This window comes from Citrus sinensis, chromosome 3 (assembly GCF_022201045.2).
Source record: "Citrus sinensis cultivar Valencia sweet orange chromosome 3, DVS_A1.0, whole genome shotgun sequence".
Taxonomy (NCBI): domain Eukaryota; kingdom Viridiplantae; phylum Streptophyta; class Magnoliopsida; order Sapindales; family Rutaceae; genus Citrus; species Citrus sinensis.
In genome coordinates, this window is record NC_068558.1 from 26,956,699 (window position 1) to 27,078,072 (window position 121,374).

The 121,374-nt window shown below is 32.8% G+C and overlaps 6 protein-coding genes and 2 long non-coding RNA genes across 16 annotated transcripts; 2 read left to right on the forward strand and 6 right to left on the reverse strand.

Annotated features, from left to right (window-relative positions):
• Positions 1-12,873: 12,873 nt before the first annotated feature.
• On the reverse strand, positions 12,874-13,301 carry LOC107175061 (caffeic acid 3-O-methyltransferase-like). Its single transcript, XM_015526379.2, has 2 exons — positions 13,251-13,301; positions 12,874-13,170 (listed from the first exon to the last, which is right to left on the reverse strand). Exons 1-2 carry the CDS (start codon positions 13,299-13,301, stop codon positions 12,874-12,876), a joined length of 348 nt encoding a protein of 115 aa, XP_015381865.2.
• Positions 13,302-13,661: 360 nt separating this feature from the next.
• On the reverse strand, positions 13,662-52,548 carry LOC102616966 (GDSL esterase/lipase At1g33811). 2 transcript variants are annotated; one of them, XM_052437877.1, is made up of 5 exons: positions 52,296-52,548; positions 51,996-52,120; positions 51,334-51,582; positions 14,665-14,926; positions 13,662-14,065 (listed from the first exon to the last, which is right to left on the reverse strand). In XM_052437877.1, the coding sequence occupies exons 1-5, from the start codon at positions 52,540-52,542 to the stop codon at positions 13,848-13,850; spliced, it is 1,101 nt and encodes a 366-aa protein (XP_052293837.1). In that variant the 5' UTR covers positions 52,543-52,548; the 3' UTR covers positions 13,662-13,847. The 2 variants fall into 2 exon arrangements, with proteins under 2 accessions (XP_052293837.1, XP_024949993.2); XM_025094225.2 differs by lacking the exons at positions 51,334-51,582; positions 51,996-52,120; positions 52,296-52,548 and adding exons at positions 15,992-16,240; positions 16,654-16,778; positions 16,954-17,281.
• Positions 48,281-70,532, forward strand: LOC102625451 (uncharacterized). Of its 5 annotated transcripts, none has more exons than XM_052437879.1 (8): positions 48,281-48,423; positions 48,513-48,549; positions 48,640-48,716; positions 48,815-48,962; positions 67,466-67,588; positions 68,608-68,730; positions 68,850-69,071; positions 69,993-70,532. In XM_052437879.1, the coding sequence occupies exons 1-8, from the start codon at positions 48,350-48,352 to the stop codon at positions 70,143-70,145; spliced, it is 957 nt and encodes a 318-aa protein (XP_052293839.1). In that variant the 5' UTR covers positions 48,281-48,349; the 3' UTR covers positions 70,146-70,532. The 5 variants fall into 5 exon arrangements, with proteins under 5 accessions (XP_052293839.1, XP_006478268.2, XP_052293840.1 ...); XM_006478205.4 differs by lacking the exon at positions 48,815-48,962 and adding an exon at positions 66,120-66,267; XM_052437880.1 differs by lacking the exons at positions 48,640-48,716; positions 48,815-48,962 and adding exons at positions 65,945-66,021; positions 66,120-66,267.
• Positions 54,514-55,033, reverse strand: LOC112496775 (uncharacterized). Its single transcript, XR_003063290.2, has 2 exons — positions 54,952-55,033; positions 54,514-54,737 (listed from the first exon to the last, which is right to left on the reverse strand). It is a non-coding gene; the product is annotated as an uncharacterized LOC112496775 (long non-coding RNA).
• A 1,220-nt stretch (positions 70,533-71,752) lies between the features above and the next one.
• Positions 71,753-73,629, reverse strand: LOC102625167 (hypothetical protein). The gene is made up of 3 exons (XM_006478204.4): positions 73,299-73,629; positions 72,312-72,426; positions 71,753-72,032 (listed from the first exon to the last, which is right to left on the reverse strand). The coding sequence occupies exons 1-3, from the start codon at positions 73,533-73,535 to the stop codon at positions 71,959-71,961; spliced, it is 426 nt and encodes a 141-aa protein (XP_006478267.2). The 5' UTR covers positions 73,536-73,629; the 3' UTR covers positions 71,753-71,958.
• A 4,365-nt stretch (positions 73,630-77,994) lies between these two features.
• On the reverse strand, positions 77,995-79,702 carry LOC107177028 (uncharacterized). The gene is made up of 4 exons (XM_052438540.1): positions 79,521-79,702; positions 79,367-79,429; positions 79,028-79,195; positions 77,995-78,941 (listed from the first exon to the last, which is right to left on the reverse strand). Exons 1-4 carry the CDS (start codon positions 79,584-79,586, stop codon positions 78,663-78,665), a joined length of 576 nt encoding a protein of 191 aa, XP_052294500.1. The 5' UTR covers positions 79,587-79,702; the 3' UTR covers positions 77,995-78,662.
• A 30,068-nt stretch (positions 79,703-109,770) lies between these two features.
• Positions 109,771-111,246, reverse strand: LOC102624610 (glucuronoxylan 4-O-methyltransferase 3). The gene has a single exon (XM_006478202.4). The coding sequence runs from the start codon at positions 110,860-110,862 to the stop codon at positions 109,900-109,902; it is 963 nt and encodes a 320-aa protein (XP_006478265.2). The 5' UTR covers positions 110,863-111,246; the 3' UTR covers positions 109,771-109,899.
• Positions 111,247-113,300: 2,054 nt separating this feature from the next.
• On the forward strand, positions 113,301-115,665 carry LOC102629824 (uncharacterized). Of its 4 annotated transcripts, none has more exons than XR_008052730.1 (7): positions 113,301-113,656; positions 113,750-113,818; positions 113,904-114,089; positions 114,487-114,541; positions 114,703-114,795; positions 115,144-115,281; positions 115,378-115,665. It is a non-coding gene; the product is annotated as an uncharacterized LOC102629824 (long non-coding RNA). The 4 variants fall into 4 exon arrangements; XR_008052728.1 differs by having other exon boundaries at positions 113,308-113,656; positions 113,904-114,037; XR_008052731.1 differs by lacking the exon at positions 114,487-114,541 and having other exon boundaries at positions 113,303-113,656.
• The last annotated feature ends 5,709 nt before the right edge of the window (positions 115,666-121,374 follow it).

Genomic DNA, 121,374 nt, shown 5'->3' on the forward strand with positions numbered 1-121,374 from the left:
TTTTTCTAAGCCTAAGCCAAAGGGCAAAAAGAAGAAAGCTGGGAAAAAAAATGTCTACTAAGAAAGATGGCAAGCCGAAAGGCAAGTGTTTCAAGTGTGGACAAAAGGGTCACTGGCAAAAACGATTGCCCTAAGATTATGAAATCACGTATGGGAAATCTTTTAGTCATAGAGACCTGTTTTGTTTAGAATCCTGTTGATGTTTGGGTCTTGGATTCTGGAGCAACTAATCATATTTGTAAACCAGGAAACTAAGTGAAGGAAGCATCAAGCTGCAGTTAGGGACAGGCCAGTTTGTGTCAGCAGTGAAAACTATATCTGTTTTATTATCTTTTAATAGTAAGACTTTAGTTTCGAATAATTGTCTTTATGTTCCAGACATTAAGAGGAATTTGATTTCAGTAGCTTGTTTGTCTAAACAAGGGTACACTACAAATTTAGTTCCTCTGTTTCTATTTTGAAAAATAATAGACTAATATGTTCTGGTACATTTGAAGATAATTTATATCATTTACGTCCTCTGATCCATTCTATGCATGACACAATGATTGAAAATAATGAGCATATGCACTTATCTAAGAAAAGAAAATTTTCTTTTAACCAATGTTACCTCTTGCATTTACTCTTAGGTCATATAAACATAAATAGGTTACAAAGAATGAACAAAGATGGACTTTTAGGTCCATTGGAAAATAAATCATTGTCATTCTGTGAATCTTGTTTAGAAGGAAAAATGACTAAAAGGCCTTTCTCGGCTAAAGGAATACGTGCAACAATACCACTTCAATTGGTGTATACAGATGTATGTGGACCAATCAATGTACAAACTTGAGGAGTTTATGCATATTTCATCATATTCAGTGATGACTATTCAAGATACGGTTATGTTTATCTAATGCGTCATAAGTCTGAAGCTCTTGAAAATTTTAAAGAGTACAGGACTGAGATCACCAGCGCATGTACTAAAACCAAAGGCTGACAAAATGGATTCATGTTCTGAGGTTTGTATGTTTGTTGGGCGTCCCAAAAGAACAATGGGAGGTTTATTTTATAGTCCTCGTGGCAGAAAAGTAATTGTGAGTACACATTTCACTTCTTTTGAAGAAGACTATATGAATAACTTCAAACCAAAGAGAAAGGCAATACTAGAAGAGTTATCAGGAGATAATGTTGATGCTCAAATTTCGGTACCTATTAATCAATAAGAAGAAGAGCAACAATATGAACATCGTAACATTACCCCTGAACAGTCATCATCTATAGAACCTCGTCATAGTGGAAGGGTAATTAGATTACCAGCACGATACATGTTACTAGGAGAAACTTATACAACCATCTCAAATGGACAAGTACAGGAACCCACTAGCTATAATGAAGCTCTATTAGATGGAGATGCTGAATTATGGAAAAACACTATGAACCAAGAAATAGAATCTATGTATTCCAATAAAGTCTGGAAACTTATAGAGGCACCAAATAGGGTAAAACCTATAGGGTGTAAGTAGATCTACAAGAGAAAAATGGGAGTCTATGGAAGGGTGGAAATATTTAAAGTAAGATTAGTAGCGAAATGGTATACTCAGAAAGAGGGAATCAATTATGAGGAAACATTTTCACCGATTGCTTTGCTTAAATCCATTAGGATTCTGCTCTCAATCGATGCAGTGCTGGATTATGAAATTTGGCAAATGGATGTCAAAACTTCGTTTCTTAAGGGGCATTTTGAAGAAGACATCTATACGCAGCAAACATATGGGTTCATTAAAAAAGGCCAAGAACACATAGTATGTAAGTTACAAAAATCTATTTATGGATTAAAGCAAGCATCCCGGTCATAAAACATCAGATTTGATCAAATAATTAAAACATTTGGATTCATACAGAATATTGATGAGCCATGTGTATATAAGAAAATTCAGGGAAAAACTATAGTTTTTCTTGTTCTTTATGTAGATGACATTCTCTTAATTGGAAACGATATCGAAGTATTATCATCAATAAAGAATTTGTTGGCTAAATAGTTTGATATGAAAGACCTATGAGAGGCAAGTTATATTCTTGGGATTAAATTGCTTCACGATCAGAAGAATAAAACTTTAGCCTTATCCCAAACTGGTTACATTGATAAGATACTAGCTAGATTTGGCATGGAATTACATTCTCCAAAGATCAGTCGCCTAAGACACCTGAGGAAAGAGAAAAAAAAAATAAAGCGAGTTCCCTATACAAAAGTTGTGGGAAGTCTCATGTATACCATGTTATGTACTAGACTAGACATTTGTTTTGTAGTACGGATGGTCAGTAAATATCAATTTAATCTTAGTCCTGAACACGGGATTGCAGTCAAGCATATGATTAAGTATTTGAAAAGAACTAAGAATTATATGCTTGGTATTCTGGTGATGATCTCATTCCAGTGGGTTACATTGATTCTGACTTCATTTCAGATAAAGATTTCAAAAAATCAACTTCCGATTATGTGTTTATATTATGATATGGAGCTATAAGTTAAAGGAGTGTGAAACAAAGTTGTATCGCAGACTCCACAACAAAAGCTGAATATATGGATGCATCTGAAGCTGCTAAAGAAGTTGTTTGGCTTCGTAAGTTCCTACAAGATCTTGAGGTGCACCTCTTAAACTATTTTGTGATAATAGTAGAGCAGTGGCTCAGTCTAAAGAACCAAAAACCACAAGAAGCAAAAACATATAGAAAGGAAATACCATCTCATAAGAGAAATAGTGTGAGAGGTGATGTAGAGGTGACAGATGGTATCAGAGCAGCTCCTCGTGTCCTTTTGAGTAATGTTGGGCAAACCTCAGCGAGGACGCTAAGTCCCTCAAGGCGGTGTATGTAACACCCTAAGTAAATCCCACATCGGCAAATCACGGGAGAAATGTTGGGTTTATAAAGGGTGATCCACACCTTAATTAGCAAAACGCGTACTAGGGTGTATAGGCTCCCCAAGAACAAAACAACACGGGCCTTATTAAGGCCCAAAGTGAACAATATCTTACCAAGATTAGGTTGGGTCATGACACTAACAACATCTTCGAAGCTCAAAACCACTTAAAGTCTACACTAACATATTTCAAGTGACCCATTGTTTTCATATTCTCCTAGTTCTTTAGTTCGTCTTCCTAGAAAAATCATAATAATGCCTATATATATATACATATTAGTATATGAATGCTCTCCTCTCTAATCAAGCTAAAAACACTGACAAACAAGTCGTTGCTTCCTTGTTCTATTATAAGTTGTAATTTGTTATTGTCGTGCCAAACTTGCATAAATATAATTTTGGCAACTATGTTGTTAAGCAAAACTAATAAAAGGTAGGTCCTTTATTCCTCTATTTCTATCAGCCTATTATTAAACGTGATGTGAAACTAACTCATTCATTGGCTGAGTTTTGTCAATTCAAACTATCTTTTAATGTTTTTGCATAGATGAAATCCAATTTATCAATAGAAAAGAAACTTATAAACCAATTTTATAAATGACTTAACTTAAGTATTTCCAATCAAACAAGCTTAATTTTTATAAGTCAAACCCTAATTTAGAAATAAAAAGTAAATTGAGAATCAAACCTGCAGCTTGAAGATCCAAGAGCAGTATTCTTGCGCAGCGTAGTGATTAATGGGCTATGGTGTCTGACAGCGTAGTGTTAGCGAAATTGTGGTTCGTATGACAGGATGGTAATAGAGTTGGGGTGTCTCACGGCAAAGCCAGCTAGCGTGATAGTGATTGAGTAAAGCTAGCTGGCCAATTTTGTTGGCAAACAGAGATGAGTAGTGACCAAGTGTTTTTCTATTTTTTCTTTGTTTTTGTTTTGTTAAATGGCAAGAAACATGCATAAATCCAACCCCCTGTGGGTTTACTTTATGCAGGTTTTGCCACATCATAATGTTACAATATCTAATAAAGCCCAAAAATGATATAGTATTGTATTAATAAAATACAAACTCTTAATACAGCATTATGATTGCTACCAAACATGCCTGTATAACATTATATCCATCTTTATCTATCAAAAACTTAAGAAGAGGAAGTGAATATCCACATTTGTAAAGTTGATTATCCATGATCACATACCTTGCAATTTGGTATCTCATCTTCTTATATTCATTCTTGTCCTTAGGTAAAGTTCCATTCATAAGCTAACTTATGATTGGATCCATCCAGAAAATTCAATGGTCAATGGTTACTATTTCATTTTGTTCGAATTTGATTATGCTTGGCTTTGGGATGATGACTACTGGAACTAATCTTAGGAAGTTTTTCTCAGGCAAGAAAACCAATTGAGCAAAGCATCAAGTCATGTGTTTTCCTTTTAAGAAATTTGTTTTACCTTGTCGTTAAAGTCCCTTAATAACTCATTACCTTCATCAAGATATGTAATCAAGTTGAAATCCCAAGCTGTATAGTTACAATTCACTTGATTAACCACTAATTATAGTCACTAAAAACAAGCAAATCCTTTGCAAGCAATGCTCGAACTAACCTAAAGCTTGCAAGAAGAGCCTCATATTGTACCTCATTGTTAGTAACATTGATGCGATATTTAAAAGCACATCTAATCTCAATGTTGTTGAGGGTGATCGCTATAAATCCCTTACCACATCATCATTTCCTAGAGGATCTATTACCGTAGAGAGGCCATTTATCATGATGTTCTTTTTCAATATCAAGTGATATTATCACTTCTTTAATAAATTCAGCAATAAAGTTTGTCACTACTTGTCTTTTTAATGATGTCCTAGGATAATACAAGATATCAAACTCTCCAAGCTCAATAAGCCATTTCGTCATCAGGCTTAGCCAAGACTTGTCGAATTAGCTGATTAGTAAGAACAATTATGATATGAACATACAAGTAAGGTCTTAGCTTTCTTGCTAAAACAATCAAGGTTAAGACAATCTTATTAAGACTTATGTAGTATATAGGCCTTTGCACTCCATTATCTTCTCATATAAGGATTTAGTGGTGTGTTTAGACATCACAAGATAAAGAAGAATGACTCACTTTAGATTAGCTTAACAAGCAAAAAGGGACTTCTTAAATATTCTTTAAGTTTTTTAAAAGCTTTTCCATATTCCTTTGTCTACTTCATCTCGTTTCCTTTGCTAAAAGCCTTAAAGAAATGAAAGTAGTTATCTATGGCTCGAGAGACAAAACAATTCAAGGCTGCTACTTGACCCGTCAACCTCTAAATTTCTGTAACATTCTTTGGAGACTTCATGTTAACCAATGCTTGAATCTTCTCAAGATTGATCCCAATACCTCTTTGATTTACCATAAAGCTAAAGATTTTCTTGATAATATACAAATGCATATTTAGCTGGACTTAATCTCATTTTGTACTTCTTAAGAACATTAAAGGTATCCTATAAATCTTTTAAATGATCTTTAGGTGTAAAGCTCTTGGTAAGCATGTCATCTACATAAACTTCCATAGTATGCCCAATTTGTTGAACAAAGGTAGTATTTACTAATCTCTGATAAGTGACCTCTCTAATAGGTGGCCCCAATGTTCTTGAGTCCAAACGACATAACTTTGTAACAATAAGGACCTCGATTAGTGATGAAGGTGGTCTTCTCTTAGTCAGGTTCATGCATCCTTATTTGATTATATCCTGAGTATTCATCTATAAAGCTTAGCAATACATGCCAAGTTGTTGCATCTACTAATTGATCAATCCTCGGTAAAGGAAAACAATCTATTGGATAAGCGTTGTTAAGATCAGTAAAGTCAATGCACATCCTCTATTTTCTATTAGTTTTCTTCACCACCACAATATTGGCTAAACACTTAAGATATCTTGCCCCTTGATAAAACCAAGCTTAAAAAGTTTATCTATTTTTTCTTTCACGGCTAAAGATCTTTCGGCATTTAGGCTACTTCTTTTTTGTCAAATCAATTTTATCTTTGGGTTAGTACTTAATCAATGGACTATCATCCTAGGATCAATACCCAGTATATCTTTATGTATCTAAGTAAACACATCGTGATATTCTTTGAGAAATTTAACAAATTGTTTCTTCAATTGATCAGTCAATTGACATCTACTACCTTAGTTAGATTTTCACCAAGCAGAAAGTCATCTAAGTCATTAATTAGACTTGCTCATTGATCATCTTTCACTATTCTAGGATAAAGGCATTTAATCTGAAGAGTTTCATTGCCCATTCTAAATGATATATCATAACACTCTTTTACTTCCCTTTGCTCACCTTTCAGAACTTCGACTTCAACTTTAGTTGGAAACTTCAATGGAGAATGGTAATTCAAAGCTTTCGCTTTCATTATACAAAGATTTAGCATTCTTAAGATGGAGTTATAGGAACTTGTTTGATCAACTACAATAAAATTAACTATAGAGGTTACATTGGTCAAACTTTTTCCAAAGAAACTATGAGCTCTATAACTCCATTAGGAACTACACTTCCTTTGGTGAATTCATAAAGTGTAGCAGTGTAAGGTTTCAATTGTGATCTTTCCAACCCTACTCGGACAAAGGTTGACAAGAATAAAATCTCAACTGAACTCCCATTATTAATGAGAATTAGATGGAGTTTGCTTGCCACAAAGAGGGTGATATCTAATGCATCACAATGAGGATGATGAACTCCTCTAGCATAATTCTCGAAGAATATTGTTACTATGTCATCAGCTATTTATCCTTGGGATTGATTAGTCAAATTGACCTTAAGGCCATTCAGTTTATATCTTGCTTGGCGAGCCAAATTCTTCTATGATTTCTTTGAGTCTCCAATAATTACTTTTCCCTAAATGTGATTGATATTAGACATATTCTTATCACTACACTTCTTCTTTTTTCCCTTTCTTTTCTCAAAGATTCTAATTGGCCATTATTTACTCGATCATCAAGATTGTTTACATACTCCTATAGTTTTCCTTGTCAAACTAAGTTATCTATTTACTCATTATGCTCAAATCACTTAGAAATGTCAGGCCAATGATCTTTATGGAAATGCAATACTTATTTACATTCCTTTAAAATGGATCTATCCACTGGGTTCTAAACAAAGTTGGACCATTCACTTGCATGAGAATTTGGTCTTGAGGATTATTAAGCTTTGTAAAGCTAATGAATTAAGAGGCTAAATGGGGACGAGTATCCTGAACTTTAGAACATTCCCTATGACAAAATTGATCTCTCTTTAGAAACTGATCAGACCTACCATCGCTTCCTTCTCGCCAATCATCTTTTTTTTTTCTTTCTTTTGCTTGGTTTTTCTTTTTCTTGATTTCTATTTTAAAATCTTTCTTTAGCATTAGTTTACTTCTCAGCTCTTACAAACATCTTAAAGTAAAAAGTGGAGGGTGTGTTTGAAACTGATCACCAAAATTTTCATATCCTAAGTCTCTCTATAATACCAAAGTGTTATTCCATCATTATAACCATCTACTTGGGTCATCTCTTTATTATACCTTCTGATGTAGTCTCTCAAGGAATCCATCCCTATTGCCTGACAATCAAGAGGTAAATCTCTGATATTTCTCTTTGTCGAGCGCTTTGGAAGTGAGAGGTAAATTCAATACTCAAATCTCCAAAGGATGAGATAGAGTGTGGCCTCAACCTTCGAAACCATCTTCGTGCTGCTCTTACCAAGGTAAGAGGAAAAGCTCAACAAAGAATTGCTTGTGATACTCTATATACTTCTATAAGGTGCAATACAATTCTAAATATTCAGTAGGTTCCTCCATCCATCATAAGGCTCCATTTAGGGTAAACGAAACCTAGATGGATATTTTGTTATTATTATATTTTACTCAAGTTTTGTTGTTGTGTCATTAAGTGGTCTCATTTCTCAAACCATTTACTCAACTCTCTAAATCCTCTCTTGTAATCCTTTATTGACTTCCTTCCCTTGGTCTAAATCTTTTCTAGCCATTTTCCTCTTAGATCATTGTTGGTTTAGGGAATGCTTGAGATCGCCTTTATTTAATTCTTCTCTAGACTTCATTGTAAAAGAGGAAAAATCAACCACACTACCTCTGATTAAGTTCACTCCTTCCTCAGATTGAGCTTAGAATTACTTGAACATTATGTTAAAGTTACAAGCTAACTCATCTACTTGTTGTTAAGGTTGTTCTTGGCATTTGGCTCAGCAGTGTGGATTCAGTTGAAGATTTAGAAAAATGTTAATAGGCACTATGTAATCATCATTTAGATGTCATTGTTATCTCCTTTGTTGAAAGTGAACTTCGTCATCCACTGTGGAACTTTCATCGTTAGCCTCAAGGTCATAGTACTCACAGTTCGCATCCATGCTCGAGATAGGCTTCCAAGACTTTTAATCGAAAGTACCTACAAACATTCCAATCTACTGGTGCAAGTTTTATCCTAACTTACTATATTGTAATTCCGACTAAGGATGGCCCTATTAGGATTGGGCTTCCTCTTTGCTGGCTCCAACAATGGTAAATTTCTCCTTTGACCTGATCTTAAGGGTCTCTGAATTTTCTATTAAGAGTCTACTTCCTTAGAGGATGAGGATGTCTTTATCCAATGATGCTCTACAAAAATTTAAAAAAAAAAACAATCAGAGGGCTGACTTTGCTAGTTAAGCCCTCAAAGGGTCAAGTCAGTCCACGAATTTTCAAAAATATACATTTAAAGAAAGAAAGTTAGCATTTTCCCTCTTGAGTATTTTTTTTCTTACCTTTAAGTGTGAATAGATAACATATTTATAGGAAAAGTTGATTTAACTTAAGTCCTAGTTACTTTGATGACAAGTGTCAATGTTCTTGTGACATCTAGCTACACTTTTCTTCTTGTGTGCATGCTGATTGACATAGGATATGCAAAATTGTCTATGGATCAAAGAGGAAATTTAGAACTGAGGATGTTTATCCTCGATGGTTTGTCCTAAGATAGGATTCCAAAAACCTTAGAACCTTTGGGGTTTTGTCCTAAGATCATGCGATCCTAGCAATCCTAGAACCTAGAAAGTTTATCCTAGGTGGTTTGTCCTAAGAACTTAAGATGACATTGGAACCTTTCGGGCCTTGGGGCCTTGCCACCGAGGAGGTTTATCCAACATGGTTTGTCCATCTCTTTATGGGTTTTATATGGACCATATTTATTTAGGCTCTAGTTGAGATCCTAAGAATCTTGGAACATTGGAACTTTGGAGGTTTATTCTGAGAACCTAGGAGGTCTATCCTACATGATTTGTCTTAGGATTTAGAAACCTTGTAATCTTTTACATGATTTGTCTTCGGATTTAGAAACCTTATAACCTTTTGAGCCTCGGAGCCTCGCCATCTATAAAATTTATCCTAGGTGATTAGTCCATCTCTTCATGAACTTTTTAGAGACCATATTTATTTGGGGCCTAGTTGGGCCTATTCTATTTTTGGTCGAACAAGTCCAATATGATCAATTCAATTGTAAAGTTTAAATGTTAAAATTATAACAGCAAGGATGTAATGGGTAATTAAAAAATTATTTACATAAGCTATTCAGGTTTGATCATCATCACTACTACCCGATTTGTTAACAAAGAATAGCGGTTCATGATAATGGAAAGGGTAATAAGCATAAAAATAGATAAGTAATTACCGTTGTTAATTCCATTCATGTATCAATCATTGGAGATTTGATAGGAATCTACCAAAAGGGACTTCGATCTAGGTAATTGGCCACCATTAGATTGATCAACTAACTTTGAGAGCCCAGAATTGAAAAGAACAATTACCTTGTTGATATTTTCATTGCACCTCATGCCGTTGATACACTGAATCGTGCATGCTGATATGGTATACAACCAATTGGACCAACTGATGCTTCAATTACTTTACGAACAGCCAGAAGTGTCATTGCTGAAGAATTAGCCGGAAAAAAAAAATTAAAAGAATAAATGAATAAGTAAGATTAAATCAAATAGATCATGATTCACACATAGTTTGATTTCCAAATAAGCAAATTCACGTGTGTGATATTGGTACTTAACAAATGCAACTACATAGTTAGCTAAAGCCTATCTATACATTATCATTGAAAGATAGGCATATCATTAGATTTCTAAAAGTTAAGAGCTCTGTAAATATAGAAATCCTAATACAAGTCAGTCTAACTAATATTAATTAGTTGGATTTATTTATTTTATAAACTCAACGTCTTTTGTAAGATATTTATTTTTGAATTAAAAATAAGTTTTTTTTTTCAAATTTTATCAAAGTGAAAATTTCTTTAAAAGGATAGAAATGACTTTTACATAATTATTATATTTTCATTTTTTATAAACAAGTCAAAATATCAAAAAATTCGTACATTAATATATACTTATTTTTTAAACAAAAGGTCAGAGATTCAAATCACACTCAAATAGATATGCGGGGAGGAAATTTACTAAATCACTTATGTTGTGGTTCTTCATTAAAAAAAAAAGTTTAAAATATTTCTTCCTATATATTCTTATAAATTATCTTTGAAACTTTTTTTTTTTTTTTTGGTTTTTGGTCATCTAGCTCCTCTCTCTGACTACAAAAAATAGTTTGAAAATCAGGAACAAACCATTAATTGCCGCGTTTATTCCTGAAGAAGAAGAGCAGCAAAAACTTTTGTGGTATAATCAAAACTAGTTGAGTAGAAGGTAAGCATAAAATAAGTGTTAAGATAATCGTTACTTCCCATTCTTGAGTAAGATATCCATTTTCTTAGAGAACTATTGAGTGCATTACTGTTTCCTTGGAAGTATTTCCTCGTATGTAGTATTGTTTCTCCAAAAGTTGCTGCTTACTGATTCATCCAAGTGTGATCACCATCTCAACAGAAAAATTACTCTTAAGATTATATGGGTAGCAATTTAGACCGGGCCATAATAAACTCAATTTAGGGTAATCCCTATAGATTTTTTAATATAAATATCATAACTCTATTGTAACATGCATATAAAAGAAAAGGAATATTGCGTATATTATGGCGACCAATCCTGCACCTAGATGACAATGTATTGTTAATCAAAAGTTTCAACTTTATTTGTTAAGGGTCAGTTTGGGAATGCTATAACTTTTAAAATAATTATTGTTATCTGTGTTGTAGAAACAATTGGCTGTAAAGAGAATCAGTTAAGTGTTTGATAAATTTTGCAGAAGTACTATAAGTTTTGAAAGTAGGTATGACCGTTTGATAAATTTTATTGTTAAACTGTTGAGAGAAACCAAATGACTAAAATGTACATAATGTGAGATAAAATTTATTTATACATATAAAAACATGTACATACAATATTTTTAATTGTGTATTATAATAATTTTAACTACAAAAAATCTATAATATATTGATTTTATTTTTTATTTTTTTGTCTTAAAATAATTGATAATTAAATTTATAATATAGTGAAACAAATTTAATAATAATTCGACCAACAAATTGATATTAATAAATTTATATTAACGAATTATAACAAAAATTTATTAAACTATTGATTTTGTTTCCAATTTGAATAAGGATAATTTTGGGTTTAGATAATAATTTTAAGAATATTTATAAAATTGTAGTAAAAGATAAAATTGATTCTCAAAATTAGAATATAAAAGTTACTATTTCTCTACTTTTCAAAATCAGCTGTAGGGGGAACTGATTTTGATAAAAATGATTTTCTTTTTCTTTTTCTTACCAAACACTAAAATTAACTTTTAAATTTTTAAAATCACTTTTAACCCTTCAAAAAACTATCCCAAACAGTCTCTAAGCATGTTGCACCATGTGTATGATTGCTTACCATATGATCAGTGAACCTTGGTGTTGTTTGCAGCTTTGCATTACGTTTGCATCTCCACTATTTGCGAACCAAAATTTTTTCTTGATGGCAGCAAACTTGTGATTAGCAGTTAAATAAATAAATAAATAATTAATTAATTATGAAATAAATTTCGACTAAAAAATGAGACACCGAAGATTACCATATATATATTTTTTTATCTATTATGCGATAGCAAAAAAAAACTTGATACTTATCATTCAAAAATAAATAAAATATAAGTGGTTAAGTCTTTTTTTTATTTTATCATTTGTCGATAGTGTCAGTGTTAATCTGATTTTTTTTTTTTTTTTTTTTTGCGGACCTTTTAGAAAAATGTGACAGTAGTTATCGGAATAGAATTAAAGCTTAACGGTACGTTAATATAAATGCAAGCACAACGTAAGATTAATTATTAAAAGATAAAAACAACAAATTCATTATTGAATAAAATTTAGAGTTGGATTATTAGCACACCTCTAACAGTCTCTTCAAACCTTTTTTCTCTATATATCCTTTTAATTCCTAAAATAACTTCATTTGCTGTATTTTTTTAATAAACCACCGCATAGGACCAAAAAAAAAAACTTCTATCAGGGAGCTCTGTCTCTCCCCTCTCCCATTTCAAACACTTTCAATTTCTTCTTAACTATAGTATTCATGAATTTCTGATTTTAATCTCCATCTATCTTTATTTTTCTTAGTAGGTAATAACTTGAGTATGTATACAAAGACAAGTATAGGTATATCTAAAAGAAAAACTTGGCCTAAGTAAATTAATTTCACCGAATAATCTTTCCTAAAAATGGTTTATATTTAGATCAAATTCTTATCCTATGAGGATTCATTGTTTTCTCAAATTTTGTGGATTTTAAAGTGTTTTAGAATGGAAAAAAAGACTAAGAAAACAACATAGGTTAGTTTAATCAGATAAGTTTTATTTTTAATATAATTTAAAATATAAAGGATAAATTTGTAAGTACAAAATAAGTGGAGTTTCATAAGAGATATAGAGGGGTGCCAATAGCGTCAATGTAAAACTTGCTTCTAGATGATCAAACAAGGTACGATTCCTAGAATTCTTGCGCATTCATAGGCTACTTATAGAAGTCACTAACCCATAAATTACAAGTAAACCATTCAAATCTGGTGCCACTAAATCCAGCTCCAGTAGCCAAGGTCAGGAATTCATGCTTTGTTCGCTTCTTTCCACTCGGATTTTGAGTCATCATCAGCACATCAAGTTGGGAATTTCTTTTTGACACGGTGCTCGTCTCAGGCAGTTCTGGAAGTATTGACTCCACAACGATTACCTTTCCATCTTCTGGGATGCTTTTGTAGTAAATCTTCAACAACTTCAAGCAATGGTCATCGCTCCAATTGTGAAGTATCCACTACAAAATTTGAAATATTATGAAATTTGTTTAAGGATCGAACACCTAATATCTACAAATTAAATTCAAATTAAACTTACCTTCATAAAAATGGCATCACCTTTTGGAACATTTTGAAACATATCATCCATTACTGATGTGGCATTATTCTAGCGGATGATAAAGTAATAATTTTATCAATTTTGAAATTCACTATGTGAAGGACACATAACATTTAAGACTCAAGTTAAAACTCGACTGTTGGGATCCCAATCATTATTCTAAATCATTGTATATATGTTTACGGATAGCCTTAGAAGATGATTGCCAAATTCTATAAATTCTATTTTAATCAAGTGTAAAAAATGCTTTAACTTCAATTATCGTTTTTGATAAAAGAACTCGGATTGTTATGTAATCCCACTATCACATGTTTGATATGAACTTGAATGCTGCTTGAAATAAAAATCAAGTATTGACATAGTTGAAAAACAAAGTAAAACCATGCAAAATTAAACAACCATAACTACATTTATTCAACGAACAACGTGATCCACAAGCTGAAATTACTAAAGCATAATGAATCCAATTAATTAACATTGAATAGTACAGCCCGAAGCATTGAATCAACAACTGATTACTAAGAGTGCTATATGATCATTTAATTGAAGTGATAAAAAACAAGAAATTATTATCTCTTAGAGATTAGCCAGTTGTTGTATATTGATTGGATAAGTGTATGACTGGGAAGTGTAAGTTGCCTTAGCGAGATAAATATTAGCCTTCTCTGTGGGGTGAAAAGCATCCCAGAATATATATTTTTGACGATCAGCACATGGTTGTTGAAGAGGAAGACAAGTTATTTGCCCATTGTTCCTTCCTACACCACAGCATCCCTTGTCCATCACTTCAAATCCTGTAATTTTATCACAATTTTGCACATCATTTTTTACCCAAAAACAAAAAGAAAGAAATTGTGGAATATGATAGTCACTTTGTTTTTTGTCACGTCTACATCTGCAGCAGTTGACGGAAAAGATTTTGTTACATATTATTTTTATCCAATAAGATATTATTTTTTATCCAATAAGTATCAATCACAATATTTAAAAAAAATTATCTTTGAATCCAAAGCCATCCTTAGGAAATTCAAAAATATCACTTGTTCAATGCTTATTATGTAATGGGAGAATGACATTTCGAGTCCCTAATATTTCTTAATTACTCATTACATTTTCGACATTAAACCATATTATGGCTAAAACATTTTTTTTTGTTGTTTTAATACTATAACATTAATTTTTATCAGCCTGGTGTGATGAATATAGTAGTAAAGTTTGAATGTTAAAATTGTAACGCGAGGGATGCAATGGGTAATTAAAAAACTATTGACATAAGCTATTCAGGTTTAAATCATACCAAGGTTCAAGCTACTATACGACTTGTTAACAAAGCATAGCGGTTCATGATCATGGAAAATGGACAAAGCATAAAGATTAGATAAATACTAATTACCATTGTTAGTTCCATTCATGTATAGATCATTGGAGCTTCGGTAGGAATCTACCAAAATGAACTTCGATCCAGGTAATTGGCCACCATTAAATTGATCGACTAACTTTCGGAGCCCTGAATTGAAAAGAACGATTGCCTTGTTGATATTTTCATTGCATCTCGTGCTGTTGTTACCACTGAATCGTGCAAGCTGATATGGTATACAACCAATTGGACCAACTGATGCTACAATTACTTTACGAGCCCCCAAGGAGTATAATTGCTGAAGAATGAGCCAAAAATAATAATAATAATAATACATGAATAAGTAAGAATATTAATTGATAGCTAGGCTAAATCAAACGAATCAGGATTGTAGTTACCAAATGAAGATTTAAATTAGTTAGAGCTTAACCATACATTGCAGACAGGTGTCAGAAAATTATTAACAATTCAGAAGAGCTTGGTAAGGAGAGAAATCTTGATACAAGTCTAAGTGAATATTTCGTATGACTCATCTAATAGTTATATAAGTATTTATTTGATTTCATAAGCTCTTATTAAAATTTTTGCTTTTTATTTAGTTCTTTTTTAGTAGAGTTTTAAAGTTTAAATAAGTTATTTTATCTCTACTAGCAAAAGCTCAAATTTTGTGCTTTTAAGAGTAAAGGTTGAAAAGTTTTTTTTAAATGTTAAAATATCTTCTACTTATTTTACAATCTTATTTTATTCTTTTCATAACATAATATTAAAAAAATTGTCTATTAAAGTAATTTTATAATTTTCAATAAAAGCGTTCATTAACAACTAAACAACTAAATTTTTTTGGGTCAAAACTCTACCGGCAAAAGCTCTACTTAAATAAACTCTACTTGAAAAGTTGTACCAAACAGAGCCTAAATCTACCTAATATTAATTATTTTGATTTATTTATTTTATTAACTCAACATTTATTCTAAGATTTTTATTTTTGAATTAAAAATAATTTTTTTCTCATTTTATTATAGTGCGAAATATTTTAAAAGGGACAAATATGACTTCTTACATAATTTTTAAATTTTCATTTTTATAAACAAGTCAAAATATCAAATATAGAAAAATTCATACATAAATCTATTTAATTTGTTTTGAAGGCAAAGGTCTAATATTCAAATCATACTCACATTGGTATAGGGGGAGTAAATTTACTAAACCAATTAAGCTATGCTTCTCCCGAAAAAAAATATTAGAATATTTCTTCCCATAGATTCTTTTAAATTTTCTTTAAACCTTTTGTTTTTGTTTTTTGGTTTTTGGTTTTTTTGCTTCTCTCTAACTACAAAAAATAGTTTGAAAATCAAGAACAAACCCTTAATTGGCGCGTATATTCCTGAAGAAGAAGAGCAGCAAAAGCTTTCGTGGTATAATCAGAACTAGTTGAGTAGAAGGTCGGCATAAAATAATTGTTAAGGTAATCGTTACTTCCCATTCCTGAGTAAAATATGCATTTGCTTAGATAGTTGTTGAGTGCATTATTGTCTCCTCTGAAGTATCTCCTCATTTGTAGTACTGTTTCTCCAAAAGTTGCTACTTGCTGGTTCATCGAAGTATGATCACCCTGCCAAAAGAAAAATCAATCTTAAGATTATATACGATAGAAATCTGAACTCTATCCCAATAGACTTGATATAGGGTAGTCTCGAAAGTAGATTTTTTATTATAAGTATCAAAATTCTGATTATGATATGCATATATAAGAAAAAGGATAAATTAGGTATATTATGGTAAACGATTCTGCAGCTACATGACAGTGTATCGTCAATCAAGAGTTTCAACTTTATTTATTAAGCGCTATAGAAGATGCTGCACCATGTGTACAGTTGCACACCAAATGATGAGTGATATGGTTTATTAGGTAATTTAGGGTGATTGAAGAGTTTTAAGGTGAGAATTTTACTCGCAATAGAGTTTGAAGGGGAAATTGATTTACATTTAGGTACAATATATATTTTGACAGTAAACAAAATGTACCAGATTGGTGCCTGTTTGGTCAAGGATACCAGCGGCCCCAGATGCATAATTCACTCCTCTCAATAAAGCTGGTCCTCGAGTTCTGGCATACGGTGGAATATAATTTGGAAAACCTAAAAGTTGAGCTGCAAATTAAACAATAGAAGAAAGTTAGGGCAAAAGAAAAGCATTTCAATTATATACATTAACCATATTTAGAAATTACTAGTCACATTATAAACATAATTTATTTATTTTTGCATAGCTGCATGGTTATAAAAATGAAAAACATTTCTAACAAGCATAAATAATGAATATCACCTAGGGCATCCACATAGGTTCGGCCATTGGTGAACCGGCCAGTGGCACCCTGAGGAAAATCAACGCCATAAGGCCTATAATTCGCCCTAGCAAGAGTAAGAATCCTATTGTTGTTTCCATTATCCACCAATGAGTCACCAAAAATGAAGAAACATGGCACTTGAAGGCCCTGTGGCTGAATCTGTGAGGAAGCCCTGGCAGTTAAACACAGAATGACCAACAATAATAACTCCATAATTCTCTTCATTGTTTTGAGTAAATTAATAATTAAAATCCTAGTTTTAAAGTTTGAAAGAATTTTGTGAGATGAAATCCATTACATTAGGATCATTTATACTTATGTTTTTGGTAGGTTTGGCTACGGCCATTATGGGAATCATATGCTAGGCTTTAAGCTTTGGCCACCATTTGAGGAGAAAACGGACTCTATTGAGTATATATGAAACTTTTTTAGTTGCTTTCATGTGTTTTTCATACTCAATTAGCGGTGGTGTGAGCTGGTTGCTACCTACTCTCGTGATCTACTAGTTGTAGGGATACAATAAGTCCAATATATTTATTTACGCTTTACCAATATGAAGTCCATTAACATGAGAGCACTGATTTCCTATTGTCTAGAACCCACCTGTCTGGGGATAAAATATTTACATGTGACGAACACGTGATCGTGTCATTTTTACACCCATTTAATAACATGTTGATACACACATGTAAATATAAACCGCACTCGTTTTGAAATTGATCAATTATATTAGAGAGAAAAATAATCTTTTTGAAATATATGGCATGCATTTAATAGACAGTTCCATTAAAGTTTTACTCCATCTAAAACACGTGTCACTTCTTTCTTTTCTGGGGAATTCAAGATGACAAAGTATCTTTTGTCCTCGAAATCCAAATTTTAAGTTTTCCTGGTATCATTCTTCGAATTGACTGTAGGCGTAAACGAGGGTATTAAGGAAATATTATGTGTAAATGGTGTTTATATATAATCTAAGCTAAGATCTTGGTCTAGTGGCAAGAAACGACCTTCTTAAAGTTTAGGTTTCTGATTCGGGCTTCAATGTGTGCGTTCAGTAATTAATAAAAGAAGTTTAAATTCATATATTTTTCCCAGCGAAAAATAATTTCCAGAACTCTTTCGCAGCTTCAATTTGTATTTGATGAGACTAGAACATGAAAAAAGGTTCCAATTAATTATCACAGTTAAGAAATAAATTCACTTCATTACAAAGTATTATACTATTATGTATAAGTACACACACACACCGCAAAGAGTAAAATGAAAGAGCAAACAATGCTATAAACATAAGGCGGAAAATATGAATTTGCAAAAATTTAGAAAAAAATAATTTTGGAAGGCGACAAACTGACAGATCGATCCACCAATATTGACAATTTCCATAAATCTCTCCTACAAACACTCAAACAGTAAAAGGAAAGAGCAAACAATGCAATATATAAGGAGGAAAATGTGAACATACAACAATTTAGGAGAAGAAAAAATTTTGGAAGGTGACAATTCTACCCACCATTGACCAATTAATTTCCATTAATCTCTCTACACTCAACTTAATTTATTGCGTGATAATACTTCCCCTCAAGTTTGACCAAGGATAGTCAAGGATCGCTGGAGTTTTTATTCACAGATCGTTAGGGCTCCATGCTTTTTTTATTTAGCTCTCGTCTTTTTACGGTCGAGGTATGGCTAACCTTGCCCTTTCTTTTCTCTTGTTCTATCTTAACGTTTTTTATTATATATTTCTCTAAAAAAGGGCACGTGTGTCAGCTACTGCCACTGAAGTTAAAAAATTCTCAATTATATTTTTATGCCTTTAGGCCCTTCCTCCTCAAATCTTAGTGATTTACCCTCTTGCACTATAAATAAACAATAAGACTGACATGTTCGATACGTGGATATATTTAATATTCAGAGTTTCAGATCTTTAAAAGTGAACCGTTAAATGAATCAAACAGTTCTTTTTTCATGTGAATATTACTGATATATTAACTTTTTATAAGAGTTCTAGTAACTACTAGAAAATTTAGAATTAAAAATGAGGCGATAGCAACAAAGATTTGACATGCGTATCACCAAATCACTTTTCTATTAGCACCTAAGAAATTGCATTGATTATCAATTTTCTATTTGAATTAAAATCAAACAAAGTAAACAAATTACAGTTTATTATCAGATATAGATTGTTGTAATCCAACATTCAAGGTTGCCAATTAATTAACAAAATTGGCCTTAGCTTAATAATTAGCACACAATTTTACATGTGCATAATCGATTATTTGCTCCAACGTTTTTACATGAGCAATCTTTAGGATTGGAATGCGGACCAAATTCTTTCAGAAAATCAATGTAGCATTGAGTTTTCGGATCGACGCCACACCCTCCTGCAGTATTTCCTTTCTCTTTTGTGCAGTATGCTTGCCCTACACATTAATGATGTACCAAAATGTAAAATTAATTGAACAAAGAATTAACGCTATTGCTATGGAATTAATTACTAATTGACAACGAAAAAAGAAAACCAATATTCACGATAAATTTAACCTGAATTACATGGATTAAAAATATATACAGATATAGATATAACGTAGGTTGATAATACTGCCTTGAAGGTACCTTCAATGGTGGTGGCTAAAGAGCTAATCAAAAGAATGAACAAGATAGGCAGAACTATTGACTTCATGATTTTTGCTTTCTGGTTAATTAGCTATGACAAAGCTGATGTTACTTGTCATTATAAAATATTTCTAGGCAATGATAACATGCAAAAATATTTCTAGGGTAATGAAGTAATATGGTAAAAATATGAAAATGGAATAAAATGCGATATATGTAATATATGATCTGGAAATCCATTTATGCCTTCAATTTATTAACCTTAGTCACTTAAAAAATATATATATAGTGCTTTGTAATCGTTATACGGCAACGAGAGTACTAAGTCTAGCAAGATAAAAAGCTGGCTATTATCTGAGGATCCTAAAAATGTAAATAAATATAAAAATTATTATGGGGAATTCCAACTCATGTTCTTAAAAAGTATTCACAAATGTTAAATATTTAAGTGAAATTGTCTTTCAACCACCTCAAGCATATTGAAAGTTCAAGTAGCAACAATAAATTTTTGAACATATCTTAAATCCACCTCAAGTTTTAGTTAACTTATTAACTACCATTAAATAATATAAGGTAAAAGACTATTTTACCCATGAATTTATTTAAGAAGGTAAAATAGTGTTTTGGAAGGCTCTAGGGATACAATAATTTTTACCTTGAATTATATATTGGTGGCCAATGGATTAATATTAACTATGAGATATTATTAGAAACTCATAGTAACTACTTGTACTTTAATATTCTTGAGGTAGCAGGGGGATAATCGCCCCACCCCCCCCCCCCCCCCCCCCAAAAAAAAAGAAATTCTTAAAAGATGATTATATAAATTTCTCTATAAAGCCTACTATATCAATAATGGTTTGATTTTGATAAATAAAAATCTTAGTACCAAAGGATATAATTAATAAAAGATAATATATAATATTTATTATTTAGCCCACACATGATTTATTTAGGCACAATTTAAGATTGTCGCGGTTTAGAAAATATAATATTTTTGCCATGCCGAAGAAATAATCACTACGTTGTCAAATAAAGTGATGTGATCATATTAGAAAAGGATAGCGTATTTATATCTCCTTCGAACAATCACTTTTGAACTTCTTCAGAAGATTATTAGAAAAAAAACAATAATAATAAAGTCACAAAGAATTTTGTATAAATTAGTATGTGCAATATGATGTAGCATAAAGAGATTGGTTAAAAAAATTATAATAGTTAATTGTTTTTATTATGTGGGCTTATGATACTTGTATACAATTAGTCTCTTCCTATCATATTAAATTACATGAATTTATTCATACAAGATGGTTGAAATTATTAGTCTAAAAAAATAATTTTTAGGATTTACTAGAAGACTCTTGCGGATACCTCAGTATCGATTCGTTTTTTTTACTAATTTGTATTTCTTCTGCTTCTACTCTTCTTTCCTTCAATAAAATCTCCGCCAATTCATATTTAAAATAAAAAAAGAAATTGTCCAATCAAACATGTACATCCCTTAAAAGAAGAAGATTAATTTGTTAGTAAAAAATTATTTTTGTGATAAAAACTTTTAGGACCGATCTCATACAATACATAAAAATTCATAATTTAGAAAATCATATCTTGATAATCCGACTTTGCTTTTTCACTGAAGTAATCTAGACTTCCAGATCACGATCTGTCACCACCACTCCTATTAGATCACCACCCGTCACCATCTCTCCTGTTAGACTACGATCTGTCACCACTAATCTTGTTAGATCACGATCCATCACCAAATAATCTTTCAGACTATGACTCAAGTTGATCTGTATTGGACGTGTGCGTGTCCGTTTCACAACTCTCAAAACAACCGGCTTCTTTTTCAGTGTTTTTCTCAAAACGTGTATTTTGGAATACCGTCTCATTTCTTCTTAAGAAATATACACTTATATAATATTTCTTATAAAACCCTAGATATGTATTATCCTTTTATTATGTGGTTACACATGATCTTCACTTACATGAAAGTGGAGATCATGTGTAACCACTTTTGGGGCCCAACTTGCAAAATAATACAAGGCCTCATTTGCACATGAATATAACACATAAGATCTTAACAAATATCATAATTAGGTTTATCACCTAATATGCCAGTTTTCTTATTTTTTAGGTCCAATAGTGGTGCAGTCAATTAAATGAACTAACCTGATGATTATTTGGGAACATACAATAGTGGCTACAACAATTAAGCCTCCAAATGAACAAGCCTAATTGTTTAATTCCAACTCTACTCCACTATAAGATTGGAACTGACCTCCATAATTGTATGTTTGAATAATAATTCGTCCCAAGTCACATTGATCTCTTTACTCCATAATCTTTTGTACCACATCTTTAATTAAATCGATATCTCAATTGTCCAATCAATTTAATTACACATTGTTACTTGATACTTAGTAGTTTTCTCCCATGATCATTTTCAACATACTAAATATGTTGATACACTCTGACCAGAGAATTCTATGATCAAGTATTGAAAACCCATCAAAAGATGTGTTGTACAATTTCTATATTGTTAATCTATAACTTCAATACTCATAATTGCTCCCACTAAGATACCGGGTAATCTTGACTACAAGTGTGTGTCGTGCGCATTGATAACTCAAATGGAATAACAATTACAATCATGAAATTATAACTAACTCAAGATTAAGATTACAGTAAAATGATACTTATGAGATTTAATAAGTCTGACGGTTATTACAAAGTTAATTAAATCTCATTTTTGATTCAGTTCAATGTAGTCATACTATATCAATAAATTCTTACATGATTAAGACAAATCATTCAATGAATTTATTACAGTTCATACGTAAATAAAGTAGCCAACTTTATTTATCAACTGCGAACTTAATTTATTTAATAATAAGATAACTTGTATTTATGTTTTCTGTAAATTCACATGGTGATCACATATATACATATAATATGATTAAATGAATTTTACTCAAAATATTAATGCAACTAAGATATTTGAATAAAATACGTCAATTATTTTATCAATCAGAAAAATTGTTTTTTACAATTAAATAAATACATATACTTTTAAAGAGCATATTTTTTCAACATAATTAACCATAATAATTTAAGTATTTTTTTTATTTATTTTTGTTGTTTCTAACTGCCAAATTACTTTGAACAAGATTAGTTTACTCAAGTTTGAACTCTGAAACTAACTTAAAGTATTCTTAAAATATTCGAAATCTTTTGATATTTAGCTATCTTATACTCTTATTCTGGAGTTAGTTTCAATGTCCCCCCTTGCTTGTATTTTTCTTTACGTTAGTTACTTCGACGGGTTTCATATTCAATATATAAATAAAATTGAAATAATTAATAAAACCATAAATATAAATATGTATGCCATGATAAATTCAAGGGGGAAAAAACTAAAAAATAACTTTATTTTATTATTGTGATCAAACGATAGCTTTGAACATAACAACTAAACATATGCCGATAGGCAGAATACTTCGCCAATTTAAAAACAAAATACATAACAGTAATTAATTATCTTTTGGTTTTGTAGCAGCTGCAGCCTCAGATGGGCACTGAGGTGACTCAACTTCACACGTGCAGTTTCGCTGATTAGCACCAACATTAACACAATCGCAATGCGTAGGCATCAATGATGGACTAACCCCAAGAGCACAGCTCACTGAATCCTTAGGCCTGTCGCATGATCCTGGTTGTTGCCCTAGGTTTAGTCGGCAGCGTGACCCTGTATATACATCAAAATATAATTAAGTGCAGTGATGAAGAGTTATCCGAAAGAATCATGAGAGAGCTCCAAATTTTCTATATAAATTCTGACGAATCTCTTTTTAAAGATTATGTGTTTTTATGTAACGATTTTGTCATTATTGAAATTGAAATGAAATAGCACAATTGTTTTTATTGAAAAAAAAATGAGTAGACTATATAAAATTTTTATTCAACCAATAATATTATATGTGTAATAATAATTTTTATAAAATAATTTGTACAATCATGAAAAATTAAAAAATAAATAAATAAATTTGAAAATGAATATAGCATTCCCCCAACTCTATGCTTATCTAAGCAATAGTCCATAAACCTAAATTGAAAAATCACGAAAATTTATATTTATTTAGTAAAAACTATTTTTTAAAAAATCGTGAAACCCCAATTAAAAAAAATATAGGGATTTGATGGTTTTTGTGAGTCAAGTGTCTGGACATCACATTTGCACAAACATAATTTAACTAAATTTATATTAATCTGATATGAATATAAAATACCTTCAATGGGGGTTAACAAAAAGCTGCTAAGAAGAATGCATAAAATAATTGGCAAAACTGTTGACTTCATGGTTTTTGCTTCGAGACTAACTATATACTAATATATGTGCTTTCAAGAAAAGTTTGTGCTCATTATAATGAAATGTAATGGGTATTTTATAGGCATTAATATATATGGCAATAAAATATTATCATGAATTAGTGCCAAAATATACGCTACCCAAATAGGCAACAGGGGCACAGTCTTCCAACAACAGCTCAGACTTCCTAAGTTGCAAAGTGTAATTTATTTGGCCATTCTAAATATGGCAAAAAAAAAAAACAAGAAAGAAAAAAATGAAATCTCGGAGAAATTTAACACATCTGTTTCCTAAATTAGCCCCCATACGTTAATTATTCACAGAAAATTTGAATTAGTCACGAATTTTTATTTTTTTTGGAAAAAGAATTAGTCATGATTTATGTAATACCATTTGGAGGGAAAAAAAAAAGGGCTTACAATCTAATAATATTTCAAGTTGGATTCACACGGAATTGAGCTTTTAACACCCATCAAATTTTCTTGTTAAACCGACCCTCTAAAAGTACCATATTAGGAATTTCAAAAAATTAAAATAATTCTAATAACATCACTATGATGTCAAAAAATGCCCTTCATATTTATTCCTCTGCTTTTCTTTTCTTTTCTTTTCTTTTCTTTTTTTAATAAATCCCGTAACTCATAAATAATGATCTTCAATTGTCTGTACTTCATTGTCTTTCGATATTCATACAAACTAATTCTCCCTCTCTTAATTTTAAACCCCACATAACTAAATTGACTGTAATTTTAAACAAAACACACCAAATACAAGTTTATTGATAACCTAAGATAATGTTAAAGGGAAAAAATTTTAAATAATAGGCATGGCTACAATGAATAAATAACACCTCTAATAAATGAACTTTCAACCCAAGTGCAAAAAACGAAAACTAGTGGCAGTTAATATAATAAATAATACACAAATCTTTTTCCTCATTTTTTCATGCAAGTGATTTGTAAAGGTTATCAAGAAAAGGCAAGGATGATGTTAAAACACCAAAAAAGAAAAAAAGAAAGGGCCAAGCACAGTGGAAAAGGCAAACATCTACAGGGGGTGTGAACAGAACTTGTTTTAATGAGACAGGATTACGCGGTTTATCGGCCTTCAGGTTAAGTATAATTGAAGTTAAAAATGTAAAACCAATAAAAAAAAAGTTTTTATGAGTTGGAAGAGGGTTTAATAAGGAAATTTGACGGGTGTCAACAACTCGACTTATTGGGAATTTATAATATATACACTTGTAGTTAAACTCAAAAATGAGTTAGACTATTGGCACCCTTTCATTAATCTTATAAAATCCTTATAACTAATATACTTCAATTTTTTTTTTCCTCTCTTCAATCTATGTTACTTTTAGAGGTATGATTTTTTTCTCTCTTCAATGTACACCATTCATTTGCATAAACTTAAAACACACATATAGTCATTCTCTAATGTGAGTGCTCTGTTTTTTCATACAGACATGCTTTTAAGCCGTACGGTTTAATAGAATCAAATTTTAGTACTATTAAACTGCACAGTTTAACAATATATCCACATTAAAAAAAAATGATGAGGCCCGCACTTGACAATGCATACATACATACATACATATCAACTTCCCAACCATGGCAAATAACCAATTTGAAGACATAGAAACAAAAACTTCTTCTTCTTCTCTTCTTCTCTTCTTCTAAGTTCAATTATAAAAAAAGAAATATTGAACAATCAAATTTATAAAGGCATTTATAATGTGATCAAGAAGAGGATTTCCACTTGTGATTTTTTTTCGGCCATTGATGTAATCAATATTCGATTATTCCGTTGTTTAATTTTGAAGAAAGGTAGCTCTTGAGCCCTTTTATTTTTCATTGGGTTCAAAATTGGTGAGATGAGTATGGAGTTTAATCTCTTTCTTTTTCTTTCTTTTTATTTTTTTATTGATTATTTTTATTTTTTAGAAATTAGTGTTTTTTAATTTTTGTAGAGAGAGAAACATAAAGAGAAAAATAGAGATATCAAGATTGTAAAAAAATTAATAGTAAGAAAATTTAAGTTGAAAGACTTGAAAAAAAAAATTTAAAATTGTTTTGAAAATGGGTACTTTTGGCATTAAGATCAGTATAATGGAAAAATGGAATTTTAAGAGGATTTTGGAGTGATGCCAATAATTCAATTCCTTAAAAACATACTAAAAGATGGTAATGGACTGAAAAGTCTTAGCCCGACCCCATGATTGAAATGAAAGGCCTTATCCCTTAAAATGTCCAACCTTAGTTGGAAAGATTAGGTCAGACCTAACATTATCAAGTCAATGTTAGACACAGGCTTTCTTCGAGCCCGACCATAAATTTTTTTTTTAATTTTTAGATATTGTTTTAGAATACGACTCATATTCTTAATTCTTTATTTATAGTACTATTCTATTTTTATGTTAAATATAAATTGTTTAGTTTTAATAGCAATACAATATTTTGTAACAGTTTAATCAAATTAACAAAATAACTAAATTAATATGAAATAGAGACAAATATACTTAAGATGCACGTTGGGGTGTCAATTCATATAATCTTGTCATGTCAAAATTTAAGTAAATATGGATACCCATTTATTAATCGCGTTGAAATATCAAAACACTTATGTAACTCATTTATTAATTGTGTTATTTTTTTTAACTTGTTTAACATATTTAATTTAAAAATAAAAAATTATATTGATATTATTCTTTAAAATAGGCAATAAATAAGTTAACATGACATAAATATGACTTGAATAATTTTATAACTCAATATGAATGTGACACGAATAATTAATTTAGTGTTCAGCGTATAGATTAGTTAATATTTTCAACATTATTACTACACATTAATTGATATTCATGTCATAAATGTATAAACGTATTGAGGAGTCAAACAAAAATATATTACGGTTATTTATCATGTTGAGTCATGTCAACTTATTTATTAATTATGTCAATATTTTTCAGCATAAAAACAGATAATTCGTATTGTGTCTGTGTCTTATAATCTTATAAACCACTTTGTCACCTCTAAGCATACGTGAGTTGTCTGTGTAATGTGTTAAATGTTAATTTTTTTCTTTCAATTTAGAAATTAAGGACAATGCTTTTTAGTAGATATTGAATCCTGACTAAAATATAATCATATCTTGATACCTTGACCCTTAAATTGAGGCCAAAGCCCAAGTTTTTGGGTTTGGTCAATTTGGCAAGGGACAGGTTGGGTGTTTTCGCCATAATATACCAAGACCAAATTATAAATCTATTGTGAGATATTTAACCTATGTGGAAGGATAAATATTTGAATGTCAAAGAGGGACTTAAACTTATGACTGATGATAGTCAATGGGCCGTGCCACCAAACATCGGCCCACACGGGCTCCGTGCCGTGCCCACTTTTTTTTATAAGAGCCCAGCACGGCTCATGGTTCACGGCACGAGCCTGCTCGTGCTATGCCCGTGCGATGTCATGGGCCGTGTCCAAAGAAGCCTACTAATCATTTTTTTTCCTTTAAACCCACATGTCCAGCGTGCCTAAAAAAGCCCACGTGCCTGGCGTGCTTTTTTCAAGGTTACGTGTCTGATGTGCTTTTTTAAGCTCACCAGTCTAATAATAATAATAATAATAATTTCATAAATTATAGTAATGATTAATAAAAATAAAATTACAATCCTAGAATAACAATTACACCTAATGTTTTTTGAACTACTAATATTATAATTGCACTTGAACTCCATTGAATGAAAATGTAATTTTTAATTTATCATAAAAATATTTTGTTCATAATTTTATTTTTTTGTGCATAAATATGAAAAATATTTTAATCACAAATGAAACATATCTCCATTAACTATTAACTAAGTTATGATTTCATAAATGAAATATTAATGTCATTTATGAAATATTTTTAGTAATGATTAATAAAAATAAAATTACAATCCTAGAATAATAATTACACCTAATTTTATTTGAACTACTAATATTATAATTGCACTTGAACTCCATTGAATGAAAATGTAATTTGTAATTTATCATAAAAATATTTTGTTCATAATTTTATTTTTTTGTGCATAAATATGAAAAATATTTTAATCACAAATGAAACATATGTCCATTAACTATTAACTAAGTTATGATTTCATAAATGAAATATTAATTTCGTAAAATTTTTTATTTATCATTTATAAAATCATGATATTTATTTATCCATTTAATAAATTATAAACATAAAAAATTAGAATATTTATTTAAACTATGACTTAAATTAATTTTTAAAAGCCTATGCTAAAAAAATATATTAAAAAATTTAATTACAAGATATTTGTAAATTCAAGATATTTTATATTTATTTTTCATTTAAAAAATTTTACTTTGATATACTTCGGCCTACGTTTTATTGATGGCCCATGGGTAGCGTGTTTAGCCCACCAATGAAGCGTGCTTATTATGTGCCTTTTCGTGTGCCATGCTTTGACCCACCTCTAATCGTGCCTTGGTTTTAAGGACCGTGTGCTTAAAATTTTAGGCCCGGCACGGCTCACATGCGTGTTGTGCCTTGCCACGTGCCCTACTGAAACGTGCTTGTGTTGTGTCGTGCTTGTGCCGTGCCTCATGCCACCCGGCCCATTGGCCATCTCTACTTATGACATTAACTTGTACCACCAAGACAATGCCTTAGTGACATGTTATTTCTCTATAAAATCTATTATTACAAGATTAATGACACTTTTCATATTATTGTCACAACCTTTTCCTTTTATTTTTAATTAACTGGAGAAGCCTTATTAAGAAGGGAAAAAAAAAGAGTTACAAATTTAAGGAAAGCCTCCAATAAGAAAATTGATACTCAGGCATACCCAGAAATCCATGTAATTTTTTACAAACAGCAATCAGGGGCGGATGCAATGCAGGACCACAGGGGGCTCAAGCCCCCACTGAATTTTTTTTTTAAAAGAAAATTTAAAATTAAAAATAATCCCTGTAAAAATTATTAGATAATCTCATTCTTTAAAATTTAAACTATTATTTTAATAATTATAAAGTAATAATTTTACTTAAAAAAATAAGCCCACAACCCAAAATATTTATAATTCTAAAACTGAACCGTGATTGCCAAACTTGTAATTAGGGATTGTCTTGAAGAAAAGAGGAAGTTGCAGGCATCAGTTCTGTTCTTTATTCTTATAATCGCAGTGAGAATAAACATGTTCTTTTCGGTTTTTTTTTTCAAAATAAGTTAAGAATTTCGTATTTTATTTTTTGTTCACATGTCAACACATCTTTATATAAATTGTAATTGTTCAAGTGACTAATTCTAGTCTTTACAATTTCTTTTTTTAGTGATTTTGTTTATAACTATTAGTAAATTAATTTTTTCAATTGTAATTAATTTATTTTTACATAAGTACTCATATATATAATTTTGAGCAATGAAATTTGTGAAGAATGAACTTCGGAATCGGATAGGAGATGAATGAATGAATGATAATTTGATTGTTTGTGTAGAAAAAAGATGGATTTAATAGTATTGATACTGAGTCTATTGCACAATATTTTCAGAATATGAAATCGTGTAGAGAACAATAGTAAGTGGGTTACCAAAAATTTTATATATTTAAGTTTTAATTTTTACATTTTGTTGTTATTTAATTTAGCCCCCGATAAATTATTTTTCTAAATCCGCCACTGACAGCAATAGGAGGACACCAAGTGTAAACAGAACATGCAAACTGATATTTGGTCATAGTATGTGCAACAAACTTCTCTTTTGTGTAAATATGTGAACATACGAAAGAATATGGACAAATTTATACAACTCTGCCAACGGATAAGAAGATTCCAAGGTGGCCGAATTTAATTTGGGAGTCTAAAATCAAGCTACAGCAGTAGCCGAAATGCCGAATCGCATTCAAGCCAATTGTGACTTCAACTTTGGACAGCGTTATCTCTAAGGCCAAAATAATAGAATACAATTTACCATAAAAGCAAGATTAAAAACCCAAAGACATAGCCAAGCATCACAAAAAATAACCATTAACGCTGCAAAAAACAACAGCACTAGAAGATGGACGCTGTTTTTGACAATATTATTACCTTTTTTTTTCTTCGAAATAATGAAATAAAAATTTTATAGATCTATTAACAATCAGAGATCTATTAAGACTAATTAATTAACCTAGATCAATATTATTGTGACCACTAAATTTCTGTCATTAATATTATTGTGGTATAGCTTAAGTTCCTGTCGTTACTGATTTAGGGAGTTATATCTACTCAAAACAAAATAGGGCAAAATTTTCGAGCATTGGAGCAGTGCTCTTTTAAAAGATACCAAAAATATTATGTTATTTGAAATTGTAAAAGAGCAGGAGGCAGTACTTATTCTGATTTAGGATATTTATTTATTAGTCCTCAATAACTGCAGAATTACAAAATTATGTCAAACAAAGAAAGTTACATAAGTATACCAAATTAATATTGTAAGGTCACAAATACCTTTTTGACACGAGAAAAATCTTGCACCCTTGCCCCACCAAAATGAGCCCTTTAACATATTCAATCCCAAAAAACCAACTTATGAATTAATGGTCTTTCTTTCATCTTGATTTTATTGTGTTTAACATGATTATCACTATCTTAATACAGAATCGACTCTAGAGAATTATAATAATTCATAAATTTGTATTAATTGAGAAAAATGTTATTAACTAATCTATTATATAAGACTTTCCAATATGTAGAGAATAAATATAATTTTTTAGCTTCCCTAGACCCTAAAACGAATTTTAATTTGTTCAACTATCGTACTTTTATAAATCTATATTTAATTTGGTCAAACATATAATTATGATTTATTGTCAATCATTTAAACGCTTAATACCTATGTTTAAGATATTTTTAATTGAATTATTTAAGTCATATTTTTAACTTCTTTTTTTCTAGATGCATGTTAAAAAATATATATATTGAGACTTGTATTGAATTGATTAAACACAATTAGCCACAATCAGAAATTTCAGATTTTTTTATTTTTTTATTTTTTATTGATATTTATAATAAAAAAATCTTGTAGAACCTCCAAAATCAGTGTTGGTTCGGAGCATATAAAATTTTTTTCCAATCATTATTCATATATTTGAGCTCAAAACAGACCGGATACACTTCGAAATATGTGGGGGAAAAAAATCGAAAAGAATCAACCAAAGAGAGATTTGCATCAAAATTTCTAATTTTGAAAAATAAAATAAAATAAGCCACCTTCAAAACAGTTCCTATGCATTTTGATCAGGGATATTTCTGTATTTTAACTTTGTATTTGAATTAAAATTATAAAGCTTAAATAGCTGAGGATTCTATTTTGTATTTTCACTTTCGTATGGATATTTCGTATTTGATCGATCCCTCTGTGAGTTAGATATTTGATGGAGTCGAAGCTATGCCACAGACAAGGAGTCCTCTCTCTTCCAAATCAAACAGCAATATTCCCATCTCACAGGTCTCCAATGTTTTTCTTGTTCTTCGTCGTCAGCTCTTTGCATTTCTCTGTTATTTATTTATTTATTGTTGCTTTGTTCTGTTTTCTAGTTTCTCTTCCAAGCGCCATCTTAGAGGGTTTGCAAAGGTACAATATTTCTTTGATTTCGAAGCAATTTTTTACTTATAATGAAGGTATGCAAATGGGTATAAATTAAAAATGATTTTTTGGTGGCAGAAATGGAGAATTCATCTTCAAGAAGAAGCAAATGGTCAGAATTCATATAAACACTTGCTGGTTCATGTTGTTAAAGAGTAAGATTTTGTGACATTCAGTTTTTGTTTTACAAGTTATGATTTGAATTTGGAATGCGTATATTTTTTTTGGAAAAAGAATTAGTCATGATTTATGTAATAACATTTGGAGGGAAAAAAAAAAAAAGGGCTTACAATCTAATAATATTTCAAGTTGGATTCACACGGAATTGAGCTTTTAACACCCATCAAATTTTCTTGTTAAACCGACCCTCTAAAAGTACCATATTAGGAATTTCAAAAAATTAAAATAATTCTAATAACATCACTATGATGTCAAAAAATGCCCTTCATATTTATTCCTCTGCTTTTCTTTTTTTTCTTTTCTTTTTTTAATAAATCCCGTAACTCATAAATAACGATCTTCAATTGCCTGTACTTCATTGTCTTTCGATATTCATACAAACTAATTCTCCCTTCTTAATTTTAAACCCCACATAACTAAATTGGCTGTAATTTTAAACAAAACACACCAAATACAAGTTTATTGATAACCTAAGATAATGTTAAAGGGAAAACATTTTAAATAATAGACATGGCTACAATGAATATATAACACCTCTAATTAATGAACTTTCAACCCAAGTGCAAAAAACGAAAACTAGTGGCAGTTAATATAATAAATAATACACAAATCTTTTTCCTCATTTTTTCATGCAAGTGATTTGTAAACGTTATCAAGAAAAGGCAAGGATGATGTGAAAACACCAAAAAAGAAAAAAAGAAAGGGCCAAGCACAGTGGAAAAGGCAAACATCTACAGGGGGTGCGAACAGAACTTGTTTTAATGAGACAGGATTACGCGGTTTATCGGCCTTCAGGTTAAGTATAATTGAAGTTAAAAATGTAAAACCAATAAAAAAAAAGGGTTTTTATGAGTTGGAAGAGGGTTTAATAAGGAAATTTGACGGGTGTCAACAACTCAACTTATTGGGAATTTATAATATATACACTTGTAGTTAAACTCAAAAATGAGTTAGACTATTGGCACCCATTCATTAATCTTATAAAATCCTTATAACTAATATAATTCAATTTTTTTTCCTCTCTTCAATCTATTTTACTTTTAGAGGTATGATTTTTTTTTCTCTTCAATGTACACCATTGATTTGCATAAACTTAAAACACACACACACATATAGTCCTTCTCTAATGCGAGTGCTCTGTTTTTTCATGCAGACATGCTTTTAAGCCGTACAGTTTAATTGAATCAAATTTTAGTACTATTAAAATGCACAGTTTAACAACATATCCACATTAAAAAAAATTGATGAGGCCCGCACTTGAGAATGCATACATACATACATACATACATATATATCAACTTCCCAACCATGGCAAATAACCAATTTGAAGACATAGAAACAAAAACTTCTTCTTCTTCTCTTCTTCTAAGTTCAATTATAAAAAAAGAAATATTGACCAATCAATTTTATAAAAACATTTATACTGTGATCAATAAGAGGATTTCCACTTGTGATTTTTTTTCGGCCATTGATGTAATCAATATTCGATTCTTCCATTGTTTAATTTCAAAGAAAGGTAGCGCTTGAGCCCTTTTATTTTTCATTGGGCTCAAAATTGGTGAGATGAGTATGGGGTTTAATATCTTTCTTTTTATTTTTTTTTATTGATTATTTTTATTTTTCAAAAATTAGTGTTTTTTAATTTTGTAGAGAGAGAAACATAAAGAGAAAAATAGAGATATCAAGATTGTAAAAAAAAATAATAGTAAGAAAGTTTAAGTTGAAAGACTTGAAAAAAAAATTTTTTTAAAATTATTTTTGAAAATGGGTACTTTTGGCATTAAGATCAGTGTTGATGCGAGATTCTGGTTACGCCTTCCAACGACTAGGATGTTTGCTCGATCAACCTCACCTCGATCAGGATCTCTCCTCGTACGATTTCTTCTCTAAGTATCCCTGCGTCCATAGAAACAGGTCAGAGCACGCCGGTTGTTTTCCCGGCGTAAACCCTCCGACGCTCAAGTCAGATATGAAGGTTCTGGGAACGCTTGCCACGGATCTTATGGCTTTTCACTAATCTCAGACCTTCCAGTTCTCTCTTTTCTTAGTTCAAATAGCAAAAAATCTAACCCTTTTACCTTTGTTGGCTACCTTTTTATAGGCTTCCTCTGAGTCCCGATCTTCCGCAGTTTACGCCCGTTATTCTCCCCACCCTCGGATGTGGATGCCCCATTGTCTTCATTGTGGGCAAATGGACATGGACCTCGTGCCTTGATTCTCGGATAGGAAGGCACGTCTTGCTAACTGCCGTTGACCGGGTCTCCTCGCCTCGACCCTTAGCAGGAATGACCTTATGCCTCTAACAGGAATTCGGCCTCGCGAATGGCATATTCGTGGACGAGGAGAATATTCCTGTTCGCAGAACTCCGCCACCAAACACCTGCTCATCTCGTCTGGTCTCCTCGATGTATTTCCCTCAAACACCGGTCCCCCAGTTTTTGGTGTTGGGTAATGTAATGGATTAGCAGTAGAAACTCAATAGCTCTTGCTCGTGTGGGACTGGAAAAGGCTGCCAAGAGTCGTGTCGCATTTAATTGCGGATGAGGTGAGGTGGCAGAGATCTACCCCTCCATTTGAATTTCAAACTTACGGTTACAAGGTTCTCGGAATACGCGTCATTAAACGCTGGCAGCCCAAGAGTTTGCTTCTCAGTAAGAAAAACCTAAAATCCTCAAACACGAACTCGCCTTTTTCTCTCTTCTTGTCTCTCCGGTGAACGAAACTCGGCATTATAGCTTTCATCGCTGTCTCTCTCTGACCGAGTCCCCACTTCAGGTATTTCTTCTATTTTTTCGGTCTTGGTTAGTTGTAGATAATTTCTTTTCTCTTTACTTGGGTAGTAGTTGCTGGTGGTGTTGTGTTAGAGCTTAGGGAATGTCGAAAGGCAAAGAGAAGGTCATTGAGGTTGACAACGATGAGTTGGACTTCCTGCCTAGTCTGCTCACCGATCCTGCTTTTGACCCCGGGATCCCCTTAGAGCCCATTAGATCTAGTGTTGGCACTAGCGCTAGGAGGATGTCCCCCCAAACAACCTCCACGAGCGGAAATAGTGGTGAGGAGGGACCTTCTGGCTCGGAAGACACCCTAAGTGCGGATCAAGGGGGTGATTCTGGTGAGGGATCTTCACCGGGAACCCCGCGACCAGAAGGGGGTACAACAGTTGGAGGTAGAGCCTTGTCACGGGATTATGCTATTGACTACATGACATGCACGACTACATTCAACGAGCTGGATGACCTCCGACTTAGGTATAGTATTCCTGGTGAAATTCTTCTTAAGGTCCCAGGAAAAAAAGATACGCCTAGCCGGCCTCCTAGGGGGTATGTTACCCTGTTTCTGGAAAGCTTTAAGTCTGGGCTGAGGTGCCCCTTGCAACCCTATTTTGCTCGCATACTCCACGGGCTCAATCTAGCTCCTGGTCAGCTGAATCCCAACGGGTGGAGGGTGCTCTCTGGTTTGTTTATATTGTGGGACAAATGTTGCCAAAGCGAGCCCACAGTTGATGAAGTGAAACATCTGTACCAGCTGAAAAGTAGCCCCAAAGATGCTGGTTGGTATTACTTCCAATCAAGTACTAAGGCCAGGAAACCCATTACCGACCTCCCCACTGGTGGTGGTGGAAATTGGAAGAAGAAGTTCTTCTTTGCTGGGGGTCCCTGGGGTCAATTTGCTCAGGTCAATGGGCAGGATTATCGCGTCCCACCCCGTTTCGTGGTTCCAGGTCACCTGCTCGTATTAGATGTCTTATCTCTCTTCTTGTGTGCACTTTACTGGTTTGTCCCTACCAAGAGTTTGTTTGTGTTGCAGGTTCTTGGGGTGTTCACTTCCCGCTCACACCTGACCAGCTTAAACGGGTCGAGACTGTACTGGCCAATTCCTGCCCGAGCCGAGAACTGCTAACTACGTACAACTTTCTCGAGTCTCGCTTGATACTTCCTGGCCATAAGATGGAGGACGCTGTGTGGGGCTCTAACCAGGAAACGTTCTTGTCCTCCAGCCATGAAGAGCGACCAGAGTAATGACGCTCCTGCTGCAAAGCGGGCCAACATCGTGCAGCAGGTCTCTCCCTTGAAGACTTTGCCTCCTCCTCCTGCCAAAGCCGGATAAATTAGTGGAGCAGCCACTGATCCTGCTTCCTCTTCTCCTCTTGTTGGGCCTCGGTCTCGTCTACCTGACAACCGAGCAGAGCACTTGGCCCCTTATCTCAACGAGCTTTCCAAACTCGTGAGCAAGAAAGACCTCGAGGATTTTGATGGCTACACCTTAGGCGAGCTGGTGGGAGCCATGCAGTACAGCGCTTTCCATCTCAGCTGCATGACCACCTACTATAAGGCCAAGGTTGGACGCTACGACCGGAAGATGAAGGAGGATATTCAATCGGCGACGACCAGAGCTGACGTTGCCGAGAAGAAAGCAGGGGAGCTGAATGTTGAGAACCTCAAGCTGATGGAGCAAGAATCTCTTGCTCAAGCAAAAGCCATTACCCTCGAGGAGGAGCTGAACAAGGTCAAGGAGGATCTGCGAAGGCAGAAGGCTATGTATGAGGCTCAGCTCGAATCTCTTCGCGATTCCCACCGAGGTCAGGTCGAAAACTTGGAGAGGAAAGCCGACAATCAGTATGACCAGGGACTTCGGCATTCTTATCGTTGTATCATGGCCGTCCTCGGGAAGCAGCACCCTGATCTGAAGATGGATGATCTTACAGCTGGTGTTGCTCAACATATGGACGAGGAGGCGGCCATGGAAGATGCCGAAGGGGTAGAGCCAATCGTGATTGAGGGGGACAGCTCTCCTCCTCGTGCAGTTCCTGTTGACGCTGGCGAGGCGAGCACCCCTGCCGATGCTGGCGGGGCGAGCACCCCCCCGGACGCAACTGGTGATACCCTCCTGCACCTGAGGAGGTCCAGCTAACTGAAGCTACTCGGCTTACTGATCCTCCATCTTCTTGATGTATTTCTTATATTGTAATGAACTATGTTTGTAAAGATTATCTGCTCTGGTAATTATTAACAAATTAATAAAAATGTTTTTGATTACTTTCTTGTGTTGTAATTATGGGTTATTTTTCGTTTGAGAATCTGCTCGTCTGCGTCTGGTTGAGCAGGTTCTGGCATATGGTTTTGCCACGCGCCTTAGGAAATTTTTCAATGCTTGGGATTCTGCTCGCCTTCGCGCGGTCGAGCAGATCCTGGCATGCTTGGCTTCTGTCTCGCCGTAAACTGGCTTTGAGACTTGGTGAGCCTTTCATGCCTTAGTGACTTCTTCGATGCTCGGGGATTCTGCTCGCCTTCGCGCGGTCGAGCAGATCCTGGCATGCTTGGCTTCTGTCTCGCCATAAACAGGCTTTGAGACTTGGTGAGCCTTTGCATGCCTTAGTGACTTCTTCGATGCTCGGGGATTCTGTTTACCTTCGCGCGGTCGAGCAGATCCTGGCATGCTTGGCTTCTGTCTCGCCATAAACAGGCTTTGAGACTTGGTGAGCCTTTGCATGCCTTAGTGACTTCTTCGATGCTTGAGGATTCTGCTCGCCTTCGCGCGGTCGAGCAGATCCTGGCATGCTTGGCTCCTGTCTCGCCATAAACAAGCTTTGAGACTTGGTGAGCCTTTGCATGCCTTAGTGACTTCTTCGATGCTTGAGGATTCTGCTCGCCTTCGCGTGGTCGAGCAGATCCTGGCATGCTTGGCTTCTGTCTCGCCATAAACAGGCTTTGAGACTTGGTGAGCCTTTGCATGCCTTAGTGACTTTTCACAGTTTCAAGTGAGTGAAGTTCCTCGACGTTCCATTAATTGCAGGATTCAACTTACACGAAATTGTTTGGACATAAAATAAATAACAGCAACTACGAACAGAAAGAATTTGGAAATATTAACGACTCTTACTGGAAATATTTCCTGAGATGTGCTGCGTTCCATGGGCGCTTCACCTCGTGGCCATCCATGCGAACCAGCTTGTAAGCTCCTGGTCCAACTAGCTGCTTGACTCTATACGGCCCCTCCCAATTCGGACCGAGCACTCCTTGAGTCGAGTCTTTGGTGTTCTGATTCACTTTCCTTAACACCCAATCTCCGACCTTGAACTGCCGTATGTTCACCTTCTGGTTATAATAACGAGCAACCCTTTGCTGGTAAATGGCAGATCGACCAGCTGCTTGCTCCCTCTTTTCCGTTAGCAGATCAAGATTCAGACACATCTGCTCGTCGTTATCCTGCTCATTGAAATGATCTGTTCGGTGCGTGGTCGTTCCTATCTCAGCTGGCACGACCGCTTCATGTCCGAAAGCCAGGGCGAACGGTGTCTCCCCAGTTGCTGTTTTATGGGTTGTTCTGTATGCCCATAGCACACCTGACAGCTCATCAACCCATGCACCCTTTTTTGCTCCAAGCCTGGTTTTCAAAAGCCTCTTGATTGTCTTGTTGGCTGCTTCTACTTGTCCATTCGATTGGGGGTGAGCAGGCAAGCAATACTTCAGCTCTATCCCGAGGTTCTGGTAGAAATCCCTGAAGCTGTGATTATCGAACTGCCTGCCATTATCCGTTACCAGGGCATATGGGATCCCGTATCGACATACCAGGTTCCTCCACACAAAGTCTGTTGTTTTCTTTTCTGTGATCCTGCTAAGGGCTTCAACCTCAATCCACTTCGTGAAGTAATCTATGGCAGCTATTGCATGCGTTGCTGCTCCTCGTCCCTTTGGCAACGGGCCGATCAGATCAATCCCCCATTGAGCAAATGGCCAAGGGGAGGTCATAGAGGTGAGCTTCTCTGGTGGTTGGTTGGAGAAACTTACAAAACTCTGGCAGCTTACACAGCTCCTGGTCTTCTCTTGTGCATCCTGGTGCATTGTCGGCCAGAAATATCCCTGCCTTAGAGCCTTGTGGGCCAGGGACCTCCCACCAGAATGATTCCCGCAAATTCCTTCATGTATTTCTCTTAGAACGTAATATGCGTCGTCCTCATCCAAACACCGTAGGAAATGTAGTGTACACCCTCGCCGATACAGTACCCCGTCAATCATCGTGTATCTCGAGGCCTGGGCTCTAATCTTCCGAGCCCGCAGCTTATCTGGTGGCAATACCCCGTCTCTAAGGTATGAAGTTATCGGGTCCATCCACGTGCATTTTTGTTCTATCTGTAATACCCCCAGATTCTACTCGATGCTCAGGCTGGACTTCACCTCTAGAGGGATCGACTTTGGCATTTTTGGGTCTGCTACCGCTGCCATCCTGGCCAAAATATCTGCTCGACTATTCTGCTCTCTAGGGATTTGTATCCCCTCCACTGCTTCAAATTTCCCCATCATCTGCCTGACTATCTTCAAATATTGTTCCATCTTCTCCTCTCTTGGTTGAAATCTTTCACTGATATGATTCGCGACCAGCTAGGAATTAGTTCTGATCTTCACCTTATCTGCTTTCACGGCCTTAGCCAACTCCAATTCTGCTATCAAGGCTTCATACTCTGCCTGGTTATTGGTGGCTGCGAATTCTAACTTTACAGCATAAGAGATCTCCTCTCCCTCAGGGCCTTCCAATACAATCCCTGCTCCTGAACCCTGCTCCTCTGACGACCCATCCACAGACATCTGCCATACTTGAGCTTCGCCACTGTCTGTAACTACATCTTGCTGGTCTAAACACACTTCAGGCTCTGTGAATTCTGCTACGAAGTCGGCCATTGCCTGAGCCTTTATCGTTGCTCGGGGTTTGTAGTCTATGTCGAACTCGCTCAGCTCTATAGCCCACTTGACGAGCCGACCAGAAGCATCTGGCTTGTGCAGAGTTTGACGCAATGGCTGGTTTGTTATTACCGAGACTGGGAATGCTTGAAAATATGGCCTCAACTTCCGAGCCGCAACTACAAGGGCAAGTGCCCATTTCTCCAACGGTGGGTATCTGGTCTCAGCGTCGAGCAGGGCCTTGCTGGTGTAGTATATCGGATACTGAACTCCTTCTTCCTCTCTCACCAGAACAGAACTGGCGGCTCGATCCGATACCGCCAAATACAAATATAACTTGTCCCCATCCCTCGGTGTGGACAGCAGTGGAGCTCGCTGCAAGTACTGCTTCAAGTTCTGGAAGGCTTTCTCGTATTCTGGTGTCCATTCTGTTTTCTTCCCCCTCCTTATCACTTGAAAGAATGGCTGACACTTATCTGTAGCCTTGGATATGAATCTGCTCAACGCCGCCAACCTCCCCATGAGGCTCTGCATTTCCTTCAGGTTACGAGGAGACCTCATCTGCACAATCGCCTGGATTTTCTCGGGATTTACTTCAATCCCTCTATGGCTCACCATGAATCCAAGGAATTTCCCTGACTCGGCCCCAAAAGCGCACTTCTCCGGGTTGAGTTTCATCTTATACTTCCTCAAAAGCCCGAAGGTCTCCTCGAGGTGTCTGACATGTTCCTTCGGGATTTTGGATTTGGTGATCATGTCATCCACGTACACCTCCATGGTTTTCCCGATCAATGGCTTAAAGACTTTGTTCACCAGCCTCTGATAGGTGGCCCCAGCATTTTTGAGACCAAATGGCATTACCCTGTAACAGAACAAACCCTGGTTAGTGATGAAAGCCGTGCTCTCCTCATCCTGCTCGTACATGGGGATCTGGTTGTATCCAGAGAACGCGTCCATGAAACTAAGCAGACCGTTTCCAGCCGTTGAATCTACTAGCTGATCGATCTTTGGTAAAGGGAAGCTGTCTTTTGGGCACGCCTTGTTAAGGTCTGTGAAGTCCACACACATCCTCCATTTGCCATTTGCTTTCTTTACCAACACCACATTCGATATCCATTCAGGGTAATTGACTTCTCGAATGAACCTTGCTCTCAAGAGCTTCTCCACCTCGCCATTTATGGCCTTATACCTCTCCTGGTTGAAGCACCTCCTCTTCTGCCTTACTGCCCGAGCACTTTTCTTTATTGCCAACTTATGACATGCTATCTCAGGGTCAATCCCTGGCATGTCTTCGTGTGTCCAAGCAAACACATCTGCATGAGCCTGTAAGCATTTCACCAACTCCTGCTTTTGCTCTCCCTTAAGTCTCGACCCGATTCTGATCGTCTTTCCCAGATTCTCTGGTCCCAGGCTTACTGTTTCCAGATCCTCTACAGGTTCTTGTCTGCCGTTCTTGTTTTCCACTCGGGTATCGAGGGATGTTATCTGCATTGCTTCCCTTGCTGCCGAGGAGTAGCAGCTTCTTGCGATCCTCTGGTCTCCTCGTACCACCCCAACTATCTCATTCACCCGGTACTTCAGAGCCAGATATTGGTTGGACAGCACTGCTTTGCTCATCCTTAAAAATGGTCAGCCTAGGATCATCTGGTAAGGACCTTCTTCGTCTACCACCATAAAGTCCAGCATCATTGTCCTTTCTGTCGGGGAGCTCCCAATTGTGATCGGCAGCTCGACCATGCCCAGAGGGATCAGTTTTCCTCCTCTAAACCCTTTCAGGGAGGTGTTGGTATATTCCAGCTTCCGGTTTGCTATTCCCATCTCCTCCAGGGTTGATTTAAATAATACGTCAACTGAGCTCCCTGTGTCAACCAGTATCCTGTCAAACTTCTTGCTAGCAACAGTGGCCTTGATGACCAAAGCATCCTCATGAGGGTACAAAATCCATTCCTCATCCTCATCTGTCCACATGATTGGCACTTGTCTAACTCTTGCATGTTTGGCTGCTGGGGTGTTGAAGAATACCTCTTTGCTGGTCATGGCGTATCTAGCATAATTCTTCCTCGACCTGTTGGAATCTCCAGCCAATGTTGGGCCCCCGGCTATCACCCTTACTGTAGGCTGCTCGCGCCTTAAATTCCTGTCACTCTGCTCCCCTTCACTTGTTGATGCTACCATTGGGAATGTCCCATCTATAAACTCGTCCAGATACCGATTTCTCACCAAATCTTCAACCTGGGTCTTGAGATCCCTGCAATCTGCTGTGGTGTGGCCATGAGTGCCATGGAACTTACAATAGCGTCCCCTATCCCTCCTGTTGGATGTCTTTGTTATTGGGGCAGGGAGGTACAGCAGCCCTCGATCCTTTATGGCTTCATACACCTCATCCAGGGACATCTTCAAGAAAGTATAACTCCCATAGTCCTGGTTCTGGTCGATCAGGTGCACTGCTCTTTCTCTGTTTGCTCCGTTCTGAGTTGGTGGCGTTGGCAGTACTTCTGGTCTGCTCCCTCTGCTACCGTGGGAATATTGATGAAGACCACCATATACCGAATCATGTCTTCTCCAAGGCTCCCTAGCTGGGGAACGAGGAGGTTGCGCCCTGCTGCGCTGATACTGTGGTGGCCTCTGATGAGGCTGGTAAGCAGTTACCCGACCTCCTGCTCCACTACCCGAGGTCTGGTGATCCCTCCTCCTAATTGGCCCATTCCCTAGTAATGCTTTCTTCTCTTTCCTCCCCAACCCCTCTAACTGGTCTGTTTTAATCCGTGCGGCCTTCTCCTCTTCAATCTCAATGTCTCTCTTAGCCTGCTCGTATGCGGCCGCATACGTCTGAATAACTGGGCTTCTCAAGTTGTACCACAGCCTTCCTATCTTCACCCCTTCTTTCAATCCCCTTAACGCCTGAGGGTGGTTGAAGGCTCCCAAGTCGAGGATAGCACGATGAAACTTCTTGATGAATTCCCGAAGGATTTCTTGCTCTCCCTGCTTCATGCTTTTCAGCTCCATCATGCCATCTTCTGGTGCCATTGCCCCACTAAACTGCTCTGCGAATTCCTAACACATCTACTCGAAGGTTTTAATGCTGCCCCGAGGAAGTTTCCTGTACCACTCTCGTGCACGTCCCTCAATGGATAGTGGGAACACCCTGCACCTTTGGGATTGAGATAATCCTTGTACCCCAGTTATGTCGTTGAAGCGCTCTATGTGTACCAACGGATCAGTTCTTCCCGAATATCTAAGGTCTGGGAGGCGGAAATCTCTCGGAATAACTGCCCTCATGATCTCTGCTGCGAGCGGTGATTCTCCGTCCAGCATTATCCTCCAACCAGGAGCTCTGCTCCTTCCTTGCATGTCGTCAATTATCTGCGCTAGTCTGCGCACCTCCTCCTCCAGCTGCACTGCACGACCAGGGTCACGTGCTGCAACTTGATCCCGCTCTTGCAATACATAATGCAAATGTTGTCTCAGCACTGTTTCCTCTGCATTCGCCACCCCATCGTCCTCGTCAAAAATCTGTCTTGCCGAGGACTGCTCTTCCTCTCTATGGAATTCTCCCCGCAGGAGTATATTACCTCTTTCACCACCAAGTCTCCTGGTGGTCTGACTTCTCCTCGTATTATCAGGACCTGGTGCCACTCCATCACCTCTCACCCTTTCTTCCTGGGTTACCCTTCGTTCGCTCCGCAACTCATGCAGGATGGTTGTCAAGGTCTCCATCTGCTTTTCCATCCGTTCCATCCGGTCGAACATGGCTTTTTCCCGTGCTTCACTGGCTATCTTCCTTAGCGTCACGGAATCGTTAAGCCTCATATCACCCCCTTGTGCACTACTTCCTCCTGTCTCCATTGCTTTTCAGCTACTTCCCTTCTCTTCTTGCTATCAAAAGAAGCTTTTTGCTCAGCTCCCCACAGACGGTGCCAAAATGTTGATGCGAGATTCTGGTTACGCCTTCCAACGACCAGGATGTCTGCTCGATCAACCTCACCTCGATCAGGATCTCTCCTCGTACGCTTTCTTCTCTAAGTATCCCTGCGTCCACAGAAACAGGTCAGAGCACGCCGATTGTTTTCCCGGCGTAAACCCTCGGACGCTCAAGTCAGATATGAAGGTTCTGGGAACGCTTGCCACGGATCTTATGGCTTTTCACTAATCTCAGACCTTCCAGTTCTCTCTTTTCTTAGTTCAAATAGCAAAAAATCTAACCCTTTTACCTTTGTTGGCTACCTTTTTATAGGCTTCCTCTGAGTCCCGATCTTCCGCAGTTTACGCCCGTTATTCTCCCCACCCTCGGATGTGGATGCCCCATTGTCGTCATTGTGGGCAAATGGAAATGGACCTCGTGCCTTGATTCTCGGATAGGAAGGCACGTCTTGCCAACTATCGTTGACCGGGTCTCCTCGCCCCGACCCTTTAGCAGGAATGACCTTATGCCTCTAACAGGAATTCGGCCTCGCGAATGGCATATTCGTGGATGAGGAGAATATTCCTGGTCGCAGAACTCCGCCACCAAACACCTGCTCATCTCGTCTGGTCTCCTCGATGTATTTCCCTCAAACAATCAGTATAATGGAAAAAGGGGATTTTAAGAGGATTTTGGAGTGATGCCAATAATTCAATTCCTTAAAAACATACTAAAAGATGGTAATGGACTGAAAAGTCTTAGCCCGACCCCATGATTGAAATGAAAGGCCTTATCCCTTAAAATGTAACAAAGTTAGTTGGAAAGATTAGGCCAGACCTAACCTTATCAGGTCAATGTCAGACACGGGCTTTCTTCGAGCCCGACCATAATTTTTTTTTTAATTTTTAGATATTGTTTTAGAGTACGACTCATATTCTTAATTCTTTATTTATAGTACTATTTTATTTTTATGTTAAATATAAATTGTTTAGTTTTAATAGCAATACAATATTTTGTAACAGTTTAATCAAATTAACAAAATAACTACATTAATATGAAACAAAGACAAATATACTTAAGATGCACGTAGGGGTGTCAATTCATATAATCTTTTCATGTCAAAATTTAAGTAAACATGGATACCCATTTATTAATCGCGTTAAAATATCAAAACACTTAGGTAACTCATTTATTAATTGTGTTATTTTTATTAACTTGTTTAACATATTTAATATAAAAAAAATAATTTAAAAATAAAAAATTATATTGATATTATTCTTAAAAATAGGCAATAAATAAGTTAACATGACATAAATATGACTTGAATAATTTTATAACTCAATATGGATGTGACACGAATAATTAATTTAGTGTTCAGCATATAGATTAGTTAATATTTTCAACATTATTACTACACATTAATTGATATTCCTGTCATAAATGTATAAACGTGTTGAGGAGTCAAACAAAAATATATTACGGTTATTTATCATGTTGAGTCATGTCAACTTATTTATTAATTATGTCAATATTTATCAGCATAAAAACAGATAAATCGTATTGTGTCTGTGTCGTATAATCTTATAACCCACATTGTCACCTCTAAGCATACGTGAGTTGTGTGTGTAATGTGTTAAATGTTATTTTTTTTCTTTCAATTTAGAAATTAAGGACAACGCTTTTTAGTAGATATTGAATCCTGACTAAAATATAATCATATCTTGATACCTTGACCCTTAAATTGAGGCCAAAGCCCAAGTTTTTGGGTTTGGTCAATTTTGCAAGGGACAGGTTGGGTGTTTTTGCCATAATATACCAAGACCAAATTATAAATCTATTGTGAGATATTTAACCTATGCGGAAGGATAAATATTTGAATGTCAAAGAGGGACTTAAACTTATGACTGATGATAGCCAATGGGCCGTACCACCAAACATCGGCCCACACGGGCTCCATGCCGTGCCCACTTTTTTTTTAAAAGAGCCCGGCACGGCTCACGGTTCACGGCACGAACCTGCTCGTGTTGTGCCCGTGCCATGTCGTGGGTTGTGTCCAAAGAAGCCCACTAATCGTTTTTTTTTTTTTCCTTTAAGCCCACATGTCCAACGTGCCTAAACAAGCCCACATGCCTGACGTGTTTTTGTCAAGACCACGTGCCTAATATGCTTTTTTAAGCCCACCAGCCCAATAATAATAATAATAATAAATTCATAGATCATAGTAATGATTAATAAAAATAAAATTACAATCCTAGAATAACAATTACACCTAATTTTATTTGAACTACTAATATTATAATTGCACTTGAACTCCATTGAATGAAAATGTAATTTTTAATTTATCATAAAAATATTTTGTTCATAATTTTATTTTTTTGTGCATAAATATGAAAAATATTTTAATCACAAATGAAACATATCTCCATTAACTATTAACTAAGTTATGATTTTATAAATGAAATATTAATGTCGTAAAAAATTTTATTTATCGTTTATAAAATCATGATATTTATTTATCCATTTAATAAATTATAAACATAAAAAATTAGAATATTTATTTAAACTATGACTTAAATTAATTTTTAAAAGCCTATGCTAAAAAAATATATTAAAAAATTTAATTACAAGATATTTGTAAATTCATGATATTTTATATTTTATTTTTCATTTAAAAAATTTTACTTTGATATACTTTGGCCCACGTTTTATTGATGGTCTATGGGCCGCGTGTTTAGCCCACCAATGAAGCGTGCTTATTATGTGCATTTTCGTGTGCCGTGTTTTGACCCACCTCTAATCGTGCCGTGGTTTTAAAGACCGTGTGCTTAAAATTTTAGGCCCGGCACGGCTCACATGCGTGCCGTGCCGTGCCACGTACCCTACTGAAATGTGCTCGTGTTGTGTCGTGCCTCATGCCACCCGGGCCATTAGTGATCTCTACTTATGACATTAACTTGTACCACCAGAACAATGCCTTAGTGACATGTTATTTCTCTATAAAATCTATTATTACCAGATTAATGACACTTTTCATATTATTGTCACAACCTTTTCCTTTTATTTTTAATTAACTGGAGAAGCCTTATTAAGAAGGGAAAAAAAAAGGAGTTACAAATTTAAGGAAAGCCTCCAATAAGAAAATTGATGCTCAGGCATACCCAGAAATCCATGTAAATTTTTGCAAACAGCAATAGGAGGACACCAAGTGTAAACAGAACATGCAAACTGATATTTGGTCATAGTATGTGCAACAAACTTCTCTTTTGTGTAAATATGTTAACATACGAAAGAATATGGACAAATTTATACAACTCTGCCAACGGATAAGAAGATTCCAAGGTGGCCGAATTTAATTTGGGAGTCCAAAATCAAGCTACAGCAGTAGCCGAAATGCCGAATCGCATTCAAGCCAATTGTGACTTCAACTTTGGACAGCGTTATCTCTAAGGCCAAAATAATAGAATACAATTTACCATAAAAGCAAGATTAAAAACCCAAAGACATGGCCAAGCATCAAAAAAAACAACCATTAACGCTGCAAAAAACAACAGCACTAGAAGATGGATTTGGGTTCCTTTTACCAACACCATCAGTATTTATCTTTACTCAGGACTCCCACGGAGCATGCCAGAACACTGAATTTTAGGATTGACTGGACGCAGCTTTTGACAACATTATTACTTTTTTTTTTCCTTCGAAATAATGAAATAAAAAATTTACAGATATATTAACAATCAGAGATCTATTAAGACTAATTAACCTAGATCAATATTATTGTGACCACTAAATTTCTGTCATCAATATTATTGTGGTATAGCTTAAGTTCCTGTCGTTACTGATTTAGAGAGTTATATCTACTCGATACAAAATAGGGCAAAATTTTCGAGCATTGGATCAGTGCTCCTTTAAAAGATGCAAAAAATATTATGTTATTTGAAATTGTAAAAGAGAAGGAGGCAGTACTTATTCTGATTTAGGATATTTATTTATTAGTCCTCAATAACTGCAGAATTACAAAATTATGTCAAACAAAGAAAGTTACATAAGTATACCAAATTAATATTGTAAGGTCACAAATACCTTTTTTGACACGAGAAAAAACTTGCACCCTTGGCCCACCAAAATAAGCCCTTTAACATATTCAATCCCAAAAAACCAACTTATGAATTAATGGTCTTTCTTTCATCTTGATTTTATTGTGTTTAACATGATTATGACTAGAAGCCATATCTTAATACAGAATCGACTCTAGAGAATTATAATAATTCATAAATTTGTATTAATTGAGAAAAATGTTATTAACTAATCTATTATATAAGACTTTCCAATATGTAGAGAATAAATATAATTTTTTAGCTTCCCTAGACCCTAAAACTAATTTTAATTTGTTCAACTATCGTACTTTTATAAATCTATATTTAATTTGGTCAAACATATAATTATGATTTATTGTCAATCATTTAAACGCTTAATACCTATGTTTAAGATATTTTTAATTGAATTATTTAAGTCATATTTTTAACTTCTTTTTTTCTAGTTGCATGTCAAAAAATATATATTTTGAGACTTGTATTGAATTGATTAAACACAATTATAATAGGCACAATCAGAAATTTTTTTATTGATATTTATAAGTAAAAAAAAATCTTGTAGAACCTCCAAAATCAGTGTTGGTTCGGAGCATATAAAATTTTTTTCCAATCATTATTCATATATTTGAGCTCAAAACAGACTGGATACACTTCCACATATGTGGGGGAAAAAATCGAAAAGAATCAACCAAAGAGAGATTTGCATCAAAATTTCTAATTTTGAAAAATAAAATAAAATAAGCCACCTTCAAAACAGTTCCTATGCATTTTGATGAGGGATATTTCTGTATTTTAACTTTGTATTTGAATTAAAATTATAAAGCTTAAATAGCTGAGGATTCTATTTTGTATGTTCACTTTCCTATGGATATTTCGTATTTGATCGATCCCTCTGTGAGTTAGATATTGATGGAGTCGAAGCTATGCCACAGACAAGGAGTCCTCTCTCTTCCAAATCAAACAGCAACATTCCCATCTCACAGGTCTCCAATGTTTTTCTTGTTCTTCGTCGTCAGCTCTTTGCATTTCTCTGTTATTTATTTATTTATTGTTGCTTTGTTCTGTTTTCTAGTTTCTCTTCCAAGCGCCATCTTAGAGGGTTTGCAAAGGTACAATATTTCTTTGATTTCGAAGCAATTTTTTACTTATAATGAAGGTATGCAAATGGGTATAAATTAAAAATGATTTTTTGGTGGCAGAAATGGAGAATTCATCTTCAAGAAGAAGCAAATGGTCAGAATTCATATAAACACTTGCTGGTTCATGTTGTTAAAGAGTAAGATTTTGTGACATTCAGTTTTTGTTTTACAAGTTATGATTTTGGTGCATTTGGAAGATACCGAATTGAGTATTAATTATGACTTTTGGTGGCAGGGGTGAGACTTTGACTTCGATTTCAAAGCAATATGGGGTGTCTGTATATTCTATTGCAGCTGTGAATAAGAATATAGTGGATGTTGATCTTGTATTCGAAGGACAGAGACTTAGCATTCCTTCTTCTGTCAGGGAAGAATTGCAAGCGGTGAGCAAAATGCCATGGTTGTTATTAGTTTACAGTTGTTCTTTATTTGTTTGATTCTCTACTCTTTATGTCTAACATGGGAATTTTTGTGTGACACGCATTGCATTCCAAATAAGATGTCTTTTGTGGGTACAAGTTGTTTTTGTTGGTAAGGTCTCTTGGGGTGGAACTCAGTTTGCATTATGTGCTGTTAAAAGAAAAAGAAAATATATCTATGCTTGATCAACAGGTTCATCTTATCAGAAATTTTGGCCTTCGCAAAATGCCTTGACTTTGTTGACATGCGGTTTCAGTTATGAACAGCTCAATAAGTTGCTTATGCTGTGATTCCTCGGCAAGGCAGATTAATATTTAGGAATAGATATTACCTCTCTTTTTAACCTTTCAAAGAGAATATATATTACAACTGCAATTGGTCCTCGTTAGTTGATATATTCTTTAGTTCTTGTAAGTGAAAAACTAGGTGGGAGTTCTGTGTGAAACTTTGGGAAACCGAGATTGAAAAGAAGATGCTCAGATTTCATCATATGAGTGAATGCATCAAGTGTTTTATCCCCCCTGAGCCATGATTTCCGATGAAAAGATAACTAGAATTGAAAAGGAATTGAGTGAGAATTGAAAAGGAATTGCGTGTGTATTCTAAGATATTTACAAGTTGAAGATATACGCATTCCAAATTCAAACGATATTTGATCATAAATCTCATTCACTAGCTGACTAACATGATATTACCTAGTTGCTACTTGGTAGATTCATATCAGAATCAAGTGATTCTGATCTTGTTCCCCTCGCACTAATAATTTTAGTTATTTTACAATGAAAAGCCATATTGCGCCTAATAATTTAAGTTATTTTACAAAATGCAAACATCCATCAAAATGAATCATTTTCTGTGTGTGATATGATAATATTGTTCTTGATAAATTAAGATAATTTCTTTTTATTCCATTTTCATCATGTCGTGGATTAATATTAATTTTATTTGCATAAGACAATACATTCTCCAGGTAAAGATTAGATAAATAATAATTACCATTGTTAGTTCCATTCATGTATAGATCGTTGGAGCTTCGGTAGGAATCTACCAAAATGAACTTCGCTCCAGGTAATTGGCCACCATTAAATCGATCGACTAACTTTCGGAGCCCTGAATTGAAAAGAACGATTTCCTTGTTGATATTTTCATTGCATCTCGTGCTGTTGTTACCACTGAATCGTGCAAGCTGATATGGTATACAACCAATTGGACCAACTGATGCTACAATTACTTTACGAGCCCCCAAGGAGTATAATTGCTGAAGAATGAGCCAAAAATAATAATAATAATAATACATGAATAAGTAAGAATATTAATTGATAGCTAGGCTAAATCAAATGAATCAGGATTGTAGTTACCAAATGAAGATTTAAATTAGTTAGAGCTTAACCATACATTGCAGACAGGTGTCAGAAAATTATTAACAATTCAGAAGAGCTTGGTAAGGAGAGAAATCTTGATACAAGTCTAAGTGAATATTTCGTATGACTCATCTAATAGTTATTTAAGTATTTATTTGATTTCATAAGCTCTTATTAAAATTTTTGTTTTTTATTTGGTTCTTTTTTAGTAGAGTTTTAAAGTTTAAATAAGTTATTTTATCTCTACTAGCAAAAGCTCAAATTTTGTGCTTTTAAGAGTAAAGGTTGAAAAGTTTTTTTTAAATGTTAAAATATCTAAAATATCTTCTACTTATTTTACAATCTTATTTTATTCTTTTCATAACATAATATTAAAAAAATTGTCTATTAAAGTAATTTTATAATTTTCAATAAAAGCGTTCATTAACAACTAAACAACTAAAAGGTTTTTGGTCAAAACTCTACCGGCAAAAGCTCTACTTAAATAAACTCTACTTGAAAAGTTGTACCAAACAGAGCCTAAATCTACCTAATATTAATTATTTTGATTTATTTATTTTATTTACTCAACATTTATTCTAAGATTTTTATTTTTGAATTAAAAATAATTTTTTTCTGATTTTATTTAAGTGCGAAATATTTTAAAAGGGACAAATATGACTTCTTACATAATTTTTTAATTTTCATTTTTATAAACAAGTCAAAATATCAAATATAGAAAAATTCATACATAAATCTATTTAATTTTTTTTGAAGGCAAAGGTCTAATATTCAAATCATACTCACATTGGTATAGGGGGAGTAAATTTACTAAACCAATTAAGCTATGCTTCTCCCGAAAAAAAATATTTAGAATATTTCTTCCCATAGATTCTTTTAAATTTTCTTTAAACCTTTTGTTTTTGTTTTTTGGTTTTTGGTTTTTTTGCTTCTCTCTAACTACAAAAAAATAGTTTGAAAATCAAGAACAAACCATTAATTGGCGCGTATATTCCTGAAGAAGAAGAGCAGCAAAAGCTTTCGTGGTATAATCAGAACTAGTTGAGTAGAAGGTCGGCATAAAATAATTGTTAAGGTAATCGTTACTTCCCATTCCTGAGTAAAATATGCATTTGCTTAGATAGTTGTTGAGTGCATTATTGTCTCCTCTGAAGTATCTCCTCATTTGTAGTACTGTTTCTCCAAAAGCTGCTACTTGCTGGTTCATCGAAGTATGATCACCCTGCCAAAAGAAAAATCAATCTTAAGATTATATACGATAGAAATCTGAACTCTATCCCAATAGACTTGATATAGGGTAGTCTCGAAAGTAGATTTTTTATTATAAGTATCAAAATTCTGATTATGATATGCATATATAAGAAAAAGGATAAATTAGGTATATTATGGTAAACGATTCTGCAGCTACATGACAGTGTATCGTCAATCAAGAGTTTCAACTTTATTTATTAAGCGCTATAGAAGATGCTGCACCATGTGTACAGTTGCACACCAAATGATGAGTGATATGGTTTATTAGGTAATTTAGGGTGATTGAAGAGTTTTAAGGTGAGAATTTTACTCGCAATAGAGTTTGAAGGGGAAATTGATTTACATTTAGGTACAATATATATTTTGACAGTAAACAAAATGTACCAGATTGGTGCCTGTTTGGTCAAGGATACCAGCGGCCCCAGATGCATAATTCACTCCTCTCAATAAAGCTGGTCCTCGAGTTCTGGCATACGGTGGAATATAATTTGGAAAACCTAAAAGTTGAGCTGCAAATTAAACAATAGAAGAAAGTTAGGGCAAAAGAAAAGCATTTCAATTATATACATTAACCATATTTAGAAATTACTAGTCACATTATAAACATAATTTATTTATTTTTGCATAGCTGCATGGTTATAAAAATGAAAAACATTTCTAACAAGCATAAATAATGAATATCACCTAGGGCATCCACATAGGTTCGGCCATTGGTGAACCGGCCAGTGGCACCCTGAGGAAAATCAACGCCATAAGGCCTATAATTCGCCCTAGCAAGAGTAAGAATCCTATTGTTGTTTCCATTATCCACCAATGAGTCACCAAAAATGAAGAAACATGGCACTTGAAGGCCCTGTGGCTGAATCTGTGAGGAAGCCCTGGCAGTTAAGCACAGAATGACCAACAATAATAACTCCATAATTCTCTTCATTGTTTTGAGTAAATTAATAATTAAAATCCTAGTTTTAAAGTTTGAAAGAATTTTGTGAGATGAAATCCATTACATTAGGATCATTTATACTTATGTTTTTGGTAGGTTTGGCTACGGCCATTATGGGAATCATATGCTATGGCTTTAAGCTTTGGCCACCATTTGAGGAGAAAAAGGACTCTATTGAGTATATATGAAACTCTTTTAGTGGCTTTCTTGTGTTTTTCATACTCAATTAGCGGTGGTGTGAGCTGGTTGCTCCCTACTCTCGTGATCTACTAGTTGTAGGGATACAATAAGTCCAATATATTTATTTACGCTTTACCAATATGAAGTCCATTAACGTGAGAGCACTGATTTCCTATTGTCTAGAACCCACCTGTCTGGAGATAAAATATTTACATGTAACGGACACGTGATCGTGTCATTTTTACACCCATTTAATAACATGTTGATACACACATGTAAATATAAACCGCACTCGTTTTGAAATTGATCAATTATATTAGAGAGAAAAATAATCTTTTTGAAATATATGGCATGCATTTAATAGACAGTTCCATTAAAGTTTTACTCCATCTAAAACACGTGTCACTTCTTTCTTCTCTGGGGAATTCAAGATGACAAAGTATCTTTTGTCCTCGAAATCCAAATTTTAAGTTTTACTGGTATCATTCTTCGAATTGACTGTAGGCGTAAACGAGGGTATTCAGGAAATATTATGTGTAAATGGTGTTTATATATAATCTAAGCTAAGATCTTGGTCTAGTGGCAAGAAACGACCTTCTTAAAGTTTAGGTTTCTGGTTCGGGCTTCAATGTGTGCGTTCAGTAATTAATAAAAGAAGTTTAAATTCATATATTTTTCCCAGCGAAAAATAATTTCCAGAACACTTCCGCGGCTTCAATTTGTATTTGATAAGACTAGAACATGAAAAAAGGTTCTAATTAATTATAACAGTAAGAAATAAATTCACTTCATTACAAAGTATTATACTATTATGTATAAGTACGCACACACACCGCAAAGAGTAAAATGAAAGAGCAAACAATGCTATAAACATAAGGCGGAAAATATGAATTTGCAAAAATTTAGAAAAAAATAATTTTGGAAGGCGACAAACTGACAGTTCGATCCACCAATATTGACAATTTCCATAAATCTCTCCTACAAACACTCAAACAGTAAAAGGAAAGAGCAAACAATGCAATATATAAGGAGGAAAATGTGAACATAAAACAATTTAGGAGAAGAAAATTTTTTGGAAGGTGACAATTCTACCCACCATTGACCAATTAATTTCCATTAATCTCTCTACACTCAACTTAATTTATTGCGTGATAATACTTCCCCTCAAGTTTGACCAAGGATAGTCAAGGATCGCTGGAGTTTTTATTCACAGATCGTTAGGGCTCCATGCTTTTTTTATTTAGCTCTCGTCTTTTTACGGTCGAGGTATGGCTAACCTTGCCCTTTCTTTTCTCTTGTTCTATCTTAACGTTTTTTATTATATATTTCTCTAAAAAAGGGCACGTGTGTCAGCTACTGCCACTGAAGTTAAAAAATTCTCAATTATATTTTTATGCCTTTAGGCCCTTCCTCCTCAAATCTTAGTGATTTACCCTCTTGCACTATAAATAAACAATAAGACTGACATGTTCGATACGTGGATATATTTAATATTCAGAGTTTCAGATCTTTAAAAGTGAACCGTTAAATGAATCAAACAGTTCTTTTTTCATGTGAATATTACTGATCTATTAACTTTTTATAAGAGTTCTAGTAACTACTAGAAAATTTAGAATTAAAAATGAGGCGATAGCAACAAAGATTTGACATGCGTATCACCAAATCACTTTTCTATTAGCACCTAAGAAATTGCATTGATTATCAATTTTCTATTTGAATTAAAATCAAACAAAGTAAACAAATTACAGCTTATTATCAGATATAGATTGTTGTAATCCAACATTCAAGGTTGCCAATTAATTAACAAAATTGGCCTTAGCTTAATAATTAGCACAAAATTTTACATGTGCATAATCGATTATTAGCTCCAACGTTTTTACATGAGCAATCTTTAGGATTGGACTGCGGACCAAATTCTTTCAGAAAATCAATGTAGCATTGAGTTTTCGGATCGACGCCACACCCTCCTGCAGTATTTCCTTTCTCTTTTGTGCAGTATGCTTGCCCTACACATTAATGATGTAACAAAATGTAAAATTAATTGAACAAAGAATTAACGCTATTGCTATGGAATTAATTACTAATTGACAACGAAAAAAGAAAACCAATATTCACGATAAATTTAACCTGAATTACATGGATTAATATATATATATATATATATATATATATATATGGATATAGATATAACGTAGGTTGATAATACTGCCTTGAAGGTACCTTCAATGGTGGTGGCTAAAGAGCTAATCAAAAGAATGAACAAGATAGGCAGAACTATTGACTTCATGATTTTTGCTTTCTGGCTAATTAGCTATGACAAAGCTGATGTTACTTGTCATTATAAAATATTTCTAGGCAATGATAACATGCAAAAATATTTCTAGGGTAATGAAGTAATATGGTAAAAATATGAAAATGGAATACAATGCGATATATGTAATATATGATCTGGAAATCCATTTATGCCTTCAATTTATTAACCTTAGTCACTTAAATAATATATATATATAGTGCCTTGTAATCGTTATATGGCAACGAGAGTACTAAGTCTAGCAAGATAAAAAGCTGGCTATTATCTGAGGATCCTAAAAATGTAAATAAATATAAAAATTATTATGGGGAATTCCAACTCATGTTCTTAAAAAGTATTCACAAACGTTAAATATTTAAGTGAAATTATCTTTCAACCACCTCAAGCATATTGAAAGTTCAAGTAGCAACAATAAATTTTTGAACATATCTTAAATCCACCTCAAGTTTTAGTTAACTTATTAACTACCATTAAATAATATAAGGTAAAAGACTATTTTACCCATGAATTTATTTAAGAAGGTAAAATAGTGTTTTGGAAGGCTCTAGGGATACTAATTTTTACCTTGAATTATATATTGGTGGCCAATGGATTAATATAAACTATGAGATATTATTAGAAACTCATAGTAACTACTTGTACTTTAATATTCTTGAGGTAGCAGGGGGAAAACCCCCCCCCCCCCCCCCAAAAAAGAAATTCTTAAAAGATGATTATATAAATTTCTCTATAAAGCCTACTATATAAATAATGGTTTGATTTTGATAAATAAAAATCTTAGTACCGAAGGATATAATTAATAAAAGATAATATATAATATTTATTATTTATTATTTAGCCCACACATGATTTATTTAGGCACAGTTTAGGATTGTCGCGGTTTAGAAAATATAATATTTTTGCCATGCCGAAGAAATAATCACTACGTTGTCAAATAAAGTGATGTGATCATATTAGAAAAGGATAGCGTATTTATATCTCCTTCGAACAATCACTTTTGAACTTCTTCAGAAGATTATTAGAAAAAAAAGCAATAATAATAAAGTCACAAAGAATTTTGTATAAATTAGTATGTGCAATATGATGTAGCATAAAGAGATTGGTTAAAAAAATTATAACAGTTAATTGTTTTTATTATGTGGGCTTATGATACTTGTATACAATTAGTCTTTTCCTATCATATTAAATTACATGAATTTATTTATACAAGATGGTTGAAATTATTAGTCTAAAAAAATAATTTTTAGGATTTACTAGAAGACTCTTGCGGATACCTCAGTATCGATTCGGTTTTTTTACTAATTTGTATTTCTTCTGCTTCTACTCTTCTTTCCTTCAATAAAATCTCCGCCAATTCATATTTAAAATAAAAAAGAAATTGTCCAATCAAACATGTACATCCCTTAAAAGAAGAAGATTAATTTGTTAGTAAAAAATTATTTTTGTGATAAAAACTTTTAGGACCGATTTCATACAATACATAAAAATTCGTAATTTAGAAAATCATATCTTGATAATCCGACTTTGCTTTTTCGCTGAAGCAATCTAGACTTCCAAATCACGATCTGTCACCACCACTCCTATTAGATCACCACCCGTCACCATCTCTCATGTTAGACTACGATCCGTCACCACTAATCTTGTTAGATCACAATCCATCACCAAATAATCTTTCAGACTATGACTCAAGTTGATCTGCATTGGACGTGTGCGTGTCCGTTTCACAACTCTCAAAACAACCGGCTTCTTTTTCAGTGTTTTTCTCAAAACGTGTATTTTGGAATACCGTCTCATTTCTTCTTAAGAAATATACACTTATATAATATTTCTTATAAAACCCTAGATAAGTATTATCCTTTTATTATGTGGTTACACATGATCTTCACTTACATGAAAGTGGAGATCATGTGTAACCACTTTTGGGGCCCAACTTGTAAAATAATACAAGGTTCCATTTGCACATGAATATAACACATAAGATCTTAACAAATATCATAATTAGGTTTATCACCTAATATGTCAGTTTTCTTGTTTTTTAGGTCCAGTAGTGGTGCAGTCAATTAAATGAACTAACCTGGTGATTATTTGGGAACATACAATAGTGGCTACAACAATTAAGCCTGCAAATGAGCAAGCCTAATCGTTTAATTCCAACTCTACTCCACTATAAGATTGGAACTGACCTCCATAGTTGTATGTTTGAATAATAATTCGTCCCAAGTCACATTGATCTCTTTACTCCATAATCCTTTGTACCACATCTTTAATTAAATCGATATCTCAATTGTCCAATCAATTTAATTACACATTGTTACTTGATACTTAGTAGTTTTCTCCAATGATTATTTTCAACATACTAAATATGTTGATACACTCTGACCAGAGAATTCTATGGATCAAGTGTTGAAAACCCATCAAAAGATGTGTTGTACAATTTCTATATTGTTAATCTATAACTTCAATACTCATAATTGCTCCCACCAAGATACCGGGTAATCTTGACTACAAGTGTGTGTCGTGCGCATTGATAACTCAAATGGAATAACAATTACAATCATGAAATTATAACTAACTCAAGATTAAGATTACAGTAAAATGATGCTTACGAGATTTAATAAGTCTGATAGTTATTACAAAGTTAATTAAATCTCATTTTTGATTCAGTTCAATGTAGTCATACTACATCAATAAATTCTTACATGATTAAGACAAATCATTCAATGAATTTATTACAGTTCATACGTAAATAAAGTAGCCAACTTTATTTATCAACTGCGAACTTAATTTATTTAATAATAAGATAACTTGTATTTATATTTTCTGTAAATTCACATGGTGATCACATAAATACATATAATATGATTAAATGAATTTTACTCAAAATATTAATGCAACTAAGATATTTGAATAAAATATGTCAATTATTTTATCAATCAGAAAAATTGTTTATTACAATTAAATAAATACATATACTTTTAAAGAGCATATTTTTCCAACATAATTAACCATAATAATTTAAGTATTTATTTATTTATTTTTGTTGTTTTTAACTGCCAAATTACTTTGAACAAGATTAGTTTACTCAAGTTTGAACTCTGAAACTAACTTAAAAGTATTCTTAAAATATTCGAAATCTTTTGATATTTAGCTATCTTATACTCTTATTCTGGAGTTATTTTCAATGTCCCCCCTTGCTTGTATTTTTCTTTACGTTAGTTACTTCGACGGGTTTCATATTCAATATATAAATAAAATTGAAATAATTAATAAAACCATAAATATAAATATGTATGCCATGATAAATTCAAGGGGGAAAAAACTAAAAAATCACTTTATTTTATTATTGTGATCAAACGATAGCTTTGAACATAACAACTAAACATATGCCGATAGGCAGAATACTTCGCCAATTTAAAAACAAAATACATAACAGTAATTAATTATCTTTTGGTTTTGTAGCAGCTGCAGCCTCAGATGGGCACTGAGGTGACTCAACTTCACATGTGCAGTTTCGCTGATTAGCACCAACATTAACACAATCGCAATGCGTAGGCATCAATGATGGACTAACCCCAAGAGCACAGCTCACTGAATCCTTAGGCCTGTCGCATGATCCTGGTTGTTGCCCTAGGTTTAGTCGGCAGCGTGACCCTGTATATACATCAAAATATAATTAAGTGCAGTGATGAAGAGTTATCCGAAAGAATCACGAGAGAGCTCCAAATTTTCTATATAAATTCTGACGAATCTCTTTTTAAAGATTATGTGTTTTTATGTAACGATTTTGTCATTATTGAAATTGAAATGAAATAGCACAATTGTTTTTATTGAAAAAAAATGAGTAGACTATATAAAATTTTCATTCAACCAATAATATTATATGTGTAATAATAATTTTTATAAAATAATTTGTACAACCATGAAAAATTAAATAAATAAATAAATAAATTTGAAAATGAATATAGCATTCCCCCAACTCTATGCTTATCTAAGCAATAGTCCATAAACCTAAATTGAAAAATCACGAAAATTTATATTTATTTGGTAAAAACTATTTTTTTAAAAATCGTGAAACCCCAATTTAAAAAAATATAGGGATTTGATGGTTTTTGTGAGTCAAGTGTCTGGACATCACATTTGCACAAACATAATTTAACTAAATTTATATTAATCTGATATGAATATAAAATACCTTCAATGGGGGTTAACAAAAAGCTGCTAAGAAGAATGCATAAAATAATTGGCAAAACTGTTGACTTCATGGTTTTTGCTTCGAGACTAACTATATACTAATATATGTGCTTTCAAGAAAAGTTTGTGCTCATTATAATGAAATGTAATGGGTATTTTATAGGCATTAATATATATGGCAATAAAATATTATCATGAATCAGTGCCCAAATATACGCTACCCAAATAGGCAACAAGGGCACAGTCTTCCAACAACAGCTCAGACTTCCTAAGTTGCAAAGTGTAATTTATTTGGCCATTCTAAATATGGCAAAAAAAAACAAGAAAGAAAAAAAATGAAATCTCGGAGAAATTTAACACATCTGTTTCCTAAATTAGCCCCCATACGTTAATTATTCACAGAAAATTTGAATTAGTCACGAATTTTTATTTTTTTTGGAAAAAGAATTAGTCATGATTTATGTAATAACATTTGGAGGGAAAAAAAAAAAAAGGGCTTACAATCTAATAATATTTCAAGTTGGATTCACACGGAATTGAGCTTTTAACACCCATCAAATTTTCTTGTTAAACCGACCCTCTAAAAGTACCATATTAGGAATTTCAAAAAATTAAAATAATTCTAATAACATCACTATGATGTCAAAAAATGCCCTTCATATTTATTCCTCTGCTTTTCTTTTTTTTCTTTTCTTTTTTTAATAAATCCCGTAACTCATAAATAACGATCTTCAATTGCCTGTACTTCATTGTCTTTCGATATTCATACAAACTAATTCTCCCTTCTTAATTTTAAACCCCACATAACTAAATTGACTGTAATTTTAAAACCAAATACAAGTTTATTGATAACCTAAGATAATGTTAAAGGGAAAACATTTTAAATAATAGACATGGCTACAATGAATATATAACACCTCTAATTAATGAACTTTCAACCCAAGTGCAAAAAACGAAAACTAGTGGCAGTTAATATAATAAATAATACACAAATCTTTTTCCTCATTTTTTCATGCAAGTGATTTGTAAACGTTATCAAGAAAAGGCAAGGATGATGTGAAAACACCAAAAAAGAAAAAAAGAAAGGGCCAAGCACAGTGGAAAAGGCAAACATCTACAGGGGGTGCGAACAGAACTTGTTTTAATGAGACAGGATTACGCGGTTTATCGGCCTTCAGGTTAAGTATAATTGAAGTTAAAAATGTAAAACCAATAAAAAAAAAGGGTTTTTATGAGTTGGAAGAGGGTTTAATAAGGAAATTTGACGGGTGTCAACAACTCAATTTATTGGGAATTTATAATATATACACTTGTAGTTAAACTCAAAAATGAGTTAGACTATTGGCACCCATTCATTAATCTTATAAAATCCTTATAACTAATACAATTCAATTTTTTTCCTCTCTTCAATCTATTTTACTTTTGGAGGTATGATTTTTTTTTCTCTCTTCAATGTACACCATTGATTTGCATAAACTTAAAACACACACACACATATAATCCTTCTCTAATGCGAGTGCTCTGTTTTTTCATGCAAACATGCTTTTAAGCCGTACAGTTTAATTGAATCAAATTTTAGTACTATTAAAATGCACAGTTTAACAACATATCCACATTAAAAAAAATTGATGAGGCCCGCACTTGAGAATGCATACATACATACATACATACATACATACATATCAACTTCCCAACCATGGCAAATAACCGATTTGAAGACAGAGAAACAAAAACTTCTTCTTCTTCTCTTCTTCTAAGTTCAATTATAAAAAAAGAAATATTGAACAATCAATTTTATAAAAACATTTATACTGTGATCAATAAGAGGATTTCCACTTGTGATTTTTTTTCGGCCATTGATGTAATCAATATTCGATTCTTCCATTGTTTAATTTCGAAGAAAGGTAGCGCTTGAGCCCTTTTATTTTTCATTGGGCTCAAAATTGGTGAGATGAGTATGGAGTTTAATATCTTTCTTTTTATTTTTTTTATTGATTATTTTTATTTTTCAAAAATTAGTGTTTTTTAATTTTGTAGAGAGAGAAACATAAAGAGAAAAATAGAGATATCAAGATTGTAAAAAAAATAATAGTAAGAAAATTTAAGTTGAAAGACTTGAAAAAAAAAATTTTAATTATTTTTGAAAATGGGTACTTTTGGCATTAAGATCAGTATAATGGAAAAAAGGGGATTTTAAGAGGATTTTGGAGTGATGCCAATAATTCAATTCCTTAAAAACATACTAAAAGATGGTAATGGACTGAAAAGTCTTAGCCCGACCCCATGATTGAAATGAAAGGCCTTATCCCTTAAAATGTAACAAAGTTAGTTGGAAAGATTAGGCCAGACCTAACCTTATCAGGTCAATGTCAGACACGGGCTTTCTTCGAGCCCGACCATAATTTTTTTTTTAATTTTTAGATATTGTTTTAGAGTACGACTCATATTCTTAATTCTTTATTTATAGTACTATTTTATTTTTATGTTAAATATAAATTGTTTAGTTTTAATAGCAATACAATATTTTGTAACAGTTTAATCAAATTAACAAAATAACTACATTAATATGAAACAAAGACAAATATACTTAAGATGCACGTAGGGGTGTCAATTCATATAATCTTTTCATGTCAAAATTTAAGTAAACATGGATACCCATTTATTAATCGCGTTAAAATATCAAAACACTTAGGTAACTCATTTATTAATTGTGTTATTTTTATTAACTTGTTTAACATATTTAATATAAAAAAAATAATTTAAAAATAAAAAATTATATTGATATTATTCTTAAAAATAGGCAATAAATAAGTTAACATGACATAAATATGACTTGAATAATTTTATAACTCAATATGGATGTGACACGAATAATTAATTTAGTGTTCAGCATATAGATTAGTTAATATTTTCAACATTATTACTACACATTAATTGATATTCCTGTCATAAATGTATAAACGTGTTGAGGAGTCAAACAAAAATATATTACGGTTATTTATCATGTTGAGTCATGTCAACTTATTTATTAATTATGTCAATATTTATCAGCATAAAAACAGATAAATCGTATTGTGTCTGTGTCGTATAATCTTATAACCCACATTGTCACCTCTAAGCATACGTGAGTTGTGTGTGTAATGTGTTAAATGTTATTTTTTTTCTTTCAATTTAGAAATTAAGGACAACGCTTTTTAGTAGATATTGAATCCTGACTAAAATATAATCATATCTTGATACCTTGACCCTTAAATTGAGGCCAAAGCCCAAGTTTTTGGGTTTGGTCAATTTTGCAAGGGACAGGTTGGGTGTTTTTGCCATAATATACCAAGACCAAATTATAAATCTATTGTGAGATATTTAACCTATGCGGAAGGATAAATATTTGAATGTCAAAGAGGGACTTAAACTTATGACTGATGATAGCCAATGGGCCGTACCACCAAACATCGGCCCACACGGGCTCCATGCCGTGCCCACTTTTTTTTTAAAAGAGCCCGGCACGGCTCACGGTTCACGGCACGAACCTGCTCGTGTTGTGCCCGTGCCATGTCGTGGGTTGTGTCCAAAGAAGCCCACTAATCGTTTTTTTTTTTTTTCCTTTAAGCCCACATGTCCAACGTGCCTAAACAAGCCCACATGCCTGACGTGTTTTTGTCAAGACCACGTGCCTAATATGCTTTTTTAAGCCCACCAGCCCAATAATAATAATAATAATAAATTCATAGATCATAGTAATGATTAATAAAAATAAAATTACAATCCTAGAATAACAATTACACCTAATTTTATTTGAACTACTAATATTATAATTGCACTTGAACTCCATTGAATGAAAATGTAATTTTTAATTTATCATAAAAATATTTTGTTCATAATTTTATTTTTTTGTGCATAAATATGAAAAATATTTTAATCACAAATGAAACATATCTCCATTAACTATTAACTAAGTTATGATTTTATAAATGAAATATTAATGTCGTAAAAAATTTTATTTATCGTTTATAAAATCATGATATTTATTTATCCATTTAATAAATTATAAACATAAAAAATTAGAATATTTATTTAAACTATGACTTAAATTAATTTTTAAAAGCCTATGCTAAAAAAATATATTAAAAAATTTAATTACAAGATATTTGTAAATTCATGATATTTTATATTTTATTTTTCATTTAAAAAATTTTACTTTGATATACTTTGGCCCACGTTTTATTGATGGTCTATGGGCCGCGTGTTTAGCCCACCAATGAAGCGTGCTTATTATGTGCATTTTCGTGTGCCGTGTTTTGACCCACCTCTAATCGTGCCGTGGTTTTAAAGACCGTGTGCTTAAAATTTTAGGCCCGGCACGGCTCACATGCGTGCCGTGCCGTGCCACGTACCCTACTGAAATGTGCTCGTGTTGTGTCGTGCCTCATGCCACCCGGGCCATTAGTGATCTCTACTTATGACATTAACTTGTACCACCAGAACAATGCCTTAGTGACATGTTATTTCTCTATAAAATCTATTATTACCAGATTAATGACACTTTTCATATTATTGTCACAACCTTTTCCTTTTATTTTTAATTAACTGGAGAAGCCTTATTAAGAAGGGAAAAAAAAAGGAGTTACAAATTTAAGGAAAGCCTCCAATAAGAAAATTGATGCTCAGGCATACCCAGAAATCCATGTAAATTTTTGCAAACAGCAATAGGAGGACACCAAGTGTAAACAGAACATGCAAACTGATATTTGGTCATAGTATGTGCAACAAACTTCTCTTTTGTGTAAATATGTTAACATACGAAAGAATATGGACAAATTTATACAACTCTGCCAACGGATAAGAAGATTCCAAGGTGGCCGAATTTAATTTGGGAGTCCAAAATCAAGCTACAGCAGTAGCCGAAATGCCGAATCGCATTCAAGCCAATTGTGACTTCAACTTTGGACAGCGTTATCTCTAAGGCCAAAATAATAGAATACAATTTACCATAAAAGCAAGATTAAAAACCCAAAGACATGGCCAAGCATCAAAAAAAACAACCATTAACGCTGCAAAAAACAACAGCACTAGAAGATGGATTTGGGTTCCTTTTACCAACACCATCAGTATTTATCTTTACTCAGGACTCCCACGGAGCATGCCAGAACACTGAATTTTAGGATTGACTGGACGCAGCTTTTGACAACATTATTACTTTTTTTTTTCCTTCGAAATAATGAAATAAAAAATTTACAGATATATTAACAATCAGAGATCTATTAAGACTAATTAACCTAGATCAATATTATTGTGACCACTAAATTTCTGTCATCAATATTATTGTGGTATAGCTTAAGTTCCTGTCGTTACTGATTTAGAGAGTTATATCTACTCGATACAAAATAGGGCAAAATTTTCGAGCATTGGATCAGTGCTCCTTTAAAAGATGCAAAAAATATTATGTTATTTGAAATTGTAAAAGAGAAGGAGGCAGTACTTATTCTGATTTAGGATATTTATTTATTAGTCCTCAATAACTGCAGAATTACAAAATTATGTCAAACAAAGAAAGTTACATAAGTATACCAAATTAATATTGTAAGGTCACAAATACCTTTTTTGACACGAGAAAAAACTTGCACCCTTGGCCCACCAAAATAAGCCCTTTAACATATTCAATCCCAAAAAACCAACTTATGAATTAATGGTCTTTCTTTCATCTTGATTTTATTGTGTTTAACATGATTATGACTAGAAGCCATATCTTAATACAGAATCGACTCTAGAGAATTATAATAATTCATAAATTTGTATTAATTGAGAAAAATGTTATTAACTAATCTATTATATAAGACTTTCCAATATGTAGAGAATAAATATAATTTTTTAGCTTCCCTAGATCCTAAAACTAATTTTAATTTGTTCAACTATCGTACTTCTATAAATCTATATTTAATTTGGTCAAACATATAATTATGATTTATTGTCAATCATTTAAACGCTTAATACCTATGTTTAAGATATTTTTAATTGAATTATTTAAGTCATATTTTTAACTTCTTTTTTTCTAGTTGCATGTCAAAAAATATATATTTTGAGACTTGTATTGAATTGATTAAACACAATTATAATAGGCACAATCAGAAATTTTTTTATTAATATTTATAAGTAAAAAAAAATCTTGTAGAACCTCCAAAATCAGTGTTGGTTCGGAGCATATAAAATTTTTTTCCAATCATTATTCATATATTTGAGCTCAAAACAGACTGGATACACTTCGACATATGTGGGGGAAAAAATCGAAAAGAATCAACCAAAGAGAGATTTGCATCAAAATTTCTAATTTTGAAAAATAAAATAAAATAAGCCACCTTCAAAACAGTTCCTATGCATTTTGATGAGGGATATTTCTGTATTTTAACTTTGTATTTGAATTAAAATTATAAAGCTTAAATAGCTGAGGATTCTATTTTGTATGTTCACTTTCATATGGATATTTCGTATTTGATCGATCCCTCTGTGAGTTAGATATTGATGGAGTCGAAGCTATGCCACAGACAAGGAGTCCTCTCTCTTCCAAATCAAACAGCAACATTGTTTTCTAGTTTCTCTTCCAAGCGCCATCTTAGAGGGTTTGCAAAGGTACAATATTTCTTTGATTTCGAAGCAATTTTTTACTTATAATGAAGATATGCAAATGGGTATAAATTAAAAATGATTTTTTGGTGGCAGAAATGGAGAATTCATCTTCAAGAAGAAGCAAATGGTCAGAATTCATATAAACACTTGCTGGTTCATGTTGTTAAAGAGTAAGATTTTGTGACATTCAGTTTTTGTTTTACGAGTTATGATTTTGGTGCATTTGGAAGATACCGAATTGAGTATTAATTATGACTTTTGGTGGCAGGGGTGAGACTTTGACTTCGATTTCAAAGCAATATGGGGTGTCTGTATATTCTATTGCAGCTGTGAATAAGAATATAGTGGATGTTGATCTTGTATTCGAAGGACAGAGACTTAACATTCCTTCTTCTGTCAGGGAAGAATTGCAAGCGGTGAGCAAAATGCCATGGTTGTTATTAGTTTACAGTTGTTCTTTATTTGTTTGATTCTCTACTCTTTATGTCTAACATGGGAATTTTTGTGTGACACGCATTGCATTCCAAATAAAATGTCTTTTGTGGGTACAAGTTGTTTTTGTTGGTAAGGTCTCTTGGGGTGGAACTCAGTTTGCATTATGTGCTGTTAAAAGAAAAAGAAAATATATCTATGCTTGATCAACAGGTTCATCTTATCAGAAATTTTGGCCTTAGCAAAATGCCTAGACTTTGTTGACATGCGGTTTCAGTTATGAACAGCTCAATAAGTTGCTTATGCTGTGATTCCTTGGCAAGGCAGATTAATATTTAGGAATAGATATTACCTCTCTTTTTAACCTTTCAAAGAGAATATATATTACAACTGCAATTGGTCCTCGTTAGTTGATATATTCTTTAGTTCTTGTAAGTGAAAAACTAGGTGGGAGTTCTGTGTGAAACTTTGGGAAACCGAGATTGAAAAGAAGATGCTCAGATTTCATCATATGAGTGACTGCATCAAGTGTTTTATCCCCCCTGAGCCATGATTTCCGATGAAAAGATAACTAGAATTGAAAAGGAATTGAGTGAGAATTGAAAAGGAATTGCGTGTGTATTCTAAGATATTTACAAGTTGAAGATATACGCATTCCAAATTCAAACGATATTTGATCATAAATCTCATTCACTAGCTGACTAACATGATATTACCTAGTTGCTACTTGGTAGATTCATATCAGAATCAAGTGATTCTGGTCTTGTCCCCCTCGCACTAATAATTTTAGTTATTTTACAATGAAAAGCCATATTGCGCCTAATAATTTAAGTTATTTTACAAAATGCAAACATCCATCAAAATGAATCATTTTCTGTGTGTGATATGATAATATTGTTCTTGATAAATTAAGATAATTTCTTTTTATTCCATTTTCATCATGTCGTGGATTAATATTAATTTTATTTGCATAAGACAATACATTCTCTCATTGATTACACATTTTATAAGTTTCATCAAACCTTCTTAATATTCTTAAAATCTCTTTGAACTTCATAGTTAAATTTTCCATCACTTATGTTGTTTCAGGGTTGAAATCCTTTAATTTCACTGTGAATTTGTCGTTTATTCTGACATCTGGCTTCTAATACTGCATTGTTTCTGTACTATGATCTTTGACAGACAGTGAAGAATGTAATATCTAGCTTTGATCTGAAAGAAATGCACCGGCGTTCCCTCAATGTTTTTTATGGGCTTCTGGACAAAAGGCATATTTCCATGCAAATCACCCATCGTTTGCCACATGTAAGCAGATTGTTTAAGTACTTGCATCATTATCTTTGGTAATTTGTTTACAGTTTTATCTTCAACTTCTATTTTATCTTGTCAGTTCAGTATTTTTAGAAACCTCAACAAGCTTATCTGTTCTATTATCAGGCTAAATCCAACTGGTTATCTGGTTGTGCTTCTCTTATAGCATAGTACATCAGATGCATGATTGGTGCATTTAATACTTGTATGGGATTTTCTTTTGTGAGCTTTGCGTTCTGAATTCTATATGTTTGTGGGTACTAGTCAATTTGGTTGATAAGGTGTCTTAGGATGGTAGAGGAGGTCTTGAAATTGGATTCTGCCTTATAGGAGTGGAGTTTAGCCTGTATGTACTATAAACAAATTACTAAAAGAATATCTATATAATCATGTATCAGTAATTTTTTCTTATTGAATGCCTTAACTCAGGTTACAAGTCTACAATTATTCTTATATGCATTTCTCGACGTTCTTCCTATGGATGCTCATAGGTTATGCTGTCATTTTAACTGCCACAGACAGCTAATGTGATCATAATTCTGTAAGTTAAACTGGGAATTGCGTGCAAAACTATGAGAAGCCAAGGTGTTAAAGGAGGTTTTCAAATTTCATCATATGAGTGTATCCTTTGAAGAGATGATATTGCTTAAACCTGAGTGCACTTCATAGTAGTTATAGAATTGGTCTCTGAGGCTATTTTATTGATGGTTATTGCTGCGCACGGCCTTAAGAGTCATTTAAAATCATGCCATCATTGGCTTTCAGATGAAGGTTTGGCAACAGATGAATAATTGAAATGCTTTGGCATAGCAGATTGTTTGACACAGTGATGTGTTGTTTGACAATGCATTATGGAATGCATGTTCCAGTATACTTGAACTTTATATTAAGTTTTCCATCCCTTATGTTGCTTCATTCTTGGAAATTCATTAATTTTTCTTTATGAATGTCACATTTGTTCTGTCATTTCACTTCTAATGCAGTACGATTTTCTATGCTATGATCTCTGACAGATTTGGAGGAATAGACTACCTAGCTTCGATCTAAAAGAAACTCTGCAGCATTCCCTGAATATTTTTTATGGGCCTTTGGACAAAAAGTATTTTGTCATGGAAATCACTCATGGTTTGCCACAAGTAAGCCGAACGTTAAAGTTTTTCCACATTGTCTTTGGTAATTTTTATCTCCAAATTTTCTTTTATCTTGTATGTTCATTGGTGGTAGGGACCTCACAAGCATATCCATTCTATTACAGGCCAAAACCACTGGTTATTTTCTAGTTGTGGTTCCTCTTATAGCATTTTGCATCAGATGCATGATTGGTGCATTTCACACTAGAATCGCTGGAGGTTCAGGCCACCGAGTTGCGAATGGATCTAAGGGACGTCATCCTGGGTCCAAATCTGTGAGGTGGAAATCTGCTCTTCGTGATATAATAGAAGAAGACTTGGATTCTGGCTCAAGGCCACGAACCAATGTAAGTATACAGTCCACTGCTTCTGTAAAATGTAGAAATGCTTAAGCAATGAATCTAGTACCTTGAGTTATTAGTGGCTCATTTCCTTCTCCTTTCTAAGATCCAAAAGGAGACATGGTTATTAATACAGTATGATATGACTGGCAATCTAGAAGTATCTCAAGTGAGGCGAAAAAGCACTAAAATAGAATGGAAACATTGAGATAAAATAGTGACTGATTCATTCAATGCCATTTTTGAGGATGCTTATGTTATTGGTAGAGTAGGAGCTCAGTCTCCCTTCGTTTGGTATTATGGAGTGTTTAGCTTGTCTCTTTTGTCTCTTCGTGATTCATGGTATTTTGTTTCTTGCTCTTAGCGTTATATCTTGTTTAACAAGTTGAAAATTTAAGAGAAGACATCTTTCTTGTAAGTGTAGAAACCAGCAGCATACATCAATCCTAGGGTTGACAATTCTTGGGTTAAAGATCCAACTTGTGATGATACACTAGGAAGTTTGGCTTATGACTGGCACTCTTTATACAAGAAATTCTGGCTGAACCTGATCTTACGCACTTAGATTTGAGTTAAACCCCAAATATTCTAGCCATATGCAGCCATATGGTATTTGATTAATCATGATTAATCATTAATCATTAGGGATCCATTGATCTCAGTGTATTTGCATACATCAACAAATTCTGTTACGATTCATGCTTTATTCCACCATTCAACTAAATAACCTCAAGTACCTGAAGCTTATGTTTAAGTGATAAATACCTAAACACAGTTTCATACATGTGAAGTTAGATGGAGGATGAAATATATATGAAATAATCATAATCTTATTTTGGTTTTACTTTATCCTATTTGTTTGATGATGAAATGGATCTTATCGTTCGTAAATCATTCTTTCCTGACCAAACACTAATTGTTGTGCAGGATCCAGTAGAAGAACAAGATCAAGCTCAACCTCTGATTTCCTTTGAAGAGTCATCTCATGCTTACAGAAAACTTGAAGATGATTATGAGAAATTTCTATCAGAATGTGGAATGAGTAAATGGGGATACTGGCGGGGAGGCTCTCCCGAATAAAGCATTATAGGGCAACTTGCATTCATTGCTGCGACAATTGGTTGTTTGTTCCGCATAAAGTATTGAATCCTTTACTACAGAGCCGTCAAGAATTCTCTGTACCTCCTTTCCTAGTGATTTTGGTAATATTTAGGTAGAGAAGTGCAATTGTAAATGGTATCAAAGTAGAAATACTGCAAGTAGGTCATTATTATCATTAGTGTTTCTGTTTTGTTGGTTTACCTTAGGTTGTTTTGTACCAAGAGTGTTGTATTAAAACTGTAAATTTAAGGTACAAAAGTTCAAATATCGGTGGCAGCAGTTTTTTGTTTTCCTTTTTTTTTCCTTGTTCTTTATTACTGTAAATGAATCTCTTGAAATATTAGTTTAATCATCTTATTTGAGAAATGTACTATTGAATTATTAAAATAATTAAGCAACATGACAGGTTCATATTCTTAGTTTGGCAAAATGATCACATAGGCCAATTTTAGAATAATTATATCATTTGTTATAGTGATCCAATTTATTTCATCTTGGACATAATCATTTTAAAAATTGGTCTGTGTAAAAGCAAGTGCTCGTGATCATTTTACTAAATTTAAAATTTTGGTTATTGTTGATTCTAATCAATTATCCATAAGCAGATTTATTGAATCCATTTTTTGTCATCTAGGACAGTAGGTGAGCTGGGCGGTTGGGAATAAATGGTGATGGGTTCTCAGTAAGTGTTAACAAAGCTAAAGAATTTATTATCTCTAGGCTGTAGCTAAAAATTTATCATCATAATTAGTTGTTTTCCATTTGATCCCTCATATTTTAGTTACCTTCAACTTTAAAATCTTAGCATTACCCAGTAAAAAATTAACCTTATCCATTAACAAACAAATCCACATGGATGAATCTGAAGAAATATTAAAACTTTGTAGTGAACTTTCACTTAAGGATGAAGATGATCATGAAGCGGCCGTTAATGGGAAAACTCTAACCTGTGTAAGAAAGAGAAAATTCAAACAGTAAACAGAAGTGTTAATGATGCTGTAGTGGCAGCAGAAGCAGTAGCAGAGGCACAATTGAGGATTGGTGGTGCTGCAGCTGCACTTTCCAAGAAGAACAAAAGTGGGAAAATTGAACACAAGAGGGGATCCAAAAGAAGGAAACTGACAGCCGCCAAAGAAAATGGAAAAGCACCGCTACAGATAACCCATGCAAAAGGCCAAGTGTAGCCAGGCAGAGCCAAGAGAAAAACTGGTATTCTAAGTATAAATTAGACCTCCACGACGTGACTGTTAATCCACAATAATTCGAGTTTCAGTCAAATAACAGAAAGTATAGCTTCTGCAGCTTAGTTATTCCATGGCAGTTCAATACCAAAGCTACAAACTATAAAACTGCTGATAAGTTCAAGCAGGTTTAACCAATACCTATAAAGGAAATCTGTTACAAACTACATAATTGTTGATAACTTCAAGCAGATTTAAGCACTATCTATAAAGGAAATCTGTTTGTCTGGGAAAAAGACAGGCCGCATTAACCTCCAAATATTTGGAAGAAAAATTTCTAACATGAGGGGACTTGAAAGGTTGGCATATTTACCACCCGACTAATCAATTCAGGAAGTCATGAGATCTTGAAAGTTTAGCTTTAATTCTTGTCTTTTCTTTAAGAAACCACAACTTCTTTTTCATGCAAACCAGCTACCACATAATTCAGAGTCCTAGGTGTTTAGTTGAGACTTCACAGTAAAATTCATTAATATCAGTAGAAAAAAAAAATCAAACAAAATGAAGTATTCATACAATCAAAATTACAAACAGATAGAACATCCTTTTCCTCAGCGCACGCGGCGAGCTTTTTCTTCCTGTCCTAACCCAAGCGATTTCTGTGCATTAGCAATACCTTCAGGATCTGCAATACAAGTCACCACCAAATTATTTACAAGGGAAAAAAAATGTTGAACAAGAGTATACTATCAATGCAATCACAGATTCTCAAAAAAATATTATGGCTTGAGTTTTATAAGGTTAAAATATTACATGAATTTTGAAACACAAGATATTAAATTTTCCATTGAAGACAAGGAGAAGAACTGTTATAACTTATTGGGTTGGAACTTTGAACGATGCATAAAATCATTCATTTTCCATCTTCCCAGCTCCCAATAATGCTCGCCAAAATCAAACTTACCAAAGAACTGTGTGAAAATCCTCGTGAAGAAACTCAAGTTGCGAGAAACATTGTAAGCCATGGCAGGTGGCAGAGGCTTAACAACAGTGTCTATGCTGAATACTCGTTGAAGAAACTGTACAAAAATGAAAGAATGAAACTCCAGCTCAATGAAGTACACGTAAATTTCTTAAATAGAAGTACAATGAAACAGAATATATCAAGACCTTAAAAAAACAACATTTAAGCACAGAGCAATCAAATAGCCTTAAAGTGTCAATTACATGGAGCACAGAGCACGGTGCTTAACTACCAGTTAACAATAGTGCAGAAGTGCATAAAATAAATGCCTTTCCTCATCAAGCGCAACCTAGATTTGCATCACAATCATTGTAACTTCAACTCACCGAAAACAAAGCTAGAATTCAGGTGTCTTAAGATATTTAGAAGATGTCTTAAGATATTTGTCAAAGATTATACAACCACAAATCTAACAAGAGAGTAGTCAAAATTTCCATATAGATGTCACAATAAGATGCTTCAAACTGCAGTAAAAGCAAACATACAGTCAAGAGCCACATAAAAATGTTCATTATATACAATAAATACAAAGTTCTTTTTCACCCTATACTACATGACTCGTGCTTGAATAACAAATCAACTTTAGTCTGTGCACAAGCAAACACTAATCACCCATTGTTAGCCTCGATGCTGGTGGGTTCATCACTGCTAATTAGATAAATAAACATACAGTTATCAAACAAACCGTATTCACTAACGCATTGGAAATTGAAATTGGTATCGTAAATTATCAAAATATAACAACAAAATTTGAACCAGTCACTATAAAACACATTACGATTAAAACTAGAGCTACATTCTTATCAAAATAAGCATAAATTTTCAATCATTGACTTCAAATACTCTCACGTCACCAAATTTTAATCATTCTAAAACCCGTCAAAAAAAATTCTGCTAAAAACATGAATTGGGTATCTAAAAGGAGACCTGATAATTGCGCTGGAAGCTGTAACGGAGCTGGGGGTCGAGTTGAAGGTCGTCGTCGTCGTCGTCGACATCGTCGTACCTAGAACCCTTCACCTTGCGAGGCACGTGCATTGTCGGTGTGGCGCCAGGCTCCCTCGTGACTTTCAGCTTCGCGTCTTTGAACTTGTCTGCTTCGTCGTCGTCGCCGCCGCCTCTCCATGGTGCCTTCGTCAGCAAATCCTTCTTGGTTTTCCCCATTTGCAAAAATAATTTTTGCTTTTGTTTGTTCTGCCGGAGCTTCTTCTTGAGAGGGAAGCGCTGTTTTGCTGAATTTTTATTGTCTCTGTTTCTGATAGGGTTCTGTTTGGCTGCGGTAGTTTCTTTCGGGTTGTTTGGATAATGGGCTATTCTTATTCCCTGTCTGTTCTTGCTTATTCATTTAATTACAAATTAACCTCTACAACTCACTCTTACCGTCGATTAATATTTTAGAGGTTGTAATTTTTTTTATTTTTTTCTTTGGCCGTCACTACTCACTACTTCACTGGGAAGGTACCATAATGCGCACCGTTGCAAGACCTAATTAACACGCCTGCACTTCCAGAAAGGTAAATTTTGGCTTACCCCCTTATGAATCAACTCACAATTTTCGAATCTCCTCTTTTACTATTGAAAACGTCAAGTTACTCTTTAAAATTATTATTTTACTATTATTTTTAACATAAAAAAGTGTAAAGTAGTATTTGTACATTTTATAGATGATGTGATAATAATTTATATATTATTGTGATATTTTCTTAACTTAATTTTATGTTAAATTTTATTTTATTATGTTAATTTTATTTTAATTTTTTAATTTTATTATTTTAGATATAATATGAGATTAAAGAGAAATTAAATCGGAACATTTAAAAAGAAATCTATTTAAAAGAATAAAAAATGAAAAGCAATAAAGGGAATTAATTGGCACAAACTAAGAAATATTTAATTTAAATTAAGGGTAAAAGCTCATTTACCCCCTATATTTTAAAATTAGTATCTGTTTAGTCCCTGTATTTTTTAAAATGCCTCGAAATATCCCTGCAGTTAAAGTATTGATACCCCTATCGTTACTTTTTATTTCTTTTGGCTTACTTTTATAATATTACCCTTTATAATAAATTTTTTTGTTTGGACATTAATAAAAAGAAAAGAATTAAATCACCAATTTCACCCTAGAAAATAAAAAAATTATAGTAATTTTTTTGCATGCACCATTTGCACACTAGGTAGTTTGCATATAATTTTTGGCAATTAAAAATTAGTATAATTTTTTTTATTTTTTAAGTTAAATTGGTAATTTAATTATTTTCTTTTTATTAATATCCAAACAAAAAAAATTATTATAAAAGGGTAATATTATAAAAGTAAGCCAAAAGAAATAAAAAGTAACAATTTAATTTTTGACAATTAAAAATTAATATAATTTTTAATTTTTAGGGTTAAATTGGTAATTTAATTATTTTCTTTTCATTAATGACCAAACAAAAAATAATTATAAAATGGTAATATTGTAAAAGTAAGCCAAAAAAAAATAAAAAGTAACGGTAGGGGTATTAATACTTTAACGGCAGGGATGTTTCGAGGTATTTTTAAAAATATAGAAACTAAATGTATACTAATCTTAAAATACAATGACTAAATGAGTTTTTACCCTTAAATTAATGATCATGTTTGCAATCTCTATGAGACGATACTCTACTCCTCATTATATTACTTGTGCCGACTAATACACTTGCTAATTCACCCATCAATAGACAAAAGTCAAATCTAAGAAGGCTAATTTTTATGTGGCCCAAATCTTTCTAAGTTTTTCAACACATCCATAAATATTTTAAATACTTATGGTACACATCCTAATACTTTAAAATATTTTCATTTTGCACCTATATGACTAATTGTTTTTAACGTTTTTGTATTTAAAAGTTATTTTAAAAATAAATAAAGAAATTAATTAAAAACTATAAATGGAAAAAGAATAAAATTTACCTTTTATATTTATTATTTTTATCATTATTATTATTATTTTCATTTTGCAATTGTATTTTAAAAAATACATAGATATTTGGAAAAAAATCAAAGAAAATCTTCAAATTCTTTACTTATTCACCAGACTCAAAATAACAAACAACAATAAAGTGAAGTTAATCTATTACTAATAATATGGTTAATTAAAGATTAAACATCTTTCACCCAATGTTTTCAATCTCTTAACAGTTGATTGGTTGTTATGGGTTTTGGATTTTATAGATTCTAACTTTGGGTTTTGGATTTTAGTCTATAGAAATTATGGTGGCCCTTTGAGAAAACCCCTTTTTTGGGTGAGCCCCATAGGACTAATCAAGGCCAGTTTTAGTTTTGATTTAATGTGAGATTAGATTTGAATAATTGTTGTATGATTGTCATGTACATGAAAGGAAATAAAAAATAAAGAAAAAGATGAAGGAGTAAGGATGAGAAAAAAAAACAAATGAAAGGAAAAGACGAAGAAGGAGTAAGGTTGAGAAAAAAAAAATAAAAGAAAAAGATGAAGAAAAATGAAAGAAAAAGATGAAGATAGCATAGGTTTTAATTTTGAAATTTGATCTTGATAGCATTATCGTGATTTGCATATAATGACATGACTTGTAATTTGCTTAACTAACACGTGTAATTCAAGAAAACTATCAATTTGTTTGAGTCCGTATATCATTATAGCAATTTATTTTTATTTTGTTCTTCACTAGTTTCATATTAATATTTTAGTAGTTAACTTTTTCATTTTTGAATGACTAGTCATACATTAACTATTTTTTTTCATTTTTCAATGACTAGTCATATATCAACTAATTTTATTGAGTTTCACATTATCGTTACAAAAATATTCGGTTAAGATAAGAGTACTTTCATATTTTATAAGTCAACAACAGTCAATGGTTAAAAATAACGAATTTTTGGGAGTAATTTAATATTTTCAATGGTAAAAATGGCGATTTAAAGATTATTACTTTACAAGGGAGATAATCCCAGATTAATCCTTTCTAGAAATATTACTATAAAATAAGAGCTCTTCATTCCTCCAAATAACAAACGAAGAACTATTAATTCATTATTACTTTTGCCATTAAACAAGTATTTAAAAAAAATATTCTAATTATAGCTTCTATGGTTGTAGTCATACAAATATTCTAAAAAAGTAAATATAAATCATTTTAAACAATTATTGAAAAATAATATTAAATGGGGGACACAAGAAAGGGTAAAGGGTCTCATGGTGTTCAAGATTTTTCAAAGTGTTAATATGAGTTGGGTTTGGACTCACTTAAATTTGAAAAAATATAAATAAGACATACATAATTTTGATTCACCAACCCAACATCTACCAATAATTAAAATTAACCATGTAGGGTTATTTTTATAAAATTTTAGTTTGTAATATATGTATTGGAAAAAGTTATGCACAAATCCACGGTTTGCTTAAATAGTCACTTAAATTTCTTTTGTTTCATAAATGATCACACGGACTTTTTTTAAGAGAAAAAATATATTTCAAGTTTGCTTCAATTTGATCCATTTATATTAGTGAGTTTTATTTATTTGGATGGAAACAATAGAAATATGATGTACTATACGCTCACCAAAATTAAATGCATTTTAATTCAGGTTAATTTTGAACTACTATCTCGTGAAATAACAATCTTCAAAATAACCACAAAATTATTTTAAACCTCAACTTATCCTTATTTTTTAAAAAAAGATAAGAGAAAAATAGGGGGTGTATTGATGACATTTTCTTTTTGGTGTGGGTGGTGTGGTGTGGAGAGGTTAAAGTTTATAAATTATAATAGTTTGAGGTTCTTTCAAGATTATCATTTCACCAAAAAGGTAATTCAAAACTAATCCCTTATTATTTCCATGAAGACTAATATTATAATGCACTTATATTTATTCAAATACAAAAATTCATTAATGGAGGTCTAGGTCTGGATGGCCTTTCTTAAAATATTGAAGTGTCAGTCCAAGCTTGGCAATTGGTCATATTTAGGTAGTGTTATGTTGCATTAAAGTATACTTATCTGCTTTTTTTTTTAAAAAAAAGTATACTTATCTGAACCCAACAATTAATTTATTGGGTCAAAAAATAAAAACTCAAGTCTATTTGTTATTATTATAGTATTACCTGAACCAACCTATCTAACCAATTTTATTTAGGACTTGACAGGTAATTTTCAAGCAACTTTATTTAATTTACCACTTAAATTCAAATTGTGAGAGAGACATACAACAAAGAAAGTCAATTTAATCTTTATGCGCCCCACTATTTAAAAAAAAATACAAATAACAGTTTGTTCTATAGGAATATATAGTATCAGACAAAAGAAAGTCCAAATAAAATTTTTTTCATGTTTGACATAACCAATAATGTTATGATGTAGTTCACAAAACAGATGCATAATCATTTACATAACAATGTATCCAAAAAAATAAATTAAAAACAGTTTGGTACTATGAAGGTCTTTAAAAATAAATTAAAAATGAAAGTTTGCTTTCATAACCTTTCTTTCATCGTTATCCTTTGACATCGCTGTAAAATAATTCTGTCCGAGAGAGGAAAAAAAAATTGACACAGGCGATGACTCAACTTTTACAATAAGTACTTATGAAATTAGGGTTAATTTTTGTTTATTTTCACGGTTGTTCTAGAACATAATTTACTTTATACTTAGAAACTTTAGGTTTAATTTGTGTTTGTTTAAATACTTTAGAGTTTATAATATAATTTATTTTATTTTTTAATAGAGGAAGTGGAAGATTTAATCCCACTCAAAATTTTACAAATAAAAATATCAAAAAAATAAAAAATAAGATCAATCACAGGATGAAAAACTCTAATTACAAAAAAAAAAGATACAAATTGAAATAAGGAAAATATATATAAAAAAAAAAAAAGAGGAAGAAGAGAGATGAAAAAAGAAAAAGTAATAATAAAATTTCCAAAGTCGAATTAATTTATCTGGAAACGAAGATGCCGATGTTATGCGCGTCCGTGAAAAATGTGTTCATCCAAAAAGGGGATTTTTAGTCATCAAACAAGAATTCAACTTGTATTAAAGAACCAAGTTGACATTTATCATAACATATGCTAATGATATATAATTAATGAGTCATTCTCGGGTAGCCACATCTAAATTTTTAGTATCTATAATATATATTATCAAGACGGCATTTAAATAACAAGATAACCTCCAATAAGATAATAGAAAAAAAAAACAATTAAAAAAGAAACCTCAAGGGCTTATTACGAATTAATGGCTGTGAATACATTATCAAGAGGTAGCATTCTAAGAAAAGAGAAAAGCAAGTTAATTACTTTAAATATTGATATTCCTGCTGGGGATATGCTTTATTATTAATAGCAATCACATTCGTGCATGGCGAGTTCACGTTATAGGCGCTGTATTGATATATGTAATTGACATTATATGTCACTCTTGGCTTTGCTTTAGCTGCCTTTGCTTTAGTAAATGTCTTTGCTTTATTAGCTGCCTTTACGTTCATATTTGCTTTAGTTGATTCTGAACTGCCTCCATTTGCACTGGTCATTGATTTTGCCCGGGTACTTGATTTTGCACTCACTGGACTACCCTGAAAGGGTAAAAAAAAATAAATCAATTCAATTGAATCTTAAAAAATTAATGAAAAAGATAAACACGATGATATGTGTAATTGACATTATATGTCACTCCTGGCTCTGCTTTAGCTGCCTTTGCTTTAGTAATTGCCTTTGTATTATTAGCTGCCTTTACGTTCATATTTGCTTTAGTTGATTCTGCACTGCCTCCATTTGCACTGGTCATTGATTTTGCCCTGGTACTTGATTTTGCACTCGCTGGGCTACCCTGAAAGGGAAAAAATAAAAATAAAAATCAATTGAATCTTAAAAAATTAATGAAAAAGATAAACACGATGATATTTTGTTATGAAAAAAGTGATGGCAACTGCGGATTTCGCCCGTAAGCATACTCATAATTTTTTTAAGTAAAAAAAAAATTGATTGAAACTTAATTTACTCTTCCAATATTGTAATTCTCAAGGTCTCGACGTTGACGCTTTTGAACGTGTTGATGGGGATACTGCAAAAATTATATCATAAACTAATTAATTGTAAAAAAAAATTCAAATAATGTGACCATAAAACTTAATTTTCTTAAATATTTTACGTACATGAGAATAAATAGCTTGATTCCTTTGAAATTGTTGCCAAATTATTGTTGGCCAAAACATATCCATTCTGCTGCACAGAAAATTTGTCAAATTAATAATATATAAAGTTAATAAAGGGCTGTAAAGCTCCTTTTACATTAATGTAATAGAGGGTTAACCAAAAATTGAAAAAAAAAAAATATTGAGCAAAAATTTCATAAAGGTGCGCAAAAACAGATCACAGTATTAACCTCTCTTTGTGACCTTAAGTAACTTTGCGGTTTCTGAGCTGAAGATTATGATTTGACGGAATGCACAGGGAGAAACTAATTAAAGGAGTCTGATATATATAGCCCAAGTTAAATAGCTTTTTAAATTTAGTTTTGGCTTAACTTTATCACATAAGATGCCTGCTACTCTTGGTCTCTTAGAATACTAATTAGTTTTGGTATTCTATTTAAAGAAGTATATAAAAAAAATAAATAATAAATCCTCTTTAACTTCCCATTTCGAAGTTTTATACGGAAATAAATAAAGAATTGGTCCTGGCTGATTCTGAATAAACTAAGGTGTGTGCTAATTTCAAATTCTTTCAAAATTAAGATAAGTGCCAAAAGCAAAATTCTATCCTATACATTGAGAATACAAGTTAAGAAAGAGATAAGAAAGCAGATAATGAAGAGAACAAATTCAATTTATTTTCGAACTAATCTACCAAAGCTGACTTAATCAAAGAATATTAATAAGAAACCAGATAATGAAGAGAACAAATCTTCTATTTCTTTTTGAAAGTTATCCAACAAATCTGACTTAATCAAAGATACTGACAATCTGTATGGACCTTATATGAGTACAAATACAAATGTCCTCTGTTTCTAGTGGCACTTAATGCCACTAGGCAACTTCAACTCTCCAAACTAAGTTCAGACTGCCTTCAGTTTACACATTACAGTTGATTCAAGAAAACTAGTCTGCATCTGAAGCCTCAACAACAGACCTCATTACTCAAATTGTATGCCTAAATTGTTAGCTGAACTTTTTATGATAGGTACAGCAGTAAAAACGAAACTATATTTGAGTTTCAGTCAATATCTAGATCATGAAACTTAGAGATGATTTGATGCCTGATCATCCATGGGCACATGTGTGTTTGCTGGATCCACCTGCTGGGGATCTGCACCTGGGACATGCACTGCATTTGCTGGAGCTAACTGCTGGGGAACTTCCCCCGGCACATGCACTTGCAAGCAGGGGCGGAGACAACATGTTGATTGACTGGGGGCTTACCCAACGACGATAAAAAAATTTAAAGAGTAATAAATATATAAATTTGAAAGATTTATCATACTTCAATATATGTTTATAATTGTCCTTTACGAGTTTTCATACATTGATAACGTTGCATTACAACTTCATTATCAATATTATTAAATAAGTCTTTTTCTATGTAAACAACTAAACTATCATTCATCCATTGCTCTCCCATTCGGTTTCATAACCGAGTCTTCAAAATGTTCATGGCTGAAAATGCTCTCTCTACACTCGCAGTGGCAACAGGTAAAGTCAATGCCAATGTTATTAACAAGTAAACTAATGGATATACATTATGTCTCTTAGTCTCGACCATCCGCTTTGCAAGATCACCAATATCCTTTAATTGTGAAAACTCACCACTAGTGCCCATATCCAAAATATATGTATCAAGTTGAATCTCAAGTGCCATGATATCAATTGTAGAGAACTCATTTGGATGCTTCTGCTTGTTGAAGCATCATCATTTTTTTCTAAAAATTGTGGCTCCTTTCTTTTGTAAAACCTTTCCATACCTATTTCAAAATATAAATAAAGATTATGAATATTGAGTAGTTTACTTAGGCTAGTAGCACTTTTAGCATATTCCCCTATTATATAATTATATTAATGCTATAAATTAATTAACAAACATTACAAGACAATAAAGCTAAACAAGCAAATGCTTAATTGCAATTGTTATTTTCTTAATTAATAATATGTGTTCTTTTTTATGAAATCTACACTCAATCACATAATTCACATTATATTTTTCAAATACACCAATAGCCCGATGATACACTAACTAATGGGGAAGAAAAACAACTACATCAATTCAACAAATAATTATATATGATTTATAAACAATAAAATAAAAAGCAAATAAAATATTAATTTGTACCTTAATTTTATTGAATGAAGAAACGAGGGGTTGTTTGAAATTTGGAGGAGAAATCACTTTCCACTTTGCTTTTGGAGATGCCGAAACAAGAAGAAGATGATTTACGCAAATTCCACTATCTGTCACTGCTGTTTTGCTTTTGGAGATGCCGAAACAAGAAGATGATTTAGGGGTTTCAGATTTGCGTATTGGTGCAGGCAGTGGAATTGGAGAAAGGTAAAGAATAATAAAATATTATTAATGGGTTTGTGGGTTATTTAAAAATTTGATTAATATTAATATTTGTGGGCTTAATTTTAGTTTGTAAAGCTCATATCTTTTTATTTGTTTTAAAAACTTAAAGTATGTAATTATGTTTATGTGTTAGGGGTTTGAATATAAATTAGTGGGGGCTTAGGAAAAAATTTATTAGAAATTTTTGATAAATTAAATTAGTTAATAAAGGATTTTTTTTTTCCCACTGGTCCCAAGCTGGATCCGCCACTGCTTGCAAGTTTCCGTCTTTGACAACAGTGAGTGGAGCATGGTTGGTTCCATAGAACTTGAAAGTGTAGGAGATGGTGGAGGCTTCTTCATCATTGAAGCGGGGCCTCTTTCGTCCAGCTACGCCCTGACCATCCAAATGTTGGATTAACATTAACAGGATACAGAATATATATATGTACAGGCAAACTATCCTCAACTTCTATTCTCTCAAACACTAGGAAAAGACCAGACATTCTCACATCAACTACTAAAAGAAAACAAAACATATGAACTATCCAACAAAATTTCATTATCTAAATAATGATCAAGACACCTACAAAAAAAAAAAAAAGAAGTATTGATGTACCTGCTGTTCCCCAGCAGGAGCATTACCACCAACATCTGGCACCCACACTGCCTGTGCTGGTATGCCTCCATTCTGAGCATTAATAGGACGTGGCCCTGCCCCATCATTTTGAACGCCAGCAGCACCTGCCATGGCCCCTCCCTGCCCTTGTATGCCTATACCTCCATAAACACCAGCTGGCGCTATCCCTCCTTGCCCTTGTCTGCCTACACCTTCTGCTCCTCCCCGCCCTTGTGTCCCTACACCCCCATTAGGAACACCAGCAAATCTTGGCACTGCCTCTCCCTGCCCTGGTATGCCAAGGGCCACATGCTGCAAAATATTTTAGTATATTACTAAGAGACTAGAGATGAGATAATAACAAAATATATTTGATTTTTAGGTTATACAATAGAATGACTTACAGCATCAAATGGATAATGTAAATATGGAGGAAAATAAGGTAGGAACATTGGCCATGGACAGCAAGGAAAGTAGGCAGGCCATGGCCATGGTGGTCTAATTTGCTGACCATTAGGACCGGATGGATTGCCTTGTTGGGTATTAGGACCTTGTGGATTGCCTCCTCCTTGGGGAATTTGTTGGTTAGGATCCATAGGTATACACTCCAATCAATTTAGAAATAAATAATGTAAGAATGAAGTTAAAGAAAATCAATTCAGACTTTGTGAAACAAATCTTTCACTCTTTAAATCCAATCTGTTTCGCACACCCTAGCTTTCCAACTAAAGATCTGCAATACTCTCAACCAAAGGCAGTAGACATTGTTCTTCTTCTTAAATTCAGCATCACTACAGATAATCACTCAAATTTTATACACATACAGGTTGCTAAAATCACATTAAACATCAAAAGGAACGTGTTCCTTTATAATTAATAATTCTTACAAAAAGCAAAATTATAATGAGAGAAAAAATTGCAGAACCAGATTATTAATCCCATATCTAAGATTCTGCATTACTATAAACATTCTGCCAGATTATCAATCACATTTCTAACATTCTGCATTAATATAAACATTGCATTTTTCTTGCTGGTTAAGTATAAACAGTGCATTTTCTTGAACAACATTCAATAAGAAATTAGAGCCATTCCCATTATAAAATCAATTGAGTTAAAATAATTCTTCAAACCTAGCAAATGAGAATCTTTATTGAATCTCAATAAACTAAGTTTAGATGCATAGATGGCTTTACCCAAATGAAACTTTTAACAAACAATAACTCTTTCGGGTAAGATGGCCCAATTTGTCTTCTTTCTTTTTCAAATTCGCTTTTTTTTTTTTATTCCCCCTTTTTTTCAAGGTCCCAAACATTAAAAGGTGTCCCAATCATTAAAAGGTGGGGAAGAAGCAAGCCAAAAGACGATGTCTGATCGACCTGGACATTAAAAAAATTCTCGGGTCGAGAGATTAACTTTCATATACCTTATCAAACAATAAATTTTACCAATTTTTTATCATTAAAATGCAAAAAGAAATCTTTTTTAGACTAGTCATTGACATACACAAAGAATTGAAGTATTCAAACGATGAAAACTAAATCTTTATTATTAAAATGCAAAAAAGAAATCTTTTTTAGACTAATCATACAAATGCACAAAGAATGAAGTATTGAATCACGAAATGTGATGGGTACCTTACAATACTATCAATAACGATGATGCAAAGTTACGAGAACTGTGCAGATTGGATAAAGAGAGTAAAAGAAAAATAGAGGAGAGTGAAGAGATTATATGAACAGTAATTAATTCAAGTCTCAGCATTTATATATTAATTAGCTTGAGCTAGTAACTAATGGGATTACAAGCTAACGCTGATTACAAACTAACGATAGTAATAACTGAATAACTGAATAGTAACGCTGGTATTGTAATTGACATGGCCTGGTTGATTGGGAATTAATCTGCTGTGCTCTTGACCATTCTAACGTTATGCTGACTGCTCGGATTCATTTTATTATACCTCATCCTGCCCACTTTAGCTAATTGTTCCAAGTTAAACATTCGTAGATAATGGAACTGGCCATATGAGAGAGCCTTGGTAAGTGTTGGTGGAAAAGTGTAAACCAACCAATGAAGGAATGGCGCATTTACACTACTAAAATTGTTTTGGCTAAAATGTCATTGACAACTAATGGCAAGTCTAAAAAGGACTTCCAAACGTTAGGAGTATTATGAGGAAAATGAGGTATGAGGTGTGAGCCACCATAACATTTAAAAGAATTAGAGAATGTCTACTTGATCACTAACTATGGCCGCTTGTCACACGAAGGCCAAACCAACAGTGATAGGGCCTCCACAAATATTTGGAGGTGGCAAGATTCCCGTTAGGCCAGTTTAGCTCCAATCATTAAAAGGTTGGGAAGAAGCAAGCCGAAGGACGATCTTTGATCGACTTGGACATTAAAAAAATTCCTGGCTCGAGAGATTAACTTTTATATACCTTATCAAACAATAAATTTTACCAATTTTTTATCATTAAAATGCAAAAAGAAATCTTTTTTAGACTAATCATTAACATACATAAAGATTTGAAGTATTCAAACGATGAAAACCAAATCTTTATTATTAAAATGCAAAAAAGAAATCTTTTTTGGACTAATCATACAAATGCACAAAGAATGAAGTATTGAATTGCGAAATGTAAAGCGTACCTTACATTACTATTGATGACGATTATGCAAAGTTATGAGAGCTGTGCAGATTGGATAGAGAGAGTAAGAGGAAAATGGAGGAGAGTAAAGAGATTATATGAACATTAATTAATTCAAGTCTCAGCATTTATATACTTACTAGCTTGAGCTAGTAACTAATGTGATTACAAGCTAACGTACACTTCACATTAACATACACAAAGAATTGAAGTATTCAAACGATGAAAACCAAATATCTATTATTAAAATGCAAAAAAGAAATCATTTTTGGACTAATCATACAAATGCACAAAGAATGAAGTATTGAATTGCGAAATGTGAAGTGTACCTTACAATACTATCGATGACGATGATGTAAAGTTACGAGAGCTATGCAGATTGGATAGAGAGAGTAAGAGGAAAATAGAGGAGAGTGAAGAGATTATATGAACACTAATTAATTCAAGTCTCAACATTTATATACTTACTAGCTTGAGCTAGTAACTAATGTGATTACAAGCTAACGTACACTTCACATTGGCATACACAAAGAATTGAAGTATTCAAACGATAAAAACCAAATCTCTATTATTAAAATGCCAAAAAGAAATCTTTTTTTGACTAATCATACAAATGCACAAAGAATGAAGTATTGAATTGCGAAATGTGATGCGCACCTTACAATACTATCGATGACGATGATGCAAAGTTACGAGCGTTGTGCAGATTGGATAGAGAGAGTAAGAGGAAAATGGAGGAGAGTGAAGAGATTATATGAAAATTAATTAATTCAAGTCTCAACATTTATATACTTACTAGCTTGAGCTAGTAACTAATGTGATTACAAGCTAACGTACACTTCACATTGACATACACAAAGAATTGAAGTGTTCAAACGATGAAAACCAAATCTCTATTATTAAAATGCCAAAAAGAAATCTTTTTTTGACTAATCATACAAATGCACAAAGAATGAAGTATTGAATTGTGAAATGTGATGCGTACCTTACAATACTATCGATGACGATAATGCAAAGTTACGAGAGCTGTGCAGATTGGATAGAGAGAGTAAGAGGAAAATGGAGGAGAATGAAGAGATTATATGAACATTAATTAATTCAAGTCTCAACATTTATATACTTACTAGCTTGAGCTACTAACTAATGTGATTACAAGCTAACGTACACTTCACATTGGCATACACAAAGAATTGAAGTATTCAAACGATAAAAACCAAATCTCTATTATTAAAATGCCAAAAAGAAATCTTTTTTTGACTAATCATACAAATGCACAAAGAATGAAGTATTGAATTGCGAAATGTGATGCGTACCTTACAATACTATCGATGACGATGATGCAAAGTTACGAGAGCTGTGCAGATTGGATAGAGAGAGTAAGAGGAAAAGTGAGGAGAGTGAAGAGATTATATGAACATTAATTAATTCAAGTCTCAACATTTATATACTTCCTAGCTTGAGCTAGTAACTAATGTGATTACAAGCTAACGTACACTTCACATTGACATACACAAAGAATTAAAGTATTCAAACGATGAAAACCAAATCTCTATTATTAAAATGCAAAAAAGAAATCTTTTTTGGACTAATCATACAAATGCACAAAGAATAAAGTATTGAATTGGGAAATGTAATGCGTACCTTACAATACTATCGATAACGATGATGTAAAGTTACGAGAGCTATGCAGATTGGATAGAGAGAGTAAGAGGAAAATAGAGGAGAGTGGAGAGATTATATGAACACTAATTAATTCAAGTCTCAACATTTATATACTTACTAGCTTGAGCTAGTAACTAATGTGATTACAAGCTAACATAAACTTCACATTGGCATACACAAAGAATTGAAGTATTCAAACGATAAAAACCAAATCTCTATTATTAAAATGCCAAAAAGAAATCTTTTTTTGACTAATCATATAAATGCACAAAGAATGAAGTATTGAATTACGAAATGTGATGCGCACCTTACAATACTATCGATGACGATGATGCAAAGTTACGAGAGCTGTGCAGATTGGATAGAGAGAGTAAGAGGAAAACGAAGGAGAGTGAAGAGATTATATGAAAATTAATTAATTCAAGTCTCAACATTTATATACTTACTAGCTTGAGCTAGTAACTAATGTGATTACAAGCTAACGTACACTTCACATTGACATACACAAAGAATTGAAGTGTTCAAACGATGAAAACTAAATCTCTATTATTAAAATGCCAAAAAGAAATCTTTTTTTGACTAATCATACAAATGCACAAAGAATGAAGTATTGAATTGTGAAATGTGATGCGTACCTTACAATACTATCGATGACGATAATGCAAAGTTACGAGACCTGTGCAGATTGGATAGAGAGAGTAAGAGGAAAATGGAGGAGAATGAAGAGATTATATGAACATTAATTAATTCAAGTCTCAACATTTATATACTTACTAGCTTGAGCTAGTAACTAATGTGATTACAAGCTAACGTAAACTTCACATTGGCATACACAAAGAATTGAAGTATTCAAACGATAAAAACCAAATCTCTATTATTAAAATGCCAAAAAGAAATCTTTTTTTGACTAATCATATAAATGCACAAAGAATGAAGTATTGAATTACGAAATGTGATGCGCACCTTACAATACTATCGATGACGATGATGCAAAGTTACGAGAGCTGTGCAGATTGGATAGAGAGAGTAAGAGGAAAACGAAGGAGAGTGAAGAGATTATATGAAAATTAATTAATTCAAGTCTCAACATTTATATACTTACTAGCTTGAGCTAGTAACTAATGTGATTACAAGCTAACGTACACTTCACATTGACATACACAAAGAATTGAAGTGTTCAAACGATGAAAACTAAATCTCTATTATTAAAATGCAAAAAAGAAATCTTTTTTTGACTAATCATACAAATGCACAAAGAATGAAGTATTGAATTGTGAAATGTGATGCGTACCTTACAATACTATCGATGACGATAATGCAAAGTTACGAGAGCTGTGCAGATTGGATAGAGAGAGTAAGAGGAAAATGGAGGAGAATGAAGAGATTATATGAACATTAATTAATTCAAGTCTCAACATTTATATACTTACTAGCTTGAGCTACTAACTAATGTGATTACAAGCTAACGTACACTTCACATTGGCATACACAAAGAATTGAAGTATTCAAACGATAAAAACCAAATCTCTATTATTAAAATGCCAAAAAGAAATCTTTTTTTGACTAATCATACAAATGCACAAAGAATGAAGTATTGAATTGTGAAATGTGATGCGTACCTTACAATACTATCGATGACGATAATGCAAAGTTACGAGAGCTGTGCAGCTTGGATAGAGAGAGTAAGAGGAAAACGAAGGAGAGTGAAGAGATTATATGAAAATTAATTAATTCAAGTCTCAACATTTATATACTTACTAGCTTGAGCTAGTAACTAATGTGATTACAAGCTAACGTACACTTCACATTGACATACACAAAGAATTGAAGTGTTCAAACGATGAAAACTAAATCTCTATTATTAAAATGCCAAAAAGAAATCTTTTTTTGACTAATCATACAAATGCACAAAGAATGAAGTATTGAATTGTGAAATGTGATGCGTACCTTACAATACTATCGATGACGATAATGCAAAGTTACGAGACCTGTGCAGATTGGATAGAGAGAGTAAGAGGAAAATGGAGGAGAATGAAGAGATTATATGAACATTAATTAATTCAAGTCTCAACATTTATATACTTACTAGCTTGAGCTAGTAACTAATGTGATTACAAGCTAACGTAAACTTCACATTGGCATACACAAAGAATTGAAGTATTCAAACGATAAAAACCAAATCTCTATTATTAAAATGCCAAAAAGAAATCTTTTTTTGACTAATCATATAAATGCACAAAGAATGAAGTATTGAATTACGAAATGTGATGCGCACCTTACAATACTATCGATGACGATGATGCAAAGTTACGAGAGCTGTGCAGATTGGATAGAGAGAGTAAGAGGAAAACGAAGGAGAGTGAAGAGATTATATGAAAATTAATTAATTCAAGTCTCAACATTTATATACTTACTAGCTTGAGCTAGTAACTAATGTGATTACAAGCTAACGTACACTTCACATTGACATACACAAAGAATTGAAGTGTTCAAACGATGAAAACTAAATCTCTATTATTAAAATGCCAAAAAGAAATCTTTTTTTGACTAATCATACAAATGCACAAAGAATGAAGTATTGAATTGTGAAATGTGATGCGTACCTTACAATACTATCGATGACGATAATGCAAAGTTACGAGACCTGTGCAGATTGGATAGAGAGAGTAAGAGGAAAATGGAGGAGAATGAAGAGATTATATGAACATTAATTAATTCAAGTCTCAACATTTATATACTTACTAGCTTGAGCTAGTAACTAATGTGATTACAAGCTAACGTAAACTTCACATTGGCATACACAAAGAATTGAAGTATTCAAACGATAAAAACCAAATCTCTATTATTAAAATGCCAAAAAGAAATCTTTTTTTGACTAATCATATAAATGCACAAAGAATGAAGTATTGAATTACGAAATGTGATGCGCACCTTACAATACTATCGATGACGATGATGCAAAGTTACGAGAGCTGTGCAGATTGGATAGAGAGAGTAAGAGGAAAACGAAGGAGAGTGAAGAGATTATATGAAAATTAATTAATTCAAGTCTCAACATTTATATACTTACTAGCTTGAGCTAGTAACTAATGTGATTACAAGCTAACGTACACTTCACATTGACATACACAAAGAATTGAAGTGTTCAAACGATGAAAACTAAATCTCTATTATTAAAATGCAAAAAAGAAATCTTTTTTTGACTAATCATACAAATGCACAAAGAATGAAGTATTGAATTGTGAAATGTGATGCGTACCTTACAATACTATCGATGACGATAATGCAAAGTTACGAGAGCTGTGCAGATTGGATAGAGAGAGTAAGAGGAAAATGGAGGAGAATGAAGAGATTATATGAACATTAATTAATTCAAGTCTCAACATTTATATACTTACTAGCTTGAGCTACTAACTAATGTGATTACAAGCTAACGTACACTTCACATTGGCATACACAAAGAATTGAAGTATTCAAACGATAAAAACCAAATCTCTATTATTAAAATGCCAAAAAGAAATCTTTTTTTGACTAATCATACAAATGCACAAAGAATGAAGTATTGAATTGTGAAATGTGATGCGTACCTTACAATACTATCGATGACGATAATGCAAAGTTACGAGAGCTGTGCAGCTTGGATAGAGAGAGTAAGAGGAAAATGGAGGAGAATGAAGAGATTATATGAACATTAATTAATTCAAGTCTCAACATTTATATACTTACTAGCTTGAGCTACTAACTAATGTGATTACAAGCTAACGTACACTTCACATTGGCATACACAAAGAATTGAAGTATTCAAACGATAAAAACCAAATCTCTATTATTAAAATGCCAAAAAGAAATCTTTTTTTGACTAATCATACAAATGCACAAAGAATGAAGTATTGAATTGCGAAATGTGATGCGTACCTTACAATACTATCGATGACGATGATGCAAAGTTACGAGAGCTGTGCAGATTGGATAGAGAGAGTAAGAGGAAAAGTGAGGAGAGTGAAGAGATTATATGAACATTAATTAATTCAAGTCTCAACATTTATATACTTACTAGATTGAGCTACTAACTAATGTGATTACAAGCTAACGTACACTTCACATTGGCATACACAAAGAATTGAAGTATTCAAACGATAAAAACCAAATCTCTATTATTAAAATGCCAAAAAGAAATCTTTTTTTGACTAATCATACAAATGCACAAAGAATGAAGTATTGAATTGCGAAATGTGAAGTGTACCTTACAATACTATCGATGACGATGATGTAAAGTTACGAGAGCTATGCAGATTGGATAGAGAGAGTAAGAGGAAAATAGAGGAGAGTGAAGAGATTATATGAACACTAATTAATTTAAGTCTCAACATTTATATACTTACTAGCTTGAGCTAGTAACTAATGTGATTACAAGCTAACGTACACTTCACATTGGCATACACAAAGAATTGAAGTATTCAAACGATAAAAACCAAATCTCTATTATTAAAATGCCAAAAAGAAATCTTTTTTTGACTAATCATACAAATGCACAAAGAATGAAGTATTGAATTGCGAAATGTGATGCGCACCTTACAATACTATCGATGACGATGATGCAAAGTTACGAGCGCTGTGCAGATTAGATAGAGAGAGTAAGAGGAAAATGGAGGAGAGTGAAGAGATTATATGAAAATTAATTAATTCAAGTCTCAACATTTATATACTTACTAGCTTGAGCTAGTAACTAATGTGATTACAAGCTAACGTACACTTCACATTGACATACACAAAGAATTGAAGTGTTCAAACGATGAAAACCAAATCTCTATTATTAAAATGCCAAAAAGAAATCTTTTTTTGACTAATCATACAAATGCACAAAGAATGAAGTATTGAATTGTGAAATGTGATGCGTACCTTACAATACTATCGATGACGATAATGCAAAGTTACGAGAGCTGTGCAGATTGGATAGAGAGAGTAAGAGGAAAATGGAGGAGAATGAAGAGATTATATGAACACTAATTAATTCAAGTCTCAACATTTATATACTTACTAGCTTGAGCTACTAACTAATGTGATTACAAGCTAACGTACACTTCACATTGGCATACACAAAGAATTGAAGTATTCAAACGATAAAAACCAAATCTCTATTGTTAAAATGCCAAAAAGAAATCTTTTTTTGACTAATCATACAAATGCACAAAGAATGAAGTATTGAATTGTGAAATGTGATGCGTACCTTACAATACTATCGATGACGATAATGCAAAGTTACGAGAGCTGTGCAGATTGGATAGAGAGAGTAAGAGGAAAATGGAGGAGAATGAAGAGATTATATGAACATTAATTAATTCAAGTCTCAACATTTATATACTTACTAGCTTGAGCTACTAACTAATGTGATTACAAGCTAACGTACACTTCACATTGGCATACACAAAGAATTGAAGTATTCAAACGATAAAAACCAAATCTCTATTATTAAAATGCCAAAAAGAAATCTTTTTTTGACTAATCATACAAATGCACAAAGAATGAAGTATTGAATTGCGAAATGTGATGCGTACCTTACAATACTATCGATGACAATGATGCAAAGTTACGAGAGCTGTGCAGATTGGATAGAGAGAGTAAGAGGAAAAGTGAGGAGAGTGAAGAGATTATATGAACATTAATTAATTCAAGTCTCAACATTTATATACTTCCTAGCTCGAGCTAGTAACTAATGTGATTACAAGCTAACGTACACTTCACATTGACATACACAAAGAATTAAAGTATTCAAACGATGAAAACCAAATCTCTATTATTAAAATGCAAAAAAGAAATCTTTTTTGGACTAATCATACAAATGCACAAAGAATAAAGTATTGAATTGTGAAATGTGATGCGTACCTTACAATACTATCGATAACGATGATGTAAAGTTACGAGAGCTATGCAGATTGGATAGAGAGAGTAAGAGGAAAATAGAGGAGAGTGAAGAGATTATATGAACACTAATTAATTCAAGTCTCAACATTTATATACTTACTAGCTTGAGCTAGTAACTAATGTGATTACAAGCTAACGTAAACTTCACATTGGCATACACAAAGAATTGAAGTATTCAAACGATAAAAACCAAATCTCTATTATTAAAATGCCAAAAAGAAATCTTTTTTTGACTAATCATATAAATGCACAAAGAATGAAGTATTGAATTGCGAAATGTGATGCGCACCTTACAATACTATCGATGACGATGATGCAAAGTTACGAGAGCTGTGCAGATTGGATAGAGAGAGTAAGAGGAAAATGGAGGAGAGTGAAGAGATTATATGAAAATTAATTAATTCAAGTCTCAACATTTATATACTTACTAGCTTGAGCTAGTAACTAATGTGATTACAAGCTAATGTACACTTCACATTGACATACACAAAGAATTGAAGTGTTCAAACGATGAAAACTAAATCTCTATTATTAAAATGCCAAAAAGAAATCTTTTCTTGACTAATCATACAAATGCAAAAAGAATGAAGTATTGAATTGTGAAATGTGATGCGTACCTTACAATACTATCGATGACGATAATGCAAAGTTACGAGAGCTGTGCAGATTGGATAGAGAGAGTAAGAGGAAAATGGAGGAGAATGAAGAGATTATATGAACATTAATTAATTCAAGTCTCAACATTTATATACTTACTAGCTTGAGCTACTAACTAATGTGATTACAAGCTAACGTACACTTCACATTGGCATACACAAAGAATTGAAGTATTCAAACGATAAAAACCAAATCTCTATTATTAAAATGCCAAAAAGAAATCTTTTTTTGACTAATCATACAAATGCACAAAAAATGAAGTATTGAATTGTGAAATGTGATGCGTACCTTACAATACTATCGATGACGATAATGCAAAGTTACGAGAGCTGTGCAGATTGGATAGAGAGAGTAAGAGGAAAATGGAGGAGAATGAAGAGATTATATGAACACTAATTAATTCAAGTCTCAACATTTATATACTTACTAGCTTGAGCTAGTAACTAATGTGATTACAAGCTAACGTAAACTTCACATTGGCATACACAAAGAATTGAAGTATTCAAACGATAAAAACCAAATCTCTATTATTAAAATGGCAAAAAGAAATCTTTTTTTGACTAATCATATAAATGCACAAAGAATGAAGTATTGAATTGCGAAATGTGATGCGCACCTTACAATACTATCGATGACGATGATGCAAAGTTACGAGAGCTGTGCAGATTGGATAGAGAGAGTAAGAGGAAAATGGAGGAGAGTGAAGAGATTATATGAAAATTAATTAATTCAAGTCTCAACATTTATATACTTACTAGCTTGAGCTAGTAACTAATGTGATTACAAGCTAACGTACACTTCACATTGACATACACAAAGAATTGAAGTGTTCAAACGATGAAAACTAAATCTCTATTATTAAAATGCCAAAAAGAAATCTTTTTTTGACTAATCATACAAATGCACAAAGAATGAAGTATTGAATTGTGAAATGTGATGCGTACCTTACAATACTATCGATGACGATAATGCAAAGTTACGAGAGCTGTGCAGATTGGATAGAGAGAGTAAGAGGAAAATGGAGGAGAATGAAGAGATTATATGAACATTAATTAATTCAAGTCTCAACATTTATATACTTACTAGCTTGAGCTACTAACTAATGTGATTACAAGCTAACGTACACTTCACATTGGCATACACAAAGAATTGAAGTATTCAAACGATAAAAACCAAATCTCTATTATTAAAATGCCAAAAAGAAATCTTTTTTTGACTAATCATACAAATGCACAAAGAATGAAGTATTGAATTGCGAAATGTGATGCGTACCTTACAATACTATCGATGACGATGATGCAAAGTTACGAGAGCTGTGCAGATTGGATAGAGAGAGTAAGAGGAAAAGTGAGGAGAGTGAAGAGATTATATGAAAATTAATTAATTCAAGTCTCAACATTTATATACTTACTAGCTTGAGCTAGTAACTAATGTGATTACAAGCTAACGTACACTTCACATTGACATACACAAAGAATTGAAGTGTTCAAACGATGAAAACCAAATCTCTATTATTAAAATGCCAAAAAGAAATCTTTTTTTGACTAATCATACAAATGCACAAAGAATGAAGTATTGAATTGTGAAATGTGATGCGTACCTTACAATACTATCGATGACGATAATGCAAAGTTACGAGAGCTGTGCAGCTTGGATAGAGAGAGTAAGAGGAAAATGGAGGAGAATGAAGAGATTATATGAACATTAATTAATTCAAGTCTCAACATTTATATACTTACTAGCTTGAGCTACTAACTAATGTGATTACAAGCTAACGTACACTTCACATTGGCATACACAAAGAATTGAAGTATTCAAACGATAAAAACCAAATCTCTATTATTAAAATGCCAAAAAGAAATCTTTTTTTGACTAATCATACAAATGCACAAAGAATGAAGTATTGAATTGCGAAATGTGATGCGTACCTTACAATACTATCGATGACGATGATGCAAAGTTACGAGAGCTGTGCAGATTGGATAGAGAGAGTAAGAGGAAAAGTGAGGAGAGTGAAGAGATTATATGAACATTAATTAATTCAAGTCTCAACATTTATATACTTCCTAGCTTGAGCTAGTAACTAATGTGATTACAAGCTAACGTACACTTCACATTGACATACACAAAGAATTAAAGTATTCAAACGATGAAAACCAAATCTCTATTATTAAAATGCAAAAAAGAAATCTTTTTTGGACTAATCATACAAATGCACAAAGAATAAAGTATTGAATTGTGAAATGTGATGCGTACCTTACAATACTATCGATAACGATGATGTAAAGTTACGAGAGCTATGCAGATTGGATAGAGAGAGTAAGAGGAAAATAGGGGAGAGTGAAGAGATTATATGAACACTAATTAATTCAAGTCTCAACATTTATATACTTACTAGCTTGAGCTAGTAACTAATGTGATTACAAGCTAACGTAAACTTCACATTGGCATACACAAAGAATTGAAGTATTCAAACGATAAAAACCAAATCTCTATTATTAAAATGCCAAAAAGAAATCTTTTTTTGACTAATCATATAAATGCACAAAGAATGAAGTATTGAATTGCGAAATGTGATGCGCACCTTACAATACTATCGATGACGATGATGCAAAGTTACGAGAGCTGTGCAGATTGGATAGAGAGAGTAAGAGGAAAATGGAGGAGAGTGAAGAGATTATATGAAAATTAATTAATTCAAGTCTCAACATTTATATACTTACTAGCTTGAGCTAGTAACTAATGTGATTACAAGCTAACGTACACTTCACATTGACATACACAAAGAATTGAAGTATTCAAACGATGAAAACTAAATCTCTATTATTAAAATGCCAAAAAGAAATCTTTTTTTGACTAATCATACAAATGCACAAAGAATGAAGTATTGAATTGTGAAATGTGATGCGTACCTTACAATACTATCGATGACGATAATGCAAAGTTACGAGAGCTGTGCAGATTGGATAGAGAGAGTAAGAGGAAAATGGAGGAGAATGAAGAGATTATATGAACATTAATTAATTCAAGTCTCAACATTTATATACTTACTAGCTTGAGCTACTAACTAATGTGATTACAAGCTAACGTACACTTCACATTGGCATGGACAAAGAATTGAAGTATTCAAACGATAAAAACCAAATCTCTATTATTAAAATGCCAAAAAGAAATCTTTTTTTGACTAATCATACAAATGCACAAAGAATGAAGTATTGAATTGCGAAATGTGATGCGTACCTTACAATACTATCGATGACGATGATGCAAAGTTACGAGAGCTGTGCAGATTGGATAGAGAGAGTAAGAGGAAAAGTGAGGAGAGTGAAGAGATTATATGAACATTAATTAATTCAAGTCTCAACATTTATATACTTACTAGCTTGAGCTAGTAACTAATGTGATTACAAGCTAACGTACACTTCACATTGACAGACACCAAGAATTAAAGTATTCAAACGATGAAAACCAAATCTCTATTATTAAAATGCAAAAAAGAAATCTTTTTTGGACTAATCATACAAATGCACAAAGAATAAAGTATTGAATTGTGAAATGTGATGCGTACCTTACAATACTATCGATGACGATAATGCAAAGTTACGAGAGCTGTGCAGCTTGGATAGAGAGAGTAAGAGGAAAATGGAGGAGAATGAAGAGATTATATGAACATTAATTAATTCAAGTCTCAACATTTATATACTTACTAGCTTGAGCTACTAACTAATGTGATTACAAGCTAACGTACACTTCACATTGGCATACACAAAGAATTGAAGTATTCAAACGATAAAAACCAAATCTCTATTATTAAAATGCCAAAAAGAAATCTTTTTTTGACTAATCATACAAATGCACAAAGAATGAAGTATTGAATTGCGAAATGTGATGCGTACCTTACAATACTATCGATGACGATGATGCAAAGTTACGAGAGCTGTGCAGATTGGATAGAGAGAGTAAGAGGAAAAGTGAGGAGAGTGAAGAGATTATATGAACATTAATTAATTCAAGTCTCAACATTTATATACTTCCTAGCTTGAGCTAGTAACTAATGTGATTACAAGCTAACGTACACTTCACATTGACATACACAAAGAATTAAAGTATTCAAACGATGAAAACCAAATCTCTATTATTAAAATGCAAAAAAGAAATCTTTTTTGGACTAATCATACAAATGCACAAAGAATAAAGTATTGAATTGTGAAATGTGATGCGTACCTTACAATACTATCGATAACGATGATGTAAAGTTACGAGAGCTATGCAGATTGGATAGAGAGAGTAAGAGGAAAATAGGGGAGAGTGAAGAGATTATATGAACACTAATTAATTCAAGTCTCAACATTTATATACTTACTAGCTTGAGCTAGTAACTAATGTGATTACAAGCTAACGTAAACTTCACATTGGCATACACAAAGAATTGAAGTATTCAAACGATAAAAACCAAATCTCTATTATTAAAATGCCAAAAAGAAATCTTTTTTTGACTAATCATATAAATGCACAAAGAATGAAGTATTGAATTGCGAAATGTGATGCGCACCTTACAATACTATCGATGACGATGATGCAAAGTTACGAGAGCTGTGCAGATTGGATAGAGAGAGTAAGAGGAAAATGGAGGAGAGTGAAGAGATTATATGAAAATTAATTAATTCAAGTCTCAACATTTATATACTTACTAGCTTGAGCTAGTAACTAATGTGATTACAAGCTAACGTACACTTCACATTGACATACACAAAGAATTGAAGTATTCAAACGATGAAAACTAAATCTCTATTATTAAAATGCCAAAAAGAAATCTTTTTTTGACTAATCATACAAATGCACAAAGAATGAAGTATTGAATTGTGAAATGTGATGCGTACCTTACAATACTATCGATGACGATAATGCAAAGTTACGAGAGCTGTGCAGATTGGATAGAGAGAGTAAGAGGAAAATGGAGGAGAATGAAGAGATTATATGAACATTAATTAATTCAAGTCTCAACATTTATATACTTACTAGCTTGAGCTACTAACTAATGTGATTACAAGCTAACGTACACTTCACATTGGCATGGACAAAGAATTGAAGTATTCAAACGATAAAAACCAAATCTCTATTATTAAAATGCCAAAAAGAAATCTTTTTTTGACTAATCATACAAATGCACAAAGAATGAAGTATTGAATTGCGAAATGTGATGCGTACCTTACAATACTATCGATGACGATGATGCAAAGTTACGAGAGCTGTGCAGATTGGATAGAGAGAGTAAGAGGAAAAGTGAGGAGAGTGAAGAGATTATATGAACATTAATTAATTCAAGTCTCAACATTTATATACTTACTAGCTTGAGCTAGTAACTAATGTGATTACAAGCTAACGTACACTTCACATTGACAGACACCAAGAATTAAAGTATTCAAACGATGAAAACCAAATCTCTATTATTAAAATGCAAAAAAGAAATCTTTTTTGGACTAATCATACAAATGCACAAAGAATAAAGTATTGAATTGTGAAATGTGATGCGTACCTTACAATACTATCGATGACGATAATGCAAAGTTACGAGAGCTGTGCAGCTTGGATAGAGAGAGTAAGAGGAAAATGGAGGAGAATGAAGAGATTATATGAACATTAATTAATTCAAGTCTCAACATTTATATACTTACTAGCTTGAGCTACTAACTAATGTGATTACAAGCTAACGTACACTTCACATTGGCATACACAAAGAATTGAAGTATTCAAACGATAAAAACCAAATCTCTATTATTAAAATGCCAAAAAGAAATCTTTTTTTGACTAATCATACAAATGCACAAAGAATGAAGTATTGAATTGCGAAATGTGATGCGTACCTTACAATACTATCGATGACGATGATGCAAAGTTACGAGAGCTGTGCAGATTGGATAGAGAGAGTAAGAGGAAAAGTGAGGAGAGTGAAGAGATTATATGAACATTAATTAATTCAAGTCTCAACATTTATATACTTCCTAGCTTGAGCTAGTAACTAATGTGATTACAAGCTAACGTACACTTCACATTGACATACACAAAGAATTAAAGTATTCAAACGATGAAAACCAAATCTCTATTATTAAAATGCAAAAAAGAAATCTTTTTTGGACTAATCATACAAATGCACAAAGAATAAAGTATTGAATTGTGAAATGTGATGCGTACCTTACAATACTATCGATAACGATGATGTAAAGTTACGAGAGCTATGCAGATTGGATAGAGAGAGTAAGAGGAAAATAGGGGAGAGTGAAGAGATTATATGAACACTAATTAATTCAAGTCTCAACATTTATATACTTACTAGCTTGAGCTAGTAACTAATGTGATTACAAGCTAACGTAAACTTCACATTGGCATACACAAAGAATTGAAGTATTCAAACGATAAAAACCAAATCTCTATTATTAAAATGCCAAAAAGAAATCTTTTTTTGACTAATCATATAAATGCACAAAGAATGAAGTATTGAATTGCGAAATGTGATGCGCACCTTACAATACTATCGATGACGATGATGCAAAGTTACGAGAGCTGTGCAGATTGGATAGAGAGAGTAAGAGGAAAATGGAGGAGAGTGAAGAGATTATATGAAAATTAATTAATTCAAGTCTCAACATTTATATACTTACTAGCTTGAGCTAGTAACTAATGTGATTACAAGCTAACGTACACTTCACATTGACATACACAAAGAATTGAAGTGTTCAAACGATGAAAACTAAATCTCTATTATTAAAATGCCAAAAAGAAATCTTTTTTTGACTAATCATACAAATGCACAAAGAATGAAGTATTGAATTGTGAAATGTGATGCGTACCTTACAATACTATCGATGACGATAATGCAAAGTTACGAGAGCTGTGCAGATTGGATAGAGAGAGTAAGAGGAAAATGGAGGAGAATGAAGAGATTATATGAACATTAATTAATTCAAGTCTCAACATTTATATACTTACTAGCTTGAGCTACTAACTAATGTGATTACAAGCTAACGTACACTTCACATTGGCATACACAAAGAATTGAAGTATTCAAACGATAAAAACCAAATCTCTATTATTAAAATGCCAAAAAGAAATCTTTTTTTGACTAATCATACAAATGCACAAAGAATGAAGTATTGAATTGCGAAATGTGATGCGTACCTTACAATACTATCGATGACGATGATGCAAAGTTACGAGAGCTGTGCAGATTGGATAGAGAGAGTAAGAGGAAAAGTGAGGAGAGTGAAGAGATTATATGAACATTAATTAATTCAAGTCTCAACATTTATATACTTACTAGCTTGAGCTAGTAACTAATGTGATTACAAGCTAACGTACACTTCACATTGACATACACAAAGAATTAAAGTATTCAAACGATGAAAACCAAATCTCTATTATTAAAATGCAAAAAAGAAATCTTTTTTGGACTAATCATACAAATGCACAAAGAATAAAGTATTGAATTGTGAAATGTGATGCGTACCTTACAATACTATCGATAACGATGATGTAAAGTTACGAGAGCTGTGCAGATTGGATAGAGAGAGTAAGAGGAAAATAGAGGAGAGTGAAGAGATTATATGAACACTAATTAATTCAAGTCTCAACATTTATATACTTACTAGCTTGAGCTAGTAACTAATGTGATTACAAGCTAACGTACACTTCACATTGGCATACACAAAGAATTGAAGTATTCAAACGATAAAAACCAAATCTCTATTATTAAAATGCCAAAAAGAAATCTTTTTTTGACTAATCATACAAATGCACAAAGAATGAAGTATTGAATTGCGAAATGTGATGCGTACCTTACAATACTATCGATGACGATGATGCAAAGTTACGAGAGCTGTGCAGATTGGATAGAGAGAGTAAGAGGAAAAGTGAGGAGAGTGAAGAGATTATATGAACATTAATTAATTCAAGTCTCAACATTTATATACTTACTAGCTTGAGCTAGTAACTAATGTGATTACAAGCTAACGTACACTTCACATTGACATACACAAAGAATTAAAGTATTCAAATGATGAAAACCAAATCTCTATTATTAAAATGCAAAAAAGAAATCTTTTTTGGACTAATCATACAAATGCACAAAGAATGAAGTATTGAATTGTGAAATGTGATGCGTACCTTACAATACTATCGATGACGATAATGCAAAATTACGAGAGCTGTGCAGATTGGATAGAGAGAGTAAGAGGAAAATGGAGGAGAATGAAGAGATTATATGAACATTAATTAATTCAAGTCTCAACATTTATATACTTATTAGCTTGAGCTAGTAATTAATGTGATTACAAGCTAACGTACACTTCACATTGGCATACACAAAGAATTGAAGTATTCAAACGATAAAAACCAAATCTCTATTATTAAAATGCCAAAACGAAATCTTTTTTTGACTAATCATACAAATGCACAAAGAATGAAGTATTGAATCGGGAAATGTGATGCGTACCTTACAATACTATCGATGACGATGATGCAAAGTTACGAGAGCTATGCAGATTGGATAGAGAGAGTAAGAGGAAAATAGAGGAGAGTGAAGAGATTATATGAACACTAATTAATTCAAGTCTCAACATTTATACTAATTAGCTTGAGCTAGTAACTAATGTGATTACAAGCTAACGCTGATTCAAAACTAACGATAGTAATAACTAAATAACTGAATAGTATCCCTGGTATTGTAGCTGACGTGACCTAGTTTATTGGGAATTAATCTGTTGTGCTCTTGACCATTCTAACATTATGTTGACTGCTCGGATTCATTTTATTATACCTCATCCTGCCCACTTTAGCTAATTGTTCCAAGTTAAACATTCGTAGATAATGGAACTAGCCATATGAGAGAGTCTTGATAATTGTTGGTGGAAAAGTGTAAACCAACCAATGAAGGAATGACGCATTTACACTACTAAAATTGTTTTGGCTAAAATATCATTGACAACTAATGACAAGTCTAAAAAGGGCTTCCAAACGTTAGGGGTATTATGCGGAAAATGAGGTATGAGGTGTGAGCCACCATAATATTTAAAAGAATTAGAGAATGTCTACTTGGTCCCTAACTATGGCCGCTTGTCACACGAAGGCTAAACCAACAGTAATACGGCCTCCACAAATATTTGGAGGTGGCAAGATTCCCGTTAGGCCAGTTTAGCTCCAATCATTAGAAGGTTGGGAAGAAGTAAGCCGAATGACGATCTTTGATCGACTTGGACATTAATAAAATTCCAGGCTCTAGAGATTAACTTTCATATACCTTATCAAACAATAAATTTTACCAATTTTTTATCATTAAAATGCAAAAAGATATCTTTTTTAGACTAATCATTAACATACACAAAGATTTGAAGTATTCAAACGATGAAAACCAAATCTTTATTATTAAAATGCAAAAAAGAAATCTTTTTTGGACTAATCATACAAATGCACAAAGAATGAAGTATTGAATTGCGAAATGTGAAGCGTACCTTACATTACTATCGATGACGATTATGCAAAGTTACGAGAGCTGTGCAGATTGGATAGAGAGAGTAAGAGGAAAATGGAGGAGAGTGAAGAGATTATATGAAAATTAATTAATTCAAGTCTCAACATTTATATACTTACTAACTTGAGCTAGTAACTAATGTGATTACAAGCTAAAGTACACTTCACATTGGCATACACAAAGAATTGAAGTATTCAAACGATAAAAACCAAATCTCTATTATTAAAATGCCAAAAAGAAATCTTTTCTTGACTAATCATACAAATGCACAAAGAATGAAGTATTGAATTGCGAAATGTGAAGCGTACCTTACATTACTATCGATGAGGATTATGCAAAGTTACGAGAGCTGTGCAGATTGGATAGAGAGAGTAAGAGGAAAATGGAGGAGAGTGAAGAGATTATATGAAAATTAATTAATTCAAGTCTCAACATTTATATACTTACTAACTTGAGCTAGTAACTAATGTGATTACATGCTAACGTACACTTCACATTGACATACACAAAGAATTGAAGTGTTCAAACGATGAAAACCAAATCTTTATTATTAAAATGCCAAAAAGAAATCTTTTTTTAACTAATCATACAAATGCACAAAAAATGAAGTATTGAATTGCGAAATGTGATGCGTACCTTACAATACTATCGATGACGATGATGCAAAGTTACGAGAGCTGTGCAGATTGGATAGAGAGAGTAAGAGGAAAATGGAGGAGAGTGAAGAGATTATATGAAAATTAATTAATTCAAGTCTCAACATTTATATACTTACTAGCTTGAGCTAGTAACTAATGTGATTACAAGCTAACGTACACTTCACATTGGCATACACAAAGAATTGAAGTATTCAAACGATGAAAACCAAATCTCTATTATTAAAATACAAAAAAGAAATCTTTTTTAGACTAATCATACAAATGCACAAAGAATGAAGTATTGAATCGCGAAATGTGATGCGTACCTTACAATACTATCGATGACGATGATGCAAATTTACGAGAGCTGTGCAGATTGGATAGAGAGAGTAAGAGGAAAATGGAGGAGAGTGAAGAGATTATATGAACACTAATTAATTCAAGTCTCAGCATTTATACTAATTAGCTTGAGCTAGTAACTAATGTGATTACAAGCTAACGCTGATTCCAAACTAACGGTAGTAATAACTAAATAACTGAATAGTATCGTTGGTATTGTAGCTGACGTGGCCTAGTTGATTGGGAATTAATCTGTTGTGCTCTTGACCATTCTAACATTATGCTGACTGCTCGGATTCATTTTATTATACCTCATCCTGCCCACTTTAGCTAATTGTTCCAAGTTAAACATTCGTAGATAATGGAACTAGCCATATGAGAGAGTCTTGATAATTGTTGGTGGAAAAGTGTAAACCAACCAATGAAGGAATGACGCATTTACACTACTAAAATTGTTTTGGCTAAAATGTCATTGACAACTAATGACAAGTCTAAAAAGGGCTTCCAAACGTTAGGGGTATTATGGGGAAAATGAGGTATGAGGTGTGAGCCACCATAATATTTAAAAGAATTAGAGAATGTCTACTTGGTCCCTAACTATGGCCGCTTGTCACACGAAGGCCAAACCAACATTGATAGGGCCTCCACAAATATGTGGTCGTGTCAGGGTGGCAAGATTCTTATTAGGCCAGTTTAGCTCCATCAGAAATACCCCACAAATAGCCACTGCGAAGGTTATATGGTGGGGCCACCCGGCCATGTGAACTTGTGAAATACCAAAAAAAAATGACAGTCGCATGATAAAAGTAGTCCCGCATTGACAAACATGAGTTGTGAACAGTCCAATATATTTGGATTTCATCCCGATGTTACTAAAAAGCCACTACCTAAAGGGGGGAACAATCATCCACGTTGCATCACGTGTCTAAAAGACAAAGGTACCCCTGGGGCACTTAACTGTAAAAGATTTAAGTCTATCTCATCGCAAAGGGGGTCATTATTCACTTATTCAACTCTTCTTCATGCTTATTTTAAGGTTTCAAAGAAACACAGCCTCCTCTAGTCCTCTCCACTATATACTGACCTGACCATCAAACTGTCATTGCTGGCAATGCCCTTCATGTCAATTTCCCTATTTTACAAGTTCTAGGCAGTCCTTCATGTAGGACGATTTTAGAAGATTTTCAGATTTTAATCAGTCCCAATTAATTCAAATATTCTCAGTAGTTACTACAAAATTAAAATACAAGTCATCAATTAAATACTTGGACACAATCCTCCAAAACAAAACACGCCCCTAAAGGCGTGGTCGGGTTGATAACAGCATCAAACTTGTAGCAGATGACACCCGGGTTTGAGCCTTGGGGTAATAAAGGGAAAAAATAAAAATATATTTGGGCTCTACCCACCCCATTACTTCTAAAAAAAATCCTCCAAAACAAAATACACAAAATAACATGCACTAATAAGAATAATTTATTATAAATTAAAATCAAAGCTTCCAATCTCTTGCTTTCTGTCTTCCTCTCTTTCTGAAAAGCTTCGAATCTCCATAGTTGATGAATCCAATGAGGCAAATATAGATTTCTGAAACTTTACATAAAAATAATTTAATATAAATTAATTTAACAAGTAAAAAGTAAACACCCATCAATTACAACCTTTAAATTAAAAAAAATGATTTCACAATATTAAACATCTATTAGTGACGGCTCGAGTCCTTTCTCAATTATAACATATAATTAAGTGGAGACATATAATTGAGTGGAGATAGTCTTCTCCCTTATCAATGTGAGTGGAGTGAATGTCCCTCCAATATTAGTGATGGTAAAAGTCCTAGTAATAGTCTCATTTAAATATGAGTTATAATTTGATTGTAAATATGAGTTATAGTCTAATGTAATGGCTAGTTCAAAAAAAAAAAAATTCAAAATCCCATGAGAACCCACTTCTTAAAAATTCAGAACCAGTTAAAAAAATCCAACTCAAAATGTTCTATCTTATAATGAACATGGGTTATAACTTTCTCTTTTTTTTATAAAACACTATAGGAGTGATTTTGGAGTAATCTTTTATCTTAATGATGGCAACAAAACCCCGTAGGTATGAGGGCTCATGAGGTCAGATATTGAGTCTAATTTTATCTCCTTTTTATAAAAAGATAAGGTACAAGTATAACTTTTATACCCATTAATTGAATGGGTTGGGTACAAGTATAAAACTCTAATACCAGTATCCACTCACTAAATCCATTTGACTATTGATAGTTTTTTTATAATGTTTTAAAAGTTTAAATTTACAGCTAAACCAACTAAATATTAAAGTAAAATATTAAAATTCTAAAATGTAAACAATAGACTTAGTAGCTCAGTAATTAAAACGGCTATCTAATATGATAATATTCTAGATATTTACTTGGAGATTTTAGTCGTTCAATAGACTGATATTTTCTAGAACATCTAAAATCTTGTCCTAATTAAGAATGAATGACAACAAAAAAAAGGTTCAAATTAAGGTCAATTGAAAGGAATGAAGAATAGATAAGGAAATGTCAAATGGAGACTTTGGTTTTGATAAAGGTATTCGGTAATACATTGACTAAAATAGAACTCAACAATCATCAAATTATAATAGATATTTGCTAAAATTGAAAATGATTTTTTTAATAAATATTTTAGACTAAAGTGATGCATGTTCATCTAAAACTAACTAGCTAAGGTATCATTTTTTCTTTTCTAAATATATGCAAATGTTAAAAATAAAAAATAAAAGGGGATATAGGGAATAAGGAAAGAGGACAAGTATTTCTAATTTGAGTAAAAGCTCATTTAGTCCCTATATTTTAAGATTAGTATCCATTTAGTCCTTATATTTTTAAAAATGCCTCGAAACATCCCTGCCGTTAAAGTATTGATACCCATACCGTTACTTTTTATTTCTTTGGCTTATTTTTATAATTTACCCTTTTATAATAATTTTTGTTTGGACATTAATAAAAAGAAAATAATTAAATTACCAATTTAACCCTAAAAAATAAAAAAAAATTATATTAATTTTTAATTGTCAAAAATTAAATTGTTACTTTTTATTTCTTTTGGCTTACTTTTACAATATTACCCTTTTATAATAATTTTTTTGTTTGGACATTAATAAAAAGAAAATAATTAAATTACCAATTTAACCCTAAAAATAAAAAATATATATATTAATTTTTAATTGTCAAAAATTGTATGCAAACTACCAAGTGTGCAAATGGTGCTTGCAAAAAAATTAATATAAATTTTTTTATTTTCTAGGGTGAAATTGGTAATTTAATTATTTTTTTATTAATGTCCAAACAAAAAAATTATTATAAAAGGGTAGTATTGTAAAAGTAAGCCAAAAGAAATAAAAAATAATAGTAGGAGTATCAATATTTTAACAGCAGGGATGTTTCGATATATTTTTAAAAATACAGGGACTAAACATACACTAATATTAAAATATATGAGCCAAATGAACTTTTACCCTTCTAATTTTTATCCTTAAATTCCGATCCTTACCTCTTCAAGCCCGCAATAGATATGGGTACTATTATTGGGCTATTGGCATCCCCACACAATCCACGCCGCACAATATACAGCTCGTTGCCATCCCTGCCCGTGTCCAATATTTAATTACATATTTTAAAACGAAAAGAGAATAAAATCAATAGAAAAGAAAAAAATAAATTTTAGTACTGAAAGGCAAAAAATAAAAAGATTCCAAGAAGGGCAGAAGGGCCAACAAAACCTACAAAATTCCCTATCCTCCCTTGTTTCTTGAAAGTTCAAATATCCTGTACAAAGAAAAGCCTTTGAAAATTTACCCACAGCAATCCTATGAACATCACCGATTTGTCGGCCCAATTCAAACATAACCGATTCTCAATAACTAGGCCCAGCTTAAAGTGCACCCCGTTCAATGGCTAATGAACCAAGCTAAATTTCAGTCCCTTTTTCCGCCACACGATTGATGGTTGAGATTTTAACTTATTAAAAAAAAAAAACTTATGGAAGTATTTGATGAAAATTTATGGTCTGATGGCATTGATTCTTCAGTCATGCCAATCAAACGGCTCAGATAATTAACCATTAATTACTAGATAAAAAAATTAATGAACTCTTCGCGCCCAATTCACTAGAAATAAATCACCTTCACTTTTTGGTAGCTAAATTTTATAAAATCTTTTAAATAAGTATCCAGTGCATTTTCATTGATGTAGTATTTAAAAAAAAATCATTCTTTTAATTGGTCAAAATTGACATGATTCAATTTCTCATTTTTATCTTGCAAAAGATTTAAAACCATTTTACGTTGTAGATAGAACTACAAATTGTTGTTAAATTATTATTTCTTTTTTGCTATTAGACTCTTTTGGAGTAATAAATGAGACTTTGAGTACAAATTTAATTTACTTTTACGTGTTATTGTTTTAAAAAATAGAACCTCAGTCTAAATATTAGAGAACTATTATAATAAATTAACTCATATTTATAATCAGTATTAAATTGAATTTACATTTAGGAGTTGCTTCACCGTAGAACGCTACTTAATAACTACACGATCAAAGTGATAAATAGTAAATACATAAATTATTATTATAATCGTGTGGTTATTAGCAGTGTTTACGATGGAGTAACTCTATTGTAGACGGACCTTCCCCCCACCCTCGCCCGCCACACATATAATCATTTTCAAGTGTAAGTGTCCTCTATATATATTTTTAAATGCAGATAGGTTGTTAAGTTGTGAGTGTTTTAATAGAGTTATTTTTTAATGTACTATAAAGTCATGCAATTTAATAACATTAAAATCTGATTCTATTAAACTTGATGACTTAAAAACATGTCCATATAAAAAAAAATGAGGGTGTGTAAGGATTCTCTCTCTCTCTCTCTCTCTCTCTCTCTCTCTCTCTCTATATATATATATATATATATATATATATATATAATGTGAATATAATTTCGGAGACAACTCTATTCTTCTTACTCATTGAATAAATTATAAACTTTTAAAATATACAAACAAATATCATATAGTTGTACCATTATCACGTATATAATTATTTTATTTTCATTTACATTCTCGCATGACATTAATTTTTAGAAGGGATATTGCTTTTGTTATGGAGTTGGATCTCATGAATATGTTGGTGCAGATGTTGCACAACCGACCCAAAGTCTTACGCAACTGAGAGGGCTGTCTAAAGTCCCATCTTCATATTAAGCAAAGGTTATACACCACAAAATTTATATACTTTAAGCACTTATTATCTTATTTTATTACTATTAATAACTTTCTTATTCAATAACTTACAAAGTTTCCCCAAATAATTTGTTAATTATTTATTTCCTAATGTAAAATCCTATCTTCAAATTACTAAATTTCCTTCTAAAGTTATTTTTGTTGTTGGCTTACTATATTGTTATCGTTAAGGAATTAGCCCCTTACAATGGAATATATACCATTTGGTTATTAAAGAGTTTTCTGGTACAAATGAAGTACAAACTACACTGCAAGAGGTGAAACATTAAAGAATTTTAACTTTCAAACAGACTACTGTGTTAAAAAATTAAAAAAAAAAAAGACGTTTGTTTTATTTTTCATTTATTAAAAGAAGCGTTTATTTTTTGGAATTAATTTCTAAATTATTTTATTTTATGTTAAAAGGCCTAATACAACACTAGTGTTCATGAATCATTATTATCAAGGCTAATGCTAAGTTACTTGCATGTAACTTAGGGGATACTATTATCAATTACCAATACAACAGAACTCATAATTCTTCACATTAAAGGGGAAAAACAATTAGTTTCAAACAAGTCAAATAAAAAAAAAAATCCCTTTCTATTCCCATATCCAATGTTTAATTATATATTTTTATTAAAAAAAAGGAAACAAAATCAGTTAAAAAGAAAAAGAAAGAAATTAAAGTATAGAAGAGCAAACTAGAAAGATTCTAAGAAGGGCAAAATGGCCTGGCCGATCTAGTCCTATGACTAGGAACAACAAAATGCCTTATCCTCCCTTCTTGTTCCTTCAAATACCCTTCACAAAGAAACGCCTTTGAAAATTTATCCTCAACAACTCTATCAACGTCATGTACAAACACATCGGTCTCACCACTCTCCCTATTCCTAGCCATCAACCCCGCCGTGTATATCGCCGTCATCCTCCCCGGCGCCGCCTCGTGGTACCCCGTCGGCGCATCCACCATTATCAGGTCCCACTCAACGTCGTACACTTCAGAGGGGAACCCCTTCAAGGCAAGCCGACACTTTGAGAATCTCGGATCGGTCACCACTCTGCATTCCTCGTCGCTTGCCACAGCATTCATTAATTCATCGGCTTCGTTAACTTTGGTGTCGTACTCGACGTGGTAGGACTCTAGGGTTGGGAATTTCTCTTTCATCTGGTTGATCCACGACTTGTCTTCCTCGAGAAAGAGTGTGCGGCCTCCGTGGTTGAGGGCTGACCACATTAAGCTGTCGTAGCCGAGGCCGAAGACCAGGAAATTGCATGGTGACTTTTGGGCTAGGACTCGTAGGGACACTGAGATTTCTTTTAGGGTTTGTTGTGGGGTTATGTTTGTGGTTGCGTAATGGACTAGAGCATTGGCTAATGAAGGCGGGGTTTTGGTGCAAGTTTCTGTGAGAGGTGACGGAGGAGTTGATGTTGTTGTTGGGCAGTTAGTATTAGGGCTATTATTTGTTTCTGCTTGTTCTTGGATTTGAATGTTATCATCTGGGGTTTCTGTTGAGTTGGTGGATAAAGGGTTTTGTAATTGGGATGAAGATGAAGATGAAGATGAAGATGAAGATGAAGAGAAGGTTGATTTTGTGATGAAAAGGAGAAGCAAAAGGAAGAAAGCACATAAGAGAATGAGCTTGATGTTCATAGGAGATTGAGGTTTGGGCCTCATCTTGTGAAATTATTTTCTAGGAAGAGAGAGTGTGTGATTGAGGGGAAGAGAGATGATTTTGATTTGGGATTTATGTTGAGTTGAAGAAGACGAAAAAATAATTCAGGAATTGAAGATGAAGCTAGAATTTTTTGTTTATTTGTTTGAGTGAGTCACTTTTGCTTAAAGAAAGGGATATAGTAGAAGAGATAGTGAGATTTGATGAGTCAGTGTAGCAGGTGAGAAATGAGAGTTAGCATGTGGAAGGTGAGAAATGATCCCATAGGGTTACCTTCATGATAAGGTATCATGCACCCACTACACTAAATAGTTTATCATGATCAATCCCAAACAAATCTCAGTGTTTTCTAACCAAGATTTGTGATCTAAAATTACCTAAATGGGATGACCAAAAATAAAGAAGTAACTTAAAAAAGGAAGAATTGAGAATGAGTTAGTGAAGGATAATGCTTGTCTCTCGATCTCTCTTTCTTTCTTTTTTTTTTTAATTATTAGTCTTGAGAATGAAGGGAGAAAAAAAAAGTTATAAAGTTGACAGGGACAAGTAAGCTACTAAGGTTCTGTAACTGCTGGTCCAAACAGCATAGATGGTTGGTAGATCTGCTTGTTTGGTTGACCAGTTGTAATAATAATTATTTTCTTGTCTATTTTCTTACATGGAATAGATGTGAAGTAGTTGTATTATATAGTTGGTTGATGATATTATAGTAACAAAAAGAAAGTTTGGGTTGGAGGGTTTTCTCAAGCAAATTTATTTATACAAGTCATTACTAACTAATTAATTGATTAAAGTAATATTTGTACATACACATCCTGACGACTCGGTCGTGTGGTTGTGACCTATTCTTATGGAGACCGCGACAAACTGACAATTGATCAATGTCGGGTTCGAAGGCCCTTACAAAATTATTGTTTACTCCCTTCAAAATTTACTGTTATCATATATGATTCCCATACTTTAGACTAATGTTGTCATGAGATGCTTAAATTTTGTTTTTTTTTTTATTAATTATTTAACAATGTTCATGTCATGGGATACAGCTCTCCATGTATCAAAGAGGTTCTGTAACCTCTCTTCAAATACTAATTTTAACTTTCGACGTCTCTGTTGAAAAAGTTAAAATTAGGATTCAAGCGAGGTTTGTCTTGATAAATTTTAAAAAACTTTGATTAATCTAGACAGGTCTCCACAGGATTTTGAACGATATATGATGCTCTCATTATTTTCATAATACAACCTTCCAACTGCAGAACTTCAGGTTATTATATTCTCATAATTAGACTTATGTTTTCGTCAGATGGTTAAATTTTATTGTTTCTTTTTTTCTTTTTTTTAACTATTCAACCGTGCTCATATATTATGTAGTACAATCAAATCTCCTTTCAAATATTAATTTTAAGCTATAGTTATATTAGAGTAGATTTACGGTAGAATATAAATTCATCCACACACATAAAGTAATAAATAATAAAAAAATTATTATAATTTTAATTATATAATTATAAAAAAATAATCTATCTCATAACGAATCCAACATAAACAAACCCTTAATTTTAACTTCCCTTACAACTTAGCATCATCCCAATAAATTTCAATGAACTTTGATTCATCTCGACAGTCACTATTCGAACAATCATGTCAGTATTGGAAAGAAATTAATAAAAGACCGAAATGTTTGTACCATAACATAACATGTCCTGGTAATAATCAAAGTGCGCTGGCCTTTTAAAGAAAGTATTGAATAGTTGAAAGGGACAGGGGTCGTTAGAACTTCTCTGTTCCCTTTTTTTTTATTTATTCATTCTCTGTTCCTATTATTTCTTAAAGGCTGTAAGTCTAATTATGAACATCAGGTGTGTCTAGTAGATTTTTAACAAGTGTTTGGCTCGAATCATCTTGAATAATTGAACAAAAGAATCTCGAGGCAAAATTTTTTGAAGGTTTTTTTTTTTTTATGGCATGAGATATTACTTAAATTATAATTTAAATTATAATTCATATTACATGAGAATATAATTGATACGAATAATTATATATATATTTATATATTGAGTCCTGTTGACATTAATACTGATATGAGCTTTAAGAAAAAATATTTTAAATTAAATCCCTACAATACGTTTGCGGAAGCTCGAACTCCCTTCTTCACATTTAACTCTAGCCACTTGGGCTTAGCCCAAGTGGCTCTTGAAGGTGACAACTTACAAAAGCAATTTCATTTCATCGAGTTGATCAAAAATACATTTCTTTTGCGGCTAATGCTACAATGCCGGGCATTCAAGCCCCGGCACCATGCCGGAATTGGAAAAAAACCGTTGGATTCAATTAGATTGAATCCAACGGTTGAGATTAAATTTATATTAAAAATAGAAATAAATGGGTTACCTGGTAAACCGGTTCCCTCAAAAGAAAATCCCACAATTTTCTCTCACCTCAATCCGATTTCTTTGCTCTCTCAAAAAAGAAATCCATGAAATCTCATCTCTCTTTTAAATTCATAGTTTCTCTCATCCCCATTTTTTCACTCATCATCTAAGATCAAATCCACCGTCTCTCTCACACTAATCAACCAATCGGATCCATCTACCCAGGTATTTGGTTTGTACATGAGAGCTAGAGAGAGGCAGAGCCAGTATCGTGTCCGCTGCTTCTTTTCCAACCGTCCACCGTTACCTTTGTTGCACTATTGTCTACAACATTAGTTCTTTAGCCTTTACTGTCGTCGTCCTGGCTTTGGTCGGAATCATTGCCCCGTGAGCTGCCCTAAGCTGCCATCGAAAACCCTCAAAACAAGTCAATTTTTTTTTTGGTTGATTTTTTGAGGTTTGGTTTTTTTGAAGTGTTATTTTTCTGTGGGTACCCTAATTTTTTCTTGTTTGGTTTTAGGTGTTGTTTGCTTGTTTTGAGCTCTATACTCTTTGCTAGGAATACTAAAGATGGGCGCTCAATAATTTGGTAAGAACTTACCCATTGTTCTGGGTCTGGGTTTTTTTTTTTTTTTTTGGTTGTGAATTTTGAGTTAATTATTTTGGGATTGCAGAGCAATCTTTAAAAATCTATGCAGTGGTGTATCCTCGAACGAAACCAAAAAAAGAGTTGAGGTTTATGTTTGGAGTCATTCTAGGACAGGAAGAGCAGCGCGGATGAGTTGCAGGAAGAGCAGTGTGGCTCGAGGTAACTCCTCTGTTCTCGTCATGTAAAGGACCTAGTGTTTTGATGCTAACTAGTAAGTCCTCGTTTTTTCTATTATTTTTTATCATTTTGCATTTCCTCACTTGTGTTCTCAAGATTTTTGTTTGTTTCTGAGAGATGCTTATTTGAGTCCCAACGACATCCATCAATTTTTAATATTTATCATCAAAGAGAGGTGAAATTATTATTTAATGACTGGTATTTTGTATATCACTAGCATTATTCTTTATTTTTTGTGATTTTGCTTTTTAATTTGTTTAATTGGGTGTAGCTATTATATTGTACCTGAATTGGGACTGGATGTGAACTAATCTTATGCATGTTGCAAGGCTATTCAAGAGTATATGGAGGCCAAATCTCTAAGTTCTTTTCAAAATATTGGATTTACTGATTCTCTAATGTTGTTTTTCTTTTTCTTTTATGCAATGCAGCTTGGTGTGGAAAAAGAACATGTTCTGCTTATTCAATCAACCAAAACAAAAATTTGTAAATTTTTTTCTGTCACTATTATTTAACAGAAATTCTTGTTTCTAGTTTTATGTTGTGCTAACGCTATTGAAGTTGATTTAGTGTATACATTTGATGCAATGTACTTTTTTCTAGTATCTTGCTAAAAGTTTAATTTTTTCTTACTGCTCTTCAATTAGGGTATGAAATATAAACTAGCAGCCAGTGCTAATAAGGATGAGGAAGATTTAGAAGGAAGGACAACGTTGCATTTTGCCTGCGGATATGGTGAGGTAAAACAATCTGAGCTTTACCCATTCTTACTTATTTTTCTTGTTCCTTTTTGTTTGAGTTTTAAAGGTAGGGCGTATGATTTGGATAGAATTAAATATTACTTAACGTTTTGTGTTTTTGGTTACTTAGTTGAGGAAGTGCTAATAAAGCCAATGGAAAACTAGTATTTGTGCTAACTGGGGCTTTCTAGTGACAGTTTGAGCTAACTTATATGGTTTATGGCATCAATTGTTCATCTCCTAGGGATACTTAGGACCACTTTCTAGTTAGTTTTTTAATGAAAAATTCCTTGGCAAATTGGCCAAGTTTATGACATGGAGTTAATCAAATGCACTTGAATGCTTTAGGTGGAGTGTGCTAAACTCCTACTTGAGGCTGGAGCAAATGTGGATGCTGTGGATAAGAACAAGTACTACCGTACATTATGCAGCTAATTATGACTAGAAGGAATGTGTAGCCCCTCTGTTGAAGAACGGTGCTGCTGTGTAAGCCAACACCCAATACTATTTTAACTCCCGTCTCTATTTCATAAAATGCTATATGATTAATTCTTTCTACTATATTATATTTTGTTACCACAGAACTCTGCAGAACATGGATCGCAAGACTCCTATTGATGTTGCCAAGCTCAATAGCCAACATGACATGCTAAAGCTTCCTGCAACTCCGCATGTGAATGATGGATTTCGACAATTTTATAGGCATTTTAGTGTGTTAGATGAATCTACTCCAGTTAGGCATTAGGTTTTTATCGTAACTTGATGCTTTTGTCAATGCTCATGCTTATTAATCTGATTGCTACCACTAAAATTTTATATCATAAACAATCTCTTCCCTAGATGAGTTATCTGCGGGGAATATTCTTGTTATGACTTTTTTAATTCCAGCTATGATATATTTTTACGTTTTTACAATTTATTGCTTGATTATGTCAAAATAAGCACTTATTTTAGGGTATCCATTTTATAGTTTGGAAAAAGCTATTCTTAGCCGAAGAAAATGTGATCTTATTTTGGGTATTTGCTATCAATTTAGATATTAATAATGCTAAACTAATGCACATGCCATATATGTGTTGCTAGTTGTGATTGCTTCCTTGATACTATTAAACTTACTTGTCTTGCCCAATTTAACTTTTGCAATTTAGTTATATAATCTATAGTTTTTATCAATACGCATTCCTTTTATGAGCTTAATTCAATTATAAGAGACTCTTTCCTTAGAAAATTGCAACAATGAATTTTACCCTTTATGCAGAATAAAAAATTTAAAAATTACCAATGGAACTAAACATTTTTGTTGTTTGGTAATATAAAATTGTCATCGTAGTTAGTTTTCGCTTGAAAAATTAGACAAATTACAAAATAAATGGTTCAAATAATAGTTAGATTGATAAATTATTACTTGGAGTATCAAACAATAATCACTTGAATTACTAAATAATTTTAACGCTAAGGCAACAATTCCATATTTGTTTCTTAATAGATTGGCTTAATTAAACTTAGTTAATAAAAAAAAATTAAAACTTAATAGATTGGCTTAATTAAACTTAATTAATAATAAAAAAATATTAAAAATAAGTTTACTTATAAATTATCATTTGAATTGTCAAGGAATTTTGAAATGCACTATTATTTTGTATTTAGTTATGAATAGAAGTGTTTGATATTTTTTTTATATTAATCAGCTTGATAGAAAATTAAATATTTGTCAAATGCTTGATAGAAAATGTAACTTGCAATTATTCTATGGAATACTCATATTTAGCCTTTGGGTTAATATAATTCCCATCCATATTACAATTAATAAATTAATAACATCAAATATGAGATAAAATATTTCATATCCATATTAGCAATAAATTGATCACATAATATATGGATTATCAAATATTCACATTCATATCAACCATCCAAGACCAAAGTATGGGTGAAAATAATTCACATCCATATCCCTCCGGAATGATTCTGGAAGATAACGGTTAGCCGTTATCCAAAATCGGTTCACCGTTATCATCGAAAATGATTCTGGACGATAACGGTGAGCCGTTATTTGATGACAGTTCACCATTATCTTCTAGAAATAAGTGTAACCGCTAATTTGATTCTGGAAGATAACGGCCAACCGTTATCTGATAACGGCTAATCGTTATTTCTAGAATTACTCTAAAAAATATTCAGAAATATTCTTTATTTTGGCTTTATTCAGGACATGCAACATCTAACGTCAAACATGCAACCGTGACGTCTAACATGCAACAACTGACGTTAAACATGAAACTTGTAACACTTCACGCGAAATATGCAACTTATCACGTAAAGTTCGCAACTTAGACGTTAAACATGAAACGAATGAGAATATTCCGGAATATTCTTTATGTTGGCTTTATTCAACACATGCAACATCTTACGTCAAACATGAAATCTAACCGTCGAATATGCAACAACTGACGTTAAACATGAAACTTGCAACACTTCACACGAAATATGCAACTTATCACATAAAGTTCGCAACTTGGACATCAAACATAAAATGGACGAGAATATTCTGGAATATTCTTTATTTTGGCTTTATTCACCACATGCAACATCTAACGTCAAACATGCAACCGTGACGTCCGACATGCAACAACTGACGTTAAACATGAAACTTGCAATACTTCACCTGAAATATGTAACTTATCACGTAAAGTTTGCAACTTCGACGTCAAACATGAAACGAACGAGAATATTTGGGAATATTCTTTATTTTGGCTTTATTTAAGACATGCAACATCTAACGTCAAACATGCAACCGTTACGTCCGACATGCAACAACTGACGTTAAACATGAAACTTGCAACACTTCACGCGAAATATGCAACTTATCACGTAAAGTTCGCAACTTGGACGTTAAATATGAAACGGACGAGAATATTCCGGAATATTCTTTATTTTGGCTTTATTCAACACATGCAACATCTTACGTCAAACATGAAATCCAACCGTCGAATATGCAACAACTGACGTTAAACATGAAACTAGCAGCACTTCACACGAAATATGCAACTTATCACGTAAAGTTCGCAACTTGGACGTCAAACATGAAACGGACGAGAATATTCTGGAATATTCTTTATTTTGGCTTTAGTCACCACATGAAACATCTTACGTCAAACATGCAATCGAGACGTCGGACATGCAACAACTGACGTTAAACATGAAACTTGCAACACTTCATGCGAAATATGCAACTTATCACGTAAAGTTCGCAACTTCGACGTCAAACATGAAACGGACGAGAATATTCCGGAATATTCTTTATTTTGGCTTTATTCAACACATGCAACATCTTACATCAAACATGAAATCCAACCGTCGAATATGCAACAACTGACGTTAAACATGAAACTTGCAACACTTCACGCGAAATATGCAATTTATCACGTAAAGTTCGCAATTTCGACGTCAAACATAAAATGGACGAGAATATTCTGGAATATTTTTTATTTTGGCTTTATTCAACACATGCAACATCTTACGTCAAACATGCAATCGAAACGTCAGACATGCAACAACGGACGTTAAATCTGAAATACTATTTTTTTCATTTTCAATTTTTTTATTTTTTGCCATTCTATTTAATTATATTATATTGTATTATAGGGTTTCTATTATATTATTTAATTTCTTTATCTTTTGCTATTAATTATATTATAAAAAACTATTTTTGACATTTTATTTAATTTTTTCATTTTTATATTGTATTTTTAATATATTTTTTTAAAAAAATATGGTGCAACCGGTTTGTTAACCGGCTGCACCAAGTCCTTGGCTGCCAAATGGCAGCCAAAGACAGCCGGGCTCTCTTTTTGAGAGCCCGGCATGGTGCCGGGTACAATGGCAACGGCATTGTAGCCAAACCCTTGTTTTGCTTTTCCCCCGTGTTTGCTCGCGTGACATAGGCGCTGTTATTGGTGCGCCATATTTTTCTTTTATTATTATGAGCTTTAGAACTCATTCACACTTCGCAAAATGTTAAATTAATCACCGCAATCGCCGGTTATCTATGGTGAGTTGATTGAATCAGACTTACAAAATTCTTTCAGTATTTTATTAGATCTGAGTATATAGAGCTATTTTTATTTTAGTTATTAAGAATTCATAGTGATGAACAGTGCTTATTCATTTTATTTTATTTTTATTGTTATGCATTGTGTTAACTACATTTAAGTATTGAGTTATCATAAGTGTTGTATTTGAGTTTGATATAGTCTTGTATTTTAGGTGCGATCAAATAATGCATTATTAACTATTATTAGCTCTATTATTATAATTTACTAATTAAAAAAATAGATTTTTTTAGTTAAATGTAGATGAGCGTTTGAAAATTGCAATCTAATAGAGCAAAAAATAATTTCTGCCAATTTCAATGAATACAGACCCTTTTTTTTATTATAATTAATCATTAGAAATTTCATTGTATGCATGTTGGTATTTTTATAATAGCAGTAATTTATATACTTTAATGTTGGTATCTTTATTGGACACATTATTTAAGCCTTCGTTAATATTGTAATACCCGCGAGACTTAAAGAGTGTGTGAAAATGTTGGAACATTTCCTTGGAAATGACAGTAGATACATGTAATTTAGGGTCTTAGGCATTTTATGTACGTGGGGTCCATATAAGTGTGTAGCGAGATATTTTAGCATGAGGGAAACGCACACGGCCAGATTATGTTAGAAATTGGCGTGAATCATGGTGGTGATAGAAGACTTGGGGACCACAAGATGAAACTAATTGAGCACAAGTCAATCACTACATGGGAGTTATCTTTCAAGATCAAGCAAACAATTTCTTTGAGATTTTGTATTAATGTTGGTGTGATCTTTGAAGATCAAGATACGGTCGATTTGGTTTATGGAGAGATACTCAAGAGATAATATTCTATATTATCATGAAGAGTTACTCATATATATGAAGGCTTAAAAGATGGAGATTTGATAAGATTGGACACGCTTAGCAGGGAGACATTCACATATTTTGTTAGAAGTCAGAATGCAAAAGAGATAGTATTTGAGAGTATCTTTGTTAACCTTTCTAGGGTGATGTCATTGGGCTTCTTGTATTTTCTGTGTAAGTCTATTCGTTAGACTTCTTATATTTTCTTTATAAGTCTATTCGTTAGACTTTAACGTGAGAAGAGGATGCGTTCAAACTATATATTTCTTTAGTGGTTTGTTAATCTAGTCTTTATGGGACTAAAGGTCATTGAAGCAATAGAGGGATTTTACATCAAAGACTAAAATATTGGAATCATTCTTTTATTTGTGAGACACTATCTTTGGTCTTTTCGGAAGAAATAGTCGTGTATTTGCAATAGAGAGATTCTATAAAGAGGCTATATATCATTGATTTGGAAGTCTTACTCAAAAGAGGATGCAAAATATGTGTAGTACACATAGAGTGTTCACTTGATAAAATTATAATAAGGTGACGACAATCACTCCGAGAAGACCTCATCTTGTATGAGGTTCCAACAGTTTATAATCTCTTAAACTTAGAGATTTATCTGATATCTAAGGAGCATAAATATGTGGACATAGGAATTTGGACCTTAAACCACCTAAAAAATATTCTTGTATACTTTACTTTTATGCACTTTATTTGTATGTATTGGTTTATTTAATTAGCTTTAAATTAAACTTAGTAAACCCACTAAAATTTGATCTATCATTAATTATGTCTATTCAACAATTGAACTGCTGATTACTATAATAACATTAGTGAAATTATTTTTTAACTTTTCCTCTTAAAAAAAGAATAAAGAAAAATATTTGTTATTTTTTTAATGCGTTGGATGAAAGATTTAAGATCATATGAAACATAAACTATCTTTAAAAAAAAACGTGCATTCTTATTTTACAATGATTATTATTAAGATCATTAAGAAATACAATCACTATTAATAACTGAAAACTTTTCAAAAATAATAAAAGAATATAAATTTTACTCTTATTAATTCGTGAGTGCAAAAACTCAATATATATACAAGTATTTGAAGTAAAAAAGTTTTTTTTACCACAATATCAACCACCACTTCGGGCATAACAAAGGAAATAAAGTCAAAGAAAAGGAATCTCAAATTCATATTTTCCTTAACAAGAGTAATGGAATGGCTTTCTAAATGAAAGAAGTCCATGGCAATATCAAAGGAATAAAAATAAAATCCTTCAGTGAACATTTTCTTACAAAAGATCAAAGAAAGGGCTTTTATTTTTAGAATTCTTTGATCAAATGAATTTACTTATGGCTTTTTCATGGTTCCCAAAAAAAGTGCACATGGAAAACAATTAGAAGATTTCTTTGATAAACTTCAAAGGAATACCTCCTGAATTGTTGCTTGATACTTGGATCAAACCGTAAATCAAAATCAGTGATTTAAATTTTTCGAAAATTGCTTGATACTTGGATGAAACCATTGTTGAAAAAATAGCATGTATATATGTTATTTTGAGGGCACATTTTGAGTGGGTCTCATTTAACGAAAGTGGAAAATCTTGTGAGGTTCGGATTCTACTCCGTTGATACTTCAAA

Excerpts from the sequence above, each read along its gene's own strand:
- LOC102625167 (XM_006478204.4), bottom strand. The coding sequence starts at position 73,535 with ATGGGGAAAACCAAGAAGGATTTGCTGACGAAGGCACCATGGAGAGGC. Across the intron at positions 72,427-73,298 it reads GCTTCCAGCGCAATTATCAG|TTTCTTCAACGAGTATTCAG; the intron begins GTCTCCTTTTAG and ends ATTTTTGTACAG. Across the intron at positions 72,033-72,311 it reads GATTTTCACACAGTTCTTTG|ATCCTGAAGGTATTGCTAAT; the intron begins GTAAGTTTGATT and ends CTTGTATTGCAG.
- LOC107177028 (XM_052438540.1), bottom strand. The coding sequence starts at position 79,586 with ATGGATATGTTTTGGCCAACAATAATTTGGCAACAATTTCAAAGGAAT. Across the intron at positions 79,196-79,366 it reads AGAATTACAATATTGGAAGA|GGTAGCCCAGCGAGTGCAAA; the intron begins GTAAATTAAGTT and ends TTTCCCTTTCAG. Across the intron at positions 78,942-79,027 it reads AGCCAGGAGTGACATATAAT|GGTAGTCCAGTGAGTGCAAA; the intron begins GTCAATTACACA and ends TTACCCTTTCAG.
- LOC102625451 (XM_052437879.1), top strand. The coding sequence starts at position 48,350 with ATGGAGTCGAAGCTATGCCACAGACAAGGAGTCCTCTCTCTTCCAAAT. Across the intron at positions 48,963-67,465 it reads TCAGGGAAGAATTGCAAGCG|ACAGTGAAGAATGTAATATC; the intron begins GTGAGCAAAATG and ends GATCTTTGACAG. Across the intron at positions 67,589-68,607 it reads TCACCCATCGTTTGCCACAT|ATTTGGAGGAATAGACTACC; the intron begins GTAAGCAGATTG and ends GATCTCTGACAG.
- LOC102616966 (XM_052437877.1), bottom strand. The coding sequence starts at position 52,542 with ATGAAGAGAATTATGGAGTTATTATTGTTGGTCATTCTGTGCTTAACT. Across the intron at positions 52,121-52,295 it reads AACCTATGTGGATGCCCTAG|CTCAACTTTTAGGTTTTCCA; the intron begins GTGATATTCATT and ends TTTAATTTGCAG. Across the intron at positions 14,066-14,664 it reads CATGAATGGAACTAACAATG|GATTTGAAGTGATGGACAAG; the intron begins GTAATTAGTATT and ends ATAAAATTACAG.
- LOC107175061 (XM_015526379.2), bottom strand. The coding sequence starts at position 13,301 with ATGGATGATATGTTTCAAAATGTTCCAAAAGGTGATGCCATTTTTATG. Across the intron at positions 13,171-13,250 it reads GTGATGCCATTTTTATGAAG|TGGATACTTCACAATTGGAG; the intron begins GTAAGTTTAATT and ends CAAATTTTGTAG.
- LOC102624610 (XM_006478202.4), bottom strand. The coding sequence starts at position 110,862 with ATGAGGCCCAAACCTCAATCTCCTATGAACATCAAGCTCATTCTCTTA.